Source organism: Schistocerca cancellata, chromosome 2 (assembly GCF_023864275.1).
Source record: "Schistocerca cancellata isolate TAMUIC-IGC-003103 chromosome 2, iqSchCanc2.1, whole genome shotgun sequence".
Taxonomy (NCBI): Eukaryota; Metazoa; Arthropoda; class Insecta; order Orthoptera; family Acrididae; genus Schistocerca; species Schistocerca cancellata.
In genome coordinates this window covers 1,116,551,562-1,116,695,740 of record NC_064627.1, presented here as the reverse complement: position 1 = coordinate 1,116,695,740, position 144,179 = coordinate 1,116,551,562, and the positions used below count along the sequence as shown (strand labels likewise).

General features: G+C 39.5%; 2 protein-coding genes across 3 annotated transcripts; one reads left to right on the top strand and one right to left on the bottom strand.

Moving 5' to 3' along the window:
• Nucleotides 1-41,907: 41,907 nt before the first annotated feature.
• Nucleotides 41,908-128,741, bottom strand: LOC126163149 (glutaminyl-peptide cyclotransferase-like). Of its 2 annotated transcripts, none has more exons than XM_049920079.1 (6): nt 128,453-128,741; nt 117,264-117,407; nt 98,863-99,135; nt 62,936-63,091; nt 46,065-46,290; nt 41,908-42,169 (listed from the first exon to the last, which is right to left on the bottom strand). In XM_049920079.1, the coding sequence occupies exons 1-6, from the start codon at nt 128,531-128,533 to the stop codon at nt 42,015-42,017; spliced, it is 1,035 nt and encodes a 344-aa protein (XP_049776036.1). In that variant the 5' UTR covers nt 128,534-128,741; the 3' UTR covers nt 41,908-42,014. The 2 variants fall into 2 exon arrangements, with proteins under 2 accessions (XP_049776036.1, XP_049776037.1); XM_049920080.1 differs by having other exon boundaries at nt 117,264-117,404; nt 128,453-128,739.
• A 62-nt stretch (nt 128,742-128,803) lies between these two features.
• On the top strand, nt 128,804-131,635 carry LOC126163150 (Na(+)/H(+) exchange regulatory cofactor NHE-RF1). The gene is made up of 2 exons (XM_049920081.1): nt 128,804-129,151; nt 129,370-131,635. Exon 2 carries the CDS (start codon nt 129,380-129,382, stop codon nt 130,127-130,129), a length of 750 nt encoding a protein of 249 aa, XP_049776038.1. The 5' UTR covers nt 128,804-129,151; nt 129,370-129,379; the 3' UTR covers nt 130,130-131,635.
• Nucleotides 131,636-144,179: the final 12,544 nt, after the last annotated feature.

The following is a 144,179-nucleotide window of genomic DNA, read 5'->3' as shown; positions in this document are numbered from 1 at the left end:
AAACACCATCCACTTCAGGTGACTTAGAAGATTATCCATCATCCGTTCAAAAGCTGCTGGTGCATTTCACAAACCAAACAGTGGTGTGTGGCGGAGGGTACCTTGAGTACCTCTGTCGGTTCTCCCTTCTATTCGAGTCTTATATTGTTCGTGGAAAGGAGGATTGTTGGTATGCCTCTGTGTGGGCTCTAATATCTGTTTTTATCCTCATGGTCTCTTCGCGAGATATACATAGGAGGGAGCAATATAGTGCTTGACTCCTCGGTGAAGGTATGTTCTCGAAACTTCAACAAAAGCCCTTACCGAGCTACTGAGCGTCTCTCCTGCAGAGTCTTCCATTGGAATTTATCTATCATCTTCGTAACGCTTTCGCGATTACTAAATGATCCTGTAAGGAAGCGCGCTGCTCTCCATTGGATCTTCTCTATCTCTTCTATCAACCCTATCTGGTATGGAGCCCACACTGGTGAGCAGTATTCAAGCAGTGGGTGAACGCTACTGTTATTTGCATGACAATTCTGATGGTGTAATCAGATTTTTAATATCTTTATTAGCTTAAAGTTTCGTATCTGACGGTAAATTATACAAGTAACACCAGCAACAAATTTCCAAACTATAAACGCTTCATCCAGTTTTGTCAATCACAATGCCTTTAGAAAGCTACTAGTGTAAATATAAATTGGTATGAATTATAGGCATGTAACTTGAATAGTACATGAGTTATTGGATGTCAAAGTGGCCGATTACTATCGATCGTGTCAGGCCATAATTACTCTAGAGTTACACAAAAAAATGGTAGCAGCATGCTTGTAAATATATTGATTCATCTATGTCTTTGTTTATATCCGATATATACTATTCATGAAGAAATTGGTTAAATATTTACTGTGTGTTAGAAAGCACAGACACATTAGGCTCCTGGCCTACCTTTTGCTTCTTTTCTTTTGATATATGTTTATTTAATTGTTTATGTATTTAATAATGTTTGTGAGAACGTTTTTATGGTCCAGCCGTAGGAATATTTATTTAATTTCAAGTTATTTAAATGGATATTCAGTATTTGGTATGTGTTTCAATATATTTGTGGGTGAACGTCGGCTTGGAGACATGGAGGGAGCGCTCTAGCCAATCACAGTGCTCGTTGCTAAGAGAGACGTATGGAGGTTGGGGAGGAGCATCGTTTCTGGAGAGGATTCGTGGTAGTTCGGGACAGTATGGCAGAGGTCATGGAAAGTGTTGGTCGCAACAGATGTGGAGTCATGGAGAGACTTAGACAGAGTGTACATTTAGAAGTTAATATCTTGCGGGCTATGTTGTCATTCATAACTAATTACGTGCAGTAGGAATCTATTGTTTCCCTGGTATTCAACTTCTATTTTTTTTTTAATTGCTGGACCATCGACACCAATAAGTGTTTTTCAGAAATATACCGCATTCTCAAAAGTACTTCAACTATCGTACTCATCATTTAAAGTCATTAAGATAGTACCTGCAGATTTTATTTAATTGAAATCTTTCATTTATAAATTTATGTTACATTCATATTTCGCAATTGCTGAGTGATAGAAACCTGCGACCATTCGATTCATGTCTGTATTGTTATCGTGTACTATAGACTCAGCACTGTTTGGCCTGTAATGTGGCAACTATGTATCCCAGTCCCTAGACAACAAAGCCAGCCAAAACTTTTAATATTGTAACTCTGAGTCGGAGGCTGCGTAGTTTTCAGAAAGCCCGTAAGTCATCTGCTGTCGAAACCTCCTTCAGGAGTAGGGCTTGATACATGTCCTCAGCAACATCCTTCATGAAAGGTGCGACCTTATCTTCCTCCTTCATTCAAGGATCCACTATTTTACACAGCCTCAAGATGTCTTGAATGTGGGATGCTATCGTTTCTCCTGGATGCTGTGCCCTGCACTTTAATTTATATTCAACCTTGCACTTCTTTCATTGTGTGTCACCAAAATACTTGCGCAGTTCCACCTGGAATACTTCCCAGCTTGTGAACTTCTCCTTGTTGTTCTCATACCACTGCTTGGCAGTGCCCTCCAAGTAGAAAAATATGTTAGCCAAACACACGGTGTCATCCCATTTGTTAAATTTGGCTATATGCTCATATACCTTCAGCCACTTGTTTGGACCTTGGCCATCTTCACCAGAGAATCCGGAAGGATGTCTTATGTGGTGGCACACATTTGCTGTCATTGTAATGTCCTCTTCTTGTTCTGTCCCTGATAGATTGCGATCTGTTGAATATGGCTCGAACTTGGGGTTACTCACCACGTAAACGGCGGTCCTGTCGTCGCCTGATGGAAGCCACTATGTCGTCGATAATGTGTGCTATCACAAGCTCCAATACCCAGCGCCTCCACCAGAATAACGTCACATAGAAGAAGGTGTAATTAGATGAATGACGAACACTAACTTCACTTAACGATGGTTTATTCAGCACTTGCACATACAAGAGCCCGGAGCGAACTGCCACTGTCCAGAACATACACGGTATACAGGGTGTTACAAAAAGGTATGGCCAAACTTTCAGGAAACATTCCTCACACACAAATAAAGAAAAGATGTTATGTGGACATGTGTCCGGAAACTCTTAATTTCCATGTTAGAGCTCATTTTAGTTTCGTCAGTATGTACTGTACTTCCTCGATTCACTGCCAGTTGGCCCAATTGAAGGAAGGTAATGTTGACTTCAGTGCTTGTGTTGACATGCGACTCATTGCTCTACAGTACTAGCATCAAGCACATCAGTACGTCGCACCAACAGGTTAGTGTTCATCACGAATGTGGTTTTGCAGTCAGTGCAATGTTTACAAATGCGGAGTTGGCAGATGCCCATTTGATGTATGGATTAGCACAGGGCAATAGCCATGGTGCGGTACGTTTGTATAGAGACAGATTTCCAGAACGAAGGTGTCCCGACAGGAAGACGTTCGAAGCAATTGATCGGCGTCTTAGGGAGCACGGAACATTCCAGCCTACGACTCACTGTATGGAGAGTGCTACGGGAGAACCAGTTGTTTCCGTACCATGTACAGCGTATGCAGGCACTATCAGCAGCTGATTGGTCTCCACGGGTACACTTCTGCGAATCGTTCATCCAACAATGTGTCAATCCTCATTTCAGTGCAAATGTTCTCTTTACGGATGAGCCTTCATTCCAGCGTGATCAAATTGTAAATTTTCACAATCAACATGTGTGGTGTGACGAGAATCCACACGCAATTGTGCAATCACGTCATCAACACAGATTTTCTGTGAACATTTGGGCAGGCATTGTTGGCGATGTCATGATTGGGCCCCATGTTCTTCCACCTACACTCAATGGAGCACGTGATTTCATACGGGATACTCTACCTGTGCTGCTAGAACACGTGCCTTTACAAGTACGACATAACATGTGGTTCATGCACGATGGGGCTCCTGCACATTTCAGTCGAAGTGTTCGTACACTTCTCAACAACAGATTCAGTGACCGATGGATTGGTAGAGGCGGACCAATTCCATGGCCTCCGCGCTCTCCTGACCTCAACCCTCTTGACTTTCATTTATGGGGGCATTTGAAAGCTCTTGTCTACGCAACCCCAGTACCAAATGCAGAGACTCTTCATGCTCGTATTGTGGACGGCTGTGATACAATACGCCATTTTCCAGGGCTGCATCGGCGCATCAGGGATTCCATGCGATGGAGGGTGGATGCATGTACCCTCGCTAACGGAGGACATGTTGAACATTTCCTGTAACAAAGTGTTTGAAGTCACGCTGGTACGTTCTGTTGCTGTGTGTTTCCATTCCATGATTAATGTGATTTGAAGAGAAGTAATAAAATGAGCTCTAACATGGGAAGTAAGTGTTTCCGGACACATGTCCACATAACATATTTTCTTTGTTTGTGAGGAATGTTTCCTGAATGTTTGGCCGTACCTTTTTGTAACAACCTGTATATACTGTTACAGAACATTCCAGTGCAATGATTCTTGATATTTGTGGATACTTCTAGACTGTCCTCAAACTTAATATAGAAATTAAAATTTTACAGTTCAGGTAAGTTTTGAATTCGCGACTCTCCATGCAACAGTCTAGTATCATAACCCCTACACCACAGTGATGGTGCTAATCAGCTTCTTCTGTGACAATATTCTTGATGACACAGAAATGTGAGACAGTCTCCTTTTTTTTAAAAAAAAAAGAAGAATTGGGAATTTGGACTACACAGTGATCCACATGTCTGCCGTGGACCAAGGCAAAGGTGCATGAAAACACATAGAAACAAGAAATAATTAGTTCAGTCCCTACAGAAAGTATCGAGACGCAAATCAGAGATGAATCTCTTTTATTTAGGATTCCTAACAAATGTAATGAGATGGAATCAGTTGCTTCCTTGGCTAACTCTGGCTTTCAATACTGTGTGCCACAAGAGTCATCAGTCCAAATGAGTAGATACATAATGCAAGCATGCAGACAGGAACGGTGTAAAATAAAAAGGATTATCATTCTTATATTGATAAAACTGTAATGCTGGTTTCTTAGGGTGAAAACAGAGTATTTGCATCTTAATCATGGTAGGATTTGCTATGAGAATTCAACCACAAATATCTTAACGAAAGCTGAACATAGAAATGTATGGTTGCTGGTGGAAACCAACACATTTATCATGAAAATGGTGACAACTACTGTTAATCATGAAGTGGTGCGTGGCAAGAACTGGGACTGAGTCATAGGGCAGACCTCAGTGGTTTTGCTACTTGGACACTGCACTTCCTTTACTAGAAAAAGCTTGCTATAGCAACTTGACTAGTGGTGGCAAAGATTTTGCTATGGCTTTCTGTCAAGGAACAGTTCGGCCTGTCCAACATACAGGTTGGTTGTCCTGGGGTGGCATCAGTTCTGTGACTGCAGGAGGGCTACTGTCCCTCAATGTTTGTTTCCTTAGCTTAAATTTGAAACTAAAGGTCACAGAAACTGCTGCAGATTTACATAATCTTGTGTATGTTGTGAATGAAATGATTGTTGATCACAAAAATTACTGTGCTCCCACTATTTGGTGGACCTCCACTTAGGAAAGTTATTGACGGTTTAATGTATAAATAAGTGGATTAAATTCATAGACATTTTAATCAATTGATGTACAGTCCTGAGCTTCCCATGAACTCATAATTGCATAATCACTAAAAATCTACGATGGGAAAGATGGTTCTCTCTCTCTCTCTCTCTCTCTCTCTCTCTCTCTCTCTCTCTCTCTCTCATATATATATATATATATATATATATATATATATCTGCCCCCCCCCCCCCCCGATAGAGGGAAGAAACGAATTGATTAGCCGTCAGTGGAAGCAGTGGCCTTAGCAATGCTGGAGGAGATGAGTGATGGTGGTCAAACGTGTAGTGCACGGAGAATTGCCCGAACATTTGACATACCTGTGAGCACGGAGCGTAAAATCCTCCGAAACATCCTTCTTTGCTATCCATTCAAAATTACACATGTGCACGAGTTGCTTCCTATTGACCTACCAGCAAGAGAGACCTTTTCTTTAGAATTTCTTGCTCGCATGGAAGTGGAAAATGATTGGCTGTGGGAGATTCTGTGGACAGATGAAGCCCACATCCATCTGACAGGATATGTCAATACACAGAACTGTCGAATATGAGTGATGCAAAATCCACATGCAAATCAACCAGCACCACTTCATTCTGAAAAGGTCATTGTGTGGTGTGGGTTTATGACATCATTTATCATAAGGGCATATTCTTTCAAAGAGACAGGTGCTTCCTGTTACCTGTACTGTCACCGCTAAGCGCTACGAGGGTCTTTTGCATAACCACGTTGTTCCAGCTCTCCAACAGCATGGATATGTGGATGGGATCATTTTTATGCAAGATGGCGCACCTCTGCACATTGCAAATCCAGTTAAGCAGCTGCTGAAGCACCATTTAAGAAATGCTACAATTATCAGCCACCATTTCCCTACAGCCCGGCTGTCCTGATAACCTGATTTTAATCGATTTTTATTTATTTATTGTTCCGTGGGACCAAATTAAGAAGTCTCCATGGTCATGGAACGAGTCAATAAATGAAATTATAACACGATATTAGAAACAGATAAAATGAAATAAAAAAAAAATACTCAGGTGACAAGTCTTAAGTTTAAATAAAGAAAATCAACAATGTAACACTGGAATTCCAGGAGCTCCTTGACAGAATAGAAGGAGTGAGCCATGAGGAAACTCTTCAGTTTGGACTTAAAAGTGTTTGGGTTACTGCTAAGATTTTTGAGTTCTTGTGGTAGCTTATTGAAAATGGATGCAGCAGAATACTGCACTCCTTTCTGCACAAGAGTCAAGGAAGTGCATTCCACATGCAGATTGGATTTCTGCCTAGTATTAACTGAGTGAAAGCTGCTAACTCTTGGGAATAGGCTAATATTGCTAACAACAAATGACATTAAAGAAAATATATACTGTGAGGGCAATGTCAGAATTCCCAGACTATTGAATAGGGGTCGACAAGAGGTTCTCGAACTTACACCACATATAGCTCAAACAGCCTGTTTTTGAGCCAAAAATACCCTTATTGAATCAGAAGAATTACCCCAAAAAATAATACCATACGACATAAAGCGTATGAAAATATGCGAAGTAGACTACTTTTCGTGTTGAAGTGTCACTTATTTCAGATACTGTTCTAATGCTAAATAAAGCAGCATTTAGTTTCTGAACAAGATCCTGGACATGGGCTTTCCACAACAGCTTACTATCTATCCGAACACCTAGGAACTTGAACTGTTCCATCTTGCTTATAATATGCCCATTCTGTCTGATCAAAATATCAGTTCTTATTGAATTGTGAGTTAGAAACTGTAAAACTGAGTCTTACTGTGATTTAGCATCAAATTATTTTCCACAAGCCACGAACTTATTTCATTATTTGATACTGTTTCAATATTACACACAAGGTCCTTCACTATCAAGCTGGTGTCATCAGCAAACAGAAATATTTCTGAATCACCTGTAATACTAGAAGGCATATCATTTATATAAATAAGAAACAGCAGTGGCCCCAGCACCGACCCTTGGGGAACGCCCCACTTAATAGTGCCCCATTGGGACTGAACATCACTACCACTCTCAATATTGTGTAGAATTACCTTCTGCTTTCTGTTATTAAAGTAAGAGGTGAACCAATTGTAAGCTACTCCCTTTACTCCATAATGGTCCAACTTCTGCAGTAATATTTTGTGGTCAACAAGTCAAAAGCCTTCGTTAAATCAAAGAAAACACCTAGTGTTCGCAACCTTTTATTTAATCCATCCAAAACCTCACAGAGAAAAGAGAATATAGCATTTTCATCTGTTAAACCATTTCTAAAACCAAACTGAACATTTGACAGCAAATTACGTGAATTTAAATGCTCCAGTAACCTTGTATATACAACCTTCTCGATAACTTTAGCAAACACCGATGGCATAGAAATAGGTCTAAAATTGTCAACATTATCAATGTCTCCCTTTTTATAAAGTGGTTTCACTACCGAGTACTTTAATCGGTCAGGAAACTGACCACTCCTACAGGAAAAGTTACAGATACGGCTAAGTACTGGGCTAACATACATAGAACAATACTTCAGTATTCTGCTAGATACCCCGTCATATCCATGAGAGTTCTTGGTCTTTAGTGATTTAATTATTAACTCAATCTCACTCTTGTCAGTATCGTGGAGGAGCATTTCTGGTAACAGTCTCGGAACACTTTTTTTCTAAGAGCGCTTTATGATTCCCTGTTGGGACTAGGTTTCTATTTAGTTCACATGCTATATTCAGAAAGTGATTATTAAATACTGTACATATACGCGACTTATCAGTAACACGGACATTCCCACTACGCACTGATTCTATATCCTCGACCTGTCTCTGCAGACCAGCCACTTCCTTTACGACTGACCATATGGTTTTAATTTTATCCTGAGACTTAGCTATTCTATCTGCATACCACATACTTTTTGCCTTCCTAATAACATTTTTAAGCACCTTACAATACTGTTTGTAATGGGCTGCTGCATTTAGATTTTGACTGTTTCTAACGTTTTGACATAATTGCCACTTTGTTCTACAAGATATTCTTATCCCTCTAGTCAGCCACCCAGGCTGCCTGTTTTGTGCTAGTACCCTGTTTTGAACGTTCTAATGAAAAGCAACTTTCAAAGAGCATGAGAAAAGTCTTGAGAAAAGCATTATATTTATCGTCTACTGTATCAGCGCTATAAACATCTTGCCACTCTTGTTCCTTGATGAGGTTTACAAAGGTCTCTACAGCAACTGGATCAGCTTTCCTAAACAGCTGATGACTATATTTAACACGTGATGCAGCACAAAAATCTTTTAGAGTTAAAATTTGTGCATCATGATCTGAAAGGCCATTCACCTTTTTGCTAAGAGACTGCCCTTCTAGTAATGAGGAATGAACAAAAATGTTGTCTATGGTTGTTCTACTGTTCCCTTGCACTCTCATTGGAAAGAATACGGTTTGCATAAGATTATATGAATTAAGGAGGTCTACCAGCATCCTCTTCCTTGCACAATCACTTATACAATTAAAATTGAAGTCACCACATATAACTAACTTTTTGTATTTCCTGTAAAGTGAACCAAGAACCACCTCTAGCTTTAGCAAAAACGTTGTGAAATCGGAGTCTGGGGATCTATAAATAACAACAGTTAGAAGTTTAGCTCCGTTAAATTTAACCACACTTGCACAACATTCAAACACCTTTTCAGTGCAGTACTTTGAAACATCAATTGACTCAAATGGGATGCTGTTTTTCACATACATGGCTACTCCCCCACACCGCAAAGAGCTCCTCGAAAAGCTTCCAGCCAACCTGTATCCTGGTAAAGGAAGCCTCTGAATTATCTCCTTATTAAGAAGTGTTCAGATATACCAATAATTTCAGAGTCAACATCTATAAGCAGTTCACTAACTTTATCTCTAATACCTTGTCTATTTTGATGAAATATACTAATTCCCTCATTACTCGGATACCTATGCTTTGTCAAAAGGGATTGCTTTGTTAGAGAGACTTCCCTTACGCAGGAATACCTATCAGCTGACTTCAATCTAAAAAAGGTGCAGCTCTAACACCCACTACCGTATTTACTCGAATCTAAGCCGCACTTTTTTTCGGTTTTTGTAATCCAAAAAACCGCCTGCGGCTTAGAATCGAGTGCAAAGCAAGCGGAAGTTGTGAAAAATGTTGGTAGGTGCCGCCACAACGAACTTCTGCCGTCGAATATATGTATCGCTACACAAGCATGCTTTGTGGACACAAAGGTAAATACTGGCGCCAAAATCTTTTTTTTCTCCGCCCCGAGTTTCGACTACTGCATTTTCATACATTATCCAACGAAGTAAATACAAATTCCGTATTGTTCATCTTCGAATGTAGCAGAATTTCAATGTACTACGAAAGTCCGACTGGCAAGACTGTTTGTTTGTCAATATGGCCAACTCTTACGTTCCGAGTTTTTTCCTACCTGTGAGAAGAGATGGTTGCTAATAGGAACCTGATGAAATGTGAATCACATGCAGTATTCTCTTCACCATAAGAATAATACGAAAATAAACATTTTGCCATGTATTCTTTCGTGTTTGCTACCTCATTTAAATCCTGTCTGCCTAATAAACTACGAAACTAGAGTGAAACAACAGCAAACGCGGAAGAATATACGTATCGTGTCATGTTTATATTCGTATTATTCTTATGCCTAACAGTGATATAGTCAGAAATGAAGCACGGCAACTGACTAGATTTTAAATGTAAGATGACTAATTTCTGCGCAGAATTTGATGTACTAAAGAAGCGGCCGCAAAGATTTTCAAACGGAGAAAAATTTGCGCCTAACTCTCGTTCAGAACATGTTCTATCATACGCAGCAAGGTTACTAAATAATAGATACGCAGTCTATTATTTGGTTCTTGTTGATCATTATCAAAGAAAGCAGCAATGTAAGTAACAACAAATAGCAGTCTCTTGCCACTGTTTCGCTAAAAAGCGGCGGTAGCGCGCACAAAAGCAAGTCATGCCGCGAGCGGCGACAGGCCGTAAACACGCACTATCAGAATGCGACAAACAATGCATGACACAGTAGAGTAATGCATTTTCAGCTTAGAGTGGCGTAAACACCTATAACAAAGAAAACGGCACTTATCAGATCAAAGCAAAATAAGCAATCGATTCAAACCAGACGAAGCACGTGAAAAAGGAAGGGTACCCGTATAAATACGGACGGAGCGCCTGACGCATAGCAATGGCTACCTGGTAAAGCTTAACTGCTAAGCTTACGACTCGAACCAAACTACTGTAGCTGTATCGTCTTCCATTCGACCTAAATTGTGTCGCATATTACAATGGACCAACTTTGTTTCGATTTGGAGGTGCGGCCTAAAACTTTTCTCTCCCCTTGAATTTCGAGTCTCAAATTTCAGGTGCGGCTTAGATTCGGGAAATAATTTTTTCCTTTATTTCGAGTCTCATTTTTCAGGTGCGGCTTAGATTCGAGTGCGGCTTAGATTCGAGTAAATACGGTACTTCAGGACTTCTGGCTGTGGGGCTATCTGAAAGATGTTGTGTTAAGTGTTTTGATTCCAAACTGAGCTGCATTGAAGGCGCGCATTATGCAACACATTCTGAACGTGACCCTGGAAACACTTTGGTCAGTTGTGGAACATTCTGTTTCTCGATTTCAACTTGTTGCAGGAAATTGTGGACAGCATATTGGACATGTTTTGCGCCAGTCACACAGAGATTAATAATCCGATATGCTTTTGATTGATGCTTTTATGCAGTTTTTGGCCTCAGGACAATTAAAAACTGATGTGAGTGATGATTTTTATGCGGTTATGGCCTCAGAACAATTAAAAACCAATTTTTCCCATTGAATGTGATATGACCTTGCTGCTGTGCATGGGCTTACGTAACTAACAGTATGACACCTGCACACCAATGCACACTGAGTAGTGCAGTTTGTTTAACATCAAATGTACACCTTAGGCATTGTTGTATGATTCATTTGTCATTTGTAGTCGACCACTATTAAATTATGATGCTTACAGCACCACCTATTGCTACATTTTGTATATATTTATTTTTCTTTTGCCACACGCTTTCCCTCTTCTTGCAATTCGATGTCATTCTGACCAGTAGTATTATTTCTACAGCAGTTTGGAAGTTTAACTTTAATTATAATCACCCTATAAATATTTTCTTTATATTAATTTAGGTCTATTACTACTCTAGACAATGTAGCCATGTGTTTCATCATCTTTCAGGCGTGCACTCGGGACAGCGACAATTCTTCTTGCGATATTTTGGCTAGAAACCTCCCAGCCATCTTCAAGGCGAGTCAGAGACTGCGTTCATAGTACCTGCACATTTGAATGAGGGAGAATCCTCGACTGGAAGTGAAGTGCTAGCGCACGAGGCGCTTCTCCTTCTGGCATGACGTTTTCGGTAGGGAAATACTTGACGTGTGGTTCTGCTTGACTTCTGGCTTTGTGCTTGCTTTTTTTTTTTTTTTTTTTTTTTTTTTTTTTTTTTTTTATATGAAAAAAGATGAAAGAATAGAGAGAGGGACAGTTAGAGGAATGGAAGACGAAAGGCCTAAATGACTGGCCGGTGGTTATGGTGGGTCTCCGCTACGCCTATGGTTGCCTGGGTGTGATCATTTCTGGACTTGGAGCTGTGATTTCATACTTTTCCTGACATATATGTCACCAGGAAGCTTCTTCTGTCTCCTACCCGACCGGGCCTCCTCCCACACCCACGATTCTATGACGTCAACCAGGTTGTCCCATTGGGACGGCGTGAATATTGGGTTTGAGTTGATGATGGCTAACTCTTCGTCCGTGGCTGCTTCCGCTAGTATGGTACGCCATCTATATGACTGTAGGTCAAGCGGTTGATGGGGGAGAGGTGGCTTAGGCTGGCCGGGTGGGGAGTAGGGGTATGGGAGGTGTGATTTGGGGTACGACCCGCTCTTCAGTGACGAGGCAGTGTACTTGAGGATTTCCTGCACATCGTCGATTCTTGGGAATGGAAGCCGCACCTTCCTCTTCTTCTTTGGTTGCTCGGCTTGAGAGCAGTCAGGAGGCGCGGTTGCACCCTTGCTTGTGGCTGCCCCCTGGGAGGGGGGCCGCCCAGGCGACACTTCCTCTGTTTCCATGGGCGCGACCTCCAGCATTGCTGCAGGAGGGGCGGCGGTGGTTTGCGTGGCCGCGTCGACCCCCATCGGACGTCTCACGGCGGGGATGGCGGCGGGAACTGGCGACTTCTTCTTGACAGCCCGCAGCTCGTCGCTCAGCTGCTGGAGCTGGCGATGCACAGCTGCGAGCTCGTCCTTCAGTGCGGCCCTTTCGGCCGCGAAGGCGGCTTGGAAGCCGGCCAGAACTTCGTCGGTGGTAGCCTCACGTCGGCGCGGATCGCACCCCACGCCGGAGCGGGGGGGCGGGGCGGCCGTCGAGGCGCTTGGCGTCACCGCAGGGCGTGGTGCGGCGAGTGGACGGCGTGAATCGCGGAGGTAGCCGCAGCTACGCGAGTTGGCGGCGTGTGGACCGCCGCAGTTCGCGCAGCTGCATGCCACCCCACGAGGTTTCGTGCAGCTGCGGGTGTCGTGAGCCGCCGCGCACTTTAAGCACGCGACGGCATTCTTACACCCGCGCGCGGTGTGCCCCAGCTGCTGGCAGTTGTAGCACTGGAGCATCGTCTCGTCCCGCTGCGTTCTTCTACGCCTTGACTGCCGTTGGCGGCCGCCGGTGAAGCCCAACGCCTTGATCAGGACTTCTAATGCGGCGGCAATCTGCTTCACAGCCATGGCGTTGCGTGCGCTGAGACGATCTGCGTCGCAGCGAGTCCGGCAGCGGAATGCGCGGGCGACTGCGTTCATAGTGTTTGCGCGTGCCTATTTATATGGAGGGTCGCGTGATACAAAGCTGCTGAGGATTGAAAGCACATGCGTCAAAGATATCAAAGTCGCCACTACTGCGCTGGTCATAGATAAGATGTATATAGCAAAGATAAACATATAAGCGCAGAGTGCAAACAAAGTAGTGCTGCTGTGAATCCACCGTACTTGTAAATAAATAATTAATCTTTAAAAGTGGTAACATGTGTCGGAAGTGAAGATGCAGAAATTATTTCCGAACGAAGGTGTGAAATAACCGGTTTCCAAGCATTGTGAAGAACCACAATGTAGCCATGTGTTTATTCATTTATTTAGTATTAATTGATAAGGGATAGGACGTCTATGCAGAGTATTTAATCTAACATACATACCACATTGGCTCAATTGATTCGCAAATTCCAAACTATTTTGGATGAAATAACCTATACATCAACAGGTTTATCACCTATCACCAGTAGAAATTATGAATAAAATTTTCATTGGTGAACCACTATTAAAGTTGTCACCCACATTCCAGGTTAATGACTTTGTGTTAGTTAAGGTTTTGCCTCCCAGTTCTAATTTTACAAAACGTACAAGCAAAGATTTCCATGCTACAGGGGACCTTTCAAGGTGTTGGGTCTACTTCATCCAAAAGCAGTATTCCCAGGGCCAGAGATGAGCAAAGAGAAAAGATTATATAATACTGATATTTTAAAGAAATTCATAGCCTCAGAAGAATTTGCCATCTTTACAGTTTCAGATTGACGACCATCAGGTTCTGAGTTAGCTGCTTCAAACATTCGTATTTCATCTTCCCTGGAGCAGTTTCTCCTACTTTCTTTATATTGTTATCTTCAACCTAAAGCTATCTTTTATGCTGGGGCAACCAAACCCATCTACTGACTTCATCTTTCAACAAAACCATTAAGAATACATGCATACTGATAGTGTGGGATGTTATATTAGGTAATCAGCACTATGTTGTTCTACAGAGAGAAACAACTTATTAATACTAATATAGACCCAATTTTATAGGTCATGCTCTTGAAAACAATTCCGCTGCTTTAATTTTTAAAAAGACATCATTTATCTGGGAAGACATTGGTCCTACTTCATTTTGAGACCATTTACAAAAAGGACTTAATATTTACTGTAGAGTGCAATATCAATCAGCCAGAAAGAAACCTTTTGTTATTACTGCTATTTTACATACACTTTGCACCACATCTTAATGGAAAAAAAAGAAAAACATTATTTGTTTGAAAAAGGAGAAGACCGTTATTTTGTTTTTATTTAGACTAAAAATTTGATGTATAATATCCAAAAGTAGTATTCCTTTTGGCAGTTGGGAAACAAATTCTTTCATGACTCTTATTAGATTAATTTTTCCAGCCATGTCTTGATGAACATAGAGGAGTTGATGGATCAGTCTCGACTCTGTCATTGTTGATCTGAGGCAAATTTTAAGTTGTCTCAATGTGCTGAATGAACTCTCAGGGGACGCTGCCAATACTGGAACTGTCAGAATCAGAATGATGATGCAAATAACTTCCTGGAGAAGTTCTTTAACCCTACAGCTCAACAATAAGTTTTTTTCTAATAGAGTATACATTACATGGTTGTATACCAGTCATAATGGTTCACAGCATTCTGAGCTGTGCATGAAGCCTGTCCAAGTTAAAGTCTGTTGTATGTGCGCCAAGAAATTCTTCCAAATTCCTTGTAGATGAAGGATGTGTTTGGGTGGAGGTAATAAGCATATCTTCAAGAAGGGGTGGCCATGTTAGATCCTTTTGGCTGAACCTCTGATCAATCTCATTCAGAATGAGGTCAAGAATTTCAAACAAATTTTTCCTAAATTTTCAGTCTTGAGACAATTCTTTGAAAACAGATGGTGTTTCTGTGTGTTGCAATTTCGCTGGTATTTTTCTTTGCCATGTGATATTTGGGTCTTTCTTATTTAGGTTTGTAGAATAATCTTTGGATTTATCTAAAAGCATATCAAATGCTTCCATGGTCCTAAGATCTGCAAGAGCTACTTTTAGAACCTCTACAGAATGTTTCACTCTGGTTGAATTAAAATTTGGATTCTGTAGGGACCTGGCCTGTTCCTCACACAGTCCATATGCTTCAGTTGCTACTGTTATATAAAAACAGTTTGAAACATTCGAGCCGCTCTGCATAGCCTCACAGGACTGACCTTTTTTCACCTCTAACTGAGCTCGGTACATTCAATATTTTGGTCACTATTCTCTGGAGCCATTCATAGTTTTCCCTGATATGTGTCAAAGATTTTACTCTTACAGCCCATCGGGTGAGACAAATTGGAATCAGTCCTTGTGCTTTTGGATTTGAATTCATCTCATTGACACCAGGTGGTAGCACAACATCTGTAAACATGTTTTTCCATTTTGTGGATTCTAGAATTATACTTGAGAAGTCTTTCACAGTTACCAGTACATCACACAATGGACCACAGCTTCTTGAAACTTCCTGTAGTGCCAGATCCAAACAATGATTGCTTCAGTGGATGTAACATCTTGAAGAAGGATTTTCTTCACACCTTTGTTCCGCCCAAGCATATTAGCTGTACCATCGAAACAGTGAGCACATAGAAACTCAATTTCTAGTGACAGGCTTAGAAGGATGTCTTTGATGGTAGTTGCCAGTGTTTGTGCCTTGGAGTGTTTGTGCCTTGGAGTCTGGCAGACTACATAAACCCAGAAAAAGTTTTTTTATTTCAAGTGTCTCAGGTCAACACAATGTACACAAAGAGTGAACTGCTTCTGGCCAGCCACGTCTGTTGTTGAATCTGGCATAATTCTGTAAAATGGGAAATCTTTTATTTGCTGCACAATTTCTTGCTGAATTATGTGAGCCATAATTTCCAGTACTTCGTTTTGTAATGCTGGCACCAACCAAGTGTCACAGTGTTTCAGCCATATCTTCAGTTCTGGCACATCATTCTTCCTCTCATTGAGAATTGTCATGAGGTTCCCAGAGACTTTTTCTTGACCTCTCAGTGCATTTTCTTTTCGAGCCAGGAACCTGAGTGAACTTATAATTACTACTAAATCGGTTCTAGCTTTCTTCTAATCAGTCAGCAGAGGTCACACAACTTGGGCAGTTGCAGGTGTGCTATTTTCACATTGCTGAATAATTGCGAGAGACTCTCGATGAAAAAGACACTTCTTGTGCACCTTTAACTTTTCTGTAGCTTTTTTCATTATAGAAACCTTCTTAACGAAAAGCTGTCTCTTCCTGCAGTCTTGTATTATTCACTAAATGGATGGACCAATTGCAATAATAGCAGGAAACACTGTCACTCTTTTATTCATAATGTAGCCACAGATAACCCACAAATCATTTCAATTTACAAGATTTTCCATTCCTTCGTGGAAACTTATGCTTCCCTGATGGGTGAAATTTTGTTTCAAAAACAGGTATACTTGAGGTAGAACCCATTGTGTTTTCTTGTGGGAATGGGGTATCTGCAGGCTTTGACATTCCTATGCTACAATTTTATTGGTTTCTGTCCTAGTATAGCTTTTCCCTCTCCACCACATCCCATGTTACTCCTCCCTTCTTGAGATCTTCCTTAACCTGGTCTGTCCATCTCTTTCTAGGCCGGCCAATTGGTCTTCTTCCTGGTACCTCCATCTCCAAATACTGGTGTGGAGTTAAAGTTGGGTGTATTCGCTTCACATAACCGAGTCACTTCAATCTCAAGGCACTCATCCTCTCCTCAGTAGTCAATGTCACCTGCAGGTCTCTCCTTAAATAATCATTCCTGACTGCCTCTCCTAGTTTTTTGTAGAGCTAACCTAAGGAACTTCATTTCACATGCTTGTATTTGACTCTCTTCTCTCTTATTTATGACACAGGCCTCTAGATTATACATCATGACTGCCAGGAGATAAGTTTTATACATGGTCTGTTTTGCTCTTTGAGGGACTTCTTTGTCCCAGATTAGATTTCGTACTTGGTGGAAGAAGATAGATCCTTTTGCTATCCTGTTTAAGACTTCTAGTTTGGAACTTCCATCATGTGATACGATTCTACCCAGACAATTGAAGCTTTTCACATATTCAACCTTCTCCCACTCCAGTGTGATGTGACGAGGTGCGGGTGTCCTGCTCATCTTCATTGCCACTGTCTTGTTCCTACTCACAGTTAACTTGTTTTTGATTTTGGGTTCCAGTAATCTAATCTCATCTGAACCTCCATTTCCATCTCTCCCCAACTGGCAATGTCATCAGCAAAAACAAATGCATTGAGATCTTCATTTTCTTCTTCCTTGATTTCTTTCATGATTGTGGCCATAAGTGTAATGAAGAGTAAAGGGGAGAGTGCACTGCCTTGCTGAACATGTCTCTTTGTCTTAAACCATTTTGATCTTCCACCTCCTACTTGTACACTGCTCTCAAAACCTTGGTACACTGTCATATCCTTTTTCCAAATCCATGAATGCTACTATCAAGTCCTTTCCTTTTTCCCAAAACTTCTCCATTAACTGACAAACGCTCATTAACTGACTGAAACACATAGCTGAACATAAAACATTTAGTTTACAAGTATCAATGCTTGTGCTTTCTTGTAGCTTTGGCGCATTTTACTACTATCAGACTGAGACTGGCCTCTGTCATGGGTAACACTTATACAAATGATCTGAGATTTTTTAGTGCTACTACCACCTCCAAAAATTTCTTTGATAGATTTTTGTGACATTGTGCAGTACCACACCTAAAATAACAAAATAGTAATAATCATATATAAATATCAGCCATGCCCCATGGATCGACGTACGCATAAACAGGGAACAAAAAGTTAGATAAAGAAATTTAAAACTCGCTAATTGTATGTGTCGCAAGTAAGAGGAATCACTGTAAATATTACTGAACATCTGTTTAGTGAATTACAAAAGAGGATGCAAATCGGACCTTAAAGCAATACTGCAGTGTAAATGCAAGGACACCAACGGCCTTGTAGTAATGGTAACACCGGTTCCTTTCAGATCACCAAAGTTAAGCACTGCTGGGCTGGGCTAGCACTTAGATGGGTGACCATCCGGTCTGCCAGGCACTGTTGGCGAGCGGGGTGCACTCGGCCCTTGTGAGGCAAACTGAGGAGCTGCTCTGGTCCCAGAAACTGACATATGGCCGGGAGAGCAGTGTGCTGACCACATGCCCCTTCATATCCGCATCCAACAGTCCGCAACAATAATACCGCATCTACGAGCCAAGGATAACGAACTGCGTTAATGAGTCTGAATAATAAATCAGTGAGGACAAGGCTTTAGGATGAAATTATCCATAATCCCTTACTAAACTGACGGCTGTTTTTAGTATGAGCGACATTATCTATGCAATAATTACCCTGACTGATTGAATGCATTATTAATTAACTACTAACGCAGGGCTTATTACGAGAAATGTGACCCTTAAACAAAGAGCATGTGTCAGATCATGAAATAATTATGAGGCATAAATGGGGGATATTTATAACTAGTCAAATTAATAAAAATTTTCATACTGAAATGTAAATGCAGTGCGTATCATGAACTATGAACTTCATAGCAATTTGCTATATAGTAATTTTTCAGAGCATTCGTCTCACTTTTCTGATCTGGCAACAGCAGTGGACTTTCTCTTCATGTGGAATAAAAGGATGATTTGAGTACACTGTCGTGATGTCTAATTTTAGGACAAGTTGCGCATCCAAATACTAGTTTTCTTGCAACTTACAAGAACTGTTCATCTTGCTTCTCGATACAATGGTATATGTATGTAGTTTGCACATATCAGTATGAGTTTTTTATGTTGTTGTTGTTGTTGTTGTTGTTGTTGTTGTTGTTGTCTTCAGTCCTGAGACTGGTTTGATGTAGCTCTCCATGATACTCTATCCTGTGCAAGCTTCTTCATCTCCCAGTACTTAATGCAACCTACATCCTTCTGAATCTGCTTAATGTATTCATCTCTTGGTCTCCCTCTATGATTTTTACCCTCCACACTGCCCTCCAATGCTAAATTTTTGAGCCCCTGATGCCTCAGAACATATCCTACCAACCGGTCCCTTCTTCTCGTCAAGTTGTGCCACAAATTCCTCTTCTCCCCAATTCTATTCAATACCTCCTCATTAGTTATGTGATCTACCCATCTAATCTTCAGCATTCTTCTGTAGCACCACATTTCGAAAGCTTCTATTTTCTTCTTGTCCAAACTATTTATCGTCCACGTTTCACTTCCATACATGGCTACATTCCATTCAAATACTTTCAGAAACAACTTCCTGACACTTAAATCTATACTCGATGTTAACAACTTTCTCTTCTTCAGAAACGCTTTCTTTGCCATTGCCAGTCTACATTTTATATCCTCTCTACTTCGACCATCATCAGTTTTTTGCTCCCCAAATAGCAAAACTCCTTTACTACTTTAAGTGTATCATTTCCTAATCTAATTCCCTCAGCATCACCCGACTTAATTCGACTACATTCCATTATCCTTGTTTTGCTTTTCTTGATGTTCATCTTATATCCTTGTTTCAAGACACTGTCCATTCCGTTCAACTGCTCTTCCAGGTCCTTTGCTGCCTCGGACAGAATTACAATGTCATCGGCAAACCTCAAAGGTTTTATTTCTTCTCCATGGATTTTAATACCTACTCCGAATTTTTCCTTTGTTTCCTTTACTGCTTGCTCAATATACAGATTGAATAACATCGGGGAGAGGCTACAACCCTGTCTCACTCCCTTCCCAACCACTGCTTCCCTTTCATACCCCTTGACTCTTATAACTGCCATCTGGTTTCTGTACAAATTGTAAATAGCCTTTCGCTCACTGTATTTTACCCCTACCACCTTCAGAATTTGAAAGAGAGTATTCCAGTCAACATTGTCAAAATCTTTTTCTAAGTCTACAAATGCTAGAAATGTAGGTTTGCCTTTCCTTAAACTTTCTTCTAAGATAAGTCGTAAGGTCAGTATTGCCTCACGTGTTCCAACATTTCTGCAGAATCCGAAATGATCTTCGCCAAGGTCAGCTTCTACCAGTTTTTCCATTCATCTGTAAAGAATCCGCGTTAGTATTTTGCAGCTGTGACTTATTAAACTGATAGTTCAGTAATTTTCACATCTGTCAACACCTCCTTTCTTTGGGATTGGAATTGTTATATTCTTCTTGAAGTCTAGCAGTTTTTCGCCTGTCTCATCCATTTTGCTGACCAGATGGTAGAGTTTTGTCAGGACTGGCTCTCCCAAGGAAGTCAGTAGTTCTAACGGAATGTTGTCCACTCCCGGGGCCTTGTTTCGACTCAGGTCATTCAGTGGTCTGTCAAACTCTTCACGCAGTATTGTATCTCCCATTTCATCTTCATCTACATCCTCTTCCATTTCCATAATATTGTCCTCAAGTACATCACCATTGTATAGACCCTCTATATACTCCTTCCACCTTTCTGCTTTCCCTTCTTTGCTTAGAACTGGGTTTCCATCTGCGCTCTTGATATTCATACAAGTGGCTCTCTTTTCTCCAAAGGTCCCTTTAATTTTCCTGTAGGCAGTATCTATCTTGCCCCTAGTGAGATAAGCCTCTACGCCCTTACATTTGTCCTCCAGCCATCCCTGCTTAGCCATTTTGCACTTCCTGTCGATCTCATTTTTGAGACGTTTGTATTCCTTTTTGTCTGCATCATTTACTGCATTTTTTTATTTTCTCCTTTCATCAATTAAATTCAATATTTCTTCTGTTAACCAAGGATTTCTACTAGCCCTCATCTTTATACCTACTTGGTCCTCTGCTGCCTTCACTACTTCATCCCTCAGAGCTACTCATTCTTCTTCTACTGTATTTCTTCCCCCCATTCCTTTCAATTGATCCCTTATGCTCCCCCTGAAACTCTGTACAACCTCTGGTTTAGTCAGTTTATCCAAGTCCCATCTCCTTAAATTCCCACCTTTTTGCAGTTTCTTCAGTTTTAATCTACAGTTCATAACCAATAGATTTTGGTCAGTGTCCACATCTGCCCCTGGAAATGTCTTACAATTTAAAATCTGGTTCCTAAACCTCTGTCTTACCATTATATAATCTATCTGATACCTTCAATTACATCCAGGATTCTTCCATGTATACAACCTTCTTTCATGATTCTTGAACCAAGTGTTAGCTATGATTAAGTTATGTTCTGTGCAAAATGCTACCAGACGGCTTCCTCTTTCATTTCTTACCCCCAATCCATATTCACCTACTATGTTTCCTTCTCTCCCGTTTCCTACTCTCGAATTCCAGTCACCCATGACTATTAAATTTTCGTCTCCCTTCACTACCTGAATAATTTCTTTTATCTCGTCATACATTTCATTTATTTCTTCGTCACCTGCAGAGCCAGTTGGCATATAAACTTGTACTACTGTAGTAGGCATGGGCTTTGTGTCTGTCTTGGCCACAATAATGCATTCACTATGCTGTTTGTAGTAGCTTACCCGCACTCCTATTTTTTTATTCATTATTAAACCTACTCCTGCATTACCCCTATTTGATTTTGTATTTATAAGCATGTATTCACATGACCAAAAGTCTTGTTCTTCCTGTCACCGAACTTCATTAATTCCCACTATATCTAACTTTAACCTATCCATTTCCCTTTTTAAATTTTCTAACCTACCTGCCCGATTAAGGTATCTGACATTCCACGCTTCCATCCGTAGAACGCCAGTTTTCTTTCTCCTGATAACGACGTCCTCTTGAGTAGCCTCCGCCCGGAGGTCTGAATGGGGGACTATTTGACCTCCGAAATATTTTACCCAAGAGGACGCCATCATCATTTAACCATACAGTAAAGCTGCATTCCCTCAGGAAAAATTACGGCTGTAATTTCCCCTTGCTTTCAGCCTTTCGCAGTACCAGCACAGCAAGGCCGTTTTGGTTAGTGTTACAAGGCCAGGTCAGTCAATCATCCAGAGTGTTGCCCCTGCAACTACTGAAAAGGCTGCTGCCCCTCTTCAGGAACCATACATTTGTCTGGCCTCTCAACATATACCCCTCCGTTGTGGTTGCATCTACGGTATGGCCATCTGTATCGCTGAGGCACGCAAGCCTCCCCACCAACGGCAAGGTCCATGGTTCATGGGGGGGAGTTTGTTATATTGTTACATAATTATTATCAACACCTTTGTTGATTGGACCTTTAGATGCTTTGTTGTAGTGGTACAGAATGCTTATTCACTGACCGCTGCTAATTATTCCTGGAACATTTCTACACTTTTTTCTGCTTGAATACTTGGGGCTGGCCTGTTTGCCACTAATACAGATAGTCAAGTGAGTTCTGAGTATTCTAGTGTAGATCCAGACACTGTTTTGTCACTTTTGCATTGAGATCTGGTGCCCCTTGAACTCTAAAGAATTTCCACGGTATCAGAAATTACAGACATCTTTTTGCAAATACTTTAGGGTACACAATAGCTTCCCCATAAAAGTCTCACTGATAAATGTGGGAATATAATTACATTTATGTTCTTCAGTGAACTACTGAGAACTATCAATATTGAGCCAGAAGATTTATGACAAATAAATGACATAAAATAATTACAGACCTTTCACCACAATGGTTCACTCAAATCACCTCAAAACTGCAAATCAAATGTGTGTGTCTTTTATCTCTGTATAGAAAACCGAAGAAAAATCACTGGCTACAGCGTACACGTTTCTTGTACATTACCAGAGGAACAATGCATAGTGATGTAGCTATAGCGTGAAGGGAGAGAAAAGGTGAGACTGTTAGAATACTGCCTCTTCTCACATTTAGGTTATCACGTTGTTTTTACTTTCTTAAACATTAGCTTGCTCGTAGAGTGCAGCAGTCACTGTCATAGCGGCGAGCCAAGTCAGAAGTCAGGCACACTGACTGCTGTTTGGGCATTGTTGGCCAGTGTTTGTCATTTTTTGGTAGGATCACACATGGCTTGTGCCAGCATGACTGCGAAACTAAGCTGATAAAAAAATCATCTTGTGGTGCAGTTCTTCTTCTTGTGTCCGTGCTTGCTACGAAAATGGGATGAGGAGTTCCGCCTTATGCAAGACACCTTTTTTGTTTTGTTTCACCCATACACGTTTCATCCCATGATAAAAAAAAAGTTTTGCACAACCTGTAGATCTGTGAAAATGTGTGGACTTACATTCAAGGGGAACCAAACAGTAAGTAATGAGGCTAGTGGTAATACTTATTTTGAACAGTATATTTTTACGCAGGTGTAGAGGACAACTGTTAACAATGTAAAGGGACAGCAAAACCATTTTTTTTCAGTCAAGATTACTGCCTTACGTCTGGCAGTCCTCCCCAGAATTCGGCACACTGGACATTCTGTAGTACGCGTATATGATATAGCCGGCACAGAGGGCGCAATCGGTCTCAAATACTGTTCAGAAGTGCTATGCAGAAGTTGTTACGTATGCATACACATGCTGTCCCCCATTACGAGTCACAGACTGAGAAATGGGACAAAAGGAGAGGGCATAATGTAGTGGGTGTTATAAGATACTTCAGTCAAAAGCAAAAATCGCTGCCAGCAAAAATATTGATCCCATTTTTCTTGACGGCAGCATAGTTTATTCACTGGCTTTGCCTATACATCAAATAAAACCCCAAGGAATTTGGGAGGTGTGGTCAGAAACAGTATCCCCCTCCCCCATTCCCAGAGTTTGAAATGTTGGGGCGATTGTTCCGATAATAAAGAAAGATAAAACGATACAATCTAGAGGTAATGAGTAGATTCTGGGCAAACAGTAATTAACAAATAGTATTTATGGGAAGTTTAAGGCCACCTAGAGAAGTGTGCAGGAATGTCATTAGTAACAAATAATGTAACAAATGCAGAAAGAATAACATAAGAGAAATCCTTTTTATTGGATACTAGCTGACAAGCCTGGCATTGCCCGTTGTGGGTGTACTGGCACACGAATTAAAATTTGGGAGTTCGTAAAACATCTACCCCCGTAACAGCCAATATAACTGAGAAATAGCAGTTATTTCGTAAGCAGTTAAGTTTCGTTGGAGTTCTGAGCCGATTTTGGGATCGTTGTGTATCTTTTTTAGGTTGTCGGGTGACAGGTAAAATTATAATCTTCACCATTTACAAGAGCCTGAAAACCATTTTTGCGGTCAGCCAGAAAGCAATGGAGAACATTTTGACCATAATTCCAGTCTGCAAGTCCACATTAACCTTCATACACAATGAAAGAAAATGTTCCTACTTGCTATTTACTCAGCAGGATCAGGAAACTAGTACTATACATAAAAGTTTAGATTTTTAACTGATTGATACAGTCAGTAAAAGTTCACACACACAATACATAATAATATCCCAATTAGAAACAGCACTATTAGCAGTTCCTCTACAGGAAGTTCCAGGTAAAATGATTTCTAATCATCAAAAGTTAATTGCTCATCTTAAAAATCTTGCCATTTGCCATGAGGTTTTGTCAACATTACAGGCGGCACACAAACAGTTATTTCCGTGAAAAATAAGCAATCAAAGATGGTGTACAGTCCTTGCGAGTTCACTATCAACTTTTACCAAAATCGCTTTTGGTAGCTATCCAGTTGTGACGTCATCCGAGGCACAGCGCTCGCAGGCATTTGGCTGATGTGGCCAGATTGATATCTTAGTGCAAAGTCTCTCTCTCTCAATTGCCTCTCCGACTGTATTTATACATGAATGCAGCGGACTGCAGAACAGAACATAACATCTATTATCAACCACTCTAGTCACAGGTAACAGCATCTAAATGATCCCTTTCTTGGACACGTTTTAATTAATATCTGTTGATTAACAAATTACAATATTATTAATTTTTGTATGAATGGATTTAAGTTTGCTTTAGTTGCAGAAAAAGTTTTAGCTTGATTGCATTTCAACACTGCCGGCTAGAATTGTTAGAACACAGTACAACATGATCTCTAAACTGCCTCTTTAAGATTCCTTGTACTGATTGTTATTTACCTTAAAGTCTTGAAACTTGATGCAGCTGTATTATTTAATGAAGGGAATCATGGTAAGTATTTCATCCATCTTCAGCAACTGTATTTGTATACATTATACCCCCCGACACTATGAACTGCATCCTCCCCCCATGAACCAGGAACCTTGCCGTTGGTGGGGAGGCTTGCATGCCTCAGCGATACAGATGGCCGTACCGTAGGTGCAACCACAATGGAGGGGTATCTATTGAGAGTCCAGACAAACGTGTGGTTGCTGCAGAGGTGCAGAAGCCTTTTCAATAGTTGCAGGGGTAACAGTCTGGATGATTGACTGACATGATCTTGTAACACTAACCAAAACGGTCTTGTTGTGCTGGTACTGCCAACGGCTGAAAGCAAAGGGAAACTACAGCCGTGATTTTTCCCAAGGGCATGCAGCTTTACTGTATGGTTAAATTATGATGGCGTCCTCTTGGGTAAAATATTCCGGAGGTTAAATAGTCCCCCATTCAGATCTCCGGGCGGGGACTACTCAAGAGGACGTTGTTATCAGGAGAAAGAAAACTGGCGTTCTACAGATCGGAGCGTGGAATGTCAGATCCCATAATCGGGCAGGTAGGTTAGAAAATTTAAAAAGGGAAATGGATAGGTTATAGTTAGATATAGTGGGAATTAGTGAAGTTCGGTTGCAGGAGGAACAAGACTTTTGGTCAGGTGAATACAGGGTTATAAATACAAAATCAAATAGGGGTAATGCAGGAGTAGGTTTAATAATGAATAAAAAAATAGGAGTGCGGGTTAGCTACTACAAACAGCATAGTGAACACATTATTGTGGCCAAGATAGACACGAAGCCCTTGCCTACTACAGTAGTACAAATTTATATGCTAACTAGCTCTGCAGATGATGATGAAATTGATGAAATGTATGATGAGATAAAAGAAATTATTCAGGTAGTGAAGGGAGAGGAAAATTTAATAGTCATGGGTGACTGCAATTCGAGAGTAGGAAAAGTGAGAGATGGAAACATTGTAGGTGAATATGGATTGGGGGTAAGAAATGAAAGAGGAAGCCATCCGGTAGAATTTTGCACAAAGCATAACTTAATCATAGCTAACACTTGGTTCAAGAATCATAAAAGAAGGTTTATACACGAAAGAATCCTGGAGATACTAGAAGGTTTCAGATAGATTATATAATGGTAAGACAGAGATTTAGGAACCAGGTTTTAAATTGTAAGACATTTCCAGGGGCAGATGTGGACTCTGACCACAATCTATTGGTTATGAACTGTAGATTAAAACAGAAGAAACTGCAAAAAGGTGGGAATTTAAGGAGATGGGACCTGGATAAACTGACTAAACCAGAGGTTGTACAGAGTTTCAGAGAGAGCATAAGGGAACAATTGACAGAAATGGGGGGAAGAAATACAGTAGAAGAAGAATGGGTAGCTTTGCGGAATTAAATAGTGAAGGCAGCAGAGGATCAAGTAGGTAAAAAGACGAGGGCTAGTAGAAGTCCTTGGGTAACAGAAGAAATATTGAATTTAATTGATGAAAGGAGAAAATATAAAAATGCAGTAAATGATGCAGACAAAAAGGAAACCGAATGTCTCAAAAATGAGATCAACAGGAAGTGCAAAATGGCTAAGAAGGGATGGCTGGAGGACAAATGTAAGGGCGTAGAGGCTTATCTCACTAGGGGCAAGGTAGATACTGCCTACAGGAACATAAATGAGACCTTTGGAGAAAAGAGAGCCACTTGTATGAATATCAAGAGCTCACATGGAAACCCAATTCTAAGCAAAGAAGGGAAAGCAGAAAGGTGGAAGGAGTATATAGAGGGTGTATACGAGGGCGATGTACTTGAGGACAATATTATGGAAATGGAAGAGGATGTAGATGAAGATGAAATGGGAGATACGATACTGCGTGAAGAGTTTGACAGACCACTGAATGACCTGAGTCGTAACAAGGCCCCGGGAGTGGACAACATTCCATTAGAACTACTGACGGCCTTGGGAGAGCCAGTCCTGACAAAACTCTACCATCTGGTGAGCAAGATGTATGAGACAGGCGAAATACCCTCAGACTTCAAGAAGAATATAATAATTCCAATCCCAAAGAAAGCAGGTGTTGACAGATGTGAAAATTACCGAACTATCAGTTTAATAAGTCACAGCTGCAAAATACTAAAGCGAATTCTTTACAGACGAATGGAAAAACTGGTAGAAACCGACCTTGGGGAAGATCAGTTTGGATTCTGTAGAAATATCGGAACACGTGAGGCAATACTGACCTTACGACTTACCTTAGAAGAAAGATTAAGGAAAGGCAAACCTACTTTTCTTGCATTTGTAGACTTAGAGAAAGCTTTTGACAATGTTGACTGGAATACTCTCTTTCAAATTCTGAAGGTGGCAGGAGTAAAATACAGGAGCAAAAGGCTATTTACAATTTGTACAGGAACTAGATGGCAGTTATAAGAGTCGAGGGACATGAAAGGGAAGCAGTGGTTGGGAAGGGAGTAAGACAGGGTTGTAGCCTCTCCCCAATGTTATTCAATCTGTATATTGAGCAAGCAGTAAAGGAAACAAAAGAAAAATTCGGAGTAGGTATTAAAATCCATGGAGAAGAAATAAAAGCTTTGAGGTTCGCCGATGACATTGTAATTCAGTCAGAGACAGCAAACGACTTGGAAGAGTAGTTGAATGGAATGGACAGTGTCTTGAAATGAAGATATAAGATGAACATCAACAAAAGCAAAACGAGGATAATGGAATGTAGTCGAATTAAGTCGGGTGATGCTGAGGGAATTAGATTAGGAAATGAGACACTTAAAGTAGTAAAGGAGTTTTGCTATTTGGGGAGCAAAATAACTGATGATGGTCGAAGTAGAGAGGATATAAAATGTAGACTGGCAATGGCAAGGTAGTGTTTCTGAAGAAGAGAAATTTGTTAACATCAAGTATAGATTTAAGTGTCAGGAAGTCGTTTCTGAAAGTATTTGTATAGAGTGTGGCCATGTATGGAAGTGAAACATGGATGATAAATAGTTTAGACAAGAAGAGAATAGAAGCTTTTTAAATGTGATGCTACAGAAGAATGCTGAAGATTAGATGGGTAGATCACATAACTAATGAGGAGGTATTGAATAGAATTGGGGAGAAGAGGAGTTTGTGCCACAACCTGACAAAAAGAAGGGACCGGTTGGTAGGACAGCTTGGAGGGTAAAAATCGTGGAGGGAGACCAAGAGATGAATACACCAAGCAGATTCAGAAGGATGTAGGTTGCAGTAAGTACTGGGAGATGAAGAAGCTTGCACAGGATAGAGTAGCATGGAGAGCTGCATCAAACTAGTCTCTGGAAAGACCACAAGAACAACAACAACAACAACAACAACATGAACTGCATGCAGGCATCTGAGAGCTCTTATTGTATTACTTATTGCTCCTGCACATATATTTTAGGACCATGGCAGTTTTGCTCTATGCACTTCATTATTCACACTCACAAATAATGCGATAGGCATAACCTTCTGAAGGAGACCACTAAGTGCTCGAAACCAGTAAAGAAATGAAATTTCTTCAAGTCACTGGCTGCTTATTATTTCATTATAATGTATCAAGTGCTGTAAGTAGAACTTATTATAACAATTAGAAATGATACTTAATCTATTATGAATAGGGACAATTTCGTTCCAAATTTTGTTTTTAGTAAATAACTTGAAAACTAATAGATGTAGCTTAGTGGAGTGACACAGTCAATGTTTTTATATCAAACTGAGGCTACATATGAATTTTCATCTTTCTGAGTCTAATATTTAGCACTTTCAATGTTTTTGTAAAAATGCTGACTTTGATCAAAATATTACACCAATCAAATTGAGGCTTTTAAATTTTGATTGTGACATATATTTGCACATTCTGACAATTTTTAGCTTTCTAGCTTCATTATTTAGCACCACTTTCTTCCTTAAAATAATATATTTATTCATCTGATCATTCTGAGATTTCAAAATGTTAACATTACATACTGAAACATACATTGACAAAGTTTGGGAATGTTATTTTAATTTTTAATTTCATTTTAACAGAATCTTCCCTCAGTTCTTGGTAGAACAACATCACAATAAATGAAAAGCACCAGTTTGCTTTTGTTCTACAAAATTGTAGAACAAAAGCAAACTGGTGCTTTTCATTTATTTTAATTTCATTCTTAGATTATGGTGCAGTACTTTGTATGCTACCGACAGGCGAGTTATGACAACGTGGCGCTAGTAGTAATGAACTTGGGTAAGTCCCAGCACACTCACTCACCTCTGTATCTCTCACAACGATACAGAACTTCTTTTGCCATAAGGTGCTCCTGGGGCATTGTGTGGTGGAGAAAGACTATCTTATGAAGAAACCATATCATCTTAAGTAGTTACAGCACTGTGTGTCACACCATGGAACCCCTTCATAATGAAGTTCCATGAAGATGGTCAAGTTGACCTATTTGTGTTGAATGAAGTAAAGGAGGATTCTGCAAACAGCCTAGGAACAGTTCAGTCATGCTTCTATTACTATCGAGTCTGTCTGTAAACTGGTAAATAAAAGCAATTTTGAGGAAGAACTGGAAGTGGGGAGTTCTAACAGCTGAAGGTAAATCTGTGCATCAAGGCAGTGGAGCCTCACACACGGCAACCATGGTTCTTTGATAAAGATACGACAGCAATATGGGAATGATGTCTCAGTCCTGACATCATGAGAAAAGAATATTATACAGTTTCCTGTCTTATATGAAGGGTGCATGACAAACTAGTGAGACGTGACTAGGGAAAATTAATCTATTAGAAAACCTAGGTCAAATGGATATGATAGATCATCAATCAGATAGATGGAATTCTAATTATAATGTCACACACAATACCAACTTTAATAGAAACAACAATAGTGATAATGCAAGACCAAGGAATATGAGAAATGACAAAAGTTAACAGCTGAGAGACCGGGAAAGAAAAAGTAACAATGGCAACAATAGAGTGCAATTTAATACAACTTTTGCTAATACTTTGAATAATACAGAGAGGGAAAACTGGCAAGCTTCCAGGGAGCCCAGAAGCATACAGTTGCAACTTCTAAGGTGATTGATCTCTTATGACAGAGGACTTGGAAGAACCAGAATAACCAATAGATATATTAGACCAGACCCCAGTGTGAAGATATTAATTGGTATGTTTTCTATTATTTTACATTTGGGAATACACGTATGTAATAAATCAATACTTTCTACGCAAGCATAATATTTTACAGCTTTTTACAATGTTTCAGGTATATGGAGTGAAAGTAACAGGAGTGACAGGAGCAACTAGTAAACCTACGCAATCAGAGATGCCAGTGAAGTTTAGCCTTCATGACTATACCGGTACGTCCAAATATCCAGTGCTCCTTGTTTATGGATTAAATGTTGCTGTGATTTTAGGTACAGACTGGTTGTGTGAACAGGGGCTTACATTAGATTTCAATAAGAGGGTTATACATTCCCCTTATGAAACAAAATGTAGAACTGGTGATGTTACCAATTGAAACAACTGAATAACATGGTTCTCACATATCACTAGTAGTTGAAACAACTCTAGATAATTGTAGACCAAAGTTTTTATATGGATATGATAAGTGCATGAGTGAATTTGGCTTAATAAACAACATTAGTAAATCATCAGGATTAGGGAGGGAGAGGGGGAGAGATATGACAACACTAAGAAAGTAGCATAAAAAAAAGTATCCTCCATGAGGCCTGGACTAATATATGACTTCGTGTGCAAGTTAAAGATACAACTGCATAAACCATTTTTCGTCAAACAATATCAAATACCAGTAGTTACTAAACAGTCAGTAAGTGAAAAAAAGCAGAATGGTTTCAAGGAATGTTATTGAATCTTCAGGTAGCTGTTACAATAGTTCATTGGTAATGGTTAAAAATCTGGCAATTTCAGTACAATTGGTACTGGATGCTCGTACATTAAGACCAAGACTGGGCACAACTTATAGAGGAATTAATCATAAAATTCACAGGACTAAGTATGCAAGTACAAAGGATTTGACAGTAGTATATTGGTAATTACCATTAGAGAATGATTCAAGGAAATATACAGCCTTCCTGTTAGAGGAAAGATCATTTCAGTTTAAAGTTTTGCTGTTCAGCCTGAATATGTGTGTCTCAGTTTTCACCATAGCATTGGACAAAGCAATAGGTGACACTATGAGAAAAAAATCTGGCCTATATGGATGATACTTCGTCATTTTGAAAGAACTGGAATGAGAATCTTGAGACTTTAGATCAGATTTTCGAAAGACCATATTCACAAGGTTTAACAATAAAACATGGAAAATCTAAATTTGGTAGGAGCCAGGTCAAGTTTTTAAGACACACAGCGGGTACAGATGGGGACATACCTGATGCAAATTGGTTAGTCCCAATAAAACATTGCCCCACACCAATGAATAAAATATAACTTAAGTCATTTCTTGGAATAGTAGGAGTTTACTGAAGATTCCTACTGAGCAAAGCAATTAATGCACAGAGATAATGATCTTACTAATGAATTTGTAAAGATAAAAGAACACACAGTGGCGGCACATTTATTGGTACATCCTAAATTTAATTTAACCTTCCATTTAGCCACAGATCCCTCCAACTATAATCTCTGAGTACATTTGTACCAGAAAGAGGCTACTGGACACAGCATAGAACATTACACAATAACGTTTGCAAGCCACATGTTAATGCATCATGAAAGTAATTATGGAGTAAAAGAAAAAGAAGCACTTATGTTTACTAGCAGGAAACAAAACCATAGTCCAAAGTGACTGCAACACACTAACATTCTAGTAATCCTAACTGTTACATATAAGACTGACTCAGTGGACTGTGGCCCTACAAGAATTTATGTTTTCAATCCAGCACATAAAGGGACCAATAGGCTTACACCCACCTGAAGATGTGAAAGACAAAGCTAATTTTGTGATACATTTTCTGAAATGTCAATAAATATGAAAACGGCATTTGAATGTTATATCAAAATATAGGACATGATCAACACCAAGATGATATATCTCAAACAATTAGAACTAGAACGAAACTGGTATAGGCATGCATATTCAAATACAGAGATATCTCTGCTACAATGGCAGATTATCAAGATTTAAGTAAGTTTGAACGTGGTGCTACAGTCAGCGAATAAGCGATGGTACAAAGCATCTCTGAGGTAGTGATGATGAAGTGGGGATTTTCCCGTAAGACCATTTCACGAGTGAATATCAGGAAACCGCTAAAACATCACATCTCTGACATCACTGTGGCAAGAAAAATATCCTGCAAGAAAGGGATCAACGAAAACTGAAGAGAATTTTTTAACGTGCCAGAAGTGCAACCATTTCGCAAATTGCTGCAGATTTCAATGCTTGACCGTGAAGAAGTGTCAGCATGTTAACCATTCAAAGAAACATCATTTATATGGACTTTTGGAGCCAAAGGCCCAGTCGTGTACCCTTGATGACTGCAAGACACAACACTTTACACCTTTCCTGGGCTCATCAACACCAACATTGGACTTGCTGATGACTGGAAACACGCTGCCTGGTTGGACGAGTCTTGTTTCAAATTGTGTCAAGTGGATGGACATGTATGGGTATGGAGACCTCATGAATCCATGGACCCTGCATGTCAGCAGGGGACTGTTCAAGGTGGTGGAGGTTCTGATGGTGTGGGTGGGGCGTATGCAGTTGGAGTGATATGGGACCTCCTGATACATCTAAATACAATTCTGACAGGTGACATGTATATAAACATCCTGTCTGGTCACCTGCATCCATTCATGTCCACTGTGCATTCTGACAGACTTGGGGAATTCCAGCAGGACAATGCGACACCCCACATATCCAGAATTGCTACAGAGTAGCTCCAGGAACACACTTCTGAGTTTAAACACTTCTGCTGGCCACCAAACTCTTTAAACATGAACATTATTGAGCATATCTGGGATGCCTTACAACGTGATATTCAGAAGAGATCTCTATCCCCCCCCCCCCCCCCTGTACTTTTATGGATTTATGGACAGCCCTGCAGGATTCATGGTGTCAATTCCCTCAAGCACTACTTCAGACATTAGTCGAGTCCATGCCACATCATGTTGTGGCAGTTCTCTGTGCTCATGGGGACCCTACATGATATTAGGCAGGTGTACCAGTTTCTTTGGCTCTTCAGTGTACAATGGGTGCTAACACTAAATGGACACTGCATAAAGTAGTTGTATTTCATACAAATTTCAAAAACAAACAAATTATGTATCCCTCATAATAGTAATATCTTACTCATATGATACAGACACCTAGGCTATTCACATTTCGAACTGAAGAAATATATCTGGCATAAGAGGAAATATTATTTCAAAAACTTGTCAAGAACAGTTACAAAGTGACTGAAGACCTGTGAAATATGTCAAACAGTAGAAGTACAATCTTTGAAGATACATACAAAAGTTTATCCCATAATATCACAGGATTTATGGGATCTCGTAGTAGTAGACTTACAGTCCACTCCTAGAGCAAGGGCAGCTGTAGTGTACATCTTCATAGTTTTAGAATGTTGGTCAAAGCAAGGTAAACATACCCATTAAATTGGGCCATGAACAAGTAAATGATAAATACATTTCTCAATGTATATTTCCAGCATGTGTGGAGACCAAAAAAACTTGCTTTCAGACAATGGCACACAGTTTACCACCTATCAGTTTAAGAAGTTCTTAGCCTGGGAAAATGTAAATCACATTTAAATATACAAATACCATCTGCAAGCCAACCCGGCCAAGAGAGTTATGTGTAAAATAGGTATAGGGGTGTGCTAGACATATTATGAGAACATGTATTCTAGCTGGGCAGAATTATAGGAAGAATTTGAAAAGGTAATAAACGAAATATCTCATTTAACAATTCACATTTCTCCTACAGAAGTAATAGGAAGATCAGTGGAAAGATAATCTATGCTAAAACATATTTAATGGTCCCCAGAAAATGAGTGTCTACACAGTTACAAAGGAGGAGGTCAGGGAGTCATTAATCAGAGAAATGGAGAACAGAAACAAGAGAAGTGGAAATCATACGCAAAACAGTATAGGATAGGAGACATGTTTCTAGTTAAGAATCAAAAGCAGAGTTTAACCCACAAGTTAACAAGTGTGTCTTATCATTTGTATCAAGGACCCTACATAATTTCAAAGATGCCACATCTGAAATCCACAGTTCTCATTGACTCAGTATTAAACAATGTATAGAGACTATTGGATTAATATAAATGAGGTTCTGGTAGAATGACAATGAGTGGTACGCATTTATAGTGGATCGCAGCAGTTAATGGTCTAATGTGGTATAAATTGTTGCTGGGGTCTGTGAAAACAAGTCCACTAGCTGAGGGGCAGCACCTTATAACACGCCTTGAGAGCTCCATTGGAAGGAGGTTAGTAGGCTGATGTAATATTAATGGGGTAGAAAGCCCAGACACTGTATAGTTGGAACAAGGGGAGCTGTGTTGTGTTGAGGCCTGGTGCATGATGAATAGGGTAAATGCAAGTTTAATTCTCAGGGAGGAAGACAAAGTTGTTTGTTACAACATAAACACTCTTTCTGGTTGAAACTAGTATTTGGGGGTAAAGATTTAAAGTGATAATTATTGTGACTTCCGACTTCCTGAGGACATGGAGCTTGGATACGGCCATCCGCTATAAGAGTCATGTTTATACTGGAGTAATTGATCTTTTATTGGTATTTTGACATCAGGGTTAAGACAACAGTAGCAAGAACAGATGGTTAAGGTACAACAACCATCCTGTATTTAGTGATAAGGATGTGTTATGGAGTGAAGGATTTGTGTGTGTTGCAGAATTTTAACTTTAGGGTTGGGTATATACAGTCTTCTAGAGGATGGTAATTGAAAAAGTTAACTTGTACCAAAAATACATAGGTTTATTTACCAGTTATAACTAACTAAACTGTAAAAATGTCCAGAAAACTAGTGTTAAGTTGTCAGAAGTCTTGGTTCGAATCACTATACTGTACCTAGTATGGTGCTAGGACCAAACTTTTCAGGGTCTGTAGGGATAAAGCTCCTAGTGTCTATTCTGTAGAACTGATGGTCGTCACTATTCTCTAGCCCACCAGTGAAGTACCCCCAGGGAGGGAGTCTGGAGTGGGGGGGGGGGGGGGGGGGCGGGCGGGTGGAAAGGGTACCTGTCTTTTGGGACTATCTTCTTTTTCTTCAGTCCTAGCATTTCGAACCTTCTTTTCCTTTCTTACTTCCCCTCTTGGGGTACCAGTCTATCTTCCCCATTTCCACCATTCAATAGCTCCATTGCATGAGCTCTTACCTTTTTCCATTTGCCAAAACTGTTACCACAGGTAGTCCGAGGCACTGCCAACCCGGGAAATTTCCAACACTGATAGGATAGTTTGAATAGTATAGTTTGGTATAGAATGTTACACTGTAGTATTAATTGAAAAAATATGGATAAAGTAAAGTTAAGGGACTACTACACAATTAGTAAGCACATGCTGGATGCTAATGATAATACTGTACATTCGACTGGAATTGCTTTTAAGTATGGATGGAAAGCAAATCATGATAAGATGGGTTCACTGTATATGATGTGATTCAAATTATATGTAAGGTCAACAATTTAAATATACTATAATCGTTACACTAAGTTAATCACAAATTACTATGATTACTCAATTACAAGTGCAGCAGATGTAAGGGTACAGATACGCGAGTTAATAATTTGGGAGTTTGTAAGACAATTGCCCCATAATAGCTGATATAATTGAGAGATCATGCTTATTTGGTAGGCAATTAAGTTTATGTTATGTTGTTAGGGTTTGTCAAGAGTACTGAACTGATTCTAGGTTTGTTGTGTTTGGATTTTTTGTTAGAGGTGCTCTTGTGGCATCGTGCATTGAAGAAAGACCATCTTATGATGAAACCGTATCATCACAAGTAGCCACAGAGTCTACAGCATCTTGCATCACATCATGGAGCCCCTCCATGAAAAAATACCATTACAATGGTCAATGCTGACCTAAGAGTGTTAAAAAAAGTAAAGGGTGAGTCTGCCAATAGACTTGGGACAGATTAGTCATTCTTTTATTACTAACAAGTTGTAATTTGAGTTGTGAATTTAAGTTTGTTTGTAATCTGACAAATATCATCAGATAATCTTCTAGAACAGTTTTTTGTTAAAAACCAATTTTGAGAAAGAACTACTTTGTCAGGCATGTCCTTAAGTTGACTTGTCTGTAGGAGTGTCTTAAGAATAAAGAATTAACGAGTTAAAACTTCAAGCATGATGCAGCATTTTTTCGGTCAGCTCAGTGTTTATGACATGTGTGTGGTACCACGATATAATTTTTCTCGGTGCATTTAGCAGCATGTATGGATAGGGTCTGTAAAATTTATTGTGAATGGTGTTAGTAGCACAGAAGTAATAAATTTAAATGTCATGCATGATGCGTCAGTTGTTCACATGTCTCTGCTTATGACGTCATATCCCCTGAGCTATGGCAGTTAGGAGGTTCTTGCCCCAACAGTGATTGTTGTTTGACAGTAAGGGATATGTGTTTCAAGTTTGATTGAAATCGGCCAAGTAGTTTAGGACGAGATGTGGAACATACATCCATTGTTACGAGGGCTATTCAGAAAGTAAGGAACGTTTTGGCATTAAAAAACAACTAAGTACAAGAAATACATTTTATTGTATACATCTGAAAGAGCGACTGATACACTATTTTTCCACATAGTCACCAAACAAATTGAGGCAATTATCGTAGTGGTGGACAAGCTGTGAAAGACCTTCCGTCATAAAATTCTTCCGCCTGAGACTTCAGCCAGTGAGTCACACCTGCCTGGAGTTCCGCGTCGTCATCAAAGTGCTGCGTTGCAAGCCAGTTCTTCATCTTGGGAAACAACTGGAAGTCGCTTGGTGCAAGATTGGGGCTGTAGGGCAGATGAGGGAAAATTTCCCATTTGAATGAATTAAGGAGTTCTTTAGAGTAATTTGCCGTGTGAGGTCAGGCATTGTTGTACAAAAACAAAATTTGTGGTAGCCTAGCTTTTGAGTGACAATTTCAAACAACAAAGTCTGTGAAACCTGTGGAAAAGAAAGCAAAAGCTCCGTTATTGTGAAACGATGGTTTTCACAAATCATTTCATCAGCTTTAGCGACAAGATCGTCAGTCACAACGCTCGGGCGTCCACTCTTCTCTTCATCATCATCTGGTTTGGCCATTTTTAAACCGAATGCACCATTTGCGGACGGAACATTCACTCATTACGTTGTTTCTACATCTACATCTGCATACATACTCTGCAATTCACCATACGGTACGTGGCGGAGGGTACCTCGTACCACAACTGGCATCTTCTCTCCCTGTTCCACTCCCAAACAGAACGAGGGAAAAATGAGTGCCTATGTGCCTCTGTATGAGCCCTAATCTCTCTTATCTTTGTGGCCTTGCTGCGAAATATAAGTTGGTGGCAGTAAAATTGTACTGCAGTCAGTCTCAAATGCTGGTTCTCTAAATTTCCTCAATAGCGATTCACGAAAAGAATGCCTCCTTTCCTCCAGACACTCCCACCCGAGTTCCTGAAGCATTTCCGTAACACTCACATGATGATCAAACCTAACAGTAACAAATCTACCAGCCCGCCTCTGAATTACTTCTATGTCCTCCCTCAATCTGACCTGATACACAGTTCGCGATAAATTTTTATACGTGTTAGGTTTTCTGCCAACAAAAACCATATCACAGACTGCACCTCACAACTGGTGGGATTTTCGATTGCAGTGCACATTTCAAATTCAAAAATTGAAAAACACAGACGCGCGGGGATGTTCCCACTGTCACGGATAGATGCCGACTGAGCTTCCGAGTACGTACATGCCAAAATAGAAGCGATTGGTGCGCCCCTAGTGGTGTCAGATTGAAACATCCCCTACTTTCTAAATAGCCCTTGTAGAATAGCATTGCAAGAAGTGTAGATCGAAGTTATAAACGAGGAGTCATGAAACTTATGTGGGAGCAACTGAGTAGACTTGATATGTTACAGGGGAAATTCCATCAAAGGGTGTTATGACAAGGGTCAGAGGCTGTGTATGCTTTTATAGACTCAAGCTACGGTGTGCAGCCAATTCTTTGCATGTATAGGAATGGTAAGTACAGGCAGCCACTTGGAAGTGATGGCCTATGCCTAGGTCAAGTGAATTCACAGAAGGAATGACTAACTTTTTTTTTCTAGAGGGGTGAATAAAGGGACATTCACATCGAAGAGCTACTAAGGTAATCACACAGTATCTGCCCACAGAACAGGGTGTAAGTGCAGCTCTTAAAGAGGTAAGAAGCTGTAGAGTGACTGTTAGTCACACGTTTAGTGTGTTCTCCAAAATAGTTAAATAGAATTACCTGGGCACCAATGTTTCTCTGCTTTCATATTTCCGCACATTTGACTTATCACAAATCTGAGGTTTGAGACTGTACAGAGTGGTGTAAATAAAAAGCTCAGCATGTAACTCCTTATGGTAAAGAGAAACCTAAACGATTTTTTAGTAAGTTGGAGGTACTTTTGCTTTTGTGATCAGAAAAAAAAGAAAGAAAGAAAGAAAAAGAAAGGTAGTTAATTCCAGAAATCACAATATAACCTCTTTAAACAGTTCAACTGCTTCTCATATTTTCTCTATGAAAAGGGAACAATGTATACAGAAATCCTATACAAAGGCAACAATAAAATGCAAAATGGAAAAACCATTTACTGTATTAAACAAAGGATTTGATCATTTGTACATACACAAATATTTTGTTAAGTATAACTCTATCCTATGTCTATGCTAAATTGCTTGATTTAAATTAAATTAGATTTTGTCTTAAGGAATTGTAAATTTTCGAAAAAAAAAAAAAAGTTCATTGAAATAACTTGAAAATCTACTGTTATTTAAAGAATAATGGAAAATCCAGGATGGAATGTAACAATATGAGAGAAGGAAAGTTACTACTCACCATGTAACGGAGATGCTGAGCTGCGATAGGCCCAATAAAGATTCACACAATCATAGCATTCGGCCATTAAGGCCTTTGTCAGTAGTACACACACACACACACACACACACACACACACACACACACACACACACACACACACACACACCTGCAGTCTCAGAGAGCTGAAACTACACTGCGAGCAGCAGCACCAGTGCATGATGCGAGTGGCAACGGGGTGGGGGTAGGAGGAGGCTAGGGTGGGAAGGGGGAGGGGTGGTATGGTGGGAGTGGCGGACAGTGAAGTGTTGCAGTTTAGACGGAGGGTAGGAGAGAAGGTGCAGAGGGGGGAGGGGTAAGTAGCGGAAAAGAGTGAAAAAAAAATAAATAAATAAAAAAATAAAAAGACTGTGTATAGTGCTGGAATGGGAACAGGGAGGGGGCTGGATGGGTGAGGACAGTGACAGTCACTGTTTTCACCCATCCAGCTCCCTCCCTGTTCCCATTCCAGCACTACACAGCCGTCATTTCACGGCCACACCCAGTCTTTTAATTTCTTTTATTTCTCTACTTTCCGCTACTTACCCCCTCCCCCCCCTGCACCTTCTCTCCTACCCTCCGTCTAAACTGCAACACTTCCTGTCTGCCACTCCCACCATACTATCCCTCCCCCTTCCCACCCTAACCTCCTCCTACCCCCACCCAGTCGCCACTCCCATCATGCACTGGTGCTGCTGCTCGCAGTGTAGTTTCAGCTCTCTGAGACTGCAGATGTGTGTGTGTGTGTGTGTGTACTACTGACAAAGGCCTTAATGGCCGAATGCTATGATTGTGTGAATCTTTATTGGGCCTATCGCAGCTCAGCATCTCCGCCATACGGTGAGTAGCAACTCTCCTTCTCTCATATTTTTATTTAAAGAATAATTGCTTTTAATGTTATGCAATGTTGTAGTTAATTAAGTAAGATGGATTACAGGAAACCTTTCATCTCAGTGAGAGTATCTGTGGTGTAACATGGTTTTCTAGGGCGTAGTGTGTTCCACTCTTCTCCCCTTAAGTTGGCTAAAGATGTTTGTGGAAACTGAAACCATAGTTTAGGCTGAAGTTAAGTATGGAACATCATACTATGTGCACCTTTATTTGATGTACATGAAGACAGATGGAAAAGGAACTCATCTAAGCATATTGGCAGTGCATGGCGGCGAATGTGTGTCTCTACTGTGGAGGCCACTTACATTCTGGCATTGTAGCTTGGTGTTGCCGTGGAAGTCAAGGAGGAAAGGGATGCTGGCAAGAATGTAAATGATGGAACAACTAAGGAATAGTGATGAGAACAATCATTCCATCTCTAATGCCAAAGCGTTGCATATACATGGTATGATCTATTGTGAGCCACAAGTTATGAGCAATCTGTTTCATGTGAAATAGTAAAAGCAAAAGTAAAGTTGAAACATTGCTGTTGCAGTATAGAAGAATTACCGCAAATCTGATTGTGTAATTTCAGCAGCTTAAATAGATCAGAGCTCTCTTCCAGCACCCAGCCCAAATACAAAAGCAGAACAACTCACAAGGTGTTGTTTAGTGTCACTGCATAGCATGTCTGCTAAAGCAATTAAATTCAAGAATGGCGATCGCAAATTACTCGTAAGATAAAGTTGGCTCACACATGCAACCAGGTGACAGAATGTACATGAAGTGCAATACCACAACAGTGTAACACTCCAATACAAAGTACAGCAAGGATGAAAAACCAAGCAACTAAATGGAGCTTGAAAATTTATGTTGTGGTGCATTCATGTTAACTGTGGTGCATTCATGTTAACTATCATTCTTTATTACAAAATGAAAATATTTATTGCTCAAGAATACGCAATATAAATAATATGTGGTACCCATACCCATAGCAGTTTTAAAGAATTCTTTAGAGTGCAGCTGCCTCACAATACATTTAGTCCATTGTAAAGTTTGTTGTCAATTAACAAGCATGGTACAAAGAGCATAGTTGATGTTATAAATATAATACTGATATATAATACATAGCCACTGACATACCTGAAACATGTCATATATCTGATGTCTTGAAGCTGAAGTGCCAAGTTCCACATCATAATGAATTACTGTGCAAATGATCCACAAAAGAAGTAACTGACTAACGCTAAAAACTACTTTCTGAAGCAGCCAAAACAAAACAGGCCAGGGGAGATCCTAATTAGATAAAAACCTGTGCAGGTAAATAATATAATGCACGCAGTTGTTTGATGGTCTTCAGTTTTTGAATTTACCGGCTCCATAAATGCCAAGAGTGCAGTAGGTAAATATACATACCACTGTAGGTTTGGATAATAAGTAACTATCTAAGTACTCAGCCAGAACAATTGAAACACCATCTTTCCAATGATATCCAGATAAGCATAATACCATACCTACCTTTCTCTACATTTTTATGAAAAAATTAAAAATTCTATACCACAGAATATGAGAGCTAAAATTACCCTTGATCTGCCTCAGTATATTTTATTACTCACTCATATTTATCCTACAAATGTGTTTGTTCATGTCTGCATTTTACTTTTTTCATTCTGGAATGTAACATGTGTTCCACAGAAGTTACACAAGACTAAAAGTCTCTCATGCTCTATGGACTTCCATTTCCATTGTCAGAGATTATTCTCCTAGTGTGAACAGCTTGGGTCAAATTTTCCAGCAGTCAAAAATTGTCAGTGCAAAAAATTTCCATTAAAAATGTTGTATTTGTTTTCACACAGTTGGTGGGTGATGGTTCTGAAATCTTACAATGGGTGATTTGTTTCATTTGTGTGTGATACTGTTCTCTGGATCTAAATATATACTAGACACTTAAGATTTTTAGAGGAAAAGTTGCCCCATGTCAACAAGATTCCAAAATTATGAGAAAGAATGGAACATTTGTTGTAAAAGCAAAATAGTTATATTTGAAGACTCCTGGCCATGTGTTTGTACAATAGATAATTCCTTAATTATTTACAAGTAATAATATGAGCAGTGTATATATTTACAAGTCAGTCATATGCAAACTTTCTGCCACAAAAAGTCGCAACATTTTGTTCAGATTGTCTACGGTGCTGAAGTCAATAGCATTGCGGTTATCACGGAATGTGTGCCAGACTTCAGGAAAGGCGCGTGGTATTATATGTAGTATGCGTACACCTGTAATAAAAAGTTATTTTTACTATACTGCAAATATTTGAAGAAAATGTAAAAATATATATTTTAATGACTTAAAGCAAGATAGATTTCAGTGACTTTTCAATGTATTTCTCTTTGGGAGGAGGGTGTGGGAGAAAAACTGACTAATACCATATCTCAAGAAACCCAGTGATATTCACTATTTTGTCGTTGCGTTATTTAAAAATACAGATTTTAAATGTTGCAATGGATAAATGATTTTGGACTGAAATTATGTTTTTTTTTATTTTTTTATTTTTTATTTTTTTATTTTATTGGCTGCAGAAAGCTCTGAGACTAAATACTCACAAAAATATAACATTAGTGTCATAAAAAAGTGTAATTTGTTGTTCATAGCAAAAGTTGAATCCAAGGTAGCTCTTTTGTATGCTCTATTTTTCAATTCACAAATCAATTTTTCAACTTAAATGTAATTTTTATGAATAGTTTTAACTATAACTCTAGTAAATTAAAAATTCACAGAATTTCATACCCAACACGTTTTACTTTTACTCTTTAGCTCTGATAAATGGTTCACTACACCAAAAACATTTACAGTGTGTATTCAGACACACTCCAATTTCTGCACAGTATGTGTAACAAGTGTATTAATTATACTTATTTTTAAAGTATTCTGTTAATAATGTGCTATAACTATCACCCATTCAATGGCAGGCTATTAAGGAGTGCAGTTATCTGCAAGAGTACTGAAAACCAAATTCTACAGATCATCTAAATTTGCACACAAACACTGAATCTACACAATGCCACGCAATGCCAGTATGGATGATATTCACAGATTACTTGAAGTTACAAGAGCCTAAAATTTATATTGAAGTAGTGCTGAAGATTCTTATGCTGGAAAATAATGAACATGTAGGACTGAACCGACTGATGATTGGTGTGAAGATTGCAATTGCTAAAAATTTGTTGCACAAAGCTTGAAGAAGAATTATGTGAATGGTCCTGAAAAATAATCATATTGCTAAAGGAGTCAATGTACAATACGAGACAGGTACAAGAAAATCACATTGGAACAACGTGGAAGATGAATTGAAAATTTTGTAAGGGAAACTACTGAAAACAACAGTAACACGAGGAGAAAAAAATAACACATTCCATCAGTTAAGATGGCAAATGGCACAGTAACTAATGATACAGAGTAAATTATATAAGCATTGCACAATTACTTGAAGTGAATGTGCAGTTTGATGAGTGAATAAAAAACACATGTAATGAATAATTAATAACAACAACATTCTGGAGATAATGTCAGATGAGGTGCACAAAGGCAGTGAAAGTATGGAAAAAGGAAAGGCATTGTTGGTTGAACACAAGAAATGGTTAAAGATATGGGCAAAAGTATTACAAATGGGACTTGCAAAATTGTTTACAGAATACTTACAGAGGAAGATAATTCCTCAAAACTAGAACAATGCTGTAATTATTATGCTTCACAAGAAGGGATGCAAATGAACCAAATCAGGCCTTTCTCCTCCACATAACATGCAAAACAATCACTATGATTTTCTATAGCAGCACAGAACCACCATGTATTTTAATTAATCAAAGGAACAAAATGGCTTTTATGTACATAAATAAAATGGCTTTTATGTACATAAATAAAATGATTATTTATAGGCTGAGAACTACATTACAGACTAGAATGGAGTAAAGAATGTGAATTCTCATACTGCATGGGATTCAATGTGGGCTAAAAGCCTGTACCTAAGTCTGTACTAGCAGTCCTGAAGAAACAAGGTTTTGAAAAAAATATAGTTAACATGGATACACCGATACTAATGGATGCTTGAACATAAATGCAAATGCTAGCCAAGCCTGCAGGTTGCACCATGAATGATACTGTTCAATGTCATATACAAAGGAAGTGCCAGATGTGGTCAAAAGAGTTTTCTGAGTAGTTGAGTGTGCTTTATGTAAGAGCTAAGTGAATTCAAACCTGGGTAAATTGTTGGTGCTCTTATGGTGTGTGGCTGCTTCCATAACCAAAGGAGATGAAGTGTTTGGTGTCTTAAGAGGCTCCTATCTAAGATTTATACCCGGTAGACAGAAAAGCATTTGCTAAGTTACAATGTGAACAAAAGCGTGGCTCAAGTGATTTTGATAGACTGTCACTGAAGAAGACTCTGACAAAGGATACACGGACAGAATCTGTGAAAGTCACTGCAGAACTGAATGTTGCACTCATGAACCCTGTCAGCTTAAAGCACCATGAAGGGAGCACTATAAAAAGGGAATTGCTGAGTGAGCTGGAATTACAAAACCACTCAGCAGTGATACAAATACCAGTAACAGAATACATGGTGCTGAAGCCATAAAACCTGGACAATACAGCAATGGAAGGAAGTCACATGGTCGGATGAGGCTTCTTTCACATCGTTTCGAAATTCTGGTCGAGTTTACATAGCGAGAGTGAAACAAGGTGTGGGTTCGGTGACGACTGGGCACCTTATCATGGTATTTCATGGGCCCCACTGTTACTCTGCAAGGTTGCATTACTGCTAAGGATGAGGTAACCGCTTTCACCCATCAGGTCCATCCCACGGTACAGTGTTTGTTCCTCAATGGTGATGCTGTGTTCCAAGACGACAGAGCCTAGTTCACTCAGGTCGCACTGTCCAGATCTGTTTTTGCCGGTACGAAGATGTATTGTCGCATCTCCCCTCGCCTCCAGACACCATATATCAACATTACTGAGCCTTTGTGGTCTAATTTGCAGAGAAGGCTGTGTAATCGCTATCTACCTCCACCACATTACCTGCACTTGCCACTATTTTATAGGGAGAATGGTACAAGGCAAAACCAAACAGAACCTGCATTTATCCGTTCTGAAATGACAAGAGCTGTTTTGAATGTCAACGAGTTTCCTACACCATATTAGGCACGACAATGTGTTGTGTTTTTGGTGTTTTCATATTCTTGTCCAACCCCAGCCTGTGTCAATGCTGCAGCTTCCATTAGACTTCATCAGGATAGTGGGAAATTCATGACAAAGGGGAGTGAGGCAAGGAGAATCCAAATCATCAACATTATTCACAGAATTCCTAGAGAAAACTTTCACATTCTTAAAATAACAAATGATGGCTGAATTGAAGAGGATGCAAAGTGTAAACTGAATATAGCAGGGAAAGCATTTCTGAAAAACAGGAATTTGTTAACATCTAATATAAATTTAACTGTTAAATGTCTTTTCTGAAGGCACTTCCGTGGAATGTAGCCTTGTACGGAAGTGACACATCAATAAGCAGTTAAGACAAAAAGAGAATAGAGGTTTTCGAAATATAGTGCTACAGAAGAATGCTGAAGATTGGATGGGTACAATGTGTAATTAATGAGGAGATGCTGAAAAGAATTGGAGAGAAAATAAATTTGTGGCACATCTTGACTAAAAGACAGAATAGATTGATAGGACATATCATCAGACATCAAGGGAGACAAAGAGAGTAATACAGCAAACAGGTTCAAAAGGATGGTGGTGGGAGTAGTTATTCAGAGATCAAAAGGTTGCACAGGATACCCTAGCATGGAGAGCTGCATCAATCTGTCTTTGGACTGAAGACAATGATTACTACTACTGCTGCTACTGCTGCTGCTGCTGCTGCTGCTACTACTACTACTACTACTACTACTACTACTACTACTACTACTACAACCACAACCACCAGTTGTTTTCATTGCTAACATTAAGAATTTATATCTGCACATACAACTATAATTAACTGTTTCAGTTATAACTCATTATTAACTGCAATGCTTTGGTACAGTTTGTGTTGTTATATTAAATAATGTGTACATAAATAAATGTGAAGACACTGTTGTCCACTGCGTTTATCAGATTATGGCTACGCTCTATTACCTCTTATTAAGAAAGGAATGTGGTCATCCTCAATCCCTGATGCAGTAGACATGAGTTGGAAATAACGTTGTTCAGGCTTCCCATTCGAGTATCTCTGTAGTTGTTTCAAAGCAGATAGGCGTTCCTCTGTACTTGCAATGTGTCGGTAATACTGTTCGGTGTTCGAAAAATAACTGTAGAATACAGGATCAGGAGCACCCAATAAATCAAGCAAGACCAATACATCCTGTAAACAACAAAGCACACAATTAAAAAAATCCACTATTATCAACTCTGAGTTAGTTAGGTAAGTTCGTTCACTTGTTCCATAGATTACATACAAGACAAATATGGAACATGGAAGTTTCATAAGACTTCAGATCAGTGTGAAAATTTCACTGAAGAGAAGTGATGAGTATCACAGGAAGGAGATTTCTGCAATTGTGTAGCACATAAAATATTTACTTTTGATTGTCCTTATGATTATCCTAATTTCAGAAAGTGGTGGGAGATAAATTTTAATTTCTCTGTGCCATTCCTGCAGGGTACTGCTTAATTTTCTCTTCTAAATGACTAGCATTAATTTTCTCAACTTCTCTTAAAAGATGACTATTAAAAATGTCTCATGGCATGAAAGACTGAAACGAGATCTGAGGTGGTTTGTTCTAGTTTGAGCACATGGCCGTTCATCTGTGCAATGTTCTGGCATTTGCCAGCAGGCTGATGGGTGTGTCAATGGAATATGGCGGTAGCCGCAGGACCCATTTGCTTCTGTCAGATTTGCCAGCATCCAGGCACGATGTGCTGGACTGCTGTTGAAATTGCTCGTCAATATTTTATGAAGCTTTAGTCTTCAGTTACTTATTTTAAAGTTTATTTGTGTTAATATTTGCTGTAAAAGTAACTTATTAGTGGATTTTCATTAATCTCAGTCTTTCTTCCTGTGTTATTGAGTCGAGTGGTCTGTTATTTGTGAGTGTGCTTACATTGTTCATCCAAGCCTCACACCTCAGTAGTGTGTTTACATTTTGCAGCGTGCAGTTGCAGCTGTAGCAGTTACAGAGTTATTAAATTTAATAGTTTTCAGTGGTGTTTCGTGCTATTTGTGGTGAAATAACAATTTAATAAACTTTTGCAAACATTCACTCGCTGTGTTTAAGAGTTTTCTGTGCGTTGAAGTCGTTTAGTAAATTTCGTGCTTTAGTTTTCAGCTGACGTTTATTATTGTTTCTAGTGAAATATTTCAGTAAAATTTTCATTCAGTGTTTTTAACTTCACCGAGTGTTCCAGTGACGGCTTGAATTTTTGGTTTTAGCTAACAATTTTGAGAAGTTTTGTTGGTATTGGTATTAGCTAATGTGTAGTAGTATTAATACAAGTAGTTGCTTTCTTAGTAGACAGAGAATTTTGAGACCACTATTGTTATTTCTGTAAATAGTTCTACTGGTGTAACTGAACTTTGGTAACATAGGCTTATAGTTTTTTTCATTAACTGTAAAATTTTACCACGAGTAAGAAGTTTGGGCTCTGTCGTAGGTTTGTGAGCAGTGGGTTATGGCGTGGGATTTGTTCAAGGTACTTTCATTGTGGAGAATGCAGTGGGGAAGCCAATGGGCATTCTAGCGAGATCCTCTCTTGGGAATGCAGAATCTGTAGTAGAAATAAGTTGATAGAGGAGCAGGAGTGTAAGATCTGTGCCCTTCAGGTGCTATTACAACGTCTAAAGAAGGAACCAGGTAGGTTGAGGAGGATGAAGGGTGGTGGGGAATGGGAACTGGAAATGGCAAGAAGGCAGCTACTAGGAGGAGGTATTCAGACAGTTACACTTTGCGTATATGCAATAGATTTGACCACCTGTCAGAGTTGAGTGGAGAGGAGCCTCTTGTAGCTGTAGATGTAGGGAGCATGTAGTAGACATCAGCAGTTAAGAGGCCTAGGTCAGCTGCAAAGTCTTAACAGAAAGAAAAAGGTTCTGCGGCTAGGTAGTTCGCACAGTAGAGGTGTGGACCAGCAGTTGCAGGAAGTGTTGGGGAGTGAGTACCAGGTCACCAGCATTGTGAAGCTTAGCAAAGGGTTGGCTCAGGTGACTGACAGCATAGGGGAGTTATGTAGGAATTTTTGGAGGAGGATCAGGTAGTGATAGTGGGTGAAGTGGGGAACAGTTTCGATAGGGACGAGGAATACGATGTAGGTGGTCATCTGGTAAAGATAGCTACTCCAATCGGTGGCTCTAATGTGCATTTCGTGCAACTGTTTCAGCGTCATGATGGGCCTCATCCTGATGCGACTGTTAGGTGCGTTAATATGGGGCTGGAGAAGGCGCTGATGGTAGAGGACATGGGTCACATTTCAGTGGTGCCAGTTGAGTGGGTTTCACTAGGCATGGCCTGCACCTCAATAGGTATGGGTAGGGGAGGCTGGCTAAGCTTACAGGTGGCAGTGTAGTGGGTGGTGGTGGTGGTGGTAGTGGTATCACTCATGGAAAAATTCCTATAGTAGTTGGTGTTAGAGCTGCACCTTTTTTAGACTGAAGTCAGCTGATAGGTATACCTGCTTAAAGGAAGTGCCTCTAACTAAGGGCTCACCTCCAGAGGATGTAATGTTTCCACGTAGAGAAGGAATTAGCATATTTCATCAAAATATAAGAGGTATTAGAGATAAAGTTAGTGAACTGCTTATAGATGTTGACTCTGAAATTATTGGTATATCGGAGCACTACTTAAATAATCTGACAATTCAGAGGCCTCCCTTACCAGGCTACAGATCAGCTGGCTGTTTTTCAAGGAGTTTCTTGCAGGGTGAGGGAGTGGCTATGTACGTAAAAAAAGGTATTCCATTTGAGTCCACAGATGTATCATGGCACTGCACTGAACAGATATTTGAACGGTGTGCAGGGCAGTTGAATTTAGTGAAACTAAACTTCTAATTGTTGTTGTTTATAGGTCCCCTAACTCTGAAGTCAGAGCATTTCTGCTCAAACTAGAGAGGGTTCTTGACTCACTTTGTAGGAAGTACCAGAAATTAGTTGTACGTGGCGACTTCAACATAAATTTTGTATATGATGGTGCAAGAAAAATGATGCAGACTGTTTTTTTCCAACTAGGGTGCAGCCATAGACAATATTTTTATTCATTCTTCATTACTAGATGGCCTTTCAGACAATGATGCACAAATTTTAACACTAAAAGGCTTTTGTACTCAAACAAATGTCACATAGAATTACAATCTATGTAGGAAAGTTAATCCAACAGCAATAGAGTTTTTTAAACCTTGTCAAGAAACAAGAGAGCAGGATGTTTATAGTGCCGATAACATAGATGATAAATATAATGCTTTCCTTAAACACATTTCTCATGCTTTTTGAGAGTTGCTTTCCATTAGAACATTCTAAACGGGATACTAGCAGTAAAAGGCAGCCCGAGTGGCTGACTAGTGGGATGAGGATATCACGTAGAACAAAGTGGGAATTGTATCAAAATGTTCAAAATCAAGCTACAGTAGCCCACTAAAAACAGTACTGTAAGGTGTTCAGAAATAGGCGGTTTGGGTAATAAGTGGTGTTAAGTTCATGAACCTCTTGTCGACCTCTGTTCACAAGTCTGGGTGTTTTACATTGGCCTCTCAATACATATATTCCTTACTGTCATTTCTTGTTAACAATATTAGCTTATTCCCAAGAATAAGCTACTTTCATTCAGTTAACACTTGGCAGAAATCAAACCTGCATTTGGATTGGACTTCCTTAACTCTTGTGCAGAAAGGCGTGCAGTATACTGCTGCACCCATTTTCAATAAGCTACCACTCGAACTCAAAAATCTTAGCAGTAATCCACACACTTTCAAATTGAAACTGAAGAGTTTCTTCATGGGTCACTACTCCTACTCTGTTGAGGAGTTCCTTGAAAAATAAAGCTTATTCTTGTTGTGTTGTTCATTGTGTTTACTTAAACTTATGTCTCGACTTTTTTCAGGTCAAAAACATTTTATTCTTATCTGTTATTACTTTTATGTTGAAATTACATATACTGACATGTTCCATAACCTTGGAGATTTGCTCCTCAATTTGATCCTACAGAACTTGACATGTAAAAAAATAAATAAAAAAATAATATCACAAATGTCATTAGCAGTTAGCAAAAAGTTTTAGTAATACACAATTAAGCACTTGTGACACAAACAACTAAAAGTACAAGAAATTACAATCCATCAAATTAAAAGAGCTTAATGAGACAATTATTTTAGTGTACAGTCTGCTTATGGATATGAAGTATTTAATTAATTTATTAATGGAAAAGAAATTTGTAATAACTTACTGCAACAAATGTAATAACACTTACACTGACTAAGCCACAGACAAGACCATCTGACCAAATGAAAGCACCTATCAAGACAAGTCGACTGATCTACCCACATGTTTATTTATGCACTTAATTGGCTGGTAAGAAACATTTGAACTAGTGCTTAATTAAAGTCTGCATAGCTAATCATACAAAACAAATAACACAAACAGATTGCATCATGTGCTGGAGAATGCAACCACACATTATACACAACATATAGATCGTAAATTTTCAGTGTTTAATTGCTGTTTTGGTTATTTAAATAAATTTTTCAATAGTTTTCCCATAACTTCAATCCCATAAATTTGGATGACATTAGCAGAAAGAGCAGCTGATTTCCTACGACACTGATGTGCCACATACATGTGTTCAGTACATGTCCAAGGTGCAATTCACTAACAAGGAGACGGCACGACAGTGTGTGGTCAAAGAAGACCCCTAACACCTCACGTGGTTAAAATATTAGGACGCACTACTCAGAAAATCCCGAGAAAAATCGATCCAAAGTTTCTTAGGTGCCTTATGAGTGTATAATGTTAGTCTATTGCTGAGCCGCCGTCTGGTCTAGAAGGTTAGGGCTCAGACTCTGACTTCTATGCCAGAAGTCTCGGGTTCGATTCCTCCTCTGGTACTTTTTTTTCTTCTGTTTCATTTTCTTTTGTTATTCCACCAATTATTCAAGCAAGTCACAGGAGCTCAGCAATGGACTAACATTTTATACTCATAAGACACCTAAGAAACTATGGATCGATTTTTCTGAGGATTTTCCGAATAGTGCGTGTTAGGGGTCTTCTTTCACCACATAAAATTTCAGACAAATCCCCGACCCCACGGTCGTGCCGTCTGCTTGTAAGACTAAATACAGTCATAGTTACATGAAAATTGTTTTTATTTTAATTGTGACTGCTTGTAAAATATTCATCCTAAAATTTATTATAATGTATCATTTTAATCAGCATCTTGGTGTGCATATTTTATATCATTAGTTTTAAGACAGCACGTGAGTGTATTAAGTTGTAATTTGTACTGGTGAACAACTACACAAATTGCTTGTTACGATTAAGGGGAAAGCCAGATGTTATCTCTATAGAAGACAGCCTCGGTTGGAATATGTTATTCGAGCACAGAGCTGGTTTGCTCTTTGAATTATTTCACAGAGTTAAACTTATATTTTTCAAGTTTCTTAATTCTGTGAACTTACAGATAGGTCTGTGGCACATTTACGAACAGTTTCCTTTAAATTTATAGACATTTTGCAACTCTATATGGGGGCTCGTGTCATATTCAGGCCAAAAATACAACAGCAATAGGTCATTCTTGACCAGTCCACTGTTGAATGTACATAATTAGTTTACAAGTAGTGGCAATTTTTGGTTAGTAATCACATTGTTGGGGCACATTATTTGTACAGTATGTATCCAAACTAACAAACTTATTTTCCTGATTTTGTATTTCAGTGAGATTTAATTTAATTGTCATTGAGAGGAACAGACAGCAATCGTAGTGACTATGATCCCTACGTAGTGCCGCCACTATTTTTTGGCACTACTGAGTCAAATAGCAACACTGCTACAGATGCTGCAAAAGGTCACAAATGTTGGCAAGTGCAGAGTCGATCAAAGTACTGTTACAGCAGAAAGACAGTACAACTGCAGCATCAGCCCGCCAGTTAGTACACCTCCAAGATGGGTTGTTTTGGCGTCAGTGGTTGGAAGCAGTGCTTTGGAAAAACAAGTAGACCCAAACCAATATAAATATCCATATTTTTAGCTGAAGAGGCCTCAGTCTGGCAGCATCGTCTATAACGGGAGGTCTACGCCAGGCAACACGGTTAGCTACAAGCAGCCAATACGCGACTTTCCCTCCGTCACCAACAGGCTTACTACTGGTTCGAAGTCCGTCACCGTGGACCCAGTGGCTTATAGCTGCTGGGCTCACTCCAACTGAAACCAACCTTCTGCCCTGGAGGGCAGCTGCTCGAGACCAGGGTGGTGCAGCTGTTTAGCCATCTGCGACTGGGTGGACATAATGAAGCTATACGTCTCTGCTCACAGTGGCAGACACCGCTGCTGAGGGCTGTCTTCCTCTACAGGAATCATGGCACGTCCTGCCTTGAGCTGCAGAGCCATGCCGAGATGGTAAATGTGCTGCCACAGACTCAACATCTCAGCATTCCTGCACAGCTACTGGCATTAAATAGTCCATTGGCCACTTGTTGCATCTCCGCCGCTGCACTCGCTGTCGTCAGAATGCACCCAGAGAGGCACTGTCACTGCAGAGCATCACTATGAGTGATGTAGTTTGGTCTCCAATAAAATGTATGACTAATAATCATGATTCCTCAGGCAACCATTGGTCATTATTCTGACAACCCACCAGCTCAACTCAACCCTGACACTATGTATACATATTATCCACCCTGGGCCTGTAGAACTACGACACAGACGAGCCAAAGACTTTATTCAGTGGTTGCATTGAAACTCCCAAGCAAAATGAGTATTATTTAAAATTATACCACCCTTTTATAGTCTGCAACAAATGAACCACACTTTGTCATGTTCCCATTCTCCTTAATCTTCAAGGTCTGCCCCTATCATTCGTAACATTATTCCATATTGTTGTCATTTTATTACCTGAACTGTCAATTTAAAATAACATGTTCTTTCTAAAAAAATTATTAATATTTTGTGTGTGATGTCACCGCCAGACACCACACTTGCTAGGTGGTAGCCTTTAAATCGGCCGCGGTCCGCTAGTATACGACGGACCCCCGTGTCGCCACTGTCAGTGATGGCAGACCGAGCGCCGCCACACGGCAGGTCTAGAGCGACGTCTTAGCACTCGCCCCAGTTGTACAGCCGACTTTGCTAGCGATGCTACATTGACAAATACGCTCTCATTTGCCGAGACGATAGTTAGCATAGCCTTCAGCTACGTCATTTGCTACGACCTAGCAAGGCGCCATTTATCCTTTGCTATGTATCTAATGAAGCATGAACCATCAGACTGATGTACTCCAATTATGGATTAAAGTTAAGTATTCTACCAGTTACTCTTGTTTTGCTAGTCTTATTTCTCTGACCTGTTCCAGACCTCACGCCAGCCTGCGTGAACTTAATCGTGTGCCTTTCGGCTTCCTCCAAACTCCGTGAATCGGCTCCTGCCAATTCACAACATTGTGTACCAATTATAGTGTGAAAGTGCTTCCACATCTTACTAAGCTTTAAAGCTTTAACTATTTTGAAGATATCTTTGTCTTGTTTTGGACACACACACACACACACACACACACACACACACAATTTTTTTTTCTGCTTGGTATTTATTTATTTGATAAACGGTTTCAATAATTTAAAAGTAAGCTACTGGGAAATGCTAAGAGTTGAAAAACTGTGTTCTCACAATCTTTTTTTTTTTTTTTTATCCATTTTCCAGCAGAACATGGAGCAAGTAACATAATGAGACTGACCGTGCATAATCATCTAACAAGACTCTCATGCCAGCATAACTTCAAGGTAGTTATAAGAATACATCATCTATCAATATACTACCAACTTGAGGTACTGAAGTAAGGAATTTTTCTATTAATACTACTTTATAAGTGACTAGTAGCATCTATAGACCACTTCTTTTTGTCACGCACATGTAACATCAGTGTGTATACGCGGACAAAGAAAAAAATTCCCGGATTTCCCGGTTAAAAATACCCTTTCTCCCGGGGTGAAAATACACTTTTTTCGTGTTAAGTGACAGTATGCTTTTCCTCGGAACTGTAAAACTTATCAAACCATTGAATCGTTACGGTTCTACACCAGTGCAGAATTTCTCGGCACTTTACAAAACCAAACTTTGTGGGAAGAAAAACAAGTTTTCAAGAGATCTGTGATGTGCAGCAACATGTAGGCTGCATTTTCATATGACGAAAGTATAAATTCGAATTCCACGAAACACCGTATGTTACTGCCAGACGCAATGAAATCGAGATTGCGATGTGCAGCCATAGCTCATGTCACATGATCTCGCCAGTCGATGACAGCGGATATTCAGAGCACAGGACACATGATGCAGTCAGCCAATAGCAACATCATTTTTAAGTAGCGCGACCACACAAATAGGAAAAGTTAATGGTTTAAAATAATATACATGGTGTTGTTACAAGAAAAGCAAAGCTTTCACGTATAATATTGGTCTCTAAGATTAATGAACAGCAAGAGAATCTAAGTTTTCACATGTAATTTTGATCTTTTTTGTGTGTGTTACACTTTAAGATACATCGCGCAAATGAGCCAGTAAAATTTTTAATAACGACCTAAATGTCTGATCACCTGGGCTCGAAATTCTTCTAATAGTCGTGCACAAAGAGTTGATTTTTAAATGAGAGTCAAACGCTCTGTGATTTAAGAAATTCATTGTACATTCTCGCACATAGTTCATCTTGCGTAAAAGCAAATTTGCTTTGAAAGTAACACTTTTACAAACCACCATTCACAATATTTTCCAACGACTGTTAGAAATAGGTTCGTTTCAGCAGTTGCCACAGAGCGTGAGATAAAAGGCGTCACCGTATGTTCGTACACATCAGAGGATGCTCCAAGAGCATCGGAATTTCGTGAACCATACTAAAATGCACCATTCAGCTTAAAGTACACATTTGTAGGTCCAGATTCGGATGTAAATTTTCTTGGAGTACCAGTACTGCATTATCTCATGTTAGGTTTTTTATTATGGCATAATGCCATACGTGCTAGAAAATGAAAACATGCACGTGAAATGCAACAAACAGTTGACACTAGCCAATGCTGTGGAATTAAACACTTCGTTTCAAATGTATGGCCTGCCTCAGCGGAAGTGGAGACTGCCCACCTCCCCACTACAACGCAGACAACTCTAAGTCCCGGATCTATGATATTTCTGAACCGGGGCAATACTAGATAGTGGCTTCCCCTCCCCCTCTCCAGCATTTGAGGTACGACACCAAAAATTAAACAGACTTTTCAAAAAATGTTCATTTTGTAGTGCACATCTTTCTGAAGAGTCTGATGCATAAAACATATGTCTTCGAGGAAATGCAAGACATGTTATTTGGTCTTAAGTGTGCCAAAGTGCAGTGCCACGAATCTTCACACCGCAGTCTTCTATCGCACATCACTGTATTTCGCTCTGTCGAATTCAAGTGGTTATATTTTGTAATGGATGCCATCAAACAATATTCAGGACATTAGACTTTAAAATGTCCTGTGGTGCCTCACATGGTCCCAGTCGGCCGTTTTGACATCTTGTCCCTCTTTTATCTATACATAAAAAAAACTTGCAATTAATAATGGATGGTACTACTTGTAACCGAGAGAACAAGAACTCTTCAGAAAATCTGCACTCTTTATTGCCTATTAGCTAATAACTTGCTGTTATGTGTGACGTAAAACCACTAAAGACAAGACTCAAGCAAACAGTACTCATTTCTTCAATCCTTAAGTCCTAGCAAATTGTTCTCCCTAATATTGCTACGGCTTTACATGGTGTGCTTTCCTTTCTGTGAAGGAACTATTACCTCATCAAAATTCGTCAAACGTTTTGCAACACGAAAAAACAAAATGTCGTTGTCTAATACTGAAAAAGATGTTAATAAAAATATTACCCAAGAATGGTGTGGTTTCTCGAGCTGATAACGTGTATTTTGTCACTGTGTGCTAGATAAAACAAAATAGACCTGTCTAATATTCCAGAAGTTGTAATATACACCAAATAAATGAGACTGTTTTGGAACAAATTGCCATTTTTATGATACGACAGAATATAATTCACGAAGTATGAATATCAAATGCCTATAGTAGTAGTACGAAATTTTTATATAAATTTGGAAGTGTCATATTCGTCTATAATTAGTGTGAGGTCCCCATTTCATCTCCTTCCTGGTTCTAACAAACAATCTTGTCATCACTAATTCTGTAACTATTCCTGCCAGTGTCAAAACTTATTCTTCGGTTAACTTCACTAACCCTGCCACAATCACCGGTTTAGTCACCCAGCATTTATTCTCCGGTTAGGCGTCATTACGTGTTCGTACAACGCCTTTTCCATGATACTCCCAGAATAGAACTAAAGTGCCTACTGGCTGGGGACTGTACAACTAGTGTAGCAGTCTGGCTAAAAACTTTCTGTCTAAATTTCATTTTCTTGGATACACCGAGAAGATAACACGTAATCTTTCTTACCTGTTAGTCGTTTATTTCCACTCTGGCTGTTTGAATCTATGACTTTTGCTAGTAATTATAACAACGCTGATCATTCCAGACCCAGTCAACCACATAAACAGCAGTTGGCATTCGCCCGTTCGGCATTATTCCGCTCAGCTCGTATAGCCCCATCACCTGCTGTCCGCAGAAAAGTTTACTTTTAGATGTGACGAGGATTGCCCTGGCAGAGACATCATGTACACTGTTCACGCATTCAACAATCAACTTAGTTTTTGCACATTTTTGAACACATTCTAACAGGGATGCATTTCAAAATCATATGAATAAACAATAGACCAACGTGTGCTGGATGCTAGGCGCTTTGTGAAACAAGTTTTTTTCCCCCACTCAAGAATATGAATTTGCCATGCAAGGAAGTCCACTAAGTTGTGTATTCATAACACACAATTCCCCCCCCCTCCCCCCCCCCCATTCAAGCTTCCATTTCATGATTTACCACATGTGCCTTCCCTGTCCGAAACAAAACAAGTCACAGGTGCCATATTCCTATTGCAATCCCCTGCTGCCGCTTCCTCCCCTAACTATATAGCTGATAGTGTACGTATGAAGATGTGTTCCGTTTGCTTCCTTGTCTGCACTGAGAACTGACATTTTCTAAATGCTCAGCTACAACTTCAACCTTGTTTATGTGCCTGTCTATCGGTCAATGCCTTAACTACACAGCGAGTGGATGTATCTACATTCTTCCCACTGTTTTTATTCCACTCAGGAGTTAATAGTATCGTATTATCTCATTGTGTGGCATTTCGGTGTTTGTACGAGTTCTTGAAAACTAGAAATATGCATATACCTTGGTGAAAAGAAATCAGAAGATGTAATTCAACATTTTAGTATTACACGGTCAAGTGCTAAATGAACCATGGACCTTGCCGTTGGTGGGGAGGCTTGCGTGCCTCAGCGATACAGATAGCCGTACCGTAGGTACAACCACAACGGAGGGGTATCTGTTTCTGTTGAGAGGCCAGACAAACGTGTGGCTCCTGAAGAGGGGCAGCAGCCTTTTCAGTAGTTGCAAGGGCAACAGTCTGGATGATTGATTGATCTGGCCCTGTAACACTAACCAAAACGGCCTTGCTGTGCTGGTACTGCGAACGGCTGAAAGCAAGGGGAAACTACAGCCGTAATTTTTCCCGAGGGAATGCAGCTTTACTGTATGATTAAATGATGATGGCGTCCTCTTGGGTAAAATATTCCGGAGGTAAAATTGTCCCCCATTCCAATCTCCGGGCGGGGACTACTCAAGAGGATGTCGTTATCAGGAGAAAGAAAACTGGCGTTCTAAGGATCGGAGCATGGAATGTCAGATCCCTTAATCGGGCAGGTAGGTTAGAAAATTTAAAAAGGGAAATGGATAGGTTAAAGTTAGATATAGTGGTAATTAGTGAAGTTCGGTGGCAGGAGGAACAAGACTTCTGGTCAGGTGACTACAGGATTATAAACACAAAGTCAAATAGGGGTAATGCAGGAGTAGGTTTAATAATGAATAGGAAAATAGGAATGCGGGTAAACTACTACAAACAGCATAGTGAACGCATTATTGTGGCCAAGATAGATACGAAGCCCACACCTACTACAGTAGTACAAGTTTATATGCCAACTAGCTCTGCAGATGACGCAGAAATTGAAGAAATGTATGATGAAATAAAAGAAATTATTCAGATAGTGAAGGGAGACGAGAATTTAATAGCCATGGGTGACTGGAATTCGAGTGTAGGAAAAGGGAGAGAAGGAAACGTAGTAGGTGAATATGGATTGGGGCTAAGAAATGAAAGAGGAAGCCACCTGGTACAATTTTGCACAGAGCACAACTTAATCATAGCTAACACTTGGTTTAAGAATCATGATAGAAGGTTATATACATGGAAGAACCCTGGAGATACTAAAAGGTATCAGATAGATTATATAATGGTAAGACAGAGATTTAGGAACCAGGTTTTAAATTGTAAGACATTTCCAGGGGCAGATGTGGACTCTGACGACAATGTATTGGTTATGACCTGTAGATTAAAACTGAAGAAACTGCAAAAAGGTGTGAATTTAAGGAGATGGGACCTGGATAAACTGAAAGAACCAGAGGTTGTACAGAGTTTCAGGGAGAGCATAAAGGAACAATTGACAGGAACGGGGGAAAGAAATATAGTAGAAGAAGAATGGGTAGCTTTGAGGAATGAAATAGTGAAAGTAGCAGAGGATCAAGTAGGTAAAAAGACGAGGGCTAGTAGAAATCCTTGGGTAACAGAAGAAATAATGAATTTAATTGATGAAAGGAGAAAATATAAAAACGCAGTAAATGAAGCAGGCAAAAAGGAATACAAATGTCTCAAAAACGAGATCGACAGGAAGTGCAAAATGGCTAAGCAGGGATGTCTAGAGGACAAATGTAAGGATGTAGAGGCTTATCTCACTAGGGGTAAGATAGATACTGCCTACAGGAAAATTAACGAGACCTTTGGAGAAAAGAGAGCCACTTGTATGAACATCAAGAGTTCAGATGGAAACCCAGTTCTAGGCAAAGAAGGGAAAGCAGAAAGGTGGAAGGAGTATATAGAGCGACTATACAAGGGTGATGTACTTGAGGACAATATTATGGAAATGGAAGAGGATGTACATGAAGATGAATGGGAGATACGATACTGCGTGAAGAGTTTGACAGAGCACTGAAAGACCTGAGTCGAAACAAGGCCCCCGGAGTAGACAACATTCCATTGGAATTACTGACGGCCTTGGGAGAGCCAGTCCTGACAAAACTCTACCATCTGGTGAGCAAGATGTATGAAACAGGCGAAATACCCTCAGACTTCAAGAAGAACATAATAATTCCAATCCCAAAGAAAGCAGGTGTTGACAGATGTGAAAATTACCGAACAATCAGTTTAATAAGCCACAGCTGCAAAATACTAACACCAATTCTTTACAGACGAATGGATAAACTAGTAGAAGCCGACCTCGGGGAAGATCAGTTTGGATTCCGTAGAAATACTGGAACACGTGAGGCAATACTGACCTTACGACTTATCTCAGAAGAAAGATTAAGGAAAGGCAAACCTACATTTCTAGCATTTGTAGACTTAGAGAAAGCTTTTGACAATGTTGATTGGAATACTCTCTTTCAAATTCTAAAGGTGGCAGGGGTAAAATACAGGGAGCGAAAGGCTATTTACAATTTGTACAGAAACCAGATGGCAGTTATAAGAGTCGAGGGACATGAAAGGGAAGCAGTGGTTGGGAAGGGAGTAAGACAGGGTTGTAGCCTATCCCCGATGTTATTCAATCTGTATATTGAGCAAGCAGTAAAGGAAACAAAAGAAAAATTTGGAGTAGGTATTAAAATCCATGGAGAAAAAATAAAAACTTTGAGGTTCGCCGATGACATTGTAATTCTGTCAGAGACAGCAAAGGACTTGGAAGAGCAGTTGAAAGGAATGGATGGTGTCTTGAAGGGAGGATATAAGATGAACATAAACAAAAGCAAAACGAGGATAATGGAATGTAGTCGAATTAAGTCGGGTGATGCTGAGGGTAGTAGATTATGAAATGAGACACTTAAAGTAGTAAAGGAGTTTTGCTATTTGGGGAGCAAAATAACTGATGATGGTCGAAGTAGAGAGGATATAAAATGTAGACTGGCAATGGCAAGGAAAGCGTTTCTGAAGAAGAGAAACTTGTTAACATCGAGTATAGATATAAGTGTCAGGAAGTCATTTCTGAAAGTATTTGTATGGAGTGTAGCCATGTATGGAAGTGAGACATGGACGGTAAATAGTTTGGACAAGAAGAGAATAGAAGCTTTCGAAATGTGGTGCTACAGAAGAATGCTGAAGATTAGATGGGTAGATCACATAACTAATGAGGAAGTATTGAATAGGATTGGGGAGAAGAGAAAAGCTTGTGGCACAACTTGACCAGAAGAAGGGATCGGTTGGTAGGACATGTTCTGAGGCATCAAGGGATCACCAATTTAGTATTGGAGGGCAGTGTGGAGGGTAAAAATCGTAGGGGGAGACCAAGAGATGAATACACTAAGCAGATTAAGAAGGATGTAGGTTGCAGTAGGTACTGGGAGATGAAGAAGCTTGCACAGGATAGAGTAGCATGGAGAGCTGCATCAAACCAGTCTCAGGATTGAAGACAACAACAACAACAACAACAACAACGGTCAAGTGTCATTAATGTGACCACCATCTATGTTCGATGTCAATGTGTAGTAACCGCTCACAGAAGGCAGGTGGCAGCACTAGCAGTACAGGGTATACAAAGCTTGTCGACGGGACACAGAAAACAGTGTCGTCATTATCATAATGCAGAAATGGAGTGATTTATCTGATGTCCAAAAGTGCATGATCATTGGCTTTTGGGCCAAGGATTGAAACATTTCCAAAATGCCCAATGTGGTGTCACTGCCAGACACCACACTTGCTAGGTGGTAGCCTTTAAATTGGCTGCGGTCCGTTAGTATACGTCGGACCCGCTTGTCGCCACTATCAGTGATTGCAGACCGAGCGCCGCCACAGGGCAGGTCTAGTCTAGAGAGACTCCCTAGCACTCACCCCAGTTGTACAGCCGACTTTGCTAGCGATGGTTCACTGTCTACATACGCTCTCATTTACAGAGACGACAGTTTAGCATAGCCTTCAGCTACGTCATTTGCTACGACCTAGTTATTCAAGGATGTATTCTGAACAGATAACATTGTGAATCATGTATTGTCAAGAGCAACGTTCATCATTAATGGATTAAAGTTAAGCATCAAACTAATTACGTCCGCTTTCTGAATTCTCATTGCTTGTCATGTTCCAGACCTCACGTCAGTACAGTTCTTCCCTCCTCACGCCAGCCTGCATGAGCTAAAATGCGTGCATTTCGGCCTCCAGTCGTAACACGGTGTTGGCTCTTCTGCCAACACAACACCCAAGTGTGTACATTTTCACATGCCACTGTGGTTAAAGTAAAGACTTCTTGACACAACCAGCACTGAGGCAACTACGGTGCACCACGGGCCACAGGTGACGTGATGGCTGCGGAGACGTGTATGGGCGAACAGTCGTTCAACTGACCACCAAGAAGAACTGAGGGACTGCCAACAGCGTCTCCTCAATGACCGTTCAGCAAACATTGCTGCGTACGGGCCTCCACAGCAGGTGCCCGGTTCACGCACCCGTGCCGAAACCTGTTCGTCGGTGATGAAGGTTGGAATTTGCATGCCACTACTGCAACTGGACGTTCACCGACTGGAGGCAGGTGACCTTTTCCAATGTATAGTGTCTTGCGGTTCATTCGATTGATGGTGTGGATGGCATGAAACATCTGAAAGCAAAGAGTCCAGGCCGGAGGAGGGAGAATTATGGTCTGGGGAAAGTTTTCCTGTCATTTCCTGCAAGATTTCATCATTCTGTAAGGCACAGTCGATCAACACAACTATGCATCTATCCTTAGGGATGACGTCCACCCCTCAGCATATCGTATCTACCAGCAGGACAAAGCAACATGTCACACAGCTTGCAGTGTACCTGGATAGTTCGAAGATCACCAGGATGAGTTTACCGTTCTCCCTTTGTTATTTGCGACTTGCGAAGTCAGTCAAGAATCTGTGGGACCTCTTCAGTCAGGCTGTTCGCACAATGGATTCTCAACTGAGAAACTTAGCACACTTGGCAACTGTGCTGGAGTCGGCACCGCTCTACGAGGTCACATTATTGTGACTGGACAGTGTAATGTGTTCTCCAGCATTTTATTGCCAGTGTGATCACTGTGTGAGAGCACAGATGACTTCAATCAGGTTATTGAGTTTACACAAGATAAAAGTTTTGGGAATTGTCCACCATATTAGCAGACAGACTTACTTTTGAATTCACAGAATGATTCTTTACTTTTGTTACACTTTCTTTGGCCTTTTTTTTGGCTGCTTAAATCTGAGATAAAGCTCTCTCTGATTTTGTAGCAACTTTTTGGCGAGGTTACTCAACTGGAGTGGGGTCTTCGCATGTAACTGTCTAAAGCATATATTTTGATTTTTAAATTTTTTTTCTTTCATAAAATACAGAAATACAATTGTGAGCCGTTTCCACCAGTGCCTAATTAAGCACAGTAGTGTTCAAATGTACCTGCAGCTCAATGAACAATTGGTTTTGACTATTTATGACTTATTCAATAAGTGACAAATGTCAGCAGGTGCTGCCAGAATTATACTCTCATAAGATAAAAAAAGAAAGTATTGAACTGGACTGCCATACCAAAGCGTATCAAGAGAAATTTTTTAAAACTGTAATCTGAAAAAATATATACGATTAGGATGACTCACAATTCTGTCCAGTTCTTTTGCACCACTTTTCCTTGGAGATCGTGTCTGTTCCCACTTTTGCGCCAAATGCCTTGCCCCATAAATTGAATCTGTAGGGCTCCAGTGACGGAAAGCTTCTTCTCCATCAAAGAAAATAAACATCAGACTCATGTCTTCCTAAATTACAAACAAAACAAACTGTAAGTTACTTGCACATAAACAGATAAGAAAAAGTAATTTTGCATATCATACAATACATACATTTAATCAAAATTGCAGTAGATAAAAGTTAATTTTGTGTATGTTCACCCTACACTACTGACACTACTTTGGATGGATTCAATCAGCTTAGTGAACAGTTCCTATAGAATATTCCTTAGGTAAAGCTATCCTCAGCTAAGAATGGCAACGGGGATGTTGATATAAATGGAAAGCATCTATTGTGTCATGGATAGGCATATTAAAAATGATTCAAGAGGAGCACACTGGCCGCAACATTTGAGTTCTACACTCAACATACTACACGTTGATAACAAACTGACCTCATAATGATGCACTATCAACCACAAAAAGAAGAAAACTACAAATAGCATTACCATATAACAAAACAGTAGTTGTAGGGATCACATGTACCTTTAACCCCACAAGGAAACCATTTTGGGTACACGGAAGTCAGAACACCTGTTAATGCCTTCAGTCAGTCCACCACCACTGTATTTCGGTGTTTTGCAGATTTATAGCTTATTTCATATTTCAGACCCACTAAAAATGTAAATACAGAGGTTTTCCTGCATTACACATTTGGGAACAGTGTAGCTCTCCTATTAATATGCTCTAATCTAAAATGTTCTCCTATTCAATGTCTTTCTATTAATTGCATAAAACACGGTGGGCCAATATGCACAGAGTTTATCCTTGATTGAAACAAACCGTCAGTTTGAGAAAGAAATCGAACAGCATAATCCCGACACTTTGGATCAGTGAACACAGCTGTTGGTTAAAAATTTACAGCAATCAGCAGAAATATTATTTCCACCTAATTTCATATCGGTACATGTGAAATGCAAACTATCTTTAGTGCATCAAAATATTCGAGGGCTTAGAAGTAAAATTAATGAACTACTTATGTGCATTGATGAATTAGACTCATCGAACCAAGTTGATATAATTTGCCTCTCTGAATATCATGTGACCACTGGTATAGATATGTTAAACCTTACTGAATTTAAGTTAGCCTCTTACTTCTGTAGACAAAATATGTAGAAAGGAGGAGTAGCCACATTTGTTAAAAACAGTTTAAAATTTAAGAATATTGACATTAATAAATTTTGCTTAGAGCAGCACTTAGAAGCATGTGCAACAGAGATAGAATTTCATAATAGGTCCTTAATAATAGTAGCCATATACAGACCATCTGCAGGAAATTTCAACCTGTCTATAAATGGTCTTGATGATTTATTATCTCATCTAAAACTAAAAAACAAAGAACTAGTGGTTGCTGGTGATAATATAGATGTCCTGAAAAACACTGTCAGTGAACAGTTAATGAAATCAGTTACATTGTCATTCAATTTAGTTTCCACTGTAAATTTCCCAACTAGGGTATACAAATGTTCTAAGACTGTCATTGATAATATCTTTATAGACAATTCTAGGCAACTAAGCCACATTACAAAACCAGTAGTAAATGGGCTATCTGACCATGACATGCAACACCTAACATTAAATTTTGAAAATTGTCAGGGTAAGACATCTATCAGAACTGAGTACAGAAGGCCAATAAAACAGTCAAAAACTGAGAAATTTAGGAGATTGCTGAAAGAAATTAATTGGATGGATGTTTATAGCATCTAAGACACAAATGGAAAATACAAAACATTCATTAATAAAGTTAGCACCTTATTTGAAAATTGTTTTCCCCTGAAGGTAACTCAAATTAAGCAGAAGTCTAATAAGAAACTATAGATCACACAAGGGATAAAGATATCATGTGAGACAAAAAGGAAACTCTATCTGATGCGTACGGACACCTTTGATACTAGCATTATAGCTCATTACAAAAATTACTGCAAAATATTGAAGAAGGTTATCCAGAAATCTAAACACTTGCATTATGAGAAGAAGATAAATACATCCAGCAATAAAATAAAAACAATACGGGATATTGTTAAGTCAGAGACAGGTAGGACCAAAAATGAAGAGGAACAAATAGCTCTAAAAATAAATGAAACCCTGGTAACAAACGAATGTTGTGTTACAAACCATTTAAACAAGTATTTTGTCTCTGTTACTGATAGCATGGGGTTGTCAGGTTCAGTAAATAATGCAATGGAATGTCTGAGAGCAGTGCACGCAAGCAATCTCAGTAGAATGGAATTGACACTTACTTCACCCAAAGAAACAGAATGCATCATAAAGTCCTTGAAATCAAAGCATTCTAGTGGTCATGATAAAATATCAACAAAGTTATAAAAAGAGTGTTCATGTGAGTTTAGACGTATCTTAAGTTATTTGTGTACTCAATCACTTACCACGGGAACATTCACGGACTGGCTTAAATATGCTGAAGTTATACCCTTCCACAAGAAAGGGGACAAAGAAATGCCGTCAAATTACCGACCAATCCCACTTTTGCCAGCTTTTTCAAAAATCTTTGGAAAGGTTATGTTCAAGCATCTACTTAAGCACCTTTGTGAAAATACACTACTGGCCATTAAAATTGCTACACCACGAAGATGACGTGCTACACACGCAAAATTTAACCAACAGGAAGACGATGCTGTGATATGCAAATGATTAGCTTTTCAGAGCATTCACACAAGGCTGGCGCCGGTGGCGACACCTACAACGTGCTGACATGAGGAAAGTTTCCAACCAATTTCTCATACACAAACAGCAGTTGACCTGCTTTGCCTGGTGAAACGTTGTTGCGATGCCTCATGTAAGGAGGAGAAATGCGTACCATCACGTTTCCGACTTTGATAAAGGTCGGATTGTATCCTATCGCGATTGCGGTTTATCGTATCGCGACATTGCTGCTCACGTTGGTCGAGATCCAATGACTGTTAGCAGAATATGGAATCGGTGGGTTCAAGAGGGTAATATGGAACGCCGTGCTGGATCCCAACAGCCTCGTATCACTAGCAGTCGAGATGACAGGCATCTTATCTGCATGGCTGTAACGGATCCTGCAGCCACATCTTGATCCCTGAGTCAACAGATGGGGACGTTTGCAAGACAACAACTATCTGTACGAACAGTTCGACGACATTTGTAGCAGCATGGACTATCAGCTCGGAGACCATGGCTGCGGTTACCCTTGACGCTGCATCACAGACAGGAGCGCCTGCGATTGTGTACTCAACGACTATCTTCTGTGCACGAATGGCAAAACATCATTTTTTAGGATGAATCCAGGTTCTGTTTACACCATCATGATGGTCGTATCTGTGTTTGGCGACATCGCGGTGAATGCACATTGGAAGCGTGTACACGTCATCGTCATACTGGCGTATCACCCGGCGTGATGGTATAAGGTGCCATTGGTTACACGTCTTGGTCACCTCTTGTTCGCATTGACGGTACTTTGAACAGTGGATGTTACATTTCAGATGTGTTACGGCCTGTGGCTCTATCCTTCATTCGATCCCTGTGAAACCCTACATTTCAGCAGGATAATGCACGACCGCATGTTGCACGTCCTGTACGGGCCTTTCTGGATACAGATAATGTTCGACTGATGCCCTGGCCAGCACATTCTCCAGATCTCTCACCAATTGAAAACGTCTGGTCAATAGTGGCCGAGCGACTGGCTCATCACAATACGCCAGTCACTACTCTTGATGAACTGTGGTATCGTGTTGAAGCTGCATGGGCAGCTGTACCTGTACACACCACCCAAGCTCTGTTTGACTCAATGCCCAGGTGTATCAAGGCCGTTATTGCGGCCAGAGGTGGTTGTTCTGGGTACTGATTTCTCAGGATCTATGCACCCAAATCGCGTGAAAATGTAATCACATGTCAGTTCTAGTATAATATATCTGTCCAAAGAATACCCGTTTTCACCTGCATTTCTTCATAGTGTAGCAATTTTAATGGCCAGTTGTGTAACATACTGTCAAAGTCACAGTTTGGGTTTCTTACAGGTTCTGATATTGAGAAGGCTATTTACACTTACAGTGAAAATGTCCTTAATTCATTAGACAACAAATTAGAGGCAACGGGCATATTCTGTGACCTGTCTAGGGCTTTTGACTGTGTGAATCACAGCATTCTTTTAAGTAAATTAAAATATTATGGCATCACTGGTAGTGCTGCAAAGTGGTTTCAGTCATATCTTACTAATAGAAAACAAAGGGTGTCATTACGTAACACTTCAGCAGTAGGCAATCAGACATCATTTGACTGGGAAGAAATTAGATGTGGTGTTCCCCAAGATTCCATACTAGGTCCACTACTCTTTCTTGTTTATATTTATGACCTGTCATCTGTTACATTACCAGATGCCAAGTTTGTCTTATTTGCAGATGACACAAACATTGCAATAAATAGTAAATCAAATATAAATTTAGAAAGGGCAGCTAATCAAATTTTTACTGACATTAATAAGTGGTTCATAGCCAATTCACTGTCATTAAACTTTAGAAAGGTCCACTATATGCATTTCAGAACTTCCAGGAGATTTCCTTGTAGTGTGTGTATAAAATATGATGACATGGAAATAGAAGTTGAGAGTGTAAAACTCTTGGGATTACAACTTGATAATAAATTCAGTTGGGAGCGACATACTAACGAACTGCTAAAGTGCCTACACAAGTCTGTGTTTGCAATGTGAATGATGTCAGATATAGAAGATATAAATATAAAAATACTGGCATATTTTGCTTATTTTCACTCCATTATGTCACATTGTATCATATTTTGGGGAACTCCACAAACCGAGAAAACATTTTTTAGAGTACAGTAAGAGTAATGTGTAGTGTAAATCCAAGAACATTATGTCGAAACCTATTCAAAGAATTGGGCATACTAACCACAGCTTCTAAGTATATTTATTCCTTAATGAAGCTTGTTGTAAATAATACATCTCTTTTTCCAACTAACTGCTTAGTACACAGTATCAATACTAGGAATAAGAACAATATATATAAGATTTAAAATCACTTACTCTTGCCCAGAAAGGAGTCCAGTATTCAGCAACGTGTATTTTCAATAAGTTACCAGCAACCATTAAGAGTTTAGTTTCAGACAAGGCACAATTTAAACATAATTTAAAAGAATTTTTGTTGGCAACTCCTTCTATTCCATCCATGAATTTCTCAACATCTGCAGTAGACCATCTTAATGAAAATTTATTATACTTTAATTTTTGACAATAGTTGGTTGTAACAGCGAAGTAACTATGTACTGTGTGAAAGATGGATGTATGGAAATCAGATGTAAGTTTTAAGTCTGTAAATAGTGGAAGTTTGATTTTAAATCTTGTACATAATTTGACTGTTCTTAACTGAGGATCATTGAAGTGAATAATTTACTTTAATTTTTGATAATACTTGGTTGTAATAGCCAAGTAACTAGCTGCTGTGTGAATGATGGATTAAATGAAACCAGAAGTAAGTATTAAACCTGTAAATGCTAGAAGTTTAATTTTAATTCATGTGCATAATTTTACTGATTATTGACTGAGGATCATTAAAATTAATGAAACTCAAGTTTTTCTAATTATATTTTTGTAATGTGTGTATCTGACATGTTCCACACCCAGGAGGATCCCCTCTTTTGTGGGTCTATGGAATGATTAATCTAATCTAATCTAATCTAATCTTTATGAAGAGGTCTGTGGACAGCCTGTTTTCATACACTGCTTTCTGCCTGCATTTAATTTGTATTCAGCTAACTATCCCAAATTTCTGTCAGCAAGGGGCAATGGACACCTCTGACCATAGCTTTTCATGAATGAAAATACATATTGTGAAACACTTTGTGCCATATGTTCTGATAAAGTAGATTCTATTGTACACATGGACCACTGTGGTTTAGATCTGCTTGTAAAGGCACTGTACCACCTTTGCTTGTATGTAAGTGTTATTGCAGAATATTGACAACCCCTAAAGCTCCTATCCTTGGAAATTCCACTTTTAACAGCCTTGGGGTTAGTTGCTGTATCTTTACTCGTGCATCATGATCTTTCCTATTCATTTGTAACTCTTTGTGAAAATGTATTTTGTACTTATCTTCACACATATCTCCCCTGGATATATCAGAATATCATCTCACATTCTTTAACTATAGGGAAACCACAGTTAAATGGTTCAAAAACAGGCAACTTGTTACAATAGCACACAGAACTTAATGGCAGTGCATTGGGATGGAGCCTTATTATGAGTGACTGAGTCTAGTGTTTTAAGCACTGTGTCATCTCACACAGTCGAATGTTGAATACATTTACTCAACAGATGGACATTTCAAGTACATTATTGAGATATTCCACAGAATAACATGTTGTGTCGTACTTGTAAAGGCACATGTTCTAGCAGCACAGATAGAGTATCCCGTATGAAATCATGATAACGTGCTCCATTGAGCGTAGGTGGAAGAACATGGGGCCCAATCAAGACATCACCAACAATGCCTGCCCAAACGTTCACAGAAAATCTGTGTTGAGGACGTGATTGCACAATTACGTGCGGATTCTCGTCAGCCCACACATGTTGATTGTGAAAATTTACAATCTGATCACGTTGCAGTACATACTGACGAAACAAATGAGCTCTAACATGGAAATTAAGCGCTTCCGGATACATGTCCACATAACATCTTTTCTTTATTTGTGTGTGAGGAATGTTTCCCGAAAGTTTGGCCGTACCTTTTTGTAACACCCTGTATAAACAACATAAATGTAGACAAATTAAATCGACGAACTGGACAGAATCATCATATCAGCACTCTATAGTTCTTTATTTGGATACTTTCAATATTTATATCATCCACTGATTCACATTGTGGTACAGTATTTACATTCTGTAACAAAATGCTAATCAATAAACATTAAAGCACATACACAATGCATCATTCAAGTTAATGTGGCAAATGATTACTGTAACTGCTTCATTAAGCACTTAATGCATCCCAGGGTCTCAAGAGCTCTTTCAGCGAAAAATGTGGACTGTTACTGGTATCACAAGGTGGATGGCAAATTACGCGAGTGCACTCGCAATTAATATTAGGCAAGAAGATGAATGGCCATGTCGAAATACTCAGCACAGAGTACTAATAATAAATTCAGGAAAAGTGTACAACTAATTCTCAAACTGAGATGGAAAGTTACACGGACGTTCCTCGACTTGCTGGACAATTCTGTAACTACAACCTCTGGTAATAAAGTTCGGTGAATAGTCCTATAACATTAACTCAGATGAACTATGAACTACAGTTACCTTATTGTCCTTCGAAATAATCACATCCCATAACTATGTGCCACTGAGCTCTGCGATACATGTCCTGAAAACTTTGCATGAAGTATTTCTTTGGGATGATGTTCAAAAGCCGCATCATATTTTGTTGGACGTCAGGAATATCATCAAATCTCTTAATATGCTCTAATCTAAAATGTTCTCCTATTCAATGTCTTTCTATTAATTGCATAAAACACGGTGGGCCAATATGCACAGAGTTTATCCTTGATTGAAACAAACCGTCAGTTTGAGAAAGAAATCGAACAGCATAATCCCGACACTTTGGATCAGTGAACACAGCTGTTGGTTAAAAATTTACAGCAATCAGCAGAAATATTATTTCCACCTAATTTCATATCGGTACATGTGAAATGCAAACTATCTTTAGTGCATCAAAATATTCGAGGGCTTAGAAGTAAAATTAATGAACTACTTATGTGCATTGATGAATTAGACTCATCGAACCAAGTTGATATAATTTGCCTCTCTGAATATCATGTGACCACTGGTATAGATATGTTAAACCTTACTGAATTTAAGTTAGCCTCTTACTTCTGTAGACAAAATATGTAGAAAGGAGGAGTAGCCACATTTGTTAAAAACAGTTTAAAATTTAAGAATATTGACATTAATAAATTTTGCTTAGAGCAGCACTTAGAAGCATGTGCAACAGAGATAGAATTTCATAATAGGTCCTTAATAATAGTAGCCATATACAGACCATCTGCAGGAAATTTCAACCTGTCTATAAATGGTCTTGATGATTTATTATCTCATCTAAAACTAAAAAACAAAGAACTAGTGGTTGCTGGTGATAATATAGATGTCCTGAAAAACACTGTCAGTGAACAGTTAATGAAATCAGTTACATTGTCATTCAATTTAGTTTCCACTGTAAATTTCCCAACTAGGGTATACAAATGTTCTAAGACTGTCATTGATAATATCTTTATAGACAATTCTAGGCAACTAAGCCACATTACAAAACCAGTAGTAAATGGGCTATCTGACCATGACATGCAACACCTAACATTAAATTTTGAAAATTGTCAGGGTAAGACATCTATCAGAACTGAGTACAGAAGGCCAATAAAACAGTCAAAAACTGAGAAATTTAGGAGATTGCTGAAAGAAATTAATTGGATGGATGTTTATAGCATCTAAGACACAAATGGAAAATACAAAACATTCATTAATAAAGTTAGCACCTTATTTGAAAATTGTTTTCCCCTGAAGGTAACTCAAATTAAGCAGAAGTCTAATAAGAAACTATAGATCACACAAGGGATAAAGATATCATGTGAGACAAAAAGGAAACTCTATCTGATGCGTACGGACACCTTTGATACTAGCATTATAGCTCATTACAAAAATTACTGCAAAATATTGAAGAAGGTTATCCAGAAATCTAAACACTTGCATTATGAGAAGAAGATAAATACATCCAGCAATAAAATAAAAACAATACGGGATATTGTTAAGTCAGAGACAGGTAGGACCAAAAATGAAGAGGAACAAATAGCTCTAAAAATAAATGAAACCCTGGTAACAAACGAATGTTGTGTTACAAACCATTTAAACAAGTATTTTGTCTCTGTTACTGATAGCATGGGGTTGTCAGGTTCAGTAAATAATGCAATGGAATGTCTGAGAGCAGTGCACGCAAGCAATCTCAGTAGAATGGAATTGACACTTACTTCACCCAAAGAAACAGAATGCATCATAAAGTCCTTGAAATCAAAGCATTCTAGTGGTCATGATAAAATATCAACAAAGTTATAAAAAGAGTGTTCATGTGAGTTTAGACGTATCTTAAGTTATTTGTGTACTCAATCACTTACCACGGGAACATTCACGGACTGGCTTAAATATGCTGAAGTTATACCCTTCCACAAGAAAGGGGACAAAGAAATGCCGTCAAATTACCGACCAATCCCACTTTTGCCAGCTTTTTCAAAAATCTTTGGAAAGGTTATGTTCAAGCATCTACTTAAGCACCTTTGTGAAAATACACTACTGGCCATTAAAATTGCTACACCACGAAGATGACGTGCTACACACGCAAAATTTAACCAACAGGAAGACGATGCTGTGATATGCAAATGATTAGCTTTTCAGAGCATTCACACAAGGCTGGCGCCGGTGGCGACACCTACAACGTGCTGACATGAGGAAAGTTTCCAACCAATTTCTCATACACAAACAGCAGTTGACCTGCTTTGCCTGGTGAAACGTTGTTGCGATGCCTCATGTAAGGAGGAGAAATGCGTACCATCACGTTTCCGACTTTGATAAAGGTCGGATTGTATCCTATCGCGATTGCGGTTTATCGTATCGCGACATTGCTGCTCACGTTGGTCGAGATCCAATGACTGTTAGCAGAATATGGAATCGGTGGGTTCAAGAGGGTAATATGGAACGCCGTGCTGGATCCCAACAGCCTCGTATCACTAGCAGTCGAGATGACAGGCATCTTATCTGCATGGCTGTAACGGATCCTGCAGCCACATCTTGATCCCTGAGTCAACAGATGGGGACGTTTGCAAGACAACAACTATCTGTACGAACAGTTCGACGACATTTGTAGCAGCATGGACTATCAGCTCGGAGACCATGGCTGCGGTTACCCTTGACGCTGCATCACAGACAGGAGCGCCTGCGATTGTGTACTCAACGACTATCTTCTGTGCACGAATGGCAAAACATCATTTTTTAGGATGAATCCAGGTTCTGTTTACACCATCATGATGGTCGTATCTGTGTTTGGCGACATCGCGGTGAATGCACATTGGAAGCGTGTACACGTCATCGTCATACTGGCGTATCACCCGGCGTGATGGTATAAGGTGCCATTGGTTACACGTCTTGGTCACCTCTTGTTCGCATTGACGGTACTTTGAACAGTGGATGTTACATTTCAGATGTGTTACGGCCTGTGGCTCTATCCTTCATTCGATCCCTGTGAAACCCTACATTTCAGCAGGATAATGCACGACCGCATGTTGCACGTCCTGTACGGGCCTTTCTGGATACAGATAATGTTCGACTGATGCCCTGGCCAGCACATTCTCCAGATCTCTCACCAATTGAAAACGTCTGGTCAATAGTGGCCGAGCGACTGGCTCATCACAATACGCCAGTCACTACTCTTGATGAACTGTGGTATCGTGTTGAAGCTGCATGGGCAGCTGTACCTGTACACACCACCCAAGCTCTGTTTGACTCAATGCCCAGGTGTATCAAGGCCGTTATTGCGGCCAGAGGTGGTTGTTCTGGGTACTGATTTCTCAGGATCTATGCACCCAAATCGCGTGAAAATGTAATCACATGTCAGTTCTAGTATAATATATCTGTCCAAAGAATACCCGTTTTCACCTGCATTTCTTCATAGTGTAGCAATTTTAATGGCCAGTTGTGTAACATACTGTCAAAGTCACAGTTTGGGTTTCTTACAGGTTCTGATATTGAGAAGGCTATTTACACTTACAGTGAAAATGTCCTTAATTCATTAGACAACAAATTAGAGGCAACGGGCATATTCTGTGACCTGTCTAGGGCTTTTGACTGTGTGAATCACAGCATTCTTTTAAGTAAATTAAAATATTATGGCATCACTGGTAGTGCTGCAAAGTGGTTTCAGTCATATCTTACTAATAGAAAACAAAGGGTGTCATTACGTAACACTTCAGCAGTAGGCAATCAGACATCATTTGACTGGGAAGAAATTAGATGTGGTGTTCCCCAAGATTCCATACTAGGTCCACTACTCTTTCTTGTTTATATTTATGACCTGTCATCTGTTACATTACCAGATGCCAAGTTTGTCTTATTTGCAGATGACACAAACATTGCAATAAATAGTAAATCAAATATAAATTTAGAAAGGGCAGCTAATCAAATTTTTACTGACATTAATAAGTGGTTCATAGCCAATTCACTGTCATTAAACTTTAGAAAGGTCCACTATATGCATTTCAGAACTTCCAGGAGATTTCCTTGTAGTGTGTGTATAAAATATGATGACATGGAAATAGAAGTTGAGAGTGTAAAACTCTTGGGATTACAACTTGATAATAAATTCAGTTGGGAGCGACATACTAACGAACTGCTAAAGTGCCTACACAAGTCTGTGTTTGCAATGTGAATGATGTCAGATATAGAAGATATAAATATAAAAATACTGGCATATTTTGCTTATTTTCACTCCATTATGTCACATTGTATCATATTTTGGGGAACTCCACAAACCGAGAAAACATTTTTTAGAGTACAGTAAGAGTAATGTGTAGTGTAAATCCAAGAACATTATGTCGAAACCTATTCAAAGAATTGGGCATACTAACCACAGCTTCTAAGTATATTTATTCCTTAATGAAGCTTGTTGTAAATAATACATCTCTTTTTCCAACTAACTGCTTAGTACACAGTATCAATACTAGGAATAAGAACAATATATATAAGATTTAAAATCACTTACTCTTGCCCAGAAAGGAGTCCAGTATTCAGCAACGTGTATTTTCAATAAGTTACCAGCAACCATTAAGAGTTTAGTTTCAGACAAGGCACAATTTAAACATAATTTAAAAGAATTTTTGTTGGCAACTCCTTCTATTCCATCCATGAATTTCTCAACATCTGCAGTAGACCATCTTAATGAAAATTTATTATACTTTAATTTTTGACAATAGTTGGTTGTAACAGCGAAGTAACTATGTACTGTGTGAAAGATGGATGTATGGAAATCAGATGTAAGTTTTAAGTCTGTAAATAGTGGAAGTTTGATTTTAAATCTTGTACATAATTTGACTGTTCTTAACTGAGGATCATTGAAGTGAATAATTTACTTTAATTTTTGATAATACTTGGTTGTAATAGCCAAGTAACTAGCTGCTGTGTGAATGATGGATTAAATGAAACCAGAAGTAAGTATTAAACCTGTAAATGCTAGAAGTTTAATTTTAATTCATGTGCATAATTTTACTGATTATTGACTGAGGATCATTAAAATTAATGAAACTCAAGTTTTTCTAATTATATTTTTGTAATGTGTGTATCTGACATGTTCCACACCCAGGAGGATCCCCTCTTTTGTGGGTCTATGGAATGATTAATCTAATCTAATCTAATCTAATCTTTATGAAGAGGTCTGTGGACAGCCTGTTTTCATACACTGCTTTCTGCCTGCATTTAATTTGTATTCAGCTAACTATCCCAAATTTCTGTCAGCAAGGGGCAATGGACACCTCTGACCATAGCTTTTCATGAATGAAAATACATATTGTGAAACACTTTGTGCCATATGTTCTGATAAAGTAGATTCTATTGTACACATGGACCACTGTGGTTTAGATCTGCTTGTAAAGGCACTGTACCACCTTTGCTTGTATGTAAGTGTTATTGCAGAATATTGACAACCCCTAAAGCTCCTATCCTTGGAAATTCCACTTTTAACAGCCTTGGGGTTAGTTGCTGTATCTTTACTCGTGCATCATGATCTTTCCTATTCATTTGTAACTCTTTGTGAAAATGTATTTTGTACTTATCTTCACACATATCTCCCCTGGATATATCAGAATATCATCTCACATTCTTTAACTATAGGGAAACCACAGTTAAATGGTTCAAAAACAGGCAACTTGTTACAATAGCACACAGAACTTAATGGCAGTGCATTGGGATGGAGCCTTATTATGAGTGACTGAGTCTAGTGTTTTAAGCACTGTGTCATCTCACACAGTCGAATGTTGAATACATTTACTCAACAGATGGACATTTCAAGTACATTATTGAGATATTCCACAGAATAACATGTTGTGTCGTACTTGTAAAGGCACATGTTCTAGCAGCACAGATAGAGTATCCCGTATGAAATCATGATAACGTGCTCCATTGAGCGTAGGTGGAAGAACATGGGGCCCAATCAAGACATCACCAACAATGCCTGCCCAAACGTTCACAGAAAATCTGTGTTGAGGACGTGATTGCACAATTACGTGCGGATTCTCGTCAGCCCACACATGTTGATTGTGAAAATTTACAATCTGATCACGTTGCAGTACATACTGACGAAACAAATGAGCTCTAACATGGAAATTAAGCGCTTCCGGATACATGTCCACATAACATCTTTTCTTTATTTGTGTGTGAGGAATGTTTCCCGAAAGTTTGGCCGTACCTTTTTGTAACACCCTGTATAAACAACATAAATGTAGACAAATTAAATCGACGAACTGGACAGAATCATCATATCAGCACTCTATAGTTCTTTATTTGGATACTTTCAATATTTATATCATCCACTGATTCACATTGTGGTACAGTATTTACATTCTGTAACAAAATGCTAATCAATAAACATTAAAGCACATACACAATGCATCATTCAAGTTAATGTGGCAAATGATTACTGTAACTGCTTCATTAAGCACTTAATGCATCCCAGGGTCTCAAGAGCTCTTTCAGCGAAAAATGTGGACTGTTACTGGTATCACAAGGTGGATGGCAAATTACGCGAGTGCACTCGCAATTAATATTAGGCAAGAAGATGAATGGCCATGTCGAAATACTCAGCACAGAGTACTAATAATAAATTCAGGAAAAGTGTACAACTAATTCTCAAACTGAGATGGAAAGTTACACGGACGTTCCTCGACTTGCTGGACAATTCTGTAACTACAACCTCTGGTAATAAAGTTCGGTGAATAGTCCTATAACATTAACTCAGATGAACTATGAACTACAGTTACCTTATTGTCCTTCGAAATAATCACATCCCATAACTATGTGCCACTGAGCTCTGCGATACATGTCCTGAAAACTTTGCATGAAGTATTTCTTTGGGATGATGTTCAAAAGCCGCATCATATTTTGTTGGACGTCAGGAATATCATCAAATCTCTTTCCTTTCAAAGCGAGTCTGAGTTGAGGGAATAGGAAGAAGTCTGGAGGATTGAGATCTGGCGAGTATGGTGGCTGTTCAAGTTGCACCAACTCCTCTTTTTCCAGGAACTGTTTGACGATATTGACTGTGTGTGAGTGAGCATTGTCATGAAAGAAAGAAAAACCAGAAACCTTGTTGTGCATACTGGGGTCATACCCTGTGTAGATGTTGTATGAAATGGGTCAAAATTTCAACGTACTGTGCAGTGTTCAACATCATTCTTTCAGGCAGAAATTCCTTGTGGATAATGCCTCGACTATTGATGAAGGTGGTGAGCATTGTTTTGATGAGAGACGTTTCAGTTTTGGCCTTTTCCCAATGAGATGATACCAGAGAACATCATTCAATGCTTTGACGTTTAGTTTCAGGGTTGTACCGGAGACACAGGTTTCACCCACAGTGACAATACGGTTCACGAAATTGAATGTCACATCCACCGTTTCAAAAAAATTCTGTGAAGCTTCTAAATGTGCCTGCTTCTGATCACCAGTCAAATGATGTCACACAAGATGACAACACGTTTTTCTCTTCCCGAACTGCTGGGTAAGGATGTGTTGCACAGATTCACGGTTCATCTGCAGTTCATCCGCAATCATATGCACAGTTAACTGACAGTCGTTTGTGATTAATGTCCTCACTTTCCCAATGTTTTCATCACTGAGAGTGGTCACTGGTCATCTGCTACGGGGATTGTCACGAACACTTTCTCCGCCACCTCAAAAATGGACGAACCACTCTTACACACACTTCATGGACAATGCTTGATCCCCATAAACACGTACCAGCATTGGATGTATTTCTTTCAGTGTCTTGCCAAGCTTAGAACAAAACTTTAAATAGATCCTTTGCTTCTTCATTGTCCTGTTCTCAGTTCAGAACCAACACACTAAACACGCACTTCATCCAACAGGCCTAATACCGAACACACATGATGATCAACTGAACTACAGTGGGACGGGTTGTCAACACTGGACACTATGCAGGTGCAGCGTTGTGAGTCACCTGAGTTGCCTGATTGACCATTCCGATTTCATTCACTGAACTTTATTGTCAGAGGTTGTATATAACATGTTGGGAGACATGTCGACTCACACAATATATAACTAGCCACACTAAACAACTTACCTGATTACAATAAAGTGGCATGATGGGAAACTGAGTTATTAATTAACAGACAACAGAAAATTTCAAAGCAACCATACAGGAAGCTTACTGGAGGGATATGTATAATGTGACAAGATGTCAATTCCAAACAATGTATTTATACACAGCTTTTTAACAATCTTTAATAGCTCATTTCCCAAGAAAATAATTAAGAATGGTACAACAAACATCAAAAAATCTCTGGATTATAACAGTAATAAAATTATCATGTGCAAGGAAAAGCTAATTGTCTGAGATTTTAGGACAAATGGAGAAGTAGGACTGATTACATATTACAAGAATTACTGTGCTCTCTTAAGGAAACTGATATAGAAGAAAAATCCCTGTATAAGGTCTGAAACCAACAATCCAGATAATAAAATTAAATCTATATAGTCACAAGAGAAACTAGGAAATCAGTTAAGGAATGTAAGGACTTTGTTATTCAAGAAAATAGCCAAATAATAAATGAGAGTGATTAGATAGCCAATGTATTTAATAATAACACACTTTAAGCATCCCAGAAGACTGGCGTGGACAATTCAATGGATAAAGCAATAGAAATGTGCAATAAGCAATGCCTTATACGAAGGCATGCTGAAAAGCAATGGCTCTGAATTTCTTACGTGAAAACTCTTTAAAGTTTTCTAAATAAAACAAACTTTATTAACTCTGGAGAGAATGGTCCGTGATCACCATCTACCTCCATCACTGTTATCTGAACCTGCCACTATTCTGCATGAAGAATGGCATAAGATTCCGTTGAAAACTACACAGGACTGGTATTTATCCATTCCCAGACAAATCGAACCTGTTTTGAATCACAACAGGTGTCGAATATGGAATTAGGCAAGGTAATGTGTTGCGTTTTTGGTATTTCTACATTTTTGTCCACCCCTGCACAGTGAAAAGTACTGGATTCATTAAGATAATAAATTACATGCTACTGGTATATTCTGTGATCAGCCAAAGGGATCTGGCTTGTAAAGCACAATATTCTTTTAAGTAAATTACAACATTATGGTGCAAAAGGTTCCATCTTAGTGTCTTACTTTTTCTTGCATATATTAATAACCTTTCATCAACAACATTACCATGTACCAAGTTGGTTTTGTTTACAGATGATACCAAAACAGCAGTAAAAACCAATTCCCGTATTGTTTTTAAGAATCCTTAAATGAGATTTTCATGTGTATCAATAAATAATTCTTATCCAATTCTTGGTCACTAAACTTTGAAAAGACAGATTATATGTAGATCAGAACTTGTAAAATGTATTCTCCAAATGCATGTCTAAAATATGACAGCAAGCTGACAAAAGATGTTGTCGATAGTCAATTCTTGGGATTACAGCTTGATGATAAATTCAGTTGGGACAAGAATAGAACTGCTGAAGCACTTAAACAAATCTTTAATTGCAATGCACCCAGTATCACTGCTGATGTGTTTCACTTTGTTCCATTACTACCACTTGTCCACTGCCAGTCCATATGAATGTCCCAAGCAGGATAATATTGCTCCCACTGTCCTGCATCCATGGCATAATGCACGTTTTGAGCAACCATTTGCCTAGGTGATGGCATATACTAACAAAACCATTAACCTAGAGTAACAATAAATGTGACTAATTCATCGAATCAGTTGACACATTTGCAATGATCCACAGTCCAATTTGAATTATCCTATGACTGCTGTCAGATCTGCCACAAATCACCATTAATCCTAATCTACAAAGCTGGCAAGCCTCCAACCTCCACATCTTGTGATGAGACATAACATCAACCTTTTTGTCATTTACTTGTGGTTTCACTGTCCCCTAAACGCCTTCCATAGATTCTCACAACAGTAGCATGAAAAAATCCAACCAGATCTGCCATTCTCGAGATGTTCATTAACAGGTTCCGGATGATAATCTGCCCTTTATCAAAGCTGCTTATGTCAGTTTCACCATTCATGGTCCGTATCATCATTAGAATGATAACCCATTATCTCTGCCCTGCTTACAGACTTTCTTTGCCATGTCACATGCCCACAACACAAATAGGTGGCATTCTGTTTTGCAGGGTGCAGTACACATAATAGTTTGACTTATTGGTGTATATAATTAACAATATTTTTTTAAAAATTCATGTGTCAGCAATGGGGCAGTAATGTGAACAATTTAATTAAGTGTTGTAACTGATTTTCTGTTGATGGTGTGTGGCTACAATAGCCTAAGAATTATTGTGCACCTTTGTACACTGTACATTTACATGTTTTATGACAAGTCTTAACTAAAAATATATTCAGGTTTTTTTGTCTTATTGAACATCCATGAGGACCATTTCATTTAGGGTCTATCTCAGGGATATTATAGTGTGTCCCCCCTACTGCCTTTTCTTTCTTTTTGATAATATATTTTCTTGTTTTATGATATGTTCTACACTGTTGACAATCACTTCACTAGGATCTATCAAACAAGACATACATCCAATTTAACCTAGTCTCTCTTCTTCATAGCTTATGACAAGGGGGGTGGGCAGGGATTGGATAGATGGGGTAAAGGGACCAAACTACGAACTCATCAGCCCTTCCATCCTACATGTCAAGCCAGGAAGTGTCCTCAGAGAGGAAGAACACTGAGGTCAAATTCTGATGAACCCGAATGTAACAGAGAATTAATAAAAATGATATGAGCAAGTAGAATTGAGAGAGGGATAAGATGGTAGAGGTGAGTGAGCTGCTCCGCAGACGAGTTATAAAATCTCAGCAAAGAGAACAGGAACGACGACAATGACAGTAAATCAACAACGGATGTGAGAGAATAAGAATAATTAAAAAGGTGTGTAGGGCAGGTGCCAGGCTGGAGCAACGAGCAAGGGCAGCCACAGGCCCCCAACTCGGAGCAAGTGATGGGGGACCCTCCAACCCCTCCAGTGGTCGACGAGACCAATGTGCCCTACTCCACAGAGAAGAGCAGAAACCACATTCATTCACAGCTAAAACATAAAACCAGATCAGCTGCTTTGACACCTTCTGCTAGTACCCAAGGCAGTGCATCAGCAAGCTTAAGATATTGTCATAAGGTGACCAAATGAGGGATGTGGACCACAGTCAGAAAGGCATCACACAAGCTGTGGGGTGGGTCCTCACATTGTAGGATGTGGTCAAGAGTCAGTCAAGTGAAGCCAACAGAATGGTACATTCCCTGTGAGAAGCACAAAAGGAAGACTGCCACATGGCCGTGATCCCCTTTATTGGTTGCAGTTTGTTGGGAGAAACCAGAGCACACCAAACCGTGTTCAAAGCCGCCAACAATTGATAGCACAGAGTAGATTGAAGGTCTGATTCCAATATCCCCCACCTCCAAAGTTGGCATCCTGTAGCTAACTTTGAGAACTAGTCTGCACGTTCATTCCAACATGACTTCGAGTCCAGACACAGACGACCGCCCATCCAACTTACTGGAGGTCAGAGAGGAGATCCTGGATAGTTACAACCAATGACCAATGAGTGAAGAGAGCAGCACCGATTGATAGCCTGAAGATTACTCAACGAGTCATTGCAATTTAAGAAAGTCGCACCGGTGCAGGAATTAATGTGACTGAGGGCTTGAGCAGTGGCCAACAATTCTGCAATAAATAAAATAAATCCATTCGGCAAGGAGCGTAGTTCAATGCACTTTGCATGTACGTAGTCAAAACTGATTTGTTTGTCGACTGTAGAGTCGTCAGTGTATAAAACTCTTGAACCCAGATATTTATCAACGGCAGCCTGTGTGAGGGTCTTCGACTATCTTTTATCTTCAGTGTACCAGATGTCGACTGATTATAGGCACAATACTTTTTTGTTTTGTATCACACTGCTCTACTAAAGAAGTAGCAACATTCCTCAAAAACAGAATAACAATTTATTGTTTCTTCATAAACACAGACAAATACAGACAAGTAGGACTGACCAACCTCGTTCTCACACCAGAAACAATTGAATTTTCCGTTGACATTCTTGTCAGCTCTACGTTAAGTCTTCAGTGTTCCTTGGGAGCTGCACATGGCCTGGGGTCCCTTTGCTGCTACTTGCAATGACGTCAGGGGCAGCCCGACTGCTCTCCGCACTGCACGGAGCTTGAAAGGAATACCTACAGCATACACATCTTGGGGACATATGCAACTGCTGCCTGACAAGAGGTGACAGTGTGGGGAGTTGGGGTTCAGAACAGAGACACTGTGCGTGAACTGCTTTTGTGACTAAAGTCCTGGGTCTCTGTTCAGGGAGATGAATCTCCCTACCAGGAAAATGGACAAAGTAGTTCAGATGTTCAGGGGAGGAGCTAATGTGTGTCAAATAGTTGAGCAACAGCCGCTGGTGCCTGACCTGCAGTGGAGGGTTCCAGCCTTCGTGAGTGGGCTGTATATACCAGACCGGTCTGAAAGACTGTGTTAAGCCGTGAAAGTGTAGGGTGGTCTGCACCCCATCTGGTGTTACTGAGACAGTGAAGAGTGTTAAGATATGGCCAGCACATTCCCTAAGTTGGCAAATATGGGGAAGCCACATCAACTGGACATTAAAGACCAGTTCCGAAAAACAATAAGGCTCCACCACATTGAGCAACTGGTCACTGACGAAGAGTTCTGGCTATGGATGGGCAATACAATGGCAAAAGTAGAGCATAACACATCTTGGTCACTGAAAACCAGAAGCCAAGGGGGAGATTAGGACTGTGCCTTTCGCAAGGCTTCCTACAGTCTGCTTTTGACAATAACCACAGTGGAGGAGCAATACTAAAAACAAAAATTGTCAGCAACCAGGGAGGGTGACACTGTAGACCCCACAGCTACCACTAGACCATTTATCATCACTAGAGAAAAGGGCACACAAAATAAACAGTCCGCAGAATTCCATTCTGTTGTATATGGGTGTACTGTAGGAAGCACTGACTCGAATCTGGAAAGTGCGTATGACAAGAAGTTCTGGGAAAAAACTGGGAGTGGGCTCCTGGGACCTCACTTAAGTATGGCAAGGAGGATGTGATGAAGCTATGTGGTGTCATAAGCCATTTGAAAATCAAAGACAACAGTGATAAGGTGTGGAAACCGGAAAAAGTTGACAAAGTAGCACACTCCAGGCAGACCAAATTGTCAGCAGTAGAATGGCCTTGGCAAAAACCACCCTTGGATGGAGCCAAAAGACTTCGAGATTCGGTACCAATACAGGTGCTGGCTCACTATACAACTGAGTGACTTGCAGAGAACATTACTGAGACTAATCAGGCGACAGCTGTCCATCTCAAGGGTGTGTTTACCCAGTTTCAGTAATGAGAATGACCACAATTTTTCACCACTGGGATGGGAACATATCCCCATACCATATTTAGTTCAAAATAATGAGGACATGAGTTGGTAATCCACAGGTAGGTAATTGAGCATTTGGCATGGAGTCATGTCAGGGCAAAGGGCTAAGACACTGATGAACTGAATTCCCTCTCACTGAACAGGGCATTGTGTGGCTCCAGGTGATGTGTAGTGAAAGGTAAGTAAATTCGCTCCACCTACTGTTTGAGGACATGAAATGCAGGCTGAAGATTCTCAGACACAGAAGCTCGAGAATAACGGACAGTTTCTGGGCCTATAAAGACACCACCATTCAGGGAGACATCAGGTACACAAGTGACGGGCTGATGTCCATAGAAGCATCAAACCTTTACCCAAACATTCGAGGAGGGGCCACAGTTATTTCTGAAGTCTACCAAGATACACAAGATACTGACCTCGAACGGGAGGAGATCCCAAGGAATAGGGAATCAATAAATCTGATGCTGACAGAATGGCTGCTGTTGTGCAATGGACAGACAGATGCATCAATACTTCCACATGGCAGGATATAAAGGGCAACGGAAGAGCCAAATGTATCCCAGTCAGCATTGTTGAGTGCCCATCTGAGTGTAAACAGTTTTTCATTAATGTCATGCAGAGTAATGATCCAAACAGTGAAGGTGAGCAATCTGCGAGCCTGGAGAATAAGGGTGGAAACTTTTTGAAGTTTGTATGGGACCAAATTGATGCTAACTTAGATAAAGGTGCATTCTGGAATAAATTAGCTGTGGTTAGTCTGAATTTGTATCCCAATGGGTGGAATGAAGTTGAAAGAAGATCTAATCAGGAAGCGTAATTTTGACGGCAATGTGTTGTGTGTTCCTTCTGTAACAAGTGATGTTAGTTGCGGCATGGAATCTATTCACTATGTTCAATCTTTACCCCACAACATGAGTAATCAACGTAATATTATGATACTTGTAAAGTTGATAAAACCTTGTGAAGACAGTGTCAATGGAGCATTTGATGAAATTGAAAGTGATCTTTTGCATGAAGTGTCTGACAACAAAGACGATGATTTGGATTTTGAGTGTCCTTACATTAAAATTAAGATTGATCAGTGGGATGGCAACATTTTGATTGATACAGGTAGCCCGATTTGTGGTATATCTGAACAAATAGGTGTTGTAAGAATTTTGTGGAAATGCCCATTATAGGTGTAAAGAGATAAGAGGAGCTACACGTAAGCAAAGCAAATTGGTAAAATCTCAGGTACTTTTAGTATAGAATACAAGACCTTTAAACATGGATGCCTAGTGATCCCTAGTATGGAAGAAAATATAATTCTTGGTTTGGAGTGGATAGTGAAAGTTGAGGCTTCCTTTGCACGGAGTGCTAAAGAATTGCTTATTTTGGAACCTAAAAGTAATACTTGTGTGAGAACTAACTTCTTTATTTTAAACTGTAGGAAAAATTGTAACTATTTGCAAAACATTGTGAACCAAGGTGAGTACAAAATGTTTTGTGACAATATAAATTTTGATGAGACTGAGGATCAGGATTTTCAAAGTGTAGTAGATTTTAAATTGGGAGAAGCTAAAACTCTTAATTACCACAAAAGGAACAACTTAGGAATTTGTTATTGGAGTTTAGAAATGTCTTCAGTTAAAGACCAGTGAAAGTGAAAGGCTATCAGTGCATTATGCTTTCCCTTAGTAATCATCAATTTTCTTTCTCAAGCCATACAATATACCATTTTCAAAAGGAAAGGTGTTGAGAAAGAAATTCAGAAAATGGAAACATGGGGAGTAAGTGAGAAAAGTAGGAGTGCTTACAATAATCCATTGGTTGTAGTAAGTAAGAGAAATGGTGGAGTAAGAATTATTTTGGACATCTTAATAAGTTTCTTATCAGAGAGAATGACCATCCTGAGAATGTGGATGAGCTGTTACACAAATTTGATTATGTAAAATTCATGTGTAATTTCGACTTGACTTCTGGATTTCACCAGATTCCACTTGAAATTAATTGTAGAAAGTATACTGCATTTTTGTATGGAATTAAGTGTTTTCAATACTAAGTGGCGTCATTAGGGCTAAATGTATCTTTAGCTGAATTCATAAGAGCTCTGGATTCTGTTTTGGGAAGTGAAGTGAGTCCAAAATTAATCATATATGTTGATGACATTCTGGTCACTGAAAAGACTTAAGAACAACATTTGGATCTGTTAAGATATGTGTTTCCAAAAGTGAAATCAGGAGGTAAGGAGGTATGACTTTGAAAATGGGTAAGTGTAAATTTGGTGTGGAAGAAGTAACATTTTTAGGACATGTGGCCAAGCTTTGAATGCTTCTTGCCTGTGTGAACTCTTGAAGAAGAATACTGTTCGGGATTGGAATCGGGAATCTCAGCATGCTTTTGATGATATCAAAGGATTGCGTCAATGCCAGATATTGTTCAGACTGGACTTGTCTCTTCCTTTTTGTATTCTGACATACGGTAGTGATGTTGGTTTGGGTGCTCATTTATTTCAGGAGGTTGAAGTTGAAGGTGTTACTGAACATAGATCACTTGCATTTGCCAGTAGAGTATTGCAGAAGATTGAAAAAGACATACACTGAGAAAGAACTTTTAGCTATACATTGGGCATTCAACAAGTTTAAGAAATATTTACTAGCTTACAAAGTCATCATCCATACTGATCAGAAAGCATTATGTTACCTCCAGGAGTGTAAGCTGTATCATAACAGAATTATTCGCTGGGTCTTGTTTTTACAACAATTCATTTATGAAATCAGATACATTATGGGTACAGACAATGTAGTTGCATATGCTTTTGGAAGTGTATCATCTAACAACTTCAGAGAAAGAGAGAAAGAGTTTAAAATTATGTACTCGAGAGGTGTAAAAGAGGAAAAAGAGAGCTTGAAAATTTGCAACAACATTCAGAGGTATCAAAATCATGATCAAAATTGGAAAGTGGTTAAGAGCATGTTGGGTAAGAAAGAAGGAGAAAAGTCTGAACAATATTATAAGGTACACAAGAGTATTTTATTCAGGACACATAAGACTGACTCAGATGATTGGAGACTATGTTGGCCAGAACAGTGTATTGATACTTTAATTACTTATACATATGAGAATTTTGGTCATTGTGGAAAAACCAAATGTACACAAAATATTCAGGAAAAAAAATCTACTTTTATAACATAGGAAGGAGAGTCAAGAAGAAGAGTGCCAGCTGTGACAGATGTCAAGGAGTAGAGGTAAGTAACCAAACACGTAGAGGCCAAATGCAAAACATAATGCCTAATAGTATCCTAGATATTGTGTCTGTGGATGTTTATGGACCTTTGCCTAAGTCTAAGAATGGATTTTGTTATATTTTTGTGGTGGCTGTTGTATCCTCATAGGTCATAAGGCTATTTACTCTTAAGAAAGCTACCAGTAAGCAAACCATTTCTAAGTTTGAAAACATATTTTCATGAGGTGGATATTCCTAAAACAATTTTATCTAACAATAGTTCTCAGTTTACATCACACACTTGGAAAGATTTTGTTGATCATGCAATAATAAGGCATATTCTAACCTCTGTGTACCATCCATCAAGTAATCCTGCAGAAAGGTATAAGAGAGAAATTAGAAGACTGTTTAGAACATATTGTAGTAAGAATCATACCAGTTGGATATATTATGTCAGTGATTTTAAGGATATTATGAACAGCTTACAACATTTTTCAACGGGTTTTTCATCATTTGAAATCATGTTTAATCACAGACCAACAACCTTTATTTCTAAGAATGTGGTCCACTATGTAAAATTCCATCACTGCATGAGAGAGAAGAGTGTGCCATGGAGATGATGAAAAAGCAGGGTGATAGGAAAAAGCAGACACATGATGGTAGAGGCAGATTTTGTAATTTTGAGGTAGATCATCTTGTGTTGGTGAAAGCCAAGGAGAGAAATCTAAACTGCTGACATCCGAGATAAAGAAATTCTTCATTATTTATATACGACCATTCGAAATTCTTGAAAATCCACATCCTAATTCATACAGACTTGTGTATCCTAAATCTAAGATGTTGTTTAGATTATGCAATATCACTGAACTGTAAGCTTATAGACATGATCCATAAGTATCTTGTTTTTCTTTCTCCACTGTCAGGAATGTAGTATGTAAGATGATGTGATTTCTAAAGTTCTGTCATATATATTGACAGAGTCTATGCCACACTATATTTGCAGGTTCATAGAACATGTAATTCTGTTATGCAATAGATTTATGCTTTAGATTTTGATACATATATGCCATATGATATGACTATTTTGGGTAGATCCTTTTACAATTTTGAAATGTGACAATGCCATTACATATATAGTGATAGATTTCTAATTTTAAAATGCTATTAGTGTTAAATATTATTATTATTATTATTATTATTATTATTGTGTACTCTGCGGAAAATGATTTAATTGTCAAGAACAATTTTGCGTGAAGTCATGGGTGTTGTGGTAAATTGAGTGAAGACTTGTTTTATTCATTTGTACTGTAAATATTAGGAACAGTAACTTGCAATTTCACACATGCAAACTAAACACATATGTATGTTAAACACTGAATTCTTATGACAGTACATTGTGGACTATGGTCTATACCTCATTTTGTAGGCATTTGTCGGATGCTGCATCAGTGCAGTCCAACTTGTCTTGCTTGTGTACATAATGTCTTTTAATCTGCTAATTGCTAAGTGAATGTTAGTTTGAGATATCTTTAGTATACATGTGTATATTACCTTACTAATTTTTTTTTTCATTGCATTTAACTCTGTTTATTAATGTACCATCAGAGGGTGGTATTGAATAGCACACTTAGTACATAAAACAATGTATCAGGATTTGACACGAAAGCTAGACAGGAAGTTACCTATCCACTGGAGTGTGTGATGGGAAATCTAGGGAGGAATCCATTCCCACACTTCTGTAAGGCTGCACTCTCATTGGTCCCATTGACTTTCAAGAGGTCATAGGTGCTAGGCAATGTACACAAGCATTTGTCAACTACGTCCGTCTTGTGACTGAAATTTGTAAATTGTTAGCCAAGAAATTGTTCTGTATGCAAAATTCTTATATCTAATGAATTTCAAGTAACTATTTGATTAGAAAAGAAGTCACTGCTACGGACAGTGTTATTCCACATAAATGTATGTTATTTCAAGTAGGGGATTAACTTCCAAATACAGTACCCAACTTTAAATCTTGTTTGACTTGAGTATAAAGCTGTGAAAGGTTGTGTAATATGACTGATGATTTGTTATGTTCAACACAGAAATGTGAAAACTTAAAAAGTTCAGGAGTACGTTCTATGAACCATGCTCTAAATAATTATCAAAATCTGATAAAATTAGGCACTGTTAGATTATTAGTTATACATTTGAATGAATTTTCTTGTTTCAACATTCAATACTTTTTTTTAATCAATTGTAAATGAATCTTCTAGGTTTCTATGTACACTGGTTAGTTTGTATGAACAATTAGCAAATAATGTGGAAGACATTTACGTTTGTGATCATGAATTGTGTATAGACTGTATAACAAGATGTATACATTTCTGGCTCCATACACTGATTTTTGTCTTCATGCTACTCGATTATGTCATCATTCCAAGCAATTGATGACTCTGATTACATGTATTTACCCTGTGTACTGCATTATTGTATCTCATTGGAACTTGCGTTGTGTTCAAATCCATGCTTAAATCTATTTTGGGTACACCTGGTCATCGGGACTGTGTGCGTGTACTCAGGGAGAGTGAGCAACTACTGATTGAGGCTAGATGCTTCCTCTTATTATTCTTTACATATGATTGAACTTACTGATATATGATTATGAATGTTATTTATTTTGCTGTGTTGAGACATTTCTGCTGATGTGTACCCGATGTGGTTTAGATTCATGGGTCGGTCCCCACATCGTAAGCATAGGCCCTAATATGTTTTCATTATTTTCTCTTTTCATGAGTCAACATATCCTTACATATTCTCGTTCTTGTGGCTGACTGATTTTGTGCTATATGTCTACTTGTGACTGAATATATTCTTCTGGTCAGTACTCGTATTTCTGAGTTTTTCGAGTCGGCTCACTCATCGTACACTTAGGCTCTGCATTTTTTTTCTTCTCTATTGGTGATTCTGAACGTGTGACGTTATATACAGGGCTATTACAAATGATTGAAGCGATTTCATACATTCACTGTAGCTCCATTCATTGACGTATGGTCACGAGACACTACAGATACGTGGAAAAACTCAAAGTTTTGTTCGGCTGAAGCCGCACTTCAGGTTTCTGCCGCCAGAGCGCTCGAGAGCGCAGTGAGACAAAATGGCGACAGGAGCCGAGAAAGCGTATGTCGTGCTTGAAATGCACTCACATCAGTCAGTCATAACAGTGCAACGACACTTCAGGACGAAGTTCAACAAAGATCCACCAACTGCTAACTCCATTCGGCAATGGTATGCGCAGTTTAAAGCTTCTGGATGCCTCTGTAAGGGGAAATCAACGGGTCGGCCTGCAGTGAACGAAGAATCGGTTGAATGCGTGCGGGCAAGTTTCACACATAGCCCGCGGAAGTCGACGAATAAAGCAAGCAGGGAGCTAAACGTACCACAGCCAACGGTTTGGAAAATCTTACGGAAAAGGCTAAAGCAGAAGCCTTACCGTTTACAATTGCTACAAGCCCTGACACCCGATGACAAAGTCAAATGCTTTGAATTTTCGGAGCGGTTGCAACAGCTCATGGAAGAGGATGCGTTCAGTGCGAAACTTGTTTTCAGTGATGAAGCAACATTTTTTCTTAATGGTGAAGTGAACAGACACAATGTGCGAATCTGGGCGCTAGAGAATCCTCACGCATTCGTGCAGCAAATTCGCAATTCACCAAAAGTTAACGTGTTTTGTGCAATCTCACAGTTTAAAGTTTACGGCCCCTTTTTCTTCTGCGAAAAAAACGTTACAGGACACGTGTATCTGGACATGCTGGAAAATTGGCTCATGCCACAACTGGAGACTGACAGCGCCGACTTCATCTTTCAACAGGATGGTGCTCCACCGCACTTCCATCATGACGTTCGGCATTTCTTAAACAGGAGATTGGAAAACCGATGGATCGGTCTTGGTGGAGATCATGATCAGCAATTCATGTCATGGCCTCCACGCTCTCCCGACTTAACCCTATGCGATTTCTTTCTGTGGGGTTATGTGAAAGATTCAGTGCTTAAACCTCCTCTACCAAGAAACGTGCCAGAACTGCGAGCTCGCATCAACGATGCTTTCGAACTCATTGATGGGGACATGCTGCGCCGAGTGTGGGAGGAACTTGATTATCAGCTTGATGTCTGCCGAATCACTAAAGGGGCACATATCGAACATTTGTGAATGCCTAAAAAAACTTTTTGAGTTTTTGTATGTGTGTGCAAAGCATTGTGAAAATATCTCAAATAATAAAGTTATTGTAGAACTGTGAAATCGCTTTAATCTTTTGTAATAACCCTGTATGTAAACTTGCAATTTGTAATTCTAGTACTTTACATTGCCTCTGCACTTATTTCTATAGTTTAATGTTGTAATGTCATAGTTTTGTCTTTGTATCATTTGTTTTTGGACAGAATGTTCCATAGATCTGAAAATTTGAATGTCATGTCCTCATATATGTATAGATTATGACTTGTATAGTAGATATTTTCTTACTTTTTCTATAATATTTTATGTATCTGATACTTCTATACATCTGAATTGTACTTTATGATGGTACTTGTCGTATGTTCATTTACATTAGGTTGTTATGGTAACATTTTTCTATAGTACTTTATTATTCATTTTTACATGACATTAACAGACACTTAAACCTTATTCATTGCAATACTGAAAGAGATTTAAAGATTACACTAGATTAGACCATACTGTACGAAGCTATGTTATAGCAACTTAATGTGAATTTTGTCCATAATTTTGGAACTTGTTACCATATGTTAATTTTTCTATTCAGGTTTCACACTTATTTGGACTATAGACAAATTGTACGCAAGAAAAGCTCTATCTGTTGTAATCAGAAATTTATTAGATGCTATATATTTCCATGTATAACTTTTGCAGTATTTCATAAGCTAACCTATACTTATGTTCATAGGGAAGTGATGATCATACAACCTAGAATTTTCTTGTAATTTCGGAATTTAACTTTGAAAATCTGTATTCTATATTTTGGCATAATTATGTACGCCATTTGGCAAACCTTATAGCAGGTCACAAAATACTGTGAACACACTGTTTCCATATTACGTGAGGGGGATGTTGTAAGAGGACATCCTCCTCTAGCGTTACTTTTCCTCAACAGCAGTTACCAATACCAATATTATTTTTCATATTCTCGTCAGATCAATATTATCTCACTTGCTTTTCTGAAAACTTTTGTATAAATTTATATGTAGTATGTTATATTTCAAGCTTTTTTTTATATAGAAAGTGTTGCTTTGTGGAATATTTTAGTTTCGATGTTATAATCGATAAGTACTAGTTCAGATGTATAGTTAAAATTATTTTTTTTAGAAACATTTGAAATCACAAATTATTGGCACACTTAAAATTTTATTATTAATTGTGCAACAATGTAGTGGTTACTATGTTTATTTCTGGATTCATTTATGAAATAATAACCAAAATTATTAGGAATTCACTTGTTAAGAAAAACTGTAAATCCTTTGGAATATTGTTATTTCTGCAGTGTAGGAGAATGGTAAGCATGCCTATCACGTGATCAGATTTATTTTTGAATTTTTGTGCGAACAATGTAATTTCGGCTTCATTAACGTGAAAAATCAAAATACTGTATGATATACTAATATGTGAGACAATACATCTACGTAAAAAAATACTGCAACATTTTCTATAGTACTTTATTATTCATTTTTACATGACATTAACAGACACTTAAACCTTATTCATTGCAATACTGAAAGAGATTTAAAGAGTACACTAGATTAGACCATACTGTACGAATACTAATATGTGAGACAATATATCTACGTAAAAAAATGCTGCAACATTAATGTTCAAATTTATTTAGTTCAATCCAAACACGAGGACCAGATGTGACATTTTCAGCCTCAAGATTCAGACCCTTAGACAAGAAGAACTGGAGCCATCTCAACATGACAAGCTAAGTAAACTAGAATGATTATTGGAATCTTCGCTCCTCTCAAGTCTTCATGAAAGTCTTTTGTGTAATGTGGACTATAGATGGAAGTAGGGGGTAGATTACAGGCCCCTGGGGGGAGCGGCACTGCGGTGCATCACAAGATGGGAAGGAAGAGGAACAAGTGTTGAGGAGATGTTTTCCCATGCCCTCTGTTGCACTCATACCACCCTTCTATTTTTCTACTCCATGCCATGTTGTTCACAATAACCTTTCTATATTTTCTCATGTCAATATTACTCCAAATTTTATTAACACAGCAAAACAGGAAGTTCTTGATAAAATGTAAATATTTAATGAGTACAGATAACAAATCACTGAATACTTGCCTATGGTACCAGTGAGCTCACTCTGGTTGCACTCATGGTGTGTTTATTTAGGTAATTAACTGTTAATCTATCCACAAATTATTTTACTAAATTGAGAATATCAAACAGAGCCTCACAGCACATCTACAGAATGATAAAGATAATGTTATCAATCGATACAAACTTGAGAGTAACAGATACAGTCACGAACCAAAAATAGGATGAAAAATGAACTGCTCTACCCACTACTGAAACTAATTTATGCACAGAATAGGATGATATATGTAACTATACACTCTGACAATCTATGCATGAAAGCAAAATAACTGCCAGATAGAAACAGTGTTTTCAAGTGCAGGCTAAAGTTGTTTTTTCTTAAAACTCCTTCTGTGGCGTAGAGGAATTCTTAAATGGAAATGAGTCAATAACAGACCTGGAAAAAACATCGTCCACATAATCCCAAAAGTAGCAAGAGCCGGTAAATGTGAGAACTCTTGCATAATCAGCTTGATGGTTCATGCAATCCAAGTTGCTGGCCATAATAATATATAGATGAATGCAAATGAAAACTGAGCTCTGTAAGATGACTATCAGCTTGGATTTTGTGAAGGTAAGCCATCAGAAAACAGTTCTGTCAACGAGACTGATAATGGAAGAAAAGATTTAATAAAAATCATGACACATTCATAGGATTCGCAGGAAAATCAAGACACATTGTTCAAGTCAGAAATGACATTCGACAATGTGAAGTGGTGCAAGATGTCAAAATTCAGAGAAAAATAGAAGTAAGCTACAGGGAAAGGCAGATACTGTATAATATGTATAAGAACCAAGAGGGAACAATAAGAATGGATTAACAATGATGGAGTATTCAGATTAAAAAAAGAGTGTACAACAAGGATGTAGTCTTTTGCCCCTACATATACATCGATATAGCAATGAAGAGGGAAAAACCTCTCCCATCTGTTCACCTCTTGTCCCACTTTGGTCTACCATTATCCACCATCTCTACATCAACCTCCATATCTCTCCCACCCCTCTCATACTTGATAAACCCTGCCCCACAGAACTACTACATTTACCTCACACTCAAGAGCTTCCTTCTCACTACCATACAGAATCCAAAACCTTTCCTTCAAAAGCCTTAACCCCTCAGAAGTATCAGTCCTTTACAAAGGCCTCACCTTCAGCCCCACTCCCAAATTCAATCATGCAGGTCTTGCTGAAGACTCTTTCTCCCTGTCCCTACACCCTGGCAATCAGATTCAACTGAACACCAATGCTGAACCCTGCCTGACTTGGTTCACTCCTCCATCTAACCCTGATCCATTCTCAACGCACCCAAATCACTCCCTGTTAACTTTCCGGAATTTCGTAACTTTCGACCTTGTCTCACCATCATCCCCCAAATCCCTCAACATGCAAGCCAACCTTACAACCACAGAAAGAACCACAATCCACTACCTAAACACTGATCCCAATTTTATAATCCTACCTACTGACAGAGGCTCCACCACTTTTTTGAACCACAAGGATTACCTGGGACAAGGACTCTGCCCAGTGTCAGATTCATCCATCTACAAAACCCTGCCATAGTGACCCCATTCCAGAAATCCACCAGGATCATTAGTCTCTCCACAGATTCTTAGGCCCATCTCACAACCCCTCCTCAGATTATCTCTCTCTCTCTCTCTCTCTCTCTCTCTCTCTCTCTCTCTCTCCACCCCCTCACCTCTACCAATCCCCGCACTTCTACCTTCCACCTGCTTCCTAAATTTCATAAACCCAATCACCCAGGGTGTCCCATTGTTGCCGGTTACTGTGCCCTCACTGAGAGAACCTCTGCTCTCTTATACCAACATCTTCAGCCTATTACCCGTAATCTACACTCCCATACAAAGGATACAAACCATTTTCTCAACTAACTCTCCACAGTTCCTTTTCCTTTACCACAGGGTGCCACCTTCCTTTACACTAACCTCCCTAATGCCCACAGCCTAGCCACAATCAAACACTATCTTTCCCAATGACTGACCATTTCCAAAACTACAACCTCCTTCCTGGTCACCATGACTGATTATATTCTCATCCACAATTACTCCCCTTTTGAAGGCACAACCCTTAAACAAATCTGGGATACAGCAATGGTCACCCACATGGCACCACCCTATGCCAACCTACTCATGGGGCCTTCTACAGGAAACCTTTCTAACCACCCAGAATCCCAAGCCACTCACATGGTTGAAATTCGCTGATGATATCTTCGTGAAATGGATTGAGGGTGAGGACACACTACCCTATTCACATTCCTTCAGAACATCATCTCCCCATTCGCTTCACCTGGTCCTTCAACTCAGAAGCCACCTTCCTCAATGTTGAACTCCACCTAAAAGATGGCTACATTAGTACCTTCGTCCATATCAAACCCACCAACCACCAACAACACCTCCACTTCGACAGCTTCCACCCATTCCACACCAAGAAGCCCCTCCCATGCAGCCTAACCACCCACGGCCATCACATCTGCAGTGATGAGCAGTCTCTCTCTAAATATACCAAGGGTCTCACTGAGGCCTTCACAAATGATAATTACCCTCCCAACCTTGTACAGAAACAGATCTTGCACACCTCATCTCTCCAGTCACCCCCCCACCTCTCCAAGTCCCAACGTTTGGCTGCAAAGCATTCCCCTTGCGTCTCAGTACCACCCAGGACTGGAGCAATTCACATTCTCTGCCAAGATTTTGACTACCTCTCTTTGTGCCACGAAATGAGGAATGTCCTACCCAATGTTCTCTCCACCTCTCCCACAGTGGTATCTGGCCGCCCACCAAACCTACACAATATTATTGACCATTCCTACATAACCCCTGCTCCCAACCTCTTGCCTCATGGCTCATATGCTGTAATAGACTTAGATGCAAGACCTGTCCCATATATCCTCCCACCACCACAGGCATCAGCGATCCTACCAAAGGCACAACTGCCCGTGAAACCAGTCATGTGAACTAAAAGCTAAGCTGCAACCACTGTGATGCGATCTATGTTGGCATGACTACCAACAAGCTGTCTGTCAGCGCAGATAGCCACCGACAAACTGTGGCCTAGAAACAGCTGGACCGCCCAGTTGCTGAGCACACCTACCAGCACAGTGTTCTTGACAGTGTGCCATCTGGACCCTTCCTACCAACACCAGCTTTTCTGAATTGCATTAAGTTGGAACTCTCGCTGCAATATATATCCTACGTTCCCATAACCTCCTGGCCTCAAACTTTGTTATTCACTGTCCATCACCCACCTATCCCCTTCCCTGATTCCACTCCACCACTATGCAGCCCTCTAACCCACCAACAAACCCAAAGTATTTTTACTTCTCTCCTTTTCCGCTGGCCCCCCTCCCCCTCCCTCCCCTCGCACCCCATGGCCCTGACCACTGTCTAACCACACAACTGCACCTAGCTGACCTACCCTCCCTCCACCTTGTCCCTGTATGCATGCTCCCACAAGCAGCATTTTAGTGTCTCCCATCCTACCCAGCTATCCCACACCCTGCCCACCATAGACTCCTCCTTACCCCCACCACCCAAATTGCTTCTCCAATCATGCACAGCTCTCTGCAGCCTGGCATCGACACCGAGAGACAGTGGTTGTGGTTTCTTTGTGTGGTTGTGTGTGTGTGTTTTACTTGTTTGACAGTCATTTTGTTGTGCTGATCTATGATTCAACGTCTCCACTATCTTTTCCATAATACTGCCATTATTCCATTCTGGAGTTTCCATTGTTGGAAATGAAAGTTCAAGAGTGGGATTTAAAATACGTGGTAAAAGGATATCAATGATAAGATTCCCTGATGACACTGCCGTCCTTAGTGAAAGTGGATAAGAATTACAGGACCTGTTCAATGGAGTGAACAACCTAATGAGTACAGAACATGAACTGAGAATAAACTGTAGAAAGATGTGAGTACTGAGGAGTATCAGAAATGAGATTAGTGGTAAACTTAACATAAAAAGTCAAGGAATTCTGAAACCATGGAAGATGGTGACACATGGCAGATAAAGCAAGGCAAACCTAAAAAGCAGATAAGCACAGGCAAAGAGGGCATTCCTAATCAAAAGAAGTCTGCTAGTAGCAAACACCTGCCATAATTTGAGGAAGAAATTTCTGAGAAGGTGTGTTTGAAGTACAGCATTGCTTGGCAGTGAATCATGGAGAGTGTGAAAATCAGGAAAGAAGAAAATCGAAGCATGTAAGATGTGGTGCCTTAGAAGGATGTTGAAAATTACGCAAAGGATAAGATATGGAATGGGGAGGTTCTCCACAGAGTGGCAAAGAAAGGAACATATGGGAAATACTAACCAGAAGAGGGAGAGAATAATGAAATGTGTGAATGTTCCACCTACTTTTGAATGTGCCTTGTTGTTACCAAAAACCCTTGAGGGATTATGTACTCTCAAACAGCAAACTTCTCATCCACAATGCTTGAACAACAGTGACATAAAGTACCTTACCAAAAATTGTGCAATCACTGAGTATCTGCTCACCAGCATCCGTAAGTCATTTAAACATACCATTTTCTGAGGAATTTTACTATCTCATAACCATAATACTTTCATTAAATCACTTCAACATTCACTGCACATTCCGCAGCTATCTAAAGTTACCATCATAATACAAAGCTAACACAATAAGCGAGTAGGACTTATCTGTTTGTTTATTCGATGCAAAATAACAAATTTTGGTCACCTTATGGTTGATTGGTTGGTTTAAAAGAGGGGGAAAGGGACCAAACTATGAGGTCATTAGTCCCTTGTTCCTAATAAAACAATGCCTCAAGCCTCAAGTGTGAGAATAAAACAGACGAGACATGTAACACAAAAAAAGAAAGACCACAAGAACGAAGGAAAGGCAATGAACACTAAAAGGAACAAAAGAGGAGAAGAAAACAACAGAGAGATGCAAGAAACAGTTAGAATAGAGTTAAACAAGGAAGCAGATTACAGTGGCTGGATGACCACATAAATAAAAAGGAAAAGCCAGCCACTCTGCAACACAATAAAACCTCCACCCTAAAAGCACTAGGGTGGAGGACATAGAGGGACAAAGGACATGCACTAAAACTCATTTGGTCACCTTATGTGTAAGAGCTCTTATAATCACAATTACGTAAGTTATTCTAAAATGACCTCAATGGAGAGAGAGAGAGAGAGAGAGAGAGAGAGTTGTGCTGTCATTTTTACATCAAAACTATAAAAATGGCAGCACTGTGACAATGAAAGATTTCCAGTATCAATATAACCCACACTGAAGAGGCAATGACAATATTAACTGCAAATAATAATCAAATCTAGCCTAGCTTATTACAGCAAGTTTCATATAAAATTTATTTTTTACTGGTATTATCACACAGAAATGAAGATGAAAACTAAAACCCTGTAACACAACGTAGATAAACAAAGCTTTTTTGTTTAAATATTTTTATAGAACCTGGAAAAATTGGAGAATAAAGAGATTGACATCAACAGCATTTACATAGTGCTTTGCACTTCAATATCAAACTTACCTCATCTTTTAGTTTTGATAATTGTTTCTGCATGGTATATGCCAAATTTATCATCATCGCACATGGTACGGCTGAATCTGTGGCTCCCAAAAATTCTCCTTCACGAAAATATTTTGAATCATAATGGCATGCTAAAGTCAAGAAACTGTGAGCACTCGGATTCAATCTTGCGATTACATTTTCAAACGTAAGAGAGCCAAATACAGGCGTATTTGCTTTGAACTTATCAGTTTCTACATCCCAGCCTAGTTTTGTCATAGTCTGCACTAAAAACTGAAAAAAAAATCACTCATTACTCATCAAATCTGTGAATAGTACCATATTACAGATTACATAGATTGAATCTACAAATTACAGCAAGCACTTGAAGACTATTAGGTACCTGCAAATGTTGATGTGCACAACCAAAGCATTTTTAACAGTGAAACTTACAGTCATTACTTGAAACATAGGCAACCAGCCCCTGGCTGCTTTCGGTATTTCATCAATTAATTTAATCCACAGCCATGGATTTTTTGTTTACTTCTTTTTTATGAATCAGTTTTGATACAAGAACAGTCAGTTTAATGGCCAACCCTTTAGAGCACTATTGCTAAATTATTAATAAATGATGAATTTAAATTTAATGAAGATGGTGCTGCAGCTGGCTTGAGATGGACAATCTTTGGCAGCATTCCCTCCTGGCAGTGGAATAACTACTCCCAACCATAATAATCTCTACTTCTGATGCCAGTGATCTTTCCACAAATATCTATACCTTTTTCCATTCCCTGCTTCAACTTTTTAGTCATGCATAATTACACTATTAAAGCCCACACAGTATTTGTGACATTTAAAATTTTTCCACGGTACTGATTAACCTAGACCTTATTTAATTGCCTCGACTCCTTTTGCAAAACCCAATAACTTGGAAAATAACTTCCTGCATCCCATGTCTGAGAATGAGGCCCTTGCTCTTCTACAGTTTGAATAGCAGCTGCAACATCATCTGAGGATGGTATCCAGATATTAGTCCCAACTCTGAAAGCCCAAGAACCCATTATTGTCTTTCGTCTCCCACAACATCTAACCAGTTTCTTCCAGTTCCACCATCACTGACTTACTCTGCCTCCAACAACCTCAAGAACCCTCCTTCAGTCCCAATATAACAAACTATATGTGAACATACTCTCTAAGTTTCACACATTATTTTCAACCCATCTACAGAAACCTGAGTCCCCTGGAATAACCATTGATGTATTGGCTTCTTTGTACTTTCACTCATCTGAACAAAGAGTTCTTTTGCTCTCTTCCACTGCTTTTTATGACATATCACGACTTCAATTAAACCACACAATACAATTTTGAAGAAAGCATATTGCATAAAAATGAAAAGAGCTGAGCAAAAGAGAAGTGCATCAGACATACTACGTGGGATTCTAATGCATCATCTTCCTACAACATTAAAATTCCTTGACCCATAAGTCACGACTGCTCCAAACATAAAATCTTTGGTATGATGCAGACATAATGTGGCAGTTTTATGGGGGTTTCTGAATTGTGGTTCTCTTAGATACCAGAAGATGTATGTCCTACACTACCTCATTTATGGTACTGTGAATCTCAGCAAGCATTTGCAGTAGACATTACCAAATGCTTTGCTTTGCTTTGCGTTAAACACTGTGTGTTGTTTTCTTTTCTTATTTTAGAATGAGTGAAAAAGTATCCCAGATGCTCCATGAGGTTCAAATACAACTCCTGCAAGACCAAAGAGGATCGGTTCAAAGCAAGTTGCTCCAATTAACATGATTTAAGAAACTGTTAAGTTCCAGTAGAAGGGCAACAAATCCATATGTTTCAAGACCACTGCAGTATTAAATTCCACAACAGAGTCTAAGTAATTCATATGAGTATGCCCATGCTAGTTAAGATGGCAGATCTGTATGTAGGATGAATATATGAAATTCTGTACTGATGACACGTCTCTGCAGGTACTGTTATATGTTCAAGTTTAAAAGAGCCATTACATAATTCAGCCAATACTCTGAGCTTGTTTCCTTCAAGGGTATATGGTACCACTATAAGCCTGCAAATAGTGGTACATTAAGGGTAAAAGATTCCTATTTTACACAAATATGTTACAGATTAAACTGCTGCTAGTAGTTAATTTTAAAAGCATACAATCATTATTTTATTACAAAATATGGTATACATAAATCATGTGACCTCTTGTGTAATTAATTTATTCGTGAGATGATTGCATTCCAGTTCCATAAAGCAAGAAAATAAAGAAAAATGCCACTGCTTACATTAGCACAGCTCGATGAAAAAAGAGAACATTTCTACTAACCTCCTCCCCCTATTCCCCTCCTATTTTGGATCCAGTTTGTCATTTCTGCTAGACTGCAATCCATCACAGCCAGATATTAACTTCAAACAATGAATTATAAACCACAGTACCAGTATTGTACTGAGACAGAGCTGCACTGCTTCAAAATATTGAAATAGTTTCATATTGGACCACCATTAGCTGCTAGAGGACATAATCTTTACTGAACGACTAATTTGGTCAGACAATTACTTGCAAGTAAACATGCATCACAGAATAAAAGCCTCCTCTAGAATGTTTCCTTATAACTATATTGCTCTTATATTGTTTCAACTGTGTTGTAAATTTTTTTGGTCCTGTTGCATACAAAAGCAGCTTATGCATAACACACTGGAGAGGTCAATTTATATATGTACAGGTAGAAAAGTGATTTCTATGCATACATTTTTAAAATTATAAATAATACACTTCATACATTTAAATATTTACATAGTACACTTCATAAATATTACTTTAAAGCAAAATATTTGATCACGCGAACATCTGCGACTGAGGAACACATTTATAGAATAAAAATTTCACTTAAGGGTTGCCAGCAATTTCTTAACGTATTGCATGACCAGTTTTGACGCCTTTGAAGCCTAATGCTTCACCTTTAGGTGCCACCACTTAATGATGGGAACATAAATGTGGGGCAGTTGGGCCACTCATGACACGAGAGGTCACACCCACATAAAACAAACATATATGAGCATAAGACCAGCAATGGCAGTGCACACCTGGGCAGCACGCCACTAAAGTGACGAAGAAGAAGAAGAAGAAGAAGAAGAAGAAGAAGAAGAAGAAAGTTCAGACACCTAGTTTCACGGATTTTAAAGGTCAGTTCAGTTTTATAAACTAAGCATTTTTTTTTATGCTGGCTTTGGAATCTAACAATAAAAATGGTAAAAATGTTATTCTTTTAACAAACTGCTTAAAAATTGAGGCCAATGCTGGCTTTGGAATCTAATAATAAAAATGGTAAAAATGTTATTCTTTTAACAAACTGCTTAAAAATTGAGGTCAATCTTATAATCTGTAGCATCATCTAGCCCACAAAATTTGGTAAATTTTCGATGGGATTCATGCTGGGTGATCAAAGATGGCTGAATCATTTGCTCTAATTGTCAAGAATGTACTTCATACTAATTACTAACAATTGTAGCCCAGTGACATGATACTGTTGTTTGGGAACATGAAGTCTATGAATGGTGATCACCGTTTAAATTTTGTGTCAAATTGTCTGTGCTCTCTGTAGATTAGTTCAGACGTTCTTTGCACAACAGTATTTAGCATGGATAGGGACTGCAACTGCTGTGTTCGGATGTGGGCTGAGTTGGCATCCCATCACTCCCAGCTTCAGGCAGTGTTGGCTTCGGTCTCACAGCTTGAGACTGTTGTCAACGGGCATCACTGTGGGGGTCCAGACGGGGGTTTATCGGGTACGGCCAGCTCGGGACCACGCATCCCCCAATCAGACTACAGCTGTGGCTGCCCGGGATACTGCCTACATTGAGGCTGACCCCTAACCTGTGGTAGAGTGGGAGGTTGTCTTGAGGTGTGGCAGGGGGCGAAAGACATTCTGGAGGGCTGAACGGAAGGTCTCTGCAGTTTGTCCGACGAACTGGTTTCAGGCTCTGTCTCCGGCTGATAATGATCTTCGGCCAGACATGGCTGCTTGTCTTGTTCCAGAGGTTGCCCCTCAGTCTGCAAAATCCGGGCAGTCGCAGAGGGGGGGCTTACTGGTCGTTGGGAGCTCCAACATCAGGCGCATAATGGGGCCCCTTAGGGATATGGCTGCAAGGGAGGGGAAGAAAACCAATGTGCACTCCGTGTGCATACCGGGAGGGGGGGGGGGGGAAGGGAAAGGGTGGAAGGGGGGGGGGTTAATTCCATATGTAGAAAGGGTCCTTCCAGATGCCCTGAAGGGTACAGGATGCACCCAGCTGCAGGTGGTCGCTCATGTCGGCACCAATGATGTGTGTCGCTATGGATCAGAGGAAATCCTTTCTGGCTTCCAGCGGCTATCTGATTTGGCGAAGACTGCCAGTCTTGCTAGTGGGATGAAAGCAGAGCTCAGCATCTGCAGCATCGTCGACAGGACTGACTGCGAACCTATGGTACAGAGCCGAGCAGAGGGTCTGAATCAGAGGCCGAGACGGTTCTGCGACTGTGTGGGCTGCAGATTCCTCAACTGGTGCCATAGAGTGGTGGGGTTTCGAGTTCCGCTGGATAGGTCAGGAGTCCACTACACACAGCAGTGGGGCTACACGGGTAGCAGGGGTTGTGTGGCATGGACTGGGCGGTTTTTTAGGTTAGATACCCTCGGGCAAGTACAGAAAAGGCAACAGCCTCAAAGGGTGTGGAGCAAAGTCAGGACATGCGGGGACCAAGCAGCAATCGGTATTGTAATTGTGAACTGTCGAAGCTGCATTGGTAAAGTACCGGAACTTCAAGCGCTGATAGAAAGCACCGAAGCTGAAATCGTTATAGGTACAGAAAGCTGGCTGAAGCCAGAGATAAATTCTGCCGAAATTTTTACAAAGGCACAGATGGTGTTCAGAAAGGATAGACTGCACGCATCCGGTGGTGACGTGTTTGTCGCTGTTAGTAGTAGTTTATCCTGTAGTGAAGTAGAAGTGGATAGTTCCTGTGAATTATTATGGGTGGAGGTTACACTCAACAACCGAGCTAGGTTAATAATTGGCTCCTTTTACCGACCTCCCGACTCAGCAGCATTAGTGGCAGAACAACGGAGAGAAAATCTGGAATACATTTCACATAAATTTCCTCAGCATGTTATAGTCTTAGATGGAGATTTCAATTTACCAGATATAGACTGGGACACTCAGATGTTTAGGAGGGGGGTAGGGACAGAGCATCGAGTGACATTATACTGAATGCACTATCCGAAAATTACCTCAAGCAATTAAGCAGAGAACCGACTCGTGGAGATAACATCTTCGACCTACTTATAACAAACAGACCCAAACTTTTCGACTCTGTAAGCGCAGAACACGGAATCAGTGATCAAAAGGCCATTGCAGCATCCCTGAATATGGAAGTAAATAGGAATATTAAAAAACGGAGGAAGGTTTATCTGTTTAGCAAGAGTAATAGGAGGCAGATTTCAGACTACCTAACATATCAAAACCAAAATTTCTGTTCCAACACTGACAATGTTGAATGTTTATGGAAAAAGTTCAACGCAATCATAAAATGCATTTTACACAGGTACGTGCCGAGTAAAACTGTGAGGGACAGGAAAAACCCACTGTGGTTCAACAACAAAGTTAGGAAACCACTGCGAAAGCAAAGAGAGCTTCACCGCAAATTTAAACGCAGCCAAAACCTCTCAGACAAACAGAAGCTAAACAATGTCAAAGTTGGCATAAGGAGGGCTATGCATGAAGCGTTCAGTGAATTCGAAAGTAAAATTCTAAGTACCGACTTGACAGATAATTCTAGGAAGTTTTGGTCTTACGTTAAAGCAGTAAGTGGATCAAAACAGCATATCTAGACACTCTGGGATGATAATGGCATTGAAACAGAGGATGACATGCGTAAAGCTGAGGAAGACCGCACTGCAGTTTCTTCTCTAAATTCCCACATAAAAGAAAAAATGGCTGACATCGAAATAAGTGTCCAAGGGATAGAAAGCAACTGAAATCACTCAACAGAGGAAAGTCCACTGGATCTGACAGGATACCAATTCGATTCTACACAGAGTACGTGAAAAAAGTTGCTCCCCTTCTAACAGCCGTGTACCGCAGGTCTCTAGAGGAGCGGAAGGTTACAAATGATTGGAAAAGAGCACAGGTAGTTCCAGTTTTCAAGCAGGGTTGTCAAACAGATGTGCAAAACTATAGGCCTATATCTCTGACACCAATCTGTTGTAGAATTTTAGAACATGTTTTTTGCTCACGTATCATGTCATTTCTGGAAACCCAGAATCTACTCTGTAGGAATCAACATGGATTCTGGAAACAGAGATCGTGTGAGACCCAATTCACTTTATTTGTTCATGAGACCCAGAAAATATTAGATACAGGCTCCCAGGTAGATGCCATTTTCCTTGACTTCCGGAAGGCATTTGATACAGTTCCGCACTGTCGCCTGATAAAGTAAGAGCCCACAGAATATCAGACCAGCTGTTTGGCTGGATTGAAGAGGTTTTAGCAAACAGAACACAGCATGTTGTTCTCAATGGAGAGACATCTACAGACATTAAAGTAACCACTGGCGTGCCACAGGGGAGTCTTATGGGACCATTGCTTTTCACAATATATATAAATTACCTGGTAGATGGTGTCGGAAGTTCCATGCGGCTTTTTGCGGATGATGCTGTAGTATACAGAGAAGTTGCAGCAATAGAAAATTGCAGCGAAATGCAGGAAGATCTGCAGAGGATAGGCACTTGGTGCAGGGAGTGGCAACTGACCCTTAACATAGACAAATGTAATGTATTGTAAATACATAGAAAGAAGGATCCTTTATTGTATGATTATATGATAGTGGAAGAAACACTGGTAGCAGTTACTTCTGTAAAATATGTGGCAGTATGCGTATGGAATGATTCGAAGTGGAATGATCATATAAAATTAATTATTGGTACGGCACGTGCCAGGTTGAGATTCATTGAGAGAGTCCTTAGAAAATGTAGTCCATCAACAAAGGAGGTTGCTTACAAAACACTCATTCGACCTATACTTGAGTATTGCTCATTAGTGTGGGATCCGTGCCAGGTCGGGTTGACGGAGGAGGTAGAGAAGATCCAAAGAAGAGCGGCGCTTTTCATCACAGGGTTATTTGGTAAGCGTGATAGCGTTACGGAGATGGTTAGCAAACTCAAGTGGCAGACTCTGCAAGAGAGGCGCTCTGCATCGCGGTGTAGCTTACTGCCCGGATTTCGAGATGGTTCGTTTCTGGATGAGGTATGGAATATATTGCTTCCCCCTACTTATACCTCCCGAGGAGATCACAAATGTAAAATTAGAGAGATTCGAGCGCGCACAGAGGCTTTCTGGCAGTCGTTCTTCCCGTAAACCATACGTGACTGGAAACCATACGTGACAGTGGCACGTAAAGTGCCTTCCACCACACACCATTGGGTGGCTTGTGGAGTATAAATGTAGATGTAGAATGGCTGCCAATGGTCTCCATATAGCCAAACATAACTATTTCCAGTCAATGATCAGTTCAGTTGGACCATAGCGTATTCCATGTAATCATAGCCTAAACCTTTAGCGAGCAACCACCAACTTGTGCAGTGCCTTGTTGGCAACTTTGGTTCGTGGCTTCATGGGGTCTGCGCCACACTCAAATCCTACCGTCAGCTCTTAGCAACTTAAATTGGGACTCACCTACCCGGCCACAGTCTTCCATTCATTTACAGTCCAACTAATCTGGTCACAAGTCCAGGAGAGGCACTGCAGGTGATATTACGCTGTTAGCAAAGGCACTCTCATCACTCACTCATCTGCTGCTGTGGCACATTAATGCCACACCGTCTTAACAGATATATTCGTCATACATCCCACGGTGATTTTTGTTGTTATTCCACACAGTGTTACTGTTTGTTAGCACTGACAGCTCTAAACAAACCCTGCTGCACTCTGCCGTTAAGTGTAGGCATGCACAGGAAAATTAACAGTTCAGACATACAAGGCAGTCACAGTTCAATGACGACGGAAGCCCAGCTACAGCAATGGCAGATGCAACCACTGCCTTTTCCTTCATATGACAAAGCCATCAAGGAATGGGATTTGTATGAGAAAAATATCTGCCAGCGCATTGCAGCTTTTAAGGTAAGAGATCCCGACACCATCGATTCACTTTTTCTCTCATGGTGCATGCTTCAAATGTAAAAACTGCATGGTAAATTAGTACTGTTGAGAGAGACTAGAGCATTAACTTTTGATGAAATTTGTACAGTCCTCGGCGCATATTAAAAGCAGCACTATCATGTTGTTTTGGCATGGGCAGAATTTTATCAGTGCACGAAGTTTCCTAACTAGTCATATAGGGTGTGGGCAACTGATGTCCACAGGCTTAGAAAATACCATTTTGTGATGGCTAAACGTAAGAGTCTAACAATGAAAAATCCAGGATGGAACGTAACAATATATGTTAGGATAGTTGCTACTCACCATAAGTGGAGATGCCGAGTCTGAGAAAAGCGCAACAAAAGGACTGCCGGAAAGTTAGCTTTCGGTCAACAAGTCCTTTGTTGAAAGTAGACAAGATACACACAAGCACACACACATTCTCACACAAACAACTAACGCACACATGACCACAGTCTCTGGCAGCTAGAGCCAGACTGCAAACAGCAGGGCATTATGGGAGAGTCAACCGTGTGGGGGTAAGGAGAAGGCTGGGTCGGTGAAGGGGAGGGGTAGCAGAGTAGGGGTCAGGGACGGTGAAGTGCTGCTGGGAGCGCGCAGGGACGAGGTGGAGAGTGGGGCAGCTAGGTGCAGACAGGAGGTTAGACGGAGGTGGGGGAGAGGTGGTGGTGGTGGTGGTGGTGGTGGTGGTGGTGGTGGGAGGGGGGTGTTAGAGGAAAAGGAGGGAAGTAAAAGACTGGGTGCGATCGTAGAATGAGAGCTGTGTAATGCTGCAATGGGAACAGGGAAGGGGCTGGATGGGTGAGAACAATGACAAATGAAGACTGAGGTCAGGAGGGTTATGGGAACAGGTCTCGCAAAAATTCTAGTGGTAAATACCTGCAGAGCCTCTTCAAATTTAAAAGATTGGTCTTTGGCATTATCAGCCCATCAGCCCACTGATGATCTTCCAGCGTGTTTTGGAGCAGCTGGTTCAGAACGTGCCATCGTGCATACACTATTTGGACATTATCATGACTAGATCCACACTGGAAGAAAACTTAATGAACTTTGAAACCTTGTTCCAGGTTCTGCAGGTAAATGGGCTAGGCTGCAACTTACTGAAGTGCAACTTTTTCAAATCACAGATTGAATACTTGAGCCACATTATCTGCACCTGTGAACAAATAAAAGCTACAGCTGCACTTCCCAGGCCACCTTAGGGCAAGTATCATACTACCGCAAGTTCCTGTGATCTGTGGCATACGCCATAAGGCCAATGTAAACAGCTGTGTAAAAAAGGCACTGCATTCATCTCGTCTGATCAATGTGAACACGTATGCCAGACAGTGAAACTACAATTACAGTCCACACCATGTCTGGTCCGTTATCAGCCAGGGAAACCACTCTTAGGAGATGCCGACATATCAGACCACGGCATGGGAGCAGTATTGGGCCACAAAAATTTGAACGGATCAGAACAGCTCACCACTTTTGTGTCCAAGTTATTAAATCTACATCTACATCCACATCCATACTCCGCAAGCCACCTGACGGTGTGTGGCGGAGGGTACCATGAGTACCTCTACTGGTTCTCCCTCCTATTCCACTCTCGTATTGTTCGTGGAAAGAAGGATTGTCGATATGCCTCTGTGTGAGCTCTAATCTCTCTGATTTTATCCTCATGGTCTTTTCGCGAGATATACGTAGGAGGGAGCAATATACTGCTTGACTCCTCGGTGAAGGTATGTTCTCGAAAATTCAACAAAAGCCTGTACCGAGCTACTGCGCGTCTCTCCTGCAGAGTCTTCCACTGGAGTTTATCTATCATCTCCGTAACGCTTTTGCGATTACTAAATGATCCTGTAACGAAGCGCGCTGCTCTCCGTTGGATCTTCTCTATCTCTTCTATCAACCCTATCTGGTACGGATCCCACACTGCTGAGCAGTATTCAAGCAGTGGGCCAACAATCTACTTCCTTTGCTTTCGGATTGCATTTCCTTAGGATTCTTCCAATGAATCTCAGTCTGGCATCTGATTTACCGACGATCAACTTTATATGACCATTCCATTTTAGATCAATCCTAATGCGTACTCCCAGATAATTTATGGAATTAACTGCTTCCAGTTGCTGACCTGCTATATTGTAGCTAAATGATAAGGGATCTTTCTTTCTATGTATTCGCAGCACATTACACTTGTCTACATTGAGATTCAATTGCCATTCCCTGCACCATGCGTCAACTCGCTGCAGATCCTCCTGTATTTCAGTACAATTTTCTATTGTTACAACCTCTCGATATACCACAGCATCATCCACAAAAAGTCTCAGTGAACTTCCGATGTCATCCACAAGGTCACTTATGTATATTGTGAATAGCAACGGTCCTATGACACTCCCCTGCAGCACACCTGAAATCATTCTTACACAAAGCAGAGTTGTTCGCAAATACAGAAAGAAGCATTGGAAATTGTGTTTGCAGGAAAAAGAAAATCATATGTTGTGGACTGGCAAGACAGCCAATCCACTATGACAGGAAGCCAAAAGGCACGCGTTTAAGCTCACGCAGGCTGGCGTGAGGTCTGGAACAGGACAAGGAAATGAGACTGGCAAAAGAGGAGGTAACTGGTAGAATACTTAACTTTAATCCATAATTGGTGAACATCGCTCTTGACGGTACATGTTTTACAGCATCGATAGTAAATGGTAATGGTGCCTTGCTAGGTCGTAGCAAATGACGTAGCTGAAGGCTATGCTAACTATCGTCTCGGCAAATGAGAGCGTAATTTGTCAGTGAACCATCGCTATAAAAGTCGGCTGTACAACTGGGCGAGTGCTAGGAAGTGTCTCTAGACCTGCCGTGTGGCGGTGCTCGGTCTGCAATCACTGATAGTGGCGACACGCGGGTCCGACGTATACTAACGTACCGCGGACGATTTAAAGGCTGCCACCTAGCAAGTGTGGTGTCTGGCGGTGACACCACAATATATATCTATACAAAAATACCTTTCAACATATCACTGACCACAAGCTGCTGGTCACACTGTTCAATGTGGCCGCCAAGATTCTGGACAAAACTCCTCATGGCCTCCAGAGGTATCCCAATATCACTATGCAAATGCTTCAGGAATACCTTCACCAATGCCAATGCCGATGATTTATTGCAACTGACCCCAATTTTGATCAAGACGAACACAAGATTTTTCAACTTGATGACGACTTGCAAATGACCTTAAATAACTTGCAATTGACCTTAAATAATTTTCCACTCACCAGTGAATTAATCGACAAGGACACTGAAGCAAATTCCATACTCTGAGTAGTACAAAAGTACATCTTACGAGGATCGCCAGAGTCGATGCTACAAAGAGGCAAATACTGAGCAATGTCAATCATAAGTCATAATCCCACCAACGCTTGACAGTGCACGCTGAAAATGCTCCATCAAGGACAATGGGGAGCTGCCAGAAAAAATGCTGTAGCCTGCAGTTTTGCCTACAGTCCGGGGATATGCTAGGACGTCGAGAGTATGATACAAATATGCTGTCACTGTAATGCGTCAAGCAGCCTGGTGTCAGATGTTCGCCCCATGGCTGGCAGCTACACCCACCATGGGAATGAGTCCACATTAATCTAGCAGGGCCGTTTCTCAACATCAATGGGGCTAATCACAATTGATGCATATTCTCATGTCCCTTACATTGTCAACTGTCGGTCTATCATGTCAGAACAAATGATCAATGCCATTTGCAAAGTTATTTTGAGGGTCTCCCTCACACTCTAGTTTCTGACAATGGGCCACACTTCTGGAGCCAAGCTTCCAAGGATTTCTGCACTCATCATTGGATCTGACACATTTGGTCTCTCCTCTTCCACCACACTAATGGGGAGGTGGAGAAACTAGTATGCATTTTTAAAACCCAAAAGAAAAAAATACATGGAAGAACAGTCAACCAAAGATGCGCTGCTTCTGTTTTTGAAAGAGTACAGGTCAATGTGTCCTTTACAAATGCCATCATCTGGTGGTGTTGCAGACCAACCATTCGCCAGTACTGCCATCCAGCATATACCAGCCAGAAACAACAGTGTGGGCTTCGGGGTTTGGACAAAAGGCACCCTAGTTTCCAGCCGCCACCATTCGTCAGCAAGGGCGGAGGTTTTCACCATCTAGGTGGGGGACCGAGAAGTCATCTGCGACTCCAATCAGCTCTGCCTATACCGTGGTGACATCCTTCAACAGATCTGATGATCTCACCCCCAGTACAATGACTGGTGTACAGCTTCTCTTCTGCCTCAGCCCCTTCCACCTCGCCTCCACATCCATAATCCTATCACCCCCAACAACACCATGTCTCCTCTGAAATTACACTATCTTTTGTTTTCAGTGGGAAATTCCAATCCCCATGTGAAGCACCTACAGGATCTGACAACTATTCGCTGACCTCCAGGAGCCATCTCCCATCAGCCAGCCTGCTATCGAGTAGCATCAGGAACCACCCTTGGCGGAGGGACTGCCGTCAGAGATGGCCACTGGCACCGTTTGGTGACACTATCCCTGCACCCAGAGCTGCACATCATAGGAGCTGTTGATGGTTCCCTCCCCAGGACACTTCTGGCTCTACATTCTTACTACAGCTAGCTGGCAGCTATTGAATGTGCACTGAATGCTATTTGACATCACAGCCATATACGAGAAGCAAGACAGACCAAGCAAGGAACTTTATCTAGCTACTTCTACTTTGGCTGATCTGACAAAGAGATTAACAACAACAACAACAACACTAGGCACAGAATGTTGGGAAGATTCACTGGCTGGCCACAGAGGCCATCTTCGGTATGGGCGATAAAGTGTGAAACATCTCAGCCAGGAAGCGGATCTCACCTTCAGCCACCACCACACACACACACACACACACACAGGCGCAAATGTTAAGACTGCCCTTATTTAAATGAGCACTCACATGCTGCTACAGCCAGTTCACCTCCCTTCACTGTGCTATGCTACTACCGAAATCAGAGACCAAAAGTTTCGATCTTCACTGTCTATGCTTGGTCAGACTATCCAGACACTGTTTGTCAGAATGGACTTTGGCTTATGAATTGGACTTCTATTTTTGTGGTGTGAGGAATAAAGATGTGTCAGGAACTACTTCTATGTTCTTTCAGTCATAACACAGAAAGTGGCAGTCTAATAATGGATTCAACTCATATGGTTCAAATGATCCTCCAATAGATAACGGCACAGGAAAAGGAACCGATGAAGGCACAAGCACAGACCTACAAAGTGATTACAGCTCAAATGCAAATCATGATGACTGAAGCCCTGTTACAGGAGGCGCAACCACTATCTTTTCCTTTGTGTGAGGAAGCCAATGGGGAATGGGATTCATATTAAAAACCTATTTCCCAACACTTCACAGCCTCCAAGGTAGGAGATGCTGACACCATCAAATCACTTTTTCTCTTTGGTAATGCAAGCCTCAAACTTATGAACTGCTGGGTCAATTAGCACTGCTGACAAAGCCTACAGCATTAACTTTTGATGAAATGTGTGCGTAGGCAATGCATAAAACCAGCAGCACTGCCACGTTGTTTTGGCACAGGTAGAATTTTATCAGCCACATATGACATGGTGCGAGATATGATCATTCAATCAGCCCCAGATAAACAATTCCAACATGATGTCCTGCAGTTAACTAATCCCATGTTAGAACAGGTGCTCGCACTTGCCCGTTCACACACAGTTTTGAATGTGTCAGGAAATGGTTAGAAACACGGACACACACAGCAGCAGTCAACCATGACCTAGAAAAGCTTTATACGTGAGACCAAGAGGGAAGCAAACTTTCCAACCAAAGTCCAGAAACCGGTGCCTACTTCCAACGACACCCTGATTGTTTTATTAAACATCAATGTGATGACTGCCTATACTGGTGGTACTTTTGTGATCTTTGCAACTGAGGAGAGCACATAGTGTCTGCCTGCAGAGCAAACATGCATCACCCCTTTTCCCAGCAAAGCACACCTACAGATGTTAAGAAGATGGAGGAAAGTAGTTCATCACTGGCCAAACCTTTTTTTGATCTAACAATTAAGGAAATGGCATCTAGCTACAGGTGGTCAATTGTGCTACAGGCAGTTTGATCAGTTGGCCAATGCACGTCCAATTGAGATTACCAAAGCTGACCCCCACACGGCACCAAATTGTCAGCTACAACACACAGCAATTTCCGTGAAAGAGCCAAGTCACTGTCTCGGCTTCTTACAGGAATATAATCTGATGGTTGGTTGGTTGGTTTGGGGTATAAAGGGACCAAACTACAGGATCATCAGTCTTTTTCTCCTTACGCAAGGAAGGCTCAAGGTACAAAACACCCAACACCACACCTAAAAAGAAAACAAATGGAACGAAAAAAAAAGGTTGGTTGTTTGGGGTTTAAGGGACCAAACAACAAGGTCATCAGTCCCTTGTTTCAAATGTGGTCCATTCCGCTAGTGTGACATCTCAGGAAAGTCAGAACAATAAAAGGGAAAAGACTAAAAATGTAAAAGGGCAGTCACGTTGTCAATGGTAAAAACAAAATGAGGTGAGTCAGCAAGAGAGGGAACCTAACGCTATGATAGAGGCAGGAAATATCCCACCTCTGAAACAGCAGAGGCAAGACCACCTGCGACTTAAAAGGGGCAATGGCTAGAATGCAGAAGTATGTATGGGGAAAGGAGACCAACCAATCCCTGGGAGAAAAAAAAAGGGTAAAAACAGAGTAAAAGGGGAAGAAAAGAGGATCTGGTCAGGGAGGTGAGTCGGGAATCTCCAAACACGGCTTACAGTGGGAAACACCCCAACACTCACCGCCCTGCCCCAACACCAGAGAGAGATTAAAAACCTTAAAACTGAGAATCTGAGAATTGTCAGCCAACATGAACAAAAAATGGAGAAAACGTACACCACAAGGAAAAGCAGAAGAAGGTATTAAAACCACAGAGCAGATGGTCTGGGCTGACTGATCACAATAATAAAAGAGGATGAGCCAGTCACTCTGCAACACATTAAAATGTATAGGAAAAAGACGACCACCAAGACAAACAAATTCAAAGAAAGTGCAACAGAGTTAAAATGGAGAGAGGGTGGCGGCAGCCAGAGAAGGCTAAATACCCACTCATAGGTGGTACGATAAAAAGAAGGTAGGGTGCTGGGAAGGTTAAAAGTATGCCGCAGAGTGGCTAAAAGTGGGCAGTCCAGCAAGATGTGGACGACAGTCATATATGAGCCACAGTGACACCGAGGTGGGTCCCCGTGATGGAGGAGGTAGCCACATATAGCCAATGCGGAGCCAGCAGAGGACCACAGAGTCCCTGAGACGCTCGCATGGAGGTCTTCCACACATTCGAAGACTCCTTAACGGCACACAGTTTGTTGTGCATACTGAGATTATGCCATTCCATCTCCCAAAGCTGAAAAACCTTGCGGCATAATAAGGATTGCAGGTCTGTTACAGGGATGCCAATCTCCAGAAGCGGCCATTGAGAACAAGTATGTTATATTGAGCTGCAAGCTGTGCCACAGTGAGGTCCACTTTGCTCTTGGCCACAGTTCGGCAGTGCCCACTCATCTTGGTGGATAGCTGGTTGGAAGTCATACCAATACATATAGTCCAGTCACATTAATGCGACCACAGCCTATGTTCAATGGCAATGTGCAAAACCACTCTCAGCCAGCTTGTGCCAGCACTAGCGGTGGAGCGTATATAAAGTGTTACAGTGTCACAGAAAACAGTGCAGTCATCATCATAATGCAAAAACAGAGCAATTTATCTGACATCCTAAAGGGCATGATCATTCGCTTTTGGGCCAGAAGTGGAAGCATTTCTGAAATGGCTAAAATTATAAACAACTTGAATGTCACCATGGTAAAGTATACCATGCACGGTGAAACCGCACAATCCAAAATCGACACTGAAGCAACTGTGGTGCACCACAGGTCACAGATGACAGGTGAACAACGGCTGCAGAGATATGTAGAGGCAAACAGGCATGCAACTGTTGAGCAAATGACTGCACAGGAATCAAGGGGCTACCAACAATACCTCCTCAATCAACATTCTGTGAACGTTGCTGCATATGGGCCTCCACAGCTTGTGCCTGGCTCGTGTACCCATGCTGACTGCTGTTTACTAGCCACAAAGGCTAGAATTTGCAGGCCAATACCACAACTGGACTTTCACAGAGTGCTGACAGGTGCTATTTCAGATGAATCACGTTTTATGCTCCATAGGACAGATGGTTGGTTATACCAATATCCATCATGTCCACAGTCTTGCCACTACCGAATGCTACCTCTCCTAATGTCGTATTGGCTAAGGTTCAATGTCCTTCAGTGATTACTTCCGAACAGTTCCGGGGTCAAGAGCAGCTTTTTCCCCGCAGTTATACTGGCAAGTGCATTTATTTGTATTTCATTCTGTGGTCATGGTTATTGTATAGGCATCACATTTGACAACTGGCTTTTTAAGGGCAAAATAGTAAACACTGGAGGTTACATAGCATTAAAAACTCTTTTGTCTTCACCACAGAGGAAGTATCAGTTAATTTTCAACTCGTGGATTTTCCTTTCAATTTTATAAGCTCCATACTTCCTGCACTAAGCTGGGTGACCCCCAGAGCAGTATATACATTTCAGAGACAGTGTACAAGGATCACCTGATTTGTGAGCTGAGCCTCCACAATTTCCACATGTAGCCCTCGTGTTAAATGCTGTGGTGGTATGGCCAAATCTTGGGTATTTAAAGCTTAGCAGTGGGCTGGGACAAACACACGAACCGTATGATGGATATAGCCTGCAAGAATATGTTCAGGTAGTTCTGGAGTGTTAAAGATTAAAATAAAGGTAGCAGTTTTTTCTCGTGTGCTGTTGACACTTCTCATATAGTTATGCACTGACTGACTGACACGTCTTTCCATTCTTCACATATTTCCTCATGGTCCATTTCCATTATATCAGAGTAGGTAAATATGGCTTTACAGAAGTTAAGAGTGTTATGCAATTCAGGCACAACAGGATAGTCACCCAAGATCTTCCATCCTCAAAGTTTAGACATTTGATGTGGCATGACAGTTTCAACTAAAACTGTTGCATTACGGAGCTGTTTAACACTTTTTAAGGATCCAGAAATAACCTCCAACCCACTGCGAATAGAAAGAGAATATATTTTCAAAGGTTCCCTCTGCTCTCTTGATTACAATGAAAGTGTTACAGTAGACAAGTGCTCTGTTACTGCAGTTCTGACAGCACCCCCATCCCATCAGGAGTCGATTCGAGTTGAGGTTGCTCCACTGGAATCCCACGATCTGCTAGGGAAATTAATCTCAACCCCCACACAAAAGTCACGATTGCCTGAACAAGTCTTAGATAACAGGAGGGGTGGGGGTGGGGGAGAGTATTAGGCACACCAGAAGTTACTTCCTAGAGACTATTTTACCTCGACAGCCATACATCCCACCAGCATATTTAACACAGTCAGCTGGCAAATCCAAGCCCCGTGTTCCCTGAAATACAAAACATAACTCCACCATCCCCTATGATGGTCCCAAAAGTATACTCGAAGTCTATGCTATCACCAGCATAGCCCTCAGCGTCACTGGGGTACACAAACCCTCCCACCTGGTACTCAAGGTGTCTAGGACAACAAGTTAGAGAAGAAATTATTAACAGTACATGTCAAGTAAAAAACTTAAATAACATTGACTTGTTTTACCCAAACCCTACTTTTGCACAGGATTTCTAAGAGTTTTCAGTAAACTTCAGCCATTTATAACATCAGTATTGGTATTCAACACAAGTATATGTTTAAAACCTATTTAACAATGCTGTACCCATGTACCCACATCAAAAAGCAATTTTTTGGAAAGAATGAGATTTTGTCATTTGAGAATGAAAGTGACTAAATTCATTAACATAGTGCTTCAAAACTTAATGATATTGGCCTATGTTTGCCATCATCAGAACCATAAAATAAAGTGGCAAATGATGGTGATAATGACATATAACATTATGTCAAAGCCGAGTATGGCAAAGGAGCGTGTGTCACCACAATCATCTTTTTGCTGCTTTATCTTACAGTTCATATGATGATTAGTGTAGTCAGACACTAATCAACATTTTATGGTAGTGTAAAAATAAAAATAAAGTGTTAGCAATTATTTAAGAACAATTTTCTGACTACTTACTGATTTCACTACTTCATGGGTCGGCGTTCCAACTACTCTTGGTATCAATATGCTATCAAGCACTTCCTCAAAATTTGTGGTATTTGACAGTTTGGAAATAGTGATAATTTCATCATTGCTCAGTAATGAAGGTTGGTATCCCTGCTTTAAACAATAATAACACAACTCATTAGGTATATTTGTTAAATAACTACACAGGTGATTCAAATGAAAATCTTAAAAACTGCAATAAAATTTCTAAAAGTAAATTTGTAAGCTGCCAAGAGTTATCCTTGTATTGCAACAAATTACAAACAGTTGGCAGCCTATTGCTGCATCACAAAAAAGATGGCTGTGTCCAAAAATTTCAGGCAATTGACTATTTGTTTGACAGATAACTAAAGAACTACCAGCAATCAACCACTCATAAACGCAAACTACATTTGAAAGATTTAACAGAGTGCAAATAAATCAAATCAAAGGAATTAAACATGTTAACATAGGAGGAAAGATAATAAATAGCGAACAATGTGAACTAACTCTTAAAAAATGTGGCAAGGTTATCAGATTAGAATGCAAAATGTAAACATGAAGAAAGCAACCTACAACAAAAGATTAAAGTAGAGTGAAGAAACTACAAGTAGCGTATGTTTAGAAAATGTATTAGGCAGCAGGTTTCAGTTTCTGGTGCATTGTGTTTTGTATGCAGTATAATACTCATCACTGTTACACATGTTTTTGCAGATGAGATAAATGAAATGGTAGATTTTTGCTTTACGAGCCTTCTTTGGTTCACCACTGCACCACCCTCAGTGATTTTAACTTTCCTTCTACTCACTCACATGAGTCCATCTCTAAAGTTCTGCAAGAAATTGGCTGATCCGTTAAAGCAAGTATATGATTAGGAAGACTGTGTCCAGAAATCCACATTCTGCTTCGGGCCTTCTTTTATTGTGGTGTGTCTAAATTTATTATTGTTTCAATAAAACAAAGTAAGAGCAGTGGGTTTTTTGTTAAACAGATAAGACACTAATTTGCAGGTTTCTAAGTTTAAATAGAATATGCTAATTGCCTCTGACATGGATAAGATACACTTTTTTAATGATAACTAGTTATTAACGTAATATGCAAAAGCAGTTTATCACACTACATTACTGTGATAAAGTCCATTTATAATACACACTATGTGTTCTGTAAATCCCGTCACAAAGAGAATCTTGTGTCTTGTAATACCGCACATCCCTGATGACCCTCAATCACTGTGGTATCTTGGAAACACAATGTGAGTGAAAGAATTGGGGGCAAATGGGCAGCGAGTGGTGGATGGGGTGTGGGGAGGAGTTATTGCAACAAGGATTCCCCTGGTAGTTTTCAGTTTGTTGGTGATCAACTGAGAGACGATACAGAAAGGAGCAGTAAAAATACTGACACAGATAAGCAACTGGGTGATGCAAGTACAAGGCCAACTTGAGAAAACAAGTGGATGACTGTAAAGACAGTGAAAAATGAAAGTAGTTTAATATCCCTTTAATGATGATGTCATAAGACAGAGCAAAACTTGGATCTGCACTCCACTCAAATGCAATTTCACTTCCTTAAACATTGCGCCACCTCAATACGTGAAAATGTCACCACAGGAAGTTACTGAGGCAGGATTGAATGCAGACAAAAGAAACAAGTCTGAATCATAAAAACGGTATGAATGGATGAGCAGAAAAAGAAACAGGAGCCAGTCAAATGAATTACCAGATTCAAGACAAAGTGTAGCACATATTTTCAACTGTCACAACGTATTTGTGAATTACATACAAGGTGGTCTGACAATAAGTAGCAGAAGAAAGACTGAAGGAAAAAAATAAAAATGTAAACAAGAGAAAAAAAATTAAAAGTGTTGAGAAAAAGGTAGCCATAAGAAAAATAAGAGTAAGACCCTTGTGGAATTAGAAAAGGGAAAGCAAAAAACAGAAAATTAATACTGATAGAAAAATCTGGAAATGAGATGACAGCCTTAGACTGCCATAGAGCACAATAATGGTAAACACCGACCACTAAAGACAATAGGCTACTTTCACTGTGACTAAAAGTAAGATTCTCTACTAGCAGTATGATCAACCTGTACCCCTGAAGAAAGCCTAACAAATGAAATTGCGAAAATAGCAGCAACTCCCAAACAAATTCTTGTGCACCTTACAACATTGTCTCTGTTTCTAGCTCTGCCTGGTTTCCTTCCATTTCTGGTAATCAGCAGTGGCTACGAGGATTGCAGTGGTAACTCCTCACATCTTGGTCACTAACTGACAGAGGATAAAATAATGGAATCTGGCTGCTGCCATGGCTATTTCTTAGAATTATGTGGCTCTTGAAATTATTATTAATTTCTATCTATTTCTGCTCAACATGGGACCTCCTCATTAAACCTTGAGATGCTGAGATACATGCTGCTCTGCTCTAGTATTAACCACTAAATCTGCAACCATGAGTGAAACTCTTACTAAGGAATTTGGGACATAAACAATAAACATGAGCTTGGCTCATGGTGCTTCATGCAGACTACACGTAAACAAGACGAACCTGGCTCATTGTATGTCATTCAAGACAAACAACAACAACACAAATCAGACTCTTGGTCAAACAGTTCTTGATATTCTCTAACTTCAGTTGCAAGTACTCCTTCATTGCATTCACATGTGTTCCTCATAACTCCATAAAATAATTAATCAACCCATATACCTATCATGTGAATAAAAAGAACATCTAATAACGATGATGCTAGTAAAAAAAAATTGTTATTGTAGACAGTGATTTGGTAGATCTTTCCAACAATGATAGTGGTGGTAGCTGTATTTTGTTTCTTGTTCAAAAATTCCCAAGAAAATAAACCACTGAAGATGACACTGATGATGAAGACAGTATCAATCACCTATCACTGAAGCATTAGATTTGGAAAGAAGAAAATAAAGCAAAAAATCTGGGAGTATAAACAGACAATTGGCATAAAGAGGATCAGTTTTATAGGAGTTAGGTGGAAATACAAGAGGGTTATATTTTTTTGTATATAATGTTTGACAATATGTTTTGGGATAATACTGTTATTGAAATGAATTGGTACGCAGAACAAACAAAGTTCAATGAGAATTCAAGAAACAAAATTTATGAGACATGGATACTTGTCAGTTACAAAGAAGTTCAAATACACTTTAAATTAGGCATAATAATGGCTCAAGTAAAAAATAAACAACTAAAAAATACAGATGTGCTGGTCTAAAAGACACAGAAATACATACTTGCGGCAAAATATTTTAATAAAAAATTCAGAGAAGTATATGTAATGGACGAGAACATCGCGTTCGATGAATTGTTAAAGAAATTTAAGGAATGCAAGTGTAATTAACAATTTAATCCCTTGAAGGGGGCAGGATTTGGGATAAAATTTTATAAACTGAGAATCAGCATCAAACTATTGCTATAAATTTAAAATATACTCAGAAAATGATAAAACAGATCTTGTTTACAATGCATCTGAAACAGTTGTGATGGAGTTATCAAAGTCAGTACTAAACAAAGGACACATTTTGTACATGGATAACTAATATTCTTTGCCAAAACCGTTTGCAACTTTAATTGAAGATGGACTGCATGTTGTTGAGACAGCAGATTTCAATAGAAAAAAATAAATAAAAATAATTATGGGAGATTTTGCTTTGCTAAAGCAAAATTTACAAAAGAGGGAATCCGTAATGAAAAGCTGCAACAGCATATCAGCATTGAAGTGCAAGGATAAACAGGATGCTAGTATTATTTCTACAAAGCACGAAAGTGTAGAAACAATTGAACACAACAGAAGTCAATGGTACCCCACTTTCCAACCAAAATGTATTGCTGATTACAACAGGAGAATGAATGATACTGACCACTAAGATCAGAAATTAGCAGTTTCCCTGTTGTAAGCAAAAACTTGAAAAGGTACCAAAAAATCTTTAATTACACATTTGGTATGGGATTTTATAATTAATATATTCTGGACAACAGAAACAGTACGAAAAAGAAACAGAATTACACCAAGCACAGACTTAAAAAAAAAAAAAAAAAAAAAAAAATATATATATATATATATAGCTTTCGCAACCAACGGTTGCCTCGTCAGGAAAGAGGGAAGGAGAAGGAAAGACAAAAGGATATGGGTTTTAAGGGAGAGGGTAAGGAGTCATTCCAATCCCGGGAGCGGAAAGACTTACCTTAGGGGGAAAAAAGGACAGGTATACTCTCGCACACACACACATATCCATCCGCATATACACAGACACAAGCAGACATTTGTAAAGGCAAAGAGTTTGGGCAGATATGTCAGTCGGGACGGAAGTACAGAGGCAAAGATGATGTTGAAAGACAGGTGAGGTATGAGCGGCGGCAGATTGAAATTAGAAATTAGCGGAGATTGAGGCCTGGCGGATAGCGAGAAGAGAGGATATGCTGAAGGGCAAGTTCCCATCTCCGGAGTTCTGACAGGTTGGTGTTAGTGGGAAGTATCCAGACAACCCGGACGGTGTAACACTGTGCCAAGATGTGCTGGCCGTGCACCAAGGCATGTTTAGCCACAGGGTGATCCTCATTACCAACAAACACTGTCTGCCTGTGTCCATTCATGCGAATGGACAGTTTGTTGCTGGTCATTCCCACATAGAACGCTTCACAGTGTAGGCAGGTCAGTTGGTAAATCACGTGGGTGCTTTCACACGTGGCTCTGCCTTTGATCGTGTACACCTTCCGGGTTACAGGACTGGAATAGGTGGTGGTGGGAGGGTGCATGGGACAGGTTTTACACCGGGGGCGGTTACAGGGGTAGGAGCCAGAGGGTAGGGAAGGTGGTTTGGGGATTTCATAGGGATGAACTAAGAGGTTACGAAGGTTAGGTGGACGGCGGAAAGACACTCTTGGTGGAGTGGGGAGGATTTCATGAAGGATGGATCTCATTTCAGGGCAGGATTTGAGGAAGTCGTATCCCTGCTGGAGAGCCACATTCAGAATCTGATCCAGTCCCGGAAAGTATCCTGTCACAAGTGGGGCACTTTTGGGGTTCTTCTGTGGAAGGTTCCGGGTTTGAGGAGATGAGGAAGTGGCTCTGGTTATTTGCTTCTGTACCAGGTCGGGAGGGTAGTTACGGGATGCAAAAGCTGTTTTCAGGTTGTTGGTGTAATGGTTCAAGGATTCCTTTCATGATCTGGACTCACAGTGAAGAAGAACTCCAGAATTTCCTCTCCAACCTCAACTCCTTTGGTTCCATCAGATTCACCTGGTCCTACTCTAAATCCCATGCCACTTTCCTTGACGTTGACCTCCACCTGTCCAATGGCCAGCTTCACACGTCCATCCACATCAAACCCACCAACAAGCAACAGTACCTCCATTATGACAGCTGCCACCCATTCCACATCAAACGGTCCCTTCCCTACAGCCTAGGTATTCGTGGCAAACGGATCTGCTCCAGTCCGGAATCCTATATAGTTATAATAGAAGGAAACATTCCACGAAGGAAAAATATACCTAAAAACAAAGATGATGTGACCCACCAAATGAAAGCGCTGGCAGGTCGACAGACACACAAACGAACACAAACACACACACAAAATTCAAGCTTTCGCAACAAACTGTTGCCTCATCAGGAAAGAGGGAAGGAGAGGGAAAGACGAAAGGATGTGGGTTTTAAGGGAGAGGGTAAGGAGTCATTCCAGTCCCGGGAGCGGAAAGACTTACCTTAGGGGGAAAAAAGGACGGGTATACACTAGCACACACACACATATCCATCCACACCTGTGGATATATATATATATATATATATATATATATATATATATATATATATATATATATATATATATATATATATATATATATATATATATATATACACACTTTACTGTCGTTCCTTGTTAAAAATATCAGCTTACTCCCAAGAACAAGTAGCTTTCACTCAGTTAATACTCAGCAGAAATCCAACCTGCATTTGGATCAGATTTCCTTAACTCTTGTCCAGAAAGGTGTGCAGTATACTGCTGCATCCATTTTCAACAAGCTACAAAAAGAATTTAAAAAATCTTAGCAGTAATCCACAGGTTTTCAAATCAAAACTGAATAGTTTCTTCATGGGTCATTCCCTGTATTCTGTTGAGGAGTTCCTTGAAAATTTAAGCCAATTCTAATGTTATATTGTTGAATGTGTTTACTTAAACATATGACTTGACCTTCTTTGGGTTCATAAACATTTTATTTTTATCTGTTATTACTTTTATGTTGTAACTTCAAGTACTGACATGTTCCATGACCTTGGAGATTTGTTCCTCCATTTGGTCCTACAAAGCTTGACAAGTGTGAAAAAAAATTAAATAAAAACATTGAAATTTCATGTCAAAAATTTATAAAAGATATGGTCCTTGTTGGCAGGAGATGCACCAATGAGACTACATGTGCGACAGTGGAGTCTCCTCCCAAAATATATAGATCCCATACCCTTGAAAACTCATCCAACAGGAGCTCGAAAGCAGTAAAAAATATATCAAATTGAGTTAAGTGTCATGAGGATATAGAAACTGTCACTTTGTGTTACATGAGTGTTATTGGGCAATTGGGCGACAGTGTGTAGGTCAAGGGATTAAGACTGATGAGTGTATGTGATGTCTGAGTGGTTTTGGTTCTTCTGTTCCACAAAACAATAAGGCCATTCTTATTTGCAGTGGGTAACCTACACTGCAAGATTTTAGTCAATGTTCTTGATTTGTCTGTACTGTGTGTGGGTATAATCAATCATATCCAGACAGCTCTCGTAACAGATCACTCTGACAGTGGAGCACTACAGCCACAAACAGATACTGGAGTCTTAAAATAACCCAATCTGTCTGATGGGACACTAGCTATTGCTAAGTCCAATGAAATGGCTCAAGCTAAAGATTGTGCCACCAAATTTCCAAAAGATAATGTTCTCACCATACTGATGACAAATAAATGCTGGGTACTGACCAGCTCCCACCAAGAATATTACACATTACTATCTAGGTTAGGGATATGTTTTATTAATAAAATATATCAATAATCTAGAATTTACAGTCACAGACAGCCCATGACTTAATTTTTATTAATACCATTTCTATACAGCTGTGATTGCTTCAAGTGTCACAAAAGGAATGCTAATCCCCATTTGCGTACCTTGTAAAACATAGCAATCAACAATGACTGTTGCAGCACTACTGCATCTAATATATTTGGTTGCTAAAGGTGGATGCATCCACTACACAAATTATTGATTGACTGAAGTCTTCGAACATCAACAGATTTTGAACAGGGGAGGCCACATGCCATGAAAAATGTGCACACACTGTCCCTAGATTACAAGAATTATAATCCCTTTATATTTTAAAATCATACATTAAAGACAGATCTTGCCAAGTTGAGGCAGCTTGCATGCCTCAACAATAGAGACAGCCATACAATAAGTGCAACCACAACTGAGGCATGGATGTGGAGAGGTCACAAAAACATGTAGTTTCTGAAGAGCGGCAGCAGTCTTTTCAGTAGCTGCAGGGGCTAAAGTCTGGATAATCGATTGATTTGGCCTTGTAACTTAAGCCAACATGATTTTGCTGTGCTGTAATGTAAAGCAAGGAGAAACTAGAGCAATTATTTTTCCTGAGGGGATGAATATGTACTGCACAGTTAAATGATGATGGTATCATCTTGGGTAAAATATTCTGGAAGTAAAATAGTCCCCCACTCCAATTTCTGGGTTCAGCCTACTTAGGAGGATTTCATTGCTAGGAAAAACAAAACTGGCACTCAATGGGTCGGAGCATGGAAGGTTAGACCCTTTGATTAGGTAGAGAGGTTAGAGAATTTAAAACTGGAAATGAATAGTCTGAAGTTAGATATAGTGGGAACTAGTGGAGTGCAGTGACAGAAGAACAGGACTTCTGTAACAGACACTCTCCAATAGCAGAAGTTTTAAAATTCCCATGAAAAATAACCTTAGCCCTTATGGTAAAATTTTTTCAAACTTCCTCCATAACAGATGCAGACATCAAAATGTATATCCCAACAATAATTGAAACTTCCAAACAACAGAGAATGTGAAAGAAAATGACAGTTGCAAATTAAACAACAACAATCCTTATCATACATTCAATACATTAATACGTGCAGTGTTTTGGTCTTCTATACAACTGTTTTTGAGTTGTTATATGAACGTTTGGTTAACCATACCAACCAAAAATAAATGAGAAAATTAAATTCTTACTAAAGTTTGAACCTTGTCGAAGAAAGTTCAACTCCTACATGCCGATATGTTACAGGGAATGAAATCTGGGTATTTTACTTTAAGCAAGTCACACAAATGACTGTCCACACAGTTGGCAGAAATCAGTGTCCCTGCAATGAGATAGGGAAGTTATTTCATGTATGGTACTGTTTTCTGGAATGGAAAAAAGAGATTCTTCATTTTGATTACCTTTAAAAGGATAAATCATAACTATATAATCATGCAAAAAACTTTTAAATCATCTGGATAAAACATTTCTAAATTGAAGACTGTATGTGGAAAAAACTTTCCTCAGGATAATGCATCTGCCTACAAACATTTTCCCACAACAGATTAGATTAGATTCAGTTTTCGATCCGTAGACCCAAAAAATGAGATGATTTTTCTGGGTGTGGAATGTGTCAAAGTATAACATACAACATTTTAATATAATACTTACTACCCTGATCTTTTGTCAGGAGATTGTCGAAATAGGAGAATACATCATGGTAAACTGGGACAGCCAATATTTACAGAATTAACATGTTGTCAGAATGAAACATTGTTATGCACTATTAATAAATTTATCGTACACAAAATACCTAATATTGACTGTTGTGACCAAATGCTTTCAAAACTGAAATCTAATAGAAATTTTTACTTAAACTGGCTTAACAGTCTCTCTTAAGATATTCATCTGTAGAGTAGGAGGAGACTTTCAAACTCTGCTTGAACTGCACTTTATCAGAAACCAAGTTTTTGATGGTTGCTATCAATTTATTGAAAATGTGTCTTCCTAAATATTGGACCCCTTTTGGACCAAGGTAAGTGATTTTAAGTCTTTATGTAGATTGTTCTTGTTCCTAGTATTGATACTATGTATTGAGCTATTGGTTAGAAATAGAGATATATTACTTGCAACAAATTTTACTAAGGAATAAATATACTGAGAAGCAGTGGTTAGAATACAAAGTTCCTTCAACAGGTTTCTACATGATGTTCTTGAATTTGCACCACAAATGATTCTTATCAACACTTTTGCACCCAAAAACTTTTGCTCAGTTTGATGAGTTGCTCCAGAATATAACCCCACATGACATAACAGAATGAAAGTAAGCAAAGTGTGCAAGTTTTTTTTTATATATATTTATATCTCCGACATCTGACATCATGTCCACTGCAAATAGAGACTTGTTTAGGCACTTACGCAATTCTGTGGTATGCCCCTCCCAACTGAATTTATTATCGAGTTATAATCCCGGAAATTTAAAACTGTCAACCTTTTCGAGAGTGAACTGAATGATAGGTTCCCTAGCCACAACATACAACACATAACCTATGACACCCACCTACTATTAAACACAAAAAAATTCATGGCTAGATGGTGATGTTATGGTAAATGCACAAGGGCATTTTAAGAACTTAAATCACACTGTGGAGTTGGAATACACTTGCTGGTAAAACTTTTGAAAAACTGTAACAACAAGCAATGGGATTAGGTAAAAAAATACCTGCATATTTCATTAAAATAATTATAATAACCACAAAAAGATTTCCACTGTTAGGCTGAGAAATCTCCCTGTTGTGCTTCTAGCTTATTAGAAGGAAAGATTAACTAATGACCCTATGATAACCATAGTGAGGAAATAATTTTTTATAACTCAAGGCATTATCCTGAATGAAGGAAGCCATCATACTACAACTGAATTAAGCATTCTCCCTTTTATTATCTGAACTCTTTTCTTAAGGCCCCTTGTGCACTATTTTACCACAAAGTAAACCTTGTTGCATGGATTAGATGAGTTTCTACAGGTTCATTGAAAATATCCGGTACTTTGGGACAAGCATGTAAGTGCATCTTGTTTTTGTTAGTGTAATCACACAGGTTATACTAGACTAGAAAGCCATACTTCACAATTAGTGAACAGAGTGCATTACAGAATTGTTTATTTATTCAAGGTATACCTGAAAGAAAAAAAACTTCCATTTCCAGCAGATTTAAGCCATATTAATGGATTAAGGCCATATCCATAACTTTTCCACATTCCAATATGCAACTAAATTGTCACATGTGAAAATTAGGTAGTTTTTCCCTTTCGTAAGTTAACATGGCAATACAAATCTGAATAAATTTTGTGTTCACTAAATCGGTGCAAAACGAAGCAGAGAGGATTATTATTTTAAAATTTAAAGCCAAAACATTAATGTAAACCCGAGAGATGGGTGATCATATGTAGATGGGTTTAAAAAATAATTATATGCATTATTTAAAAACTGTAAGAAATTCAAAATACTTTAAAAGATATACAGAACGTCTTTGATTATTGGTGGTATTCATTTGAGTCAAGGCGTTTCTAACTAACATTAAAAAGATTTATGAGAGAAATGAGTATAAAAGTGTACACAAAAATAGTGCCATAAACTGTAGGTTATGTCAATACGAACTGACACAGTGAAAGTACATTTCTATCAAACATGTATTTTATCTTCTGGTCATAATAATAATAATAATAATAATAATAAATCATTTCGGCAACCATGAACCATTTCACAAAATTGCTTTTCATATACCATCTGCATACAGGTTGAGGAGGATGAGTGAACTCATCTTGAACACTAGCATTCATTGTCTGCGAGCTTTTACAAAAATAAATAAACAAAAGCCACTGCATAGGTTGGAACAACAATAGTGGTTAACGACGCGTAAATTTCGCTTCAAAATATAATTTCTTGACGATAGTGGCTGGTGACATAACAACGGATTCAGCATATGTTTAATGGATGTTGTGGGAGAATTACGTCGCAACGAACGCTATACGTTTATTGACGTTATTAAGTGATCTCAAGAAGTAAATAATACATATGGACGCTAGACACCACGCCATAAAGTCGAAGTAGGTGACCAAGATCTATACAGTGACATACTTACACGTGCAGTTCTCTTCGACGGATCGCTGGTTGTAACACTTCCGCATAATAGAATCAAAGCTACACCATAGCACAAATACATATTTTCGTACTCTTGCACTTATCTGGATGTCAGCTTGCTTCTTTCGAACAGAACTTTTACGTGTGGACCTTGCCAAATTCGAAAAGACCGCTATAGTTTCACCGATTAGATGACCATATGGTTACTACCAACTACCACAAAGGCTGTCAAGTGACAGGCCAACAGGTATTTACATCCATGCAAAGATATTGAAACAGGTATAGGTAAACACATACCCTTCTAGATACACAAAGATCATTGTAGTTAAATTCGCAGAAGTGAAGGTTAAATGTTTGAAGTCTGTCGCTTCTCAAGCAGTTGCGTAACTAAGATCTACCAACGTCACAAAATCACTTTGTAAGATGTTAATGGCGTAAAATTGTTAGCTTTAGTTCTTGTGTGCCCACAACAGCATTAAAACGCGTGTAAGTCTAATAAGTGCACTTTACTCGTGACGTGGCTTAGTTCCTGATGATTAGTATTATGTTGATCAAGTGACTTGCTTTGTTGGCGACATTGTTATATCTTAAGATGGCAGCGAGAGACTTATGTCACAAGTTGTACTAGAAATAGTGGTTGCTTCACGTCGTGGAAGCGCGTTGGTGCTAGGCTGTGCTGCGTTTGCTGAATTTCAGAAAAGTAAGTAGTAATTAGGGTGTCGAGTTTAGTTCATAACATGTAGACTGGCGAAGTTCTACGTACTTGATGATTGGAATTTAGAAGGCTGATGTTCAGTTGCTGTTGACATTGTAAGCTGTGATTTCAGCGGCGTTGAGCATTTCATGAGCAACAGAAGCTAATATTATCACCGAAGGATATATATTTATTGACAATTAAATATGCGCCTTCGGTTTCAGGTGTCTGAAGATGTCTAACGGAGCACTGTCATCCGACACACCTGTTGCGCGGCTTTGCCATATAATACAGTGGAAGCATTTCGATGGTTATGGATTCAACTTACATGCTGAGAAGGGGAAGCCAGGACAGTACATCGGCAAAGTCGACGAAGGTTCACCAGCTGAAGCCGCCGGTCTGAAAGAAGGTGATAGAATAATAGAGGTCAATGGTGTAAATATTGCCAATGAAAACCATAAGCAGGTAGTTCAGAGGATTAAGGCAATCCCCAACGAAACAAAACTTTTGGTAGTTGATGCTGAAGCAGATAAATATTACAAAGCAAACAATATCACTATTAAGAGCGGTTCACCCGATGTTAAGTACCTGAAAACACCAATGCCAGACGCAGACAATTCAGATGATACAGATGAGAAGAAGTCTGGGAATAATGAAGATGGTCAGATTGATGCAGTCGCTAATGACAAGAAATCAAGTGATGCTGGAAGTTCAAATACTACTCCGTCAACAGACAGGAAGAGTAGTAGTAGTCATGTCTCCGAGCATGGAAATGATTCCAATACAGTGCAAGAGGTAAATTCAAAATCTCCTGGGGCAGGAAGTAACAATAGTACTTTAGAGCGCAGTAGTGCTAACAGTGGGATTAATCTGAACATGTCAGCAAAGGAGCTGCGAGAGAAACTTGCATCTCGTAAAAAATACGACCCGAAAAAGGAAAGTATGGATTTCAAGAAGAAGTTCGAAATAGTGCAAACTTTGTGAATGGACAATCAGTTGTTGATGAGAGTGAAACAAAAACCGCACAAAATCTGATCTGAAGGAAAGAACTTATTTTTAGTGTATTTTTAACGGTCGTCTACATTCCAGTTCGCTGCATTGAATAATGGAAATTTCTTATTTGGTTTGGGATGTAATGCTTAGTTAAGTTATACTGAATAGTAATTGGGTTTTTCACTAATTACAGTTCCATCTTCATTATGCACTGGAATCGTCTCTGACATTGTTTCCAGTTAAGAATTAGTTAATGAACATTTAAGACAATATTTGTCGTGGTAAACATTCCATTGTTGTGTGTTGTAGATATATTTTTAAAGATGAGGGCTTGCATTTTAATTGTTGCTCTCTGATGTTATTCTGAACTCAGCTGCAGTAAGCAAATAATTTTTTTTGTGTGTAGCTCGAAGAACTGCATAGTCTGGTGTAACTTCAAGATTGGACTGTCAAAACAACTCTTGATTTCCAACTTTTCAACCTAATAATTTTTATCAGTAAGGCTCAAAAAGTTTTTTGCCCAACTCGTATGCAGGTGAGGTGACTTACAAGTAGCACTTGTTGAATTGTGCACTGCTATTGATAATATTCACTCACCTTGACAAGACTGCAATAGTCTTAAACAGCTGTATGGATAGAATCAGTATTGTCTATTAATGCATCTTTATCTGAATATGGAGTCGTAACATGTTTCTTGGTAGTGCCTATGGTCATGTTTCCAGTGGCAGTGCATTAGAAGTAAAAAAAATTGCAGTAAATGATCGTATGTTAGCCCTAACTTAAGTTTGGCCATTTTCTGGGTCACACATTGTGTTGTTGTGATGATGTACAGTGCTTCAATTAATCAGTGCCTTATCCTCTAGTCTCAGTGCACATGTTAGAGCCAGTTTCACGAACTTTTCCTTTGAAAGGATAAATAGGTGCATTCTTGAAAAGATCATACGCTTCTGCAGCTTTTGCAGAATTGATGAATGTTTAATGATAACCTTGAGCTACAATGCTGTTATATTTTTGATAGTTTTTACATATATTGTGCGCACACTTCTGTGTACGTTGAAAATATTTTATTAAACTCTATAATATGGAAATGATATACTAAAATGTTAAAAGGTTATGAAAAATGGTGAATATTTTTGTAGTAAAATGCCGAACTATGGAATATAGTTAATTCTGCTTTTGTAGAATATCGAATGCAGCTCATTGAAAATTATGCTGTAGGAGTGGCAGAAATTGCCCCAGGAAAAATATAGTTTACAGTGTGATGCACAATAAGACTGTAACAAAGAGCTTCACTTAATATGAACCTATACTTTGAGATGTGACCACATGTTTTCAGAAGCATAGCTTTAACACCAAAAACTTTACAAAGTATTTGATAACTGTGTTTTATTGTTTCTTGAATTAGAATGTATATCATACATCAGTCATATCAATATATTTTTGTCGTGACTTACAAGTGTATAAATATTATTTAAAATACATCTGTTTAAAGCATCAGCCACTCTCAGTGTTTGTTTGTTTGTTTTCTGTGTGTGTGTTTGTGTGTGTGTGTGTGTGTGTGTGTGTGTGTGTGTGTGTGTGTTTTTACTTGTCAATTGTCAGTTCGCAATGGTGTCCACGGAGATAAGTAGTTAATAATGGTGAATAACTGGCTTACATGTTATTTGAGTACTTAATATGGGTGTTCAGATTCTCATTATGCACACAGCAATATCACAATATACATGCAACACCATAGAAAACTGACTTGTCCAAGCGTAGCATGTGTAGCTCTGTTAATGTTGCGTACACCATTGAGAGTGGGTGATCAAAAATGTGTGATGTAAAGTACAAGCTGTAGTTTATCACAACTCGCCAGCTAATAGCATCAGTCTGCCCCATATTGCCATAGCTTACACTTCAAGGGGTGCAAGCTATCCTTTATTACTGCACATTAGAAATGACATCCTGTAGTGGAGTATAGGTTGTATAAAGCAAACACAACTAGTATGATGTTAAGAAGTGGTAGCAATAACATTAAAAGTGCATAAAGTTTTTAGAAGAGAACGACAGGCACAAATGTGTCCCCATTTGGAGTATAGCCTAGCATTACCTGGGGTTGAGAACAGCTGGTGCCTTCATAAAGTATTTACTATCTCTCATTGTACAGAATTCACCACACAGCAACAAACTACTAGCTGAACATTCTTTTGAGAGATAGGAGTGCTGCATTCACCTGATGACCTGTTATCTGGTGTGAAGATCTGTTGTTGCCTTTAAATTTTTTAACCATATAAAACTTGAGAAGAATGTAGTATGACGGGGGAAGGGAGCATGCGTATGAAAGATGTGTTTGTGTTTTTCATGGTCATCATAAATTTTCTTAAGAAATGCACATTTTTCCCTGTTGAAGTTTGTATATACTGCTGTTTCATAACTTTGCCCACCCCCCCCCCCTTTTTTTTTTTTTTTTAAACAATGTCCACCAAGCCGTTACTTGCTAAGCAACTGATTTTACGATACTGGATCTGGACATAACAAATAACTATTTTTGTTCTGCCATATGCTAATTATGTTTGGAATAGCGTGGTTAGAGGCCTCTCTGAAATAGTCTGTGTAGTATTGAAACTAACAATTTAGCATGTGTACCATGACAGCTATTGTACTGTATATTGCAGAGGATACTGCCTTTTCTGTTCCATTTGTAAATTGAATCTCACATACTCAATCGTATGCTGTTGTACTAGTACAGCAACCATTCACTTTATATATAACTTTATGTCAAATATGAAACAAGGAGCTATAAGTTAAAGAATAAAATACAACAGCAGTGTTCAAAATACAGTAAATAAAATTATAGTATTGGTGAAGCTGTTAATGTATTACATCACTTTAAGAAGAGTGAAAATATGCAGCTCATGTTGGCTTAGTGAAAGTTCATGGTGCATCTCGTAAAAATTTATAGTGGCTTTTTTTTTAGCCAGTTACAACTCTGGCTGCACACCAAATCTTTGATTTCATCCTGTAGCCCCACATAATAAGAATTCTAAACATTTTGGTAGTATAAAGGATATGTCGAACTACTTGTGCATGCAATTTTTTCGTAAACGCACAAACATGTCCAAGAATTCTTTAATAAAATTGTTTCCATTGACATAATATGGAAAATCGACAATTTCATTTTATGAATCTAATTTAATTTTCAAAGTTGTTAATTAGATTGTATCAAACTATTGTTTTTGATGGTTACTTTCCTGTTGTGTGAATCCATCTCTAGCTGATTCACTGAGTATTACACAAATTCATGCATTGAGGGTAGTATATAAATAATCTTTTTCTAAGGCACGTAATCTGACATTTTACAACTGTCAGTATGATGTACAGCCTCAGCTGTAATAGTGCTAACTTGTCTTTTCAGTTCATTCTTTTATAGTGTGGAGCGCATATTCAGAAAAGGCATAAAGATGAGAGCTTTATTCTAATTGACAGACAGTTCGTTAGGGATAAACTTGTGCTCCAGAATTCTAAGTAATGAGTAACATTTATCTATTTGGACATTGTACAATGTAATATTTTCTACAATATGTTTGGTAAGTGTTTCATATTTTTCGAATTTTGAAATGAAGTCTTCAGTCCCACTGCCCTAGCTCCTGTTAATGTACATGGACTACTGTGATAGGTTAATAAGAGAAAGTGAAGTGGTGATAAATTACCTAATTGATCCTTGATGGAAAATTTTGGCAATCAGCCTGTTTCAGTTTAAAAACTTCTTTCTGCAATAGGTGTTAGATAGACCAATTTTAATGTGATGAAAATGTTTTTTGAGTGCTGAATGTTAAGAGGCGTTGTGTAGTAAACCACTAGAAGTACATTATTCAAAACTTCATTTAAAATGTTTTGTGTCAGTTTCGACGTAATGAGCTATGTAAAAGATGCAGATTAGTAGAGACTGTATAAAGTGTGAGAATTTTATTGTCTATAGATGACTGTTTTTTCCCCTCTCGCAATTTTTGACTGTCTCGAATGGTGATCCTCAGATCCTTGTGATGCACACGACCACCACGTCATGATGATGCATGGTCATGTGGAGTATATGGATATGATGATGGCTATGTGATTTGTTGGAAAATAATAGTACACATTGTGCAATGATGATAGGTAGAAGTGTTTACAGTTTGGTGTCGGAAATAGACTGAGATAATTAGTTACAGAGAAACTGTTGAAGTAGTGTGGCGATGATGAATGAATTGACATCAAGCTTAAAATAGAGCTATCCCGGCATTCATGTCACGTTGTTCACGAATTCTGAATTCTGTTTTTCATCAGTGTGAGTTCAGTAATTTGATCACCGCATCACCTCGTTTTGAGTTATAAAAATTCATTGTTCTTGGGATGGGCCAACTATTCACATCATAATACCCTAAACCAGACGTATGCGAAGTTACAACAAGCAAGAAGTTACATAAACATTAGGAAAGGTATATAGCCATAAAAAACAATTACAGAGTTAAAAAATTGTATGAAAGAACCAATCAGTTGAAACAGTTTCACTGTGGGTATATCAATAAGGTCAAATATCTTAATATCTTTATAAGAGGAGTTAGATAATTACTGCAGAAACAAACTTTGTGGTCAGAGTGAATGTATTTAGTTCCCGAGATTTATTTAACGAGGAAAATAATGACCAAATGACACTTGCTTGTCAAATATGGATGTTTTTAATGGAAAACAAATCTTGTAGAATAGGTGCAGACCTTGTTCATAATTGTGGAAACAAATTGACACTATTAGTAATACTGAACTTATAATTTTGTCATTTGTTGCAAATAGATGTAAAGTTAGAGGTTCCAGTGTGATTTCTAAATGCTATGGACAAAATATATTTTGTACTTTTTTTATTGAACTGACACTGTCAGTACTTTAAAAAGTGCTTTATAATATTTATAGTGTATGAGAACTAAGCTTACAAAAGAGAACTATTGATAACAGCTTTAAAACACAAGACATTATATTTCCTGCTATAATGCTTGTGTTAACTACTAACACTAAAATTTCAATATACAAAAATTTCTCTGAAGTGTAATATTTACCTCATTCATTAAATATACCTCTTTCTGTGAACTGTGCAGTTTGATTGGTAGTTGAGGGGGAAGTAAAAAGCTTCTGAGCGAAAGCTTCCATGTGATGGTGGTAGCTAATGGAACAAAGAAAATGACAACCAAGATTGTTTCAGTGAAATAAGAAAAAAAGTTTTTGTGCATATCATCCCAAAATATTAACTTAGTCATCAACAATTTGATGAATGTAGGCAGAAGTGAGTCTAATGTGTAGACAGGGAGAAACTGTTTGCTTTCCAAGTATACTGAATAATGCCAACCAGTTGCTTGTTCATTATTGGCATTTGGACCAGTTGCTTGTGGAACTTTCCTTCTACGATAAGCAGTTTCAAGCATTTCACACATCTTCAGATTGCTTACGTTCAGTGTGTGTTTCGTGCAGTTAACCACTTCATGTCAATTTTCACACTAAAACAAAGATTATAAAATAAATTGAGTGGTTCATATTGTGGAAAATGACTTAAATAGTGTTAACTATCTTATAATGAAATTGAATAGAAAAAAAAATCTATTCACCTAGCAGTGGCAGGAGAAAACACATAAAGGTTAAGTAAATGTGCATGCTTTCGGAGTCAGTGTATGCCCTGGGTCACGGCAAACTTACCAGATGGTACATCTTGAATGACCCAGGATTTTGAGCAACTTCTCCAAACTCCCTCCATTTTCTAAATCTTGCCATTACTTTCGCTTCATCACCCATCCTTCCCCTTCAACCTTCTGCCAGGAGGAGGAACCACTGACTCCTAAAGCTTGCTCATTTACTTAACCTCATGTGTTTTTCTGCCACCACTTGGTGAGTAGATATTTTAAATCAATACAATAACATTATATATTCAAAAATCTATTATTTTTGTTGATATATTAATTATATTTAGTAAGCTGTCTTTTCTCTAAATGTATTAAAGTGACTAACTAACATCAAAGGTGAAGTTGCACTGCAATGGTGTGAAAGTGCTGTGGTTAAATTGCAGTAAAGAAAACTTGTATCAATTACCACTTTTGTCTGGTTTCAGGATAGTCACATTTTGTTGTACACCACCGTGGTAGGGCATCGACAACAAGTACATATAGCTGACGCATCTGCTAGAGTTTGAACACTATTTAATAAAATTCCACTTGTGAACTGCACAGGTGACCACCCGTTGTTGTAGTGTAATGTGGTGGGTGTACTGTAACACAAATATGATGCAGGTTGTGCTTAATTGTAACATATTCTGGATATGAGCAACTTACCAAGTAAGTGGGTCTTTTTTTTTTTTTTTTGGGGGGGGGGGGGGGGGGCAATATCCACGTCTGTCATCTTACACAATTATTATTCCTATTAAATTGTTAATCGATCATGTTTGGCAACCAAAGTGTGCATTAATAACACTCACTGATTGTAAACTGTTAAAAGACGAAAAGGAGATACGGAAAACCCTGTCACGTTTGAAAGAAATAAAATTCATTTAATGCGTGTGAATGGTTGCTGTTATTTCAGTGCAATTTATGTTTAAGAATTGTCACTGAATTTGACCTTCCTAACAAAGTGAAGCACGCAGAAGTGGAGGAGGAAACAAAGTGAAACTTCACGGATGGAGATGGTATGTAATCTTATTTCAGTGATTATAATATCGTTTCAAATTTATAAAGAGCATGGCAGTATGAACCCACATATCAGTATGCTGAAGCACTCTCTGTGGCCTGGATGCAGGCTTTGACATGTCCCACATGTTATTTGGGGAATTACAGGATCCTTGCTGGCAATGGGTGTACTTCAACATCACACACAGTTCACGGAAACACGTGCCACGTGTGGACGAGCGTTGTCCTGTTATACTGCTGCGTGAGAGGCAACGCGTGATGATGCACAGTGTGAGATATGCCGTCAGTTCCCTCAGTAACTACCAGCCACAACCTGAAATTGTGCTCGACGGTTCCCCACTGCCGTGTCACTCCAAAACATAAGAATAGAACCTTTCTCAGGTCCCCACCATACTTGTCGACAATAGTTTTCAATGATAGAGATTCATTGGTGAAAACAATGCATTGCTGTTCATCAGAAGGCTGTGCTGATCACAGCACCCCTCCAAACACACGTTTGTGTTACGGTGCTAACTGCAGCCTACACATGACAGTGATTCTGTAGTCTGGCTGCTCTAGTTTCAACCAAAGGTGCTGGATGATGCAGACCTTTGCAAGGAGTCCATTACTTGTTCTCAGCAGGCAGATGCGGATTGAAGGTGCACAGTATAGTGATCCTCCTTTGTGGCAGTCGGACGTGGTTGACCAAAATGTTGCCCTCACATTCCCAATAAGCCGCTGCAAATTCAGATATTCCTCAAATCTAGATATTGCACAATTCGAATTACAGTGACACCTGACCATGTTATCTGGATGCTTTTCTTTTCTTGTCAGTGGCCCTCTTTGCCCCGAATTCTTTCAGAGTTATATGGTCTTGCTTCTTTCCCACGATCTGGTACTGAACCCAAAGTGAAACTTCCCTATGATATGGTTTTGCACACACTAAAACCTTTTGCTTTTGTGGTAAAAGGTATGCAGTGGACACTTTCTCATAGTACTGCCTTGAAAAGAAAGCAGAAAACATTTAAGACAAAAAAAGTGACATGTGGCACTATGGCCTGGTGTGATTCTTTAAATTGGTCACCACTTCGCCCATTCAAGTACTAGCCGGACCCAGCATTGCTTAGCTTCGGTGATCAGGCGGGAACTGGTGTTGCCAATTTCACTTTTAAGGCAAAAAACTAGTAGGGAAGGTGCAAACCAATGTGGTAGAATGTCTCAAATAGCGGTTCACATTCAAAGAAGTTTACAGTCAGTTCTGAGTAAATAAGTTTAATGAAATCAAACAATGGAAAGTATAGGATGTCTATTTGTTGTGCCTATCTGTGACTCAGCCTCTCCGATATATGGTTAGTTTAATGAAAGGCATTTCAAGTGATACGGGAATGAAATGGCACAAAGAGGAGGAAGAACTGTCTCGTGCTGAATATCCAGTCGTGCTCTAAGGCTCGTGTCAGTATTTCATTCTTTCCTTATTTTCCAAACTCTCCATATGCTCTCAATCATACTTTTTTAGACTGTCAGCCTTGTGAGAATGGAACTGACGTGCCTGAGAAATTACTTAAGTCACCTTAAGGGGTACTGAGGTGAATTCAGACAGCTCTTCAATTTCTTGACATACTAAAGCTTCGCACTGAACAGGAATGTGAACCCAGACTCTCACCTAACACTACAGTGTACATTGTTCTGGAAAGTGAAATACTTGCTTTGGGAACATTCTGTGCTGTTCCAGAAGGGTACGTAGAATAACTTGTGAAGAGTTTAGAAAATAGGGTGGAGAGGTTTTAAAAGGTTGAGCATCCAGGAAAGCTCCACAGTCCACGTAACAGTTTCAATCACTGGGTGTATTCTTTGTGAAATGCAGGGTTTTTTGTTCTGGAACAGCACAGTTTTAACTCTCAAGAAATATATTCATATTATGCATATATTCTGTAGCTTCATTCTGTTCCTTCCTCCGCTGTAATGCAGTGTCTCTGTTCTCTGGTTTTCTCATAGAAGTGAAAATTTCAAAAAAATTGTGAGCCATTGTTCAGCAGATATCCATGGGAACTATACAGTGATTTTCTATGCTGTCTTCAGATTTCTTCACATTTGTTGCTTTTATTAATTCCAGTGCTTTATAGTTCCTTCATTTGCAACGAACAACCAGATAGGTACTGCTACATTGTGTATTGGTTTGTTCTCACTATGTTTTGGTACGTCATTTGCTGTTGGAAAGTAGTTTTTCCCACTCCGAATTTGGCCATAGGTACTATCCGTTCAGTAGTTTGTCACCTCTTTCTGCTGTGATAAACTTCCTAAGAATAGTAACATATACTGCAAATAATAACAGGGATAGAATTTTTGGGTACATATCAGCCAATATATTGTTTTTTATTCTTCAAAAATGTTCTTTACCTTTTGCTTATTTGAGATTTCATTTTTGTTTTGATTGTGCTGAATGTTAACCATCTCAGGATGAACAGTTTGCAACTCTAGTTCCTACTGTAAGGATTTTGTTTAGTTATTGAAAGTGTTACATTAGACAAATGTATTTTGGCAGTTTTGAACTTCCTGTGATGTTAGTTGCTTATTCATCCACATAACTTACAATGATATTAAGCAAATCAGTTTAAGACAAAAAGAAAACATAATTGAAAGTTAAAAGACCCGAGTGTATCATTACTTGAAAGAATATTTTTATTCACATACCATCACCCCCCCCCCCCCCCCATTCCTCTTACACGCACACACACATTATACCGGCTTTCATTAGTTTCATGACGACACTTGGTCCGTCCGTTATTCAGGGTGTATACGATCCGGGAAAAACCCGGGAATTTTTTCATCCGGGAGAAAACCGGGAATTTTTCGGAATTCCGGGAATTTTTCATTGTTTTAGCTTTCAGTTATTTTTTTTTTAATTTTGGCTGCAGAATTGATTCTCTAGCAAAGAATGTTATTGTACCCTGCTGCTGGAGAATGATACTGCAGCAATAAAATATAAACGAGAGGGGGAAAAAATAAAACTTTAGTGACTAAGGAAATGTGCAATTTACAACAAAAAAAACCGTGCACGCACAAGCGTTTGCAAATAGCAAAACTATGTCAAAGGCCGTAGGGCGCAGACTAATTCTTCGTAACAATAAACTGGTTGCTATGAGCATGACGTCACAACTGTTCACATTAGGTTCGTTTGACCAATTGCCAGCGGTCTGTTGCGCGTGCGCATTTGACTCGCGTATAAGCAGTACCTTCTCTTGCTACTTGAAATTTGGCTGTTAGCTGTATCGGTAGCAGCAGCAAGCAGCCAGACGCAAACGAGAAAAATTTTTCTCGCGCGCCCTAGCTGCCACTTCACGCTTGCACAGAGTTGTCGTGGGGAGGGGGTTAACCTCCACGTGACACGAGTTTACGTTAAGTGATTTCGCTGCTTCTCTTCGTGTACAGCTCCCAAGTCAAATGAAAACAAAACGGATTTCTGTGGCCGGGAGCTATCATGTGAATTAAAACACATTCACATAATTACGGAGGGCAAAAATATATTATTAATTTCAGTTTTGTGATTTTATTTTATTTCCAAGTTAGTAGCAGTCAAGCATTAATCGCCTTGCAGAACAGTGAAGTTATTTTTCCAAGTTTGCTAAAGAAATTTAGCTTTATTAATCTTTCCGCTGAAGCAAACATTCTATTTGAAACGAAGTGTTTCATTCTACAGTATTGGCTAGTTCCAACTTTTCGCTGAATTTCAAGTGCACGTTATCATTATCTGCCATATATGGCATTATGCCATAATAAAGAACCAAAAATGAGATCGTAGAGTACTGTTACTCCAGGAAAATTTACATCCGAAAAACCACACTGAAAAGCTTAATATCAGATGGGACCTACTTCACTGTGAATTTGGAAAAAGCCAATTCGCACTTCAAGCCGAATTATGCATTTTAGTATGGTTTACGAAATTCCGACGCCCTTTGGAGTACCCTCTGATGCCCTGTTTCTTTTATGGTGTAATGTAAGCTCTTTTAGTGCTTTATACAAACGGACATACGGGCTTCCTGCACCACTGCAGTTGCACACGCGACAATAATGCCTGTTTTCTGGCGCTCTCTGGAAACGTAAATCGAACCTATTTCTAGCAGTCTTCGGATAGTATTGCGAACGGTGGTTAGAAAAGCGTTACTTTCAAAGTAAATTTCTTTTTACGCAAGATGAATTATGTTACGTGTGAGAAAGTGGGATGGATATCTAAATCACAGAGCATTCGAAACTGAACAGTTTGAGGGCCAGCCACTTACAAGAATTTCGAGCCGAGACATTTGTGACATAAATTTTAAATTTACTGGCACATTTGTGTTATGTATCTTAAAATAGAACACACGCAAAAAAGATCAATATTACATGTGAAAGCTTAGCTTCTATTGTAGCGTGTTAATCTTAGAGACTAATATTATATGTGAAAGCTTAGCTTTTCTTGTAGATATACGATACTGCGTACATTAATGTAAACCGTTAACTTTTCCTCTTGCGTGTTCGCGCTATGTAACCAGTGATCTTGCTATTGGCTGACTATAACAGGTGTCCTATGCTCTGAATAGCTGCTGCCATCGGCTGACGAGATCTCGTGGCTTGAGATATGACTCGCTTGCAAAAGGACTTCGCAACCTCGGTTTCAACGCCCCGCAAACTAACGCGCTTTGTTTGGTGCTATTTGAATTTATACTTTCGTAATACGAAAATATGGGACGTATATGTTGCTGCAAATCAAGTGTCTTTCCAACACTTCTCTCCTCTTTTTTTTTTTTTTTTTTTTTTTTTTTTTCCAAAACTTCTCTGCCCGTCTTTTTTTTTCCCGGACAGTTCTACGCGATTGTATAAAACGTTAACCATTCAAAGAATTGATAAGTTTTACAGTTCCGAGGAAAAATCTGCGGAAAACCTACTGTCACTTAGCACAGAAAAAGTGTATTTTCGACCGGGAGAAAGCGTATTTTTTAAACGGGATATCCGGGAATAATCCGGGAATTTTTTTTCCTTGTCCCCGTATACACCCTGGTTATTATATTGTTCGTTTTCATCTGTTTGCAAAACTGAGTCGGCATCCTTCCATAATGAGATGGTGTTGAGCTCATGAATATGAAATCTTAGTTTTCCTGTCAAAATTAAACATTTCAATTGAGTTCAGAATTTGCAGCTGAGTGGACGCTATCAGTGTTGGTTTAACTGTACTGCATACTCACAAATGAGATGATGGACTTTCTGTCGCGTTATGTGAATTGTCTGGACAGTGCTAAAAGTAGCTGTTTGCATTATCTTACGACCTACAGTGCCTACAGCAACTTCCCAAATTTTAAGTCTGCCAGTGAATGAGCACTTGTAACCCTGCTGTCTTAAGACGCTAAATACAGTTTTGCTTGTGTAACACGAAATCAAAATATTCACAAAATAAGTATTTCAGTGACTTTAAAAGTTACAAGGCTTCAGAAAGTGGTACGAGAGAACGGGAATGGTAGACAAACAAAATGTTCGTAGGCTACATAACTCCCATAGAGATTTGGAGGTGCACACGTAAAATTATGTAGTTACCTGCAAGAAAACGATGAAACTGACGTTGCAGTCAGTGATAGAGAAGAAAACAAAGATATTTTTAAGGGTGTAAAACAAACTGCGTTTTGTTCCACTAATATTTGTTAATTACTATTAAATTTTATACTGCAGGACAAGTTTGTCCCGGCGCTGCTTGGGTCGCTAGAGAGGCACATGTGCAAAACTTGTACACACAGGTCGTATCATGATTAGCAGTGAAAACAACCCATTTCCACGCTCACTAGGATTTAGAATTATTTTTAAAAGGTCCTACCAAGAGCCCAAGGAATGGCATTAAAGTTTGAGGGGAGGGGGCAATTGATTTGTTACTTTGCGTGGAAAACTTCCCAAAATGGCCCTGTTTATCATTAGGAGGCCACGATCAGGTAACAGCTGACTAGCGGCCACAGTGCCTTTTTGTGGATGTTAGTTACTACCTGATGATCGCCCAATAAGCTGAAGTAGAAAGCGTAATTTGTTTGAACTCACTCTTAAACTACTGTACGTGGAGGTGACGGAAAACATGTATGAACATTACAAGAAAATCTGCTTATCAAGTGTGAATGAATGAACAGGAGTCCCTTCATTTGCCAGAAGATGGGAAAATGTTGGAGGAGGAGCTTAGTGTTTAATGTCCCGTCGACATCGAGGTCATTAGAGACGGTACACAAGCTCGGATTAGGGAAGGATGGAGAAGGAAAGTGGCAGTGCCCTTTCGGAGGAACCTTCCTGGCATTTGCCATAAGAGATTTAGAGAAATCGGGGAAAACCTAAATCTGGACGGCCGGACGCGGGTTTGAACCGTCGTCCTCCCAAAGACGAGTCCAGTGTGCTAATTCCTGCGCCACCTCGCTCGGTGGAAATGTTGGAGAAAGTCAGAATAGAATGACTCATTATCAAAATGTCACAGGAACCAAAATCAGATGAGGCAACAGGCCAAGAGTTTTCAGAGTCTCAGTTTCACCGCGGTGGATTACATAAACAATGAGCGTATGCGAGTAAGTTTGAATAACACACTCAAAACTACCGCGCGTGACACGTAGAAGAATACTCAGTACTCCTTATGAGCCACTATATTTTGTGCTCCATTGCAATATGGAGCAAAGGAAGATCTACTGTATGTGGCCAGTAACATGTTGTTTGACATGAATCTTCCGAAAAGTATTTATGGAAACTGTACCCAGTACAATTTTATGATCTGTAGCCCTTATCGGATTTGATGTTTCCTCGCCTCGAATTGCTTCGTAGCATTTCTCGTTTGTTTAATCCTTGTGACAGAATCAAAAGGGTAATCACCAATGCCAATACGCAAATACTAAGGGGTTTATCTCTCCCAGTTTATGCCTCCATCGACATTTAAAGTGAGTTGTAATGATCAGCTTTCACAGATGGGGGAATTTAATAGTTAGTCTCTACAAGCCTTGGTGCATACAAACGCTGTGCGCCGAGAGAACGAGACTTGTTTCACGTGACTGAAATACACTTTCTAAATCAGTTTCCTCTAGAATCTAATAATTAGAGCCGTTACTTTCCACCACAAAGCATTTAGATGGATACGTTCACAGGAGGATTAAACCTCTTTTGGATGCAAAATATTACCCTAAATGACATAAAATAGTTCCCGAATAATTTTATTCAATCTGTGTATGTAAGGATTCCTTTGGATATCAAATAATTGTTTGAAACGGTATCCAGCCCAGGCTGAAACCTTAGTTGTGATCTCAATAACTTCTACATCTAAATCTCTGTAAATTACTGTAAGGTGCATAGCAGAAGGTACTTTTTATTGTCACGCATTGAGAAGCCTCCATTTGTGG

What these genes read in the sequence shown, in the direction of transcription:
- LOC126163149 (XM_049920079.1), bottom strand. Translation starts at nt 128,533, where the DNA reads ATGTATTTGTGCTATGGTGTAGCTTTGATTCTATTATGCGGAAGTGTT. An exon ending in CCCATGAAGTAGTGAAATCA is followed by an intron (nt 99,136 to 117,263) that starts GTAAGTAGTCAG and finishes TTTTTTTTTCAG; the next exon opens with TTTTTAGTGCAGACTATGAC. An exon ending in CATTCCTTTCTTAATAAGAG is followed by an intron (nt 42,170 to 46,064) that starts GTAATAGAGCGT and finishes TTTTTATTACAG; the next exon opens with GTGTACGCATACTACATATA.
- LOC126163150 (XM_049920081.1), top strand. Translation starts at nt 129,380, where the DNA reads ATGTCTAACGGAGCACTGTCATCCGACACACCTGTTGCGCGGCTTTGC.